The sequence below is a fragment of the Fundulus heteroclitus genome, chromosome 5, assembly GCF_011125445.2.
Source record: "Fundulus heteroclitus isolate FHET01 chromosome 5, MU-UCD_Fhet_4.1, whole genome shotgun sequence".
Classification (NCBI taxonomy): Eukaryota; Metazoa; Chordata; class Actinopteri; order Cyprinodontiformes; family Fundulidae; genus Fundulus; species Fundulus heteroclitus.
Genome location: NC_046365.1, coordinates 17314397 through 17458575, shown reverse-complemented (window position 1 = coordinate 17458575; position 144179 = coordinate 17314397). Strand labels below are relative to the sequence as shown.

The following is a 144179-nucleotide window of genomic DNA, read 5'->3' as shown; positions in this document are numbered from 1 at the left end:
AAAGTGATCGGCAGTGCGCCTTTCGTTTTTTTCGACACGTGTACTTTAGAGCTAACGATGGGGGACGGTGGCCCCTGTAGGCGGAGTGGCTGACGGAAAGTCATGGGTTTGAATCCAGCCTCTCCAGGTCACATGTCGACGTGTCGCTAGCCAAAACACTTAACCCCATGTTGCCCAGCGATCTGCGTACGGGTGCGTGGATGTGTGCGCGTTTGTGCCATACCTTTAAAAGGTATACCATTTAAAGAGGATGCTTGGCCTCATGGGCCAGGGCCGTTATGGTTCGCAAACAAGATATCTCGAGACGGCATCCGAATTAACTTTATCAAATCAAAACTGGATCCAGCATCATTGTAGCCAGGCCACACTAATGTCATAGTAACCTGTGTCTGTATGACTATCAACCATTTGGATTAGCCGTGTGCCGGTGCATGGGTGTATGTCTGTGCGTGCATATTGAATTTGAATTGCTTTATGAGTGCCTGTATGTGTGCAGATGAGAAACACAAACATTTAGGTATTTTATGCAATTCTGTAGGACATGGAAGGATATAAGGCTGTCAGTGTGTGTTGCACACAGAGGTGTCAAGTAACGAAGTACAAATACTTCGTTGCTGTACTTAAGTACACTTTTTAGGTGTCTATACTTTACTCCATTACTTATTTTTCTTCCTACTTCTGACATCTACTCATTACATTTTCACACAAGTATCTGTACTTTCTATTCCTTACATTTTTAAAACAAACGTTACTCGCTACTCTTGGCTTCAGTTTAAAATTTATAAATATTTATTTCACGTAATATGCACCATCCAATGCAGATCATTGGCGCCATCCACACCTAGTGAGAACTAGTGTAATTGGATGATACATATAACGCAAACACTCATTGGTTAGCTATTCTATAGCTATTATCTTTTTCTCTCTCTTTCTCTTTCTTTCTTTTTTCTCTCTCTCTCTCTCTCTCTCTCCCTCTCTCCCTCCCTCCACACACAAACTACATAGAATGTTTTTGCACCAAAGGGTATAGTTTACCTTAGGTTTTTGATGGAACTCACACGTTCTGCAGGCTTGAATACTACCTCTGTTTGGAATTGAATTCCAATAAAGTTTGAGAGAGAACATGCTCCTTGAGTGACTTTGTCTTTGACTAATGGGTTAATGATTATGTTGTGTCTTGGGCCACATGTAGAACTAATCAGTGTTTAAATTAAGCTTTCAATTCATACAGTGGCATTTTTTAAAGGTTACTTTATACTTTTATACTTTAAGTAGTTTTTAGAGCACATACTTTTTCACTTTTACTTGAGTAAAGAGGTCAAGTTGATACTTCAACTTTTACCAGAGTGTTTTTAAACTGCAGTATCTATACTTCTACTTAAGTAACAAATGTGTGTACTTTTGACTCCACTGGTTGCACATCTGAAGTTTGTCATATCTATGTATTATTGCACATGCTTTGCACTCCTAGAGATAAAAGAATAATAGATTTGTCACTGCAAAACAACTCCAGCTCAGTCAAAGTGGACTTTGACTGAGCCATTCTAACGCTGAAAGACCAACCTCCACCCCCTCTCATGTCCGCTGCAGCTTCCAACAGGTTCTCTTCCAGCATTGTCCTGTATTTAGCTCCACCCCTCTGTCCCCTCCACTCTGAGAAGCTTCCCTGCCCGCCTGAAGCAAAAGATTGTCACAGCATGATGCTTGTACCTTCTCGTATACGTTCATGTTGCTGCGTTCAGGGTGATGTAGAGTGTTAGTTTTTCCACATGCGTAGCTCTATCATCTGACCAAAGCCCCTTATTTCACTCGTCTACTGTGTTCCATACTGGTTGCAAATGTTGATTTGACTCTCTGCATCTCCTCCAGAGTTACCGGGGCTTCTTGGCTGCTTCTCAGATTAGTGCGCTCCATCCTGGTCCTGTTGTTTAAGATGGATAGCCATGTCTAGGTGGAGGTGGAGTTACGGCACACATATGCTGAGGTTTTAACCTGTTTTATACTTCTCTGTTATGTTCCCTGAAGCTTTTCTAGAAACCTCGAAGCCTTTTCACTCGACAGCTGTATTTTACTTGAAGGAAAATGGGTGCTCTGGATTTTATTTATGCATTTCAGAGTGAATGTACTGAATAGAAATGCACGGCACACTTTTCAGTTATTTGTTTGAAAAAAAAAAACATGGATCGTTTGCCTTCTCCTTCATGCTTAGACTGCAGGAAAACACGCTGACGCTTGTGGTAGTTAAGTAAAATCAGGAGACATGAAAGGGGTTCTGCAATTAAAGTAATTTTGCAATGTAATATAATTTTGTGTTCAGCTAAATAATTCCAGTGGGTCTTTTTGTTTTAAAGACAATAAATAATATATTTTTGAAACTATAGATGGTTAACAAGATATTCTATTCACCTCTAAATAATAGCTGCTGTTCTCCTCGCTTTCATGTTTTCAGTTTTACCCTCTATTGTCCTCTGAGGAACCCAGATACTACAACACTACTGGGAAAAATAATCATATTAAAATAATAATTAAAACACAGCATCAGTATAGGCCTAATTCCATTTTTTTAAATGTTTTATTTTGAACTTTTCAATATGCACAATAGAGCTGGTTTCCTTCTCTAAACCAAAATGCTTGGTTTATGCTCTTGGGACAGAAGCTGGGTAGATTTAACCAAACACTCTAACCCAGTCTGTCAGGTTAAAGACGAGAAGGCGCCTGATCACTTTCCACAGAATGTCATTGCAACCTGATCCAAATTAACAGAACCTCCTTCACGAGATGACAAGATAATAAAATAACGTTGGATCATAACAGTAAAGTCAGTTGGCTGTGTAAACAGACTTTAGGTCACACCGTGATTGTATTAAAACATTAGCCTACAGGCTAAGTTAGCACAAACTCACGCTAGCCATGTTCAAACCTTTACCAAAGAATTTATCTAAATTGATAAAGACTGGCAAACAAGCTACGCCTGCGATCATATTTCAACATTATGGGTTTTTTAGATTATTAATTTTACCATTAATTTAATTCAGACTGTTTATTTTTAGGCTGTGCAATACACTAAGGATGAATTTTGTTATTCAAATGCAACCATTTCCTAATAAGAGTCTGAGGTTGTATTATTTTTCCTGCACACATTACAGAGTAAGTTAATTTAGTTAATATAGCATTGTCCTCCCATCTACTAATGACTGATTTATTGTGTATTCTGTGGTTTTTGGGGTTTTTCTGTCTAGCTAGAAATGATCCCTTTGGACAGGGTTGGCCCAACACATAAGCAAACTAAGCCGGCGCTCAGGGCCTCCAGATCTACCGTCTTTAAATGGGTTTATTGAGAATGGAAATACTATCAAATTTTATTTTTTATCAGCATGGACATCTTTAAAGATTTTTAACTGTTTAAATTTTAAATCTGAATGAGTTTGCAAATTTACTTTTAAAACTGCAACATAAAATCTTCCTTGTTTAATTGCTGTGTTAACATAGTTACAATATGTTGCTACAAGTTTAATATTTTTTTATGCGTTTGAGCTCGGTTGGCTCACAAATGTATCTCAGCAAAAAACGTCCGATGTTCATATTATTATATTTGCTCTTAAGATCAGCCACTTAAACTTGGCCTGCTCTGCTTCCACCAAAGCTGTATGAAGACACTGAGTAGTGGGGATGATTCTAAGAGAAAGAGGGCCCCAAATAAAATTAGATTTAAGGCCCCATAAAAACCTGGGCCAGCCTGTTTTGAGATGAGATTTGTCGTGAATTGGAGATTTAATTTCTAGGTTGTTAGAGCAAGCTAGTGCTAGTTATGTATAACATTTAAACTCTGATAGAATAAAAATGGTCATAAAGTCACCAAAGAAAGGCAATATGTTACACAGTATGTACTGACTATGAATTCTGTTACACATATTCAATTAGTTGTCAGTAAAAGCCGCATTAAATAGTGTAAATTAGGCATGAAAATGTTTTTGTGCATAATTGAGCTGAAAATAAAAATCATTAATTTTAATTCAAATATCACTTGTTTTCAAATCCAGGTCATGGGTTTTTTCTTTTAAAACCTTCCTTTAGTACACCAAAAAAAAAAGAAAAAAGAAAAAGGTCAAACCCATGACCCAACCCAATGTGTTAAATCAATCCAGGGCTATACGTCTGTATCTGACCCAGGACAGGCTCAACAAAAATAATCCAGATTGAGTTGTTTTTAACCTAACAGTTTTTAAATAGTAATTATGACTACTTCTTTTTTTTTTTCCAAGAAGCTTCGCTTGTGCACACTAAAAAGTTTCCTGCAATGAAAATGCATAATTTTGGCCAAACACAGGCACCAATAGGGGATGAAAGAGAGAAATGAGCCTCTGCTGCTCCTCTGCTTACCTTCCTCAATATATTCACCTTGTAACTTACAAACGTGTGTGTGTGTGTGTGTGTGTGTGTGTGTGTGTGTGTGTGTGTGTGTGTGTGTGTGTGTGTGTGTGTGTGTGTGTGTGTGTGTGTGTGTGTGTGTGTGTGTGTCCGTCCCACTTCTCTATCGTTCTATTACATGGGCCAGTGACTGCGCCATCTCCCCAGTTTCACCCCTCTGCTCCCCCAGACGTCTCACGCAGCCCTGAGGGATGGTGCTGATGCGGGAGGCGGAGGGCGGGTGACTGCACACATTATCTCTGTGAGAGGCTCAAGCCACATGCACGGCTGCAGCCTCTCCATCCCCACGCATCTGACTCCCAACGCTGAACATTTAGCTCGCAACACGTCGCGTCGCTCCTCTCACATTCACTCAGAGAGACCTATGCTTGTGTGATTTGTTCGAGTAGGAAAGACAAAAAAAAAAAAGGAAGTTAAGAGGTAGTGCATCTCCTGCAGCATGCACACACACAGTGGATAATCACTAATAGGTACTTTGTTGTAATATAGTTAATTTTTTTTATGTTTATTCGGGAACGCATAATGTTGCACTCCCAAATTATTGTCATTTTTCTCCCCAGTTTGCATTATTTCATGAAGAGAATGTCCTCATCTTTTTTCTGGTAATTCTCTTATTTTATGAATACATTTAGTAAATTGTTACCCTATTAGTGGAGAGAGAGAAAAAGACTTCGGAAAAAAAAAAGAATACTTGCATTAAAATTCATCAACCATGTCCCCAGACCCCAAAATCGTCTTTCTTATGCCCCCTAGTGGCCACATGATGAACAAATCAAAGCTTTCTGTCGTGGTGCATTTTACAATAAGTCGATTAAGGTTTCCTGATGGTAAAATAATGATCATAAACTGTGGATTTTATGGCAGCTTGCAAAGATAAACTTTAAGTTCTTATCAAGCTCTAAGGAACGTTGGTCAGAACACAAGCTGTCCATTAAACGAAACGAAACCTATGGGCTGAACCTTCACCTTTTATTATGTGATTGTATTCTGCTTAGAGAGGTCAGTTCCTCTTTCTGTTTATCTTGCACGTCAGACAGCGCTGAGAGCAAGAGCTTTACTCATTGTAAAACTGATGATATTGTAAAAAAAAAAAAAAGAATAAAAAGTACAATATCTCCAAAAACTTTTGACTAATTCCAACTGATTCATGGATCCAGTTCACATACAGTATGTAGTGATATGTTTCAAGTGTTTATTTCAGTTATTTTTTTTATATTTATGGTTTACAGCAAATGGAAATGACATGGAATTGACAAAACTTAGTGGTCCAACACCAGCTGATGACATGACCGCCCAAATCATCCCCCTGAACCTTAAGCCACTTGGATTCTGTGCTTCTCCACTTTTCCTCCAGATGCTGTGGTCTTGATTTACAAATGAAATGAAAAAAGTACTTTCATCTGAAGGATGGACTTTGGACCAGTCAGTCCAGTCCTTTCTCTCCTTACCCCAGATAAGACACTTCTGATATTGTTTCTGACTCCCAATAAGCCTAAACACCTTGACGGTTGAAACTCATTCCTCGGATAAAATCTGTATGCCGTGGCTCTTGATGATCTAATTCTAGCTGCAGTCCACGCCTTCAGACTTTGCCTCAGCTCTTCAGACGGCTTTGCTTTGCAATCTGCTGTTGTCTCGGTTGCTTGAGCACATTTTGCTTTCCATAGTTTTTCATTCCAATCAACTTTCCATTAGAATATAGCACAAACACTTGTTTGAATATATATATATAATCAATTTGTGTGCTATAAAATGTATGAGTTTTACATTCTGAAAAGATTATGGAAGTTACATTTCTGAGATTGACCCATATCTCTCCTCTGACAAATACACAATAAAAGGAAACTCCTTTTAGCATTTTTTTTAAATATACACAGAACAAAAACTGAAAGTGTTGTTTGCAATGTAGGATCCATCACAGTAAAAGGACTTTATTTAGACCAAAGTCACACGGAGATAAAAGGAAACTGTTATTGTGACTTTACTTTCGCTGCTGCCCTGAAATCAAAGTCACCAGAGAACGGCGGGTAGGTATGTGGAAACTCTCCTTAAGCGTATTAAAGCTGTTAAACCTTCCATAGGTAGAAATTCACTGGGAGCTCACAAAAGCTGATTATGTGATGATATATATTTATTGATATTGATTGATAAGTCAGATCAATTATCTCCTCACCATTACTTTTGCACATGTGTTTTTTGAGGTGATTTTTAAAATGATTTAAGGCCAAATTTTGTGCTCAGGGAAATATTACCCAACAGTGCTTTTTCAAAGCTAAGTCTGAAGGCCATTTAGCCACCCACACAGCTGGGAAGTGGCTTTACCAGCTTTTTGAGGAACTCATTGAGATGGAGAACTGATCTTGGGTTGTTGCTTTCAAAATTAACCTCAAGGAAATCTTTTAATAATAATAATAATAATAATCTTTGTCATTGCAACTTAATATTTTCCAAGGAAAGTAGTTTTCTGCATCTAACCTATCCCTTAGCATTGGGCCACTGTGTGCCGTCTGGGGAGCATTCTGGGGCTAAGGGTTTTGCTCAGAGACACAGAGTGGCAGTCTGCGGGATTTGAACCAGGGAACTTGCAACCCTTCCTAGGATGCAAGGGCCCTGCTCTAAACAGTGGGCCACCCCTCCCCCAAATATGTAAAACTATTGGAGGAAAAATATGGAAAGTAAATAATAGCAGCGTCTTTAAAATGTATTCACAGATTACATTTTTCCACAAACATCAATGTATTTTATTGGGATTTTATCTGTTATAGAGCAGGGGTCACCAACCTTTTTGAAACTGAAAGCTACTCCGCTGGTTCTGTCATATGAAGGGCTACCAGTACTGACATTTGAATTACAAGAGCCAGAGCTTACCTTCCTTTACGTAAAAATAATTTTTCATGCTTTTGTCATTTTTAAATCTATATAAAAGTGTAATTAAGTAAAGCAACAGGATATAACACAATTTTAGATGTAGCTCACTGATGGTTGGTGCTATTTTTTATTTTTTTTAAATGCCCAAGTGCACCACATGTGGTCCTTGGGGGCTACCTGGTGCCCACGCGCACCGTGTTGGTGACCCCTGTGCTAGACCAACACAAAGTAGAATATAAAAGTGAAGCGAAACTTAAATGACGCCATGTCTACATATAGTTCTCAAATAAAAACCTGAAAGGTGTCACATGCGTGTATTCTGCCCTTTTACTGTTTTACTGTGTAATAAAATCACCTGCTTTCATAAGTCCCATAGCCTGGCTCAGGGTACGTGTGGAGGAGCTGCTGGGTGCTCACAGCCCAATGTGAGTCCACAAATATTGACTCAGTGGGTTTACTACAATTACGATCCACTCTGGGTAGATTTATCACATAAAACCAGTTGAAGTTTGAGGTAGCACTCTCCTAAAATGGAGAAAAAGTTCGGTTAAAATTGGTTAATTAATTTTTTTTGTGCGTTTTTATGCATGTCCTAACGATTTTCACCTCCCTAAAGCACTTTGTGTCAGACTCTGCTCTATTAATGAAGCTTGATTGATTGTGCTCTGAAGCAAATTATAACAGTTATAGGAGATTACTTGTTTTGCACAGCACTCTGTGTCACGTACACATTTCTGGTGATGACAGCAAAGTGTCGAATCATTGTTTTCTCTTTCACACTCCAGCCTTCTCTTGTAGACTTCCTGCACAACGCCATGAGAATCTCCCAGCCCTGCAGTTGCCCCCAAAGCACAGCTGCAACCTAGCACACAATGTAAAGCAAAGAATCAGACTAACTAGGGTTAACGAATTTTGTTTGTTTTTTAAAGTAGAGACTGCTGCATTGTTAGTGTTGCATTATGTATTGAGGCTACCACCATAGGTATTCCCCAAAGCCACCGGTTTTATTTGTGTAAGGATATCTTATCGGGCTGATGGTAATCACAGTCATTATAAGGAGCAATGATGTCACCCTCCCTGTTAATTATTAGCCAGCGCTGGAAGTACTGAAACGCTTCCTTTATTGCTCTGAGCGTACTGGAAAAACACAGAACTGTAAGCAGCACACATCTAAATCCGTTTAAGAAATACTTTTCATGCTAAGTATGTCTAACAGTAGCTAAGAGAACTTTGTGACACCAAGGTGCCTCTCCTTGCAACCATTCTCAAACAGTGAGTTTGTGTGTGTGTATATATATATATATATATATATATATATATATATATATATATATATATATATATATATACACACACACAATAAAGGAAGTTTTGTGTATATATATATATATATATATATATATATATATATATATATATATATATATATATATATATATATATATATACACACACACAATAAAGGAAGTTTTGTGTATATATATATATATATATATATATATATATATATATATATATATACACAAAACTCACTGTTTGAGAATGGTTGCAAGGAGAGGCACCTTGGGGTCACAAAGTTCTCTTAGCTACTGTTAGACATACTTAGCATGGAAAGTATTTCTTAAACGGATTTAGATGTGTGCTGCTTACAGTTCTGTGTTTTTCCAGTACGTATACGTATACGTATATATATATATATATATATATATATATATATATATATATATATATATATATATATATATGTGTGTGTGTGTGTGTGTAGATAGATAGATAGATAGATAGATAGATAGATAGATAGATAGATAGATAGATAGATAGATAGATAGATAGATAGATAGATAGATAGATAGATAGATAGATAGATAGATAGATAGATAGCCTAGGGACCTGTGGCTCAGAGAAATGAACCCTTGTCCCATATTTGTACCGCTGGAGAATTATGATGAAAAAATAATTAAGTAAAGCGATTAAGCGGATCAGAAAATGGATAGATGGATGGATGGATGGAATCAACTTACAAAATTATAATATAAAAATTCAAATGTTATACTTATTTAAAATGGATATTTACAAACCCGGTACCAATAATTGTGTCAAAACACTTATTTCTTTTCATTAATCTATTCCCCTCCACTAATTAAATGTGCATAAAGTGATAGCTAGATATTTCTTAAAACTTTCAATATGGTTATTCATCTACAACAAAAGACAAATTCACTTTAAGGCTTTTTAGGCATCTTTGCCGAGTGGGCAATATTTGTGCATGCACATCTTTCTTTTTTTTTTGTTTATCCCACAGCAGCTTATGATACCCATTTGTGCGTGGGTGTTTAGCAGAGCATGTGTCAACGCCTCATAGTTACTTCACCTCCTTCCTCACCCAGTGGTCTGTTATTGATCCACAGCCAAGTACTTAAAATCTGTGGCCGGACATGAGTCTGACAAGACTAACTTAATGAGTTCCTGCATCTGCGATGAAATGGATTTGAGGGTGGAAGATAAAGCGCTCACCAAATATTACCTGCTGGAACAGGACCTAGGATATATATATATATATATATATATATATATATATATATATATATATATACAGAGAGAGAGAGAGAGAGAGAAAGAGAGAGACGTTTTAATGCTGAAAGTAGCCTGTTACAAATGCATTGCAGTCACAACTGTCTTACTCCTAGTAAAGATGAGTGTGCGTTATAGTGGATGCGCTAACGGAGATGCAAAACCTGTTCCTCTGCTGTTAGAGAATATTTAAGCATTTCTATGCACCACCTTAAATGTGCCTATCTGCACTCAGATGAGCAAAGAGAAAAACTGCCGAGAACAATACTATTCGTCTGTATTTAACGTATTTAATCTCAGCATGTCTCTCGCTGAAAATAGTCTGGGTGAAAACAATCAAAAACTCTGTTTTTTATCTCTCTCTCATTTTCTCTAACTATGTAGACAGTAAAAGTGAAAAAAATATCCTCACCAATTTCAACACAAGGGAAAAAATATATTTTTATTATTCCCTTGTGTTGAATTTAGAATTAAGAATAGAAATCAAATGCATGTGTTTAGCATGAGAAATTTAACTTTGTAAATGGGATTTAATGTTTAACTCAACAATTATCAGTTTCCTCCTCAGCTTTACTTTTGCTATTGTTACTTTTGATGTGAAACTTATGGGAGGAAGGTCTCAGAAGAGATAAATAAGACCGAGTTGTATTTGGAAGATTTTATTTCCGCAATCCCCCAGAGGAGCGGAAGAGCAGGTTAAACGGTCTTGCGCAGTGATTTAAAAAGGGACTTTGCTGTTTCTTATATACATTTCCGGAAAAACCGTCCTGTCTGTATTTAAAACTAAATGTCATAACTGTGCTCAGTAAAAGATTACCCAACAGTGCTTTTTCAAAGCTAAGCCTGAAGGCCATTTAGCCACCCACACAGCTGGGAAGTGGCTTTACCAGCTTTTTGAGGAACTCGCCGAGGAGAAGAGCTCATTTTGTGTAATTGCTTTCAAAATTAACCAGAAAGAAATCTTTTAAGAATAATAATCTTTGTCATTGCAACTTTATATATTCCACAGATTTTGGTTTTTGCATGTAACCCATCCCTTAAGAGAGCATTGGGCTGCCACTGTCTGGCGTCTGGGGAGCGTTCCACTGCTAAAAGATTTTGCTCAGACATCCAGAGTGGGATGTCTGCAGGATTTGAAGCGGGGAACTTGCAAACTCTTCACAGGATGCAAGGGCCCTGCTCTAACTTGCTGGTCACTCCTCCCTGAAATCTGAAAAAAAAAAAAAACTGTTAGAGAAAATACTGATTCTAAAAGCTGGAAACTAAGTAAAAGCACTGTTTTTTTGCGGCGGGTTTGGGGTCATCGTCATGCTGGAAGACCCAGCCACATTCCATCTTTAATGCTCTCACTGATGGGAGGTTTTGGCTTAAAATCTCATGATACATGGCCCCGTTCATTCTTCCCAGTAGGTATGGTGTTCTTGGGATGCAACTCAGCATTCTTCTTCCTCCGAACACAATGAGTTCAGTTTGTGCCAAAAAGGTCTATTTTGGTTTCATCTGACCACATGATATTCTCCCGATCCTGTTCTGAATCATCCTTTAGCTCTCTGGCCGACCTTCAGACAAGCCTGGACATGTTCTGGCTTAAGCAGGGGGACACGCCTGGCACTGCAGTATGTGAGTCTCTTTCAGCGTAGTGAGTTACCGATGCTAGAGTCTGACTGTTTGAGGCCGTGGACAGGTGTCTTTTCTACAGATAACGAGTTCAAACAGGTGCCATTAAAGCAGGTAATGAGTGGAGGTAAAGGAGGTAAAGAAGGAGTTACAGGCCTGTGAGGGACAGACATCATGCTTGTTTGTGGGTGACCAAATACTTATTTTCCCCCATAATTTACAGATAAATTATTTAATAATTGAACTGGATTTTTTTTCTAATTTTGTCTCTCATAGTTGAAGTGTACAGACCTCTCTCATCTTTCTAAGTAGGCCAACTTGCACAATCAGTGGCTGGCTAAATACTATTTTTGCCCCCCTCTGTAACAGTTTGACAGATGGAAAACAGATTTTTTTGCACCAACAAAGGGATTCCCACTTGGATTTACAGTGAAGCTCCACATTATGCATATCTCTGATGGAATTAGATCTAAAGTAACCTTTTAATGTTACTTACATGTTTCCTCTGACTGCAAGTGTAAGAAGAGTTTTATTGCTGTTCATTTAATTATAAAAACACAAATAATTTCAATAACCTATTTTTGTATCAAATGCAAATGAAAAGAAATACCTTTTTAAAACCGATTGGCCATTTTACTTTGTGTTATTGTCTTGCGAGAGATGCTGGTCTCGATTTCTTGTCACAAGCCAACTTCGCAGTTGCCAGGTAATGTGACTGAACGTAAATCTGCCAGGGGTATGAATAATTTTGTCCTTAACTGTGTCCAGCCATATCATAAAACAGATGATTAAATGCACCTTTAAAGCCATCTGTCAGGTTTTTGTGGTTCGTTTTGTTTTCTCACAGACCTGACACTGCACTTCACAGTTCTTTGTTAAATGCGCAACCAGAAGAGCATTAGACAGAGGAGTAGCCATGAGGCCCCTAGTTACTCTACATGAGCTGCAAAAACCCATTGCACAAGGGGCACAATCTATTGAGGGGACAACTATTCGTTGCCCAGTTCACCAATTCCTCCCTTTTCTGGAAAAGTGTTGAGAGAATGTCACAAAGGCATGTAGAAGAGACAGGAAACATGTGAAAGAAGGAAGGTGCTTTGGTCAAATGAGACCAAAGTTTAAATTTGTGGCCCACATATAAAATGGTTAACCTGACCCTAGCCACATGGATTTCGCTCCGCCTAGCTCCACTCACATCCATCTGGGACCTCTCCATAGGAATTGCCTTTTTTGAAGGCTGGGCCTTATCAAAAATCCTTGCATATGATTGGATAAGCCGCTTGTCTTTCATCTTTATCGACGTGCTATTTCAATCACTCACACCGAAGCTAACCCGTGACGCTGTGAGAGCGACGCAGGAAAAAACAAAACTTTATTTTTTTTTTTAAATGTGTTTGCGGCTCTAGTGGCACACATTTTATTGACCGTGAGCTGACAGGAAGAGGGTGGAAGACAGGCGGCAAAGCGCCGCGGGTCGGAGTCGATCCCGGGCCGACCGCGTCGAGGACTAAAGGCCTCCTAACATGGTTCGCGCTAACCACTAACCGCTCCACCACAGACGCGCCCCAGAAAACAAAACTTGCCAAATCTGGTCGGGAGAAGGACGAAAACATGGTTTCCACCAACAAAAGCCTTCAGAGCCGTTCTCTGATGTTCTTTTAATGAAACAATATTAGGTAAATTGGACAACACGGAAGAAATAGCAGCATCAATGCTAACGCTTGCTTCCTCGATGCGAGCCGCCATTGTCTGAATCAGTCTCACGGTAGCTTCACCACTACGTCACATCTATGAAACTCCAGCCCTGCGTCCTGATTGGCTGGACAATAAAATTGGTTGGAGAAATCACTCTCTATGGGAGAGGTCCCAAATGGATGTGAGTGAAGCTAGGCGGAGCGACATCAATCTGGCTGGAGTCAGGTTACAAAATGGAATGAGTGGAGGAAAACTAACGCTGTACGTCACCCTGAGCGTGCTAACCTAAAGGTAGACCGTGGAGTTGGTAGAACCATGCTGTGAAGATCTTTTTTTTTGGCAGAGACAGGAAACCTATTTAGACTATCTGGAAGGATGTTTAACCTTGTCTGCAAGATAAATTCTCACAGTATTTTTGTGCATTCACAAACACACGAGAACCCGTCTGGTACACTCCAACTTCAACCGTCGGTGTCTGAACCAAAAATGGTCCAGGCCAATCACGAGGCAGTATTATGGTATAAGGCGGGACATAACGGTGCATTGGAAGCAAGAGATGACAGCTGAACCAACATAAACATGGCAGCACAGGAGGACACACAAGTAGCTGCTGCTATCACATCTGTTTTGTAAGAATCCATGATTTCATCTTTGAGAGAAGAAGTGCCATGACTACCTTACCTTGTTGTTTCTCAAGGCACCTGCTGCATACGTTTTAAATTGATACCGTGATTGGCTAAAATCAACCTTTGGTAGGCGGGCTCTAAGTGTCGCTTTGCCCAATCAGCTCAGAGAGCTCTGCTGAATCTCCCTCCTTTCCCCAGAGGGATTCCATGGGAGCGGTCGCAGATTGATAATGTGCAGAACGTAGAGTGCTACATATTAGCAATATGGCTGGCCAGGTTAAAGATGATCACATATCCTTAATTTTTCCCATCACAATGATGTGCTTGTTTGTTTGTTTGTTTGTGTGTGTGTATGTGTGTCACATGAAATGTCAATGAAATACATTGAGGTCTGTAGTTGCTGCGTGATAAAACCGTGAAAGTTCAAAGAGTTTGAATACTTTGTCCGTAGCACATTGTATTACCAGAGCTTTATTTTGGTTTATTTATATCTCTGAGAAAAACCACACAGCGATACTAATTACCATGAGAGGACAAATGGACGAAAAGTGAAAAACGCAAAAGATCCCCTTCGGACTTCAAGGCAAACTCTGTATGTCGGGAAACAAAGGCCTTATCAGCTAAACAGTCCACTACATTGAGTGTGCCCAAGCCCAGTCAGGCCCAGTCTCTGTGATAACGAACAGTCTGCAAACAGAGGGAGACCTGGATAAGACTGCCAATCCTCAGACGATAACTATAACAAAGACGTCCGTTGAAATGTTGCGCAGTTTAAACCAGATACGCTCAATATTTCAGTGCTCTGAAAACCGTTTCTCTATTTCATCGGCTGTCTGCGAAGCGTTCAGAAGATGTGACTGCTTTAAAAATGGTGTGAGGGGCATGTGGGGCTGAGTGTCCACTTAACACGGCAGAGTGAAACATCGCACGCCGTGTAGAAGTGCCTGTTAGCTATGAGAGTAGATGCAATAAAAATGCTGACCTCGGGTAAACATGTAAAAACCAAGACCTCTTAATCGGACAGGGAAGGCAATGACCACACAATGCATAAATGTTAAGAAATTACAATTAAAAGGTAGAAGAAACATAAGGGTCCAGCAGTTGAAAGGCTTTTAGTAAGCCTGGAAGTCCAAGCTTAAAATCCACTGTGGGCAACAAACACAAGGTGAAGGAACCTCTAAACTAGATTCTGCCCTTTCCCTCGTTTATGCACACCCCCAGTCAGGATTGGCAGCCCTCATTGTTCCTCACTGTGTCTCATCCCCCTGTACCTCCAAAGTTGGTTTCCCAACGCCTGCAGCCAGGGCAGAGAAAAGGCATCTGTCTTAGGTCATCGTTTTCTCTGTAAAATCCCTTTCTTTCCCACCATTCATTGTTTTTTTCCCAGCTCCCCAAGTATTCCAAGTATTCCTCATCAGTGAGTAATCAACAGGATGAAGTTAAAACAGGCACAGACCCTTTCAAATTAAAAGCATACAAATAAAACCAAACAAAAAGCCACACAAATTCAACTGTGGTACAAGTTGGCATCATACATTGGCGTTTGAAATACAGTTAAGAACTGAGTTTTACTTTTTCCTGCATCCACATGTTGTCCCTCCTTTGTGGAAATGGTTGAAAAAGAGAAGAGCAGCAAATTTGGCATTATGAGTTCTTTTTCATTTTTTAAACCTGTGTATGTGTGGATTGGTCATTTTTTTATATATATACAGATAGATTTAGAGGAGTGGATTTAAAAAAAAAAAAAAAAAAAGCAATAAAACTGAGAATGTATAGGGGTCAGTGTTGTAGTAATCTTTGCCCTGCAGTCAAAGTGACCGGTTGCCTCTCGGACACAGGGCCAGGAGACAAGATGTCTGTGTATGTAATCCACTGTTACTGAGTGCAAGGCCGAATGCTGCATAAATACTGTACGGCTGATGATTGTCTAATAATAATAATTGAACTTTATTGATCTCACAATGGAGAAATTCACTTCTGCATCTTAACCCATCCCCTTGGGGAAGTGCTGGAACTTCATCACACCACCGTCTCCTTCTCCAGTAACTCAGGGAAGTTACTGAAGATGGGATCAGATTTACTGGGAGTCAGAAGGCAGATGGATAGAGGCAGTGTTGCCAAGTCTGATTATTATATGCAACATAGGGCGTGATTTTCTCTAAAGTCGCATGCACATTTCGTGAGATTGTGTTTTTTTGGGGGCTTGTTTTTGAACGGGAAGTTGCTTATTTGGACTTGGCTTTCTTTCCAAGTGAAACCTCTTTATTATCTCCCAGCTCCCCACCATAAAGCTAAACACATAGGTAGGTATTTGTCATTTCCACGCCCCTGTTTCCGGGTTATCACACCCGCCCGGGTTGAGGCACACCCCAAACACACTCATGCTAAGAGTAACAGGGAAACGAGTGACGAGATAGCATGAGAATGATTTGCAGTAGGGGGGAACATGGGAAAAACACGATAAAACGTGGGAGAGAGAGCAGCAAAAGACTGGATCCAACCTCAGATGGGAAATGTCTCGAAGGCATTCTGCCTATACTGCAAATGTGAAATATGTGTCACCATACCGATTTAATTCAGCATTTAATACTGAGAAGCACAAAAAAAATAGACTGAACCGACGGGTTTACTATGGAGTTCACTGTCCCAGTCAACTAAAATGACCTCTGTTAATCTGAGTTTTAAAGAGCAAATTTAGCTGAATTAATTAACTATTATTCAAATAGCTCATTTGAGTTATTCAACATTTTTATGGTAAAAGTGTTTTGCAGAGTTTTGCTGTTGCTTATGTATAACACCAGAATAAATATATGTGCATTTGTACTGTTTATAAGCAGCATCAGCTTTTACAGCGTTGTGGGTTGCCTGTAGGGCTTGTTTTCATGGAGCAGGCTGCTTGTTTCTCTCGCAAGATCTGGCAACGCTGGACAGAGGCTTGCAGTGTGCAGCTGTGTTGGTGTGCAGTAGAGGACTGTTTAGCGGTTATAATGTATGAATCATCTTTCAAAACCTACTTTTTAGATAAATAAAACAATTGAATTATGTAAAACTTCTCAGGAGGCACATTCTTTAAAGCGGAAACATGAAGACGAGGCGCTGAGGAAAACATCATAAAACCCACAGCTGACACTAACGCTGACCACATTTAACCAAACCAAACTGCTCGCTTTTCAAAGGAAGGGACTTTCTCCATCAAGCATTTTTTATGACTAAAAGAAGCTCAGCGATGTCGTGATGTCAGACCCTTCAAAGAAACCGTCTGACGACTGATTATCTTAGACGTTTTTAAAAGCAGGCCTTGCTTTTCCCATTCTCTGATTGTTCAAAAAAAACGAAACGAATCGCAAAAAAGGTCCCAGGAATCCCATCTGCGCCAATCATAGTGGGTCTTCTTTTCTCATGAACACAAGCAGACACATACAAAGGGGACTTCCAGGCCAGCCCAACTCCACCTACTCTCTCTGAGGTTGGACTTCGAGACGAAATCACATTCCATGCAGATCAGCTCACATTCACGCAGACAGTCTGAGGCTTCGACCTATAGACACCCACTATCACACATGATTTTTTTTTTTTTTTGACTCGTCAGAAATCTGGATTGTGGCTGGATTATGTGTTATTTCCACTTTGCGGCTATGATCCCCCGGCTTTAACACTCAGACATTTAGAGACATCGAAGTCTTAAAAAAGCTCTTTATTTTTATCCAATATAGACCTGCGTCTTGAGAAATACAGCTGCCTTGCAGAAGTATTCAGCCCACTTCACTGCAAAAACGGATCTAAATATAAGTAAAATGTTCTTAAAGTTAGTTTATTTATCCTTGATTTGGGCAGGTAAATAAGATCATCTGCCAATGGAATGAGTATTTTGACACCTAAAATAAGATAATTAGACATCCTGCACTTGAAATAAGATGATTGAGATGAATTGTTCCTATTTTAGGTGCAAAAATCTTATTCCATTGGCAAATCATCTTATTTACCTGCTCAAATCAAAGACAAATACACTAATTTTAAGAACATTTTACTTATTTCTAGTTCCGTTTTTGCAGTGTTGACATATTTCATGTTTTGATGCCTTACAACATGAAATGTAGGGTAGGTTGTTTGAGAGTTTGCACCATTTTATTTACATTCCTACAGCTTTGAAGAGGGTTTTTCTTATTTATTTATTGTGAAGCAAACAACAAATAAGCATTACAGCTGAAATTCTCTTCAGATAAGTGTCTGTCAGATTGCCACAGCCTGCCACTGGGATTTCGTTTTGGTCCGTTCCTCAAGGCTAAACTGCTCCAGCTCCTTTGTGTTGGATGGTTTTCACTTGTGAACAGCCATCTTCAAGTCTAACCACAGATTCTCAATTGGATTGAGGTGTGGACTTTGATGTTGCCCTTGCACCAGTTGTGTGTTGTTTCAGCAGTATGCTGGAAGGTGAAGCTCCATCCTGGTCTCAAATCACAGGCAGACGGACTCAGGTTTTGCTCAAACACTTCCCTGTATTTAGCATCATCCGTCTTTTCCTCCCCTCGGACCAGTTTCCCGGTCCCTGCTGCTTGGAAAAACATCCCCACATGTTTCACTGAGGGAACGGTGTTCTTGGGATGACGGGATGTGCTGGGTTTGCACCTGACATGGTGTTTTCCATGGTGGGCAAAAAGTTAAAATTCATAAATTAAATTTTGACCAGAGTACCTTCTTCCATACATTTAAGCAGTGACTCAGATTGCTCTCTGATTATTGCCCTCCTGGAACGGCTTATTGGTGGGTTGCCTTCTCATGACAGCTTTGTTGTGGTACCACTCGCTTTTCATTTGAAGATGATGGATGTGATGGTGCTCCAGGGAAACATTCAAGATTTGGATATTTCTTTTTATATCCCCACCCTGACTTGTAGTCCTCAACAACTTTGTCCCTGACTTGTTTGGAAAGCTCTTTGGTCTTCATGGTGGGATGCCTCTTTCTTAGTGGTGCTGCTGCCTCTGGAACCTTTCAGAAAAGACGTAATTTCACTAATTATACGAACTTCGGAGAAAACTGCTTTCACCAGAACTTTTTAGGGCCTTCATAGCAAACGGTGGTGGATACATCCGCCCATGCCAATTTTCAGCTTAAATTTTTCCTGTTTTCATATATATCTTTCATATATATCTTTAAAGTATTTTGTGCGGGCACCATCACATAAAATAAAATTACAAAAAATTTGAATTACTGGTAGAAATGCAACAAAATATGTAAAAAGCCTAGGGGAGGGAATACTTCTGCAAGGCGCTAGACCTGAGTAAGGAAAAACCTTGTATAGGTCATCAGGTATGAGGATCAGCAGACTTTGCACTATTAGTGGCAGGCTTGCTCCCTAAATACTGACAGATTTGAACAGATTTCAACTGGTTTCTTGGCTTTCCATGCATTTTTGCAGCTTTGTTCCCTCATTAGTTTAATACTTATTCCCTGCACCATTTTACTTTAACTTTTTACTTTCACACACAATTTCCACATTCATTTGTTTTGATTTTATTTTTATTTTTTTGTATGTTTTATGTTAGTTGGTTGGTACTGACACATACTGTGAATTTCATTTCAATGGACCGATTAGAAATACACTACTGAGAAAAAGATTCCCACGTTTTATACAGTATTTAGTTTCCCACTAAACTATTACTGCTTGTAGCACTTCTACAGATGGAACAAAGTAATAGAAAACAGATTAATTAAGGACTAAAAAAATTAAATGATCCCCTTTGGTAAATTTGTGATACTGTATTTCACATTTTGAACAAAATGTCTTAAAGTAAAAAATAAAAATACACATACATATACATTTAACCATAAATTTGTTCCATGAAATTATCTTTGAGATGTGCTTGCATATCAGCAGAGGATGAATCATAAGTACTGCCTCCGTTTTTTTTTTTTGTCTGAAAGAAAGAATGAGGAACTACTCAGCTACCCGCATACGAGCTGAACAATCACAAATCATATGCTCTACGTCTTTAAACATCTGAAGCGAAATTATGAGAGAGAATGAGAACAAAAAGGAGAACTGTAAGATAAAACAGATAAACGATACTCTGAGGCACAAACGCATCACACTTCCCACGCTGTGTGGGAAGTTGTTTGGAGTATAGGTCTGAATAAACAGAGCGCCAGGTCCCAAAAGCATGTTTTGTCCTTAGAATCTGGAGTCGTCCCCATAGCCTCCCCAGTCAAAGAACTACAGATTTTTACATATATGACATGCAAAAACATATATAATCCTTTTTTCTTATTATCTGACATTAAATCAGACTAAACTTTTTTTGTTCTGTTTCAGAATTCAAAAGTTGAGTTAATAATGACCCTACTCCTAATGTTGTCTGGTTGGATGCTGCCTTTAGTGGCAGGAAAAAAAATCATGCACTATAAAGGCTGCTGCTGCTCCTCTGGGTCCGTCCTCTGTTATCATAGCATCTGCCTCCTTTTGTTACGGCCAGGCGGTAACAGCATAACCTAATTTTACTATGCCTTCAAACGCTTGAGTAAAGCCCAAAGGGGAGATAGCTTTGTAAACTAATGGAGACGCACCGATGGATGTATTAAGGCAACACTTCAACCCCCCTCCTTTCTCGTGTGGCATCATGAAAGTGTTTTGAGGAAATTTGAGAAATCTGGCAAAAAAAAAAATCCAGAGGAGAACCGTTACCTCTCACGAGTCTGTTTCGTCTTTGGGTACATTTTCCAGATAGCTGAAGTTGTCACGTTTATCGGTTCAAAGAGAACTGTAAGCAAGTAAAACCGGCGCAGGAATGTTCAGCCCTCATACCCTTCAGGAAGGAAACAGGTTCTGTGTCCCAGAGGCGTCTTGCTGTGAGATTGGCACATCAAACCCAGAAGAAAAAGAAAAAAAAACATTGTGAAAGTTGCTGGCTAAAGCGTTATCCATAATAGAACAAGTCCTCTACTGATATGAGCTAAAAGGAAGATGCCACTACCCTAAAAGCCCATCATAAAAATACAAATTACACTGGGACACAGACCATGATTTGTCTGAGACGTGTTCTGGAGTTGGATCAAACCAAGATATCAAAGCATTTGACCACACCGACCCTACATTTGGATTAAAAACAAAGGAGCTTGTATGGCTGAGGACGCCAAATGGTGAAGTACGGGGGTGGCAGCATCACGCTGCGTGGGTGTTTTCTGGGCAGAAAGGAGTGGTGCGCCTTAAAGAATGGATTGCCTCTTGAGGAGAGAACATAATGTGAAAATACTGAAGCAACCTCTCGAAACAAATCAACCATTTTTAAATCATCTACTTAAAAATTATTTTTTTAACAATCTACATTTCTTTTTTTTACCAAATATGGAAAACCGTAAGAACCAAAAACAATTTTTATTTCAGACCCGTCTTATTGAGTTTGTCCCACTTGTTTCCTATGCCTGCGTTGAGCCAATGCTAATCTGCACCAGCCTTTTACGGGCAAACATGCCATTTATCTGCAACATCATTAATAACAATCTCTTGGCGTACGCTGAATGAGCCGAACTGGCCCACTCACAACATGATGTAGCTCATCCAGTGTGTTCGCATGTAGCGATAAACCTTCATCACGCAACAGTGCTCGTAAAGTCGGCACGCCGCGTTGCTTCGCTTTAGCTGGGGGAAAAAAAAAAAAAAAAGAGAAAATATCCACAAGTTGGTTATCAACATTTGCGTGGCAAGTCTCTGCATGCTGCTCAGTAATTCAGCCCAAAACAGAGAGCAGCCATGTGTGCATGCAGCTGTGTGTCTGAGTCACTATTGATGCAGGGATGGTCTGTCTGCGCCCATCTCTCCCAGAATTAGATTGTTGGGTTCGTAGGCTATAATTTGCTAAAAAACATTAGAACAAGGCATTTAATCATTACACGTTGGGATTTCACGAAACCCCTGTCTCGCATAAAAAAAAAAGGAACTTCTTTAAATTAATACAGTTAAAGTGTCCTTTTCTTTCCACCCGCAATCATGAAAATGTTGTCACTCTGCAGGAGGATCCACTGTGTTCCAGCACGCTGTTTAATCTCTTCGCCGCATCAAATATTTCGGTTCATGTCGGCAGTGAGCATCCCTGTTCAGATGATATCTGTCTCTCAGAAGGGATGTACAACATCTCGCTCAAAGAAACTCATCTGACCCTACGCGGTTTCTGTCACCACATTCGGCAGGCAGAGCTGCAGGAAAGGTTGACGAACCCATGATTACAACAGGGCCCCAAGCTAAATGTGTTTTTTTTTTTTTTTTTTTGGAGGTCCGCTTCCACCATCATAAATGCTGAATCCTTTTGGTATTGCGCATCGAAACAACGCCGTGGGCAACTAGGGAGCCAACAATGAAACAAACTATGTGAATTTTTTAGACTTGACAATAACACCAAGCACTTATTTTTTTTGTATGTTACAATGTTAATTTATAAAATAATATCTTTATTCCCTACGTAATTCTGCAACTTTCCTAACACACAACGCTTCTCACGAGGTGAAAATAATCACACAGATTATTTGTTCCCAAGTTCTTTAACTAAACAGTGAATTCATGGGCTAAGTTACAGTTACATGGCTGTGACCAAACATCTTCCCCTCCACTTATCTGGAACAAACTTCCAGAAAACTGTAAAAGTGCTGAAAGCCTGAGTTCCTTTAAATCGAGATTAAAAACACATTTGTTTAAAATTGCCTTTGAATGTTCAAGTTAAAATGTTTTACTGTTTTCAAATGTTCTTTTTTGTTTCTACACTATCCCTACTTGCTTTTATTCTGTTTTATTTTCCTATATTTTAATCATGTAAAGCACTTTGCATTGTCTCTGTACTGAATTGTGCTATATAAATAAATTTGCCTTGCCTTGCATTGCCTTAAAATGTGTTTTTCTTTTCCCATACATGAATGTTTCAAATTAAATCAACTTTGTATCAGCCCAGTATAACCTTAGAAGAAAAATTCAAAGGAGGATTGCATTTATTTTGTTATATTTAAGTTATTCAAACCAAATCTATCCCTATGTGTAAAAGAAATTGCCCATATGGTAAATGTTGAATTAGCCGTGATTCACCACATTTTTTTGTAAGCTAATTTCAGTTTCACAATCCACACTATGGTCTAATTACGGCCTTTAGTGACGGTTCTTAAGACCTCAGAGTTCGAGTTGAACAAACAGGCAGCGCACAACAGGTTGTTCACGTTTTACCTGCCTTACGAACCAACCTTAATCACACAAGCCAATAATTTGCAGAGTAATTGCCTGTAAGTTAAAGTTTTCCAGGAAGTTGGGACGTATGATTTGTTTATAAGGGTTGTCAGATTCCTTCAGTTATGTCCAAGGTAATGTCCTGGAGTAATCGTAACAGTCAAAAGACAGAAGACATGAAACGTGGCGATACAAAGGCACACATAATAGAAAAAAAATGTTCGTATTGATAATTTTCTGGCCAGCAGAAATCATTAAGAAACCTGCATGACAACATGAAGTGGGCTGAAATACTCAAAATTCAACACATGGTGGCCCAATCTGATGAAATTCATGAACAGATGAGTAACAAAATCCTTGAGATCTATCAAGCAGGAAAGCAAAATGTATCCTTTGGTACTTTGGTCAACCATAGTAAGAGACATTCCCCACAAATGGAGAAAACATGGACCTAAAATATACAGTATGCCCACAGTGCATCAATGACTCATGCAGGAGGTAATAAATCAATGATCAACACTACTCGTGGTCAACACCGTCAGTGTCACTGACCTCAGTTAAGGTCAAGGTTCATGATGAATAAGAAAGGTACTTGGCAAAAACTACATCCATTATAGAGTTCCAAGGCAAAAGCTGTACAAAAAACCCCACAGAGGCCTGCCTCAATTTTGAAAAAGTCTTAATGATGCTTAAACCTTTTGGGAAATATTTTTGTTAACTGATAAGACAAAAATTCAACCTTTTTGACAGCACAAAACAAACCAAAATGAAGGTTTTACGCAAACTCAAGACCTAAATCTGATGGAGTTGCTGTGGCACATCCTTAAACATGCTGTTTATGCTCAAAAAGCCTCAAATGTGGCACAAATAAAACAGCTTTGGAGGGGGCCAAAGTTCCTCCACAGTGATGTGTTGTATTGGTCGTGCTATTTTTGTCTAATAAAGGCAAATGACGATACTATGTTGCACTAAACTATGCTAAAACAGACTGTAGTGTTATATTGCAATTCATTATTCACCTCATTTAATACATCTTTTGGAATATTTTTTTTTTCTTCTCAGCTGGGTTATAAGAGTGATATAATTTTATCATCATGGCAATTTTATGTATGTATCCTTTTAATTACCTATACATTTGATATGTCATGACAAATACTTCTATTTATAGTGTTTGTCTTTTATCTTCTGTTTTTACACGGAGCCTTGCAATAAAATTCAGATGTGCATTGTGAATGTGCGGCTGAATGACAATAAAGTCTGCCTGAGTCTAAGTTTACTTGTTTCAATCAGATCATTTATTTATTTAATCTACATTTGTATTCGAGGGGCTCTGTTCTTTATCATTCATATTACTTTTAATTTTATTCAATTGTAAGTTTATTTAACTTTACTTCTTCTTCATCAGGTGGCAACTATTGCCGGACTGCAGGGCTGCGTATCAAGGACCGCCAGTCCTCGCCGCATCAGAGTGTTGTGTCATTCATGAGTGAGTCGTTCAAAAGAATGAAACATTCAAGTGAACGGACTGAACCGAATCACATCGTTAATCAATTTGTTCATTTCTCAGTTGAACTGAGGTAAGCTCTTTATCTTTTATGTTAAATTATTTTATTATAACTGTAAAATTTCAAACTCTTCCTTTGATGTAAGTGACCCCTAGCGGCTGTTTGCGACTGCGCTGACAATGAGCCAAGCTAGCTCTACGCTAACGTTAAAGTGGTCCATCAAGTCATGCAGAAAACAGACTTTCTTCAATGTGTTTGTAAAATAGTGTCCATCTTAGAGACTATTCCACACTCATATGATGACAATTATAATGCAATTTCATTAAATTTTCTCCCGGTTGGCTAAGAATGCAATGCATTACATGAAGAAGAAGTGTCTGGCATTCCGGTGCGGACTTCCGGCATTAATTTGAAGTATTGTGGCGCCCTCGCCCTGTGACCTCAGTACTGTCCTGCTTTGTTAACAGTGCAAATGAATCACGGGCAGCTTGGTTTCTCAGTGCAAACGAGTGAAGCAGGCGTCCATCGTTGAGGCCTGCGTTTCAGGGTTAATGAGCGTGCAATACGCGAATCATACTGAGGGTGGCGCTGTGTCATTTACTCGCATACTACATCGATATACTGAGAGAGGATGGATGGATGCAATTTGGGATAAATACTACAGTGATTTATGTAAGGGATTATTTTCTATGGAAACTTGACAGCTTATCTCATAATTACGAGACCATGATCTCATAATTGTGAGATAGATGTCTATTTCTCTTAGGTGAATGCTAGGCGCTTCCGTTCCTTTCTGACACAAATGGATTATATCTTCTGATCAAATAGTCTTGAATGGAGACTTTTTTTTTTCATTTTTCCATTTGAGCTGACTAATTTCTAGTTGCTAGGACTTCAAAATAAGGCTGTGAGAGAGCCTTAAAGGTCTGCCTGATCTTTATTACATGTTTTTAACTGTAAAGGAACGAAACAGGCAGTTAAGTCTCTGAATACACTTAGTGTGCATACTTAATGTCTATTTTAAATGTAATGAAACAGAGAATGCATTTAAAGACCTAAAAAAACATAGCACACTAAATGTGACCTAAGCCTTGCTTGTGGCACATCTTAACTGTAACAAACCAAAAATGTAGTTACAGGGAAACATCTTTATGTCTATGGCAGGGGCCTGCAACCTTTACAGTCTAAAGAGCCATTTTGCCTACAGTCCACTTAAATTAAACTCGTTCAGAGCCGCAAATGTACCTGGCCTTCTGAAAAAAGACAAGTTTTTTATAAAGATCTACTGTAGGAAATATGTAGAAAATATATAAAATAAAATATTACTGGCACTTTTAGAATCATTCTGTTGTGAAAATTAAAAGCAATTATTCCAAGAAAAAACTGCTAAAACTTGCATTTATTATTATTACATTTGAATAGCATAATAAAAATATAATTTGTAGCCAAAGTTATTAAGAGCCACTGTGGAAGGTCCAAAGAGCCACTTGCGGCTCCAGAGCCACTGGTTGCAGACCCCTGGTCTATGGTTACAAGAAGAGAACGATTCGGTGAACGAATCGGTTTAATGTGCCGGATCTAGTGAGTCAGTACGCTCGAAAAGAACCGCCGTCTACGTCACTCCGGCGCACGCGCAGCCCCGCACCATTGCCGCAGCAGCAGATAATGACGCCACCCATTCATTACAAACAACAAGACAAGTCCGGACACAGACACCGTGACAGCCGGCGCGGACCAGCGCGCACTCTTCTGCCGCTGACCCAACTCAGAGGCGAAAGCCTCCGTTTAGACGCGGCGCAAAACACACCCGGGCCCGACAAAAGGCAGCCGGACGAGTTTGTGAGCTGTCGCCAAGAAGCATCGCCGTCAACCGGCTACCTGTCAGAGAGGAGGACAGGGACGGACGCCGGAGCCGACTATGACCCCGCAGGATGAGCTGACGGGAGCCGCGGCGCGGGGAGACGCTGCCTCGGTGAAGGCTCTGCTGCAGAGCGGAGCTCCGGTTAACGGGGAGAATTGTTTTGGACGGACCCCCCTACAGGTCGGTGCGTCCAGATGCGCTGCAGCATCTGCGGAGTGGGGGGTATAGGGGGGAGCAGCAAAACAAACCAAACAGCGACGGCTCTTAAATGAAACGCCACCGGGAGCAGGCGGCAGGCATCGCTGCATCCCGCAGGGGACGCTTCTTCAGGCGGATACCGATCAGGCTATTGACGGGCGAATAGTTGGCGAACATTGAAACGAAACTACAAGAAGCCTTTTTTTTAAAAAAGCCGGCGCGGCTTCGTTTACATTTATTAGCAGCTGTGACGGGAATCGGTTTCACTCTAACGTTGAGGTGGAAAAGGAGAATTGGAAAAACGATCGTCTAAATCGGGATTTAGACGACAAAGCAGTCAATAAATGAAATTTAGCTTTTGATAATATGCCTATGGACTGCATGATCATTGCCTATATATCCAAGTCGGATATTTGTATTACGATATAGGCTGTTTTTAACTTTCAGGTTATAAGGCTCATCCTGTAGGAACAGTCTGAATTATGCACTTTAATTTTTTTTCTTTTCTTAATATGCAAGAAAGTCCGCTTATTTATTATTTATATATATATATATATATATATATATATATATATATATATATATATATATATATATATATATATAAATAAAACTGTCAAATCAGTGTTAAATTAAAGCACGGTGGGCATGTGCCGAGTCATATAACGTTATAAAATAGTTTTGTGGAAAATATTCAACAGACTTGTCGGTTCTAAAACTTTAAAGCTAACCATGCTCTCGGTGCAATTTCTTTATTGAAAATGCGTTTGTAAAGAAATTAAAAGAGTGGCAATACAATTTCAAAATAAAACTAAATTAAGAACATTAACCTAAGTTCATGTCAGGCGGGCTGTAATTCTAAATCTCGGTAGAGTTGTAACATAATTCACATGGCAGCTGAAATCTATGTCGCAAAAAAATCCAATACAATTAAAGTATATATATATATATATATATATATATATATATATATATATATATATATATATATATATATATATATATATATATGACATGCGCACTCATATTTTTTTAGTGAGGATATCTTTTTTTATTATTATTATTTTATCATTTCATTCAGTGCTCTAGGCCTTATCAGATGATCCAATAATTTAAAAACGTCCCGGTTCTGTTCTCCTGAAGGTGATGATGATGGGCAGCAGCCGCGTCGCTCGGCTCCTGCTGGAGCTGGGAGCGGATCCTAACGTGGCGGACAGAAGCACCAAGGCGACCCCGCTGCACGACGCGGCCCGGGCGGGCTTCCTGGACACGGTGCGGCTGCTGGTGGAAGCCGGGGCCGACCCGCGGGCCCGGGACAACGCGGACTGTCTCCCGGTTGACTTGGCCCGGCAGAACGGCCACTCGGATGTGCTCGCTTTCCTGGAGACTCTTTAACCACGTTTCCTATTATTTAACTCGGTTGGTTCTGATTGAGGACCGCAAATAAGGCCCCCAAAAATGGCCTGGATTATATTTATTTCTTTATTATTTAACAAGGGGCGCTTGTTGACTACAACAGGATTTACGAGGCTCCACCTTTTCTGAATCTGCTTGGAATTGTACCTTTTTATTGTAAGAAAATATTGTCAAAAACAAAAACAAAAAAACGATTATGTGCTGTAGAATTTAATAGTGATATTTTTTATTCTTCTGAGATATGATTATTCGTTAAAAACAATTTTCCATGAAGAATATATATATATTTTTTACTTAGCACTTTGCTTAGCATTCATAGTAAATACCAAGCCATAACTTTTTGCACATGTATTTGTTTTAAACTATGCACAATCAATACACTGACGCGCCATCTCTTTGTACAAGTGTATGCACTTTAATAATAATAATTTAAAAAAAAGTCCTGTCACATATTTGTGTTTTAAACACTCTAAAGGTGAAGGTCAACAGTGCTTCCCATTGTCTGAAAGTCGGATAATTGTCTTTACAATTCAATAAAAGAAAGAAGAAACGATTAATGATACATTTATGTTCAGTCACGACAATTAAAGCCTGAAACAGGTGGACTATGCCTCCTAATTGTTTTTCAAACTAATTGTACGTGTGCGAGCAGACGTAGAACAGCTCAAAGGTTTGCCTTTAGCAATCAGGCCTCGGATGGGAAGCAAAAGCAGTCGGCTAGCGATGTGAATCAGCAAATTTTGCCTCAATAAGCAGGTCATATACCGGAAATTTAGTTTCCTCGCCCTATTCATTAAAAAAAATTACATCAGCTGTTATCTGTCTCAGTCTTGTCAACTGACCGTATTTGGTCTGGTGCATTTTTTTAAAGCCAGGGACATGCTTGATGCATAAATGGGGAAAATCCTTGTCCTTTTTCTACTAGATTCAAAACTGTTGCCTCCATGAAAGAACCTGCAGCACATTTTATTTTCAAGTGTTATAAGGATGACAGGCCAGACCTCAAAGAAAACCACAAATCGGTACGGGCCTGGAGAAGCCCGATCGGTGCAGCTATACACGTGCTAATGGCTTCTTTTATTGCGGTGTGATAGCCTTAGCCTTAAAAACAAGGTGAATATATGAATGTGTGTGTATTTGGATGAAATAACCAAAGCTGTGTATCGGAATTGCAAAGTTTTTTGGCTTAGAAATGTATTTAGATCTAAAATGAGGTTCACATCTCTTTGCAATTAGAAATACACGGCTAATTTGATCATATTCAGTCAGAGATTATTGGTTTAGTTAGTAGGGTTCCATGGAGGTAAGTGTTGCATTTAATCGATCAGTTTAGCTCATTAATCAAAACTAGTGCCTTCATTAGAAAGGGAAAACACTGAAAAAAATATATATATTTCCAACATCAAACTGGACCAGTTCATTCAATCACATTTAAAGTTTCTGCTGGCACAAAACTAAGACATATTCAGTAGATCCTTTCTCTTTACTGAACTGAACAATGATTTCAAGGTTTCGTTTTATATTTTATTCAGATAGTTGCTCATGCAGGAAGCATTTACAATTCACTCCGAAAAAGAGAGGAAATGCAAGAAACTCAAAGGGCATTAAGCAACACAAAGTCCCAAGAAAATACAAGGCCAGAGATTCCAAAAATAGAAAACAAATTAGCCGGTTTACATGTATTCGTGCATGAGTGCAAGATAAACATACAGTTTTAATACACGATGATAAACAATCATCTTACACAAACTAAGGAGGTCCCGAATACCTCTTCTGTTTTAGCGCATAAAGAGCACAGGTTCTATTGTCAATTGCATGGAAAATAACTGATAAAAGTAAAGATGATTATAATTTCCAAAAGCAGAAAAATATCCCAAGTATTAAGACTTGTATGCTGGCATTAGGAGTTCTACAAATCAAACTTTCACCTGCGCATTGTGATAAAGACTTTGCTGTAATATACTGTATGCATATGCTGAACTTGCAGCTCGTCTTTCGACCTATATGACCTAAAGCTAACACTGAATATTGAAAGGCAGGACATATAGAAAGTTTAACGGTTTATAAAATACAAAAAAAAAGAGAGTCTGTAATATATCAAGTATAATTTCTAGACTTTTTGGAAAATGCAGTTAGCAAAAAGGTGAAAAGGAGAGACCTGTGACTCAGCGGTGCTTCCAGGTGCATTTTGAATCGAGGAGCCCTCAGACTCCAGCTAAACAAACTGCGGTGCAATTTTCCCCCCCCCGCGAGGCACTTTTTCTCGTGATTCACCGACGATGAATCCACAGGCAGAGATAGGGTCCGTCGTCTGTGGTGGGGTGTACGCGTGCACGTGGTGTTTTTCCTTCGCCTCTCAGTGCTTTGGTAGCATTATGGAAGACTGCGCCATGGACTGCAACAAAACAAAGAAAAAAAAAAACCTTCATCCTTTCATTTCACACCATTTCTTGGTGACCTCGGTTCTCCTTAGCGAGTATCAGAGAAATGTGAACATCCCCGACCAGATTACTCGCTGCATTTGGCAGAGACGCTAATTTTATGCGTTAAATACTTTACTAGTAGGTGTAGAAAATAGAACAACACTCACTAACTGAACCATTAATTAAAAAGTCCACATTTATCCACATTTAATCGGTGAGGTCATTCACTTGGTGACTAAACAGGATCTAAACAGGTAGCCCACCCCTTTCCAAGGACGACGGCAGGAGGTGATGTAAATCTCTCCGCTAATACGAGCTGCTCCGGACATTTCTCAGACGGACAGAACGCTGGGACTGAAAGGCTGATTGAGGGGGGGGGGGGGGGTGGTTTGGATAAAACAGGCAAAGAAAATGATAGGCTGCCCAAGCAGAATGATGTCAAATGCTTAAAGATGGAAACCAAAACCGGAAAGGCAGGGAAGGGAAGAAAAACGGACAACCATCTCCGAATAGATCAAAGAGTAACCAGACTGGCAAAGGCTCATCCAATAATCATCTCTGTGGTGATCAAGGTCTAGTCACGTGTGTGTGTGCTGTAACGATGAGGAGACATCTACCGGATTTTAAGGCGCAGTAAATATTCTTCCCAAGTGTGTAACATCACTCCGCCCCTTCAGGTACACAGCTCTCTCCTGAGAGGGAGAGCTATCCGTCTCTGTGGGGAGGACAGAGTAGTTGGATTACACTGCCCTGTTTCTAACATAAGGCCAAAATAAACTACATTTCTCGTGGCAAATTCCTACAATTCCCACACTTCCTGCCAGTGGGACGAAGCCTACGAACGGATGGTGAGATGTGTTTAGCTAGCTTAGCACCTAGAGGCGTTTCTTTTCCATCATCCTCCCACCTAGAGGCACTGTGATGCTGTGCGTCTTTGTGACCGCCTGCTTGAAGCAGCTAAGTGTATCGATATCGGTGTCACATATAAAACAGTTCGATGTGAAGATTTCTTGCCTCCGAGAAGTTTATAGTGTGACACGTACCTGTACGCGTGGAGTCCGCGCAGAGTCCGCCTCGAGTACGGAGTGAACTACGCCAGAGTATGTGGGGGGCCTTTACATGAATGCACTTCTAGTTTAGACATTACAGTCAGGCAGTCTTGTAGACAGCTCAGGGGTCCAATCAGGTAGTGACACAGCGTACCGTAATGCTCTGAATATTCATTGAGCGGAGCGGCTTCGTTGCTAACCAAAGTTGTACTTACACATTTTAACATATTTTCGAGCGCATTGTACCACATAAAATCGGTCAATAAACACAACGTGAAGCAGTTCTCAGGACCTAGCACATTTAGATTATAAATGATATTCATTCAACCAATATAGAACCTAAAGTAGAACAATGTAACAGGAGTATCAATCATAAACAAATGTTTTATTCACATTTTGTTTTAAATGGCAGCTCAAAAATAATTTGAATCTGGTTCAATGATGAATGGAAAATTCTTCATTTACGTTACAGTAATGAAACCCTTTGTATACTCTCCGACCATCCATGCCGTTTCCATTGCACGCTTCCGCTGGTGTTTTGATGACATATCTTTGGCGACGAGCTCCAGGTCTTTGTGGCTGGAAGGCCCTCCTTGCCATCACCCTAATCGTTCAGCTCCCTGCACAGACTCACGTTGGGAATCTGCCTGGGCCGCTGAAAACGTTACACTTGCTTCCAGCCGGGGGGGAAAAATGCTTGTGAAATCAAAAGATGACTTCTAAACCTGAATCTGCTAGGTGCGTGAATGACTTTGGGCTCAGCTGGACAGCGGAATATTAATCTGATGAATCAATGTAAAACTAAAAGCATTTTTCAGTTCCTACAGTAAATGTTTCCTTTAATTTTTTTTTCATCCATGTTCTGAGTACAGTGTACGCTTTTCTCATTGTATTTGCATATATGGAAATAAATACTTAAGGCATTTTGAGCTTCACCCACTTGCCATAAACAGTTATTTTGAACACAGCTGTATTTGTTAGAGACACACACACATAAAAATTATCCGTAGTTGTTTTAACACTCATTCTACCCCCGTTTCAAATTAGGAATATTTAAAACTTGCACCAAAGGCATGCAAAGGGTGTTCCAGGAGTAAAAATAAACACGGGGAGCTTCTGTTTTTTTTCTTTAAGAAATGCATTTTCGTTGCCGTTCTTGTAATTACTTCCACATAATGTAAATAATCTGTGACGTTATACAGCGTCTGTCTTTGCTTTAGGGGGAAACGTCAGCCAGCGTTATGAGCAGAGCTTCTAAAGAGGATTGGGGTTTTTTCCGAGCAACTTTAGAGTCGGTGCAACATAACAGAGAGAAAACAAACAAATGGGAGGAAATTTGAAGAACGTCGCTCTAAAAACACGAGCGAGGCTTGCCAGCCGATCTTACTGAAGTGTTACTTTGTGGCCAGCTTACTTTCAGGTTCTTGGTGGTCTGAGTCCAGTCCATCTGACTGATCTGCGGTATGGCAGTCAGCAGGATGCTGCTGGCTTTGTTCGCGTTCTCCTTCATCGTCTTCAGGACGTTATCCACGCAGACCTGAAAAACAGGAAAGACAGCAGCGCGCATTATACGACGACGAACATTTCTCTTCCGTGGCTGCGACAGACCTTCGGCATTCCTTACAAGATCATCAACGCTCTTCTTTTCCCACTTTTGGTTAGTGGGTTAGGTGTTCGGATGCCTGTGCCATAACCCTAAACTAGCTCTTTAGTTCCTTAGGAAGTTCTGCTAGCCCTTTATCTCTGCTTTTATTCCTCCGGTTTTAATTTAAAAGAAAAGTCTAACACAGAAAAGTTTCATCATTTGAATATCAGAGGTGCTAATCGTTTTCTTATTTAACACGCAGAAGTGGTCTTAACCAAGCTGGAGGATGTGAAGAGTTTTATTCATATGAATTCATATGAATGCCACTACAACATGTTACCATGGGGACGGTGTGTTACTCGCCGACTTGCTCCAGCTCAACCTGATTTAGGTCTGGACTTTGACTAGGCCACTCTAACACACACTTTAATCTGAACCACTCCATTGTAGGCTGCTTGTTAAGGCAAGGCAAATTTATTTGTATAGGACATTTCAGTACAGAGACAATGCAAAGTGCTTTACATGATTAAAATACAGGAAAATAAAACAGAATAAAAGCAAGTAGGAATAAAATGTAGAAACAAAATAGAACATGGAAAAATAGAAACTAAAAGCAAACATTAAAAACAGTTGGACTACAAAGTTGAACAAATGATGTTTCAGTAAAACTGTTTAACCAGAACAGTCGAAGGCAACTCTAAACAAATGTGTTTTTTATCTTGATTTAAAGGAACTCAGGCTTTCAGCACTTTTACAGTTTTCTGGAAGTTTGTTCCAGATAAGTGGAACTAAATGCTGCTTCTCCGTTTTTTGGTTCTGGTTCTAGGTATGCGGAACCAGAACAAACCAAAAACACTTTACGTTAAGGGTCCGCGTCCCAACAGCTTTCATTCCAGGACTGCCCTGTTTTTGGCCCCTTCCAACTTCCCTTCAGCTCTGACCAGCTTCGCTGTTCCTGCTGAAGCAAAGCATCCCCGCAGCATGATACTGCCGCCACCATGCTTCATTATCGGGGCGGTGCGGGGCGATCGGGTTGATGTGCAGTGTTTAGCCAGCTGTCACACATGAAGTTTTTGCCAATCAGGCAAAAAGTTCAATTTTGGTTTCATCTGTCCAGAGCGCATTCTTTCACATCTCTGTTTTACTTCCTACATTGCTTGTGGCAATCGTGACTTTCCACGGTTTTCTTTCGGCGATGTCTTCTTCTTTGCCCGTCTTTTAATGAATATAGAGACATATTAGAGGTGTGTTGAAAACATTGTATTCTTTCCCTTCTATTTCACAGACTGTTTTATGTTGGCTGTAACGGGATAACAATCAGAGCAGACATTTTTTTGCAGGGAGCTGTATACAAATTTCCTGTAAAACCTCTCTCTTTTAGCCACCTTGGTTTCCAGTAGTGCATTTGACCTGGATCCATTGAATTTTGACAGTGTTACAATGTGAAAATTCTGGCTCGTGGACTTGAAATAACGCCAGCTGTTGCTCAGCGTTTCGAGCTATAAAAATGTCGTTTACGACTTCTGTTATCGTAATTCAGCCCTCTAAAAATGTTTGGAATGAATCACACAACTGAGACTGAAAGGAGAGAAGTAGATGCAAAATAAATTTAAACACTATGAGACTTTGCGTAAACATCTTCTAGGCATCCGGATAAATCAAAAATAAATCTGTGCCTCTTTGCAAATACAGACCCTTTTTGCCCTTCACATAACACAAGCGTTTTTGGGTGTATTTGGCAAATAAAGACGATTCAAAACAAACAATACACGCATATAAACTGATGTAAATCGTCGTCGTTCCTGAACCGGGGCAGATGCTAATTTTCAATATTCTACACCTTTTTTAGACAACAATAATCATCTCTCTATTACTTGCCCTCCCACTCTTAAATTAGTTTTTAAGTAAATTGTAAAATGTGCACATTTTAAAAGCTGGGCTAACTGGAAAGTTACTGCATATGCAGCATGTGGTGGACAGTTTGCATTCGCTCAGCGCATTTTTTGTTTTTAATTTGATGAGGTAAACAAAATGTTCCACAGTGATTTCTCTTATTTACAAAGTTTCTGTGCACAAGGTTAGCCTCGTGTCAGCACAAAAGAGTGCCTCTGATAAAATAGAGAACTATCTAAGTAGCTGGCAGCCTGTGCCATTTCCTCACGGGTTTCAGGGAGTAACTCAAACTATGATTTCTTACTCAAACTAAAAATATGTAATTCAAGGGACAATGTGGCAGATTTACCACAAGCTGATATCCCTCATAAATATGTATGTTTTTCTAGACGGTTGATCTAGAAGTTACTCAGCTTTCTTGAGCAATTTCTAGTCTAATATTCTGATTATTTTGGAAAACAATCAAATATTTGTGATTTAATGAAAGAAGCAACGAGGAAATCGGCTGGTGACTGTAGCTGCACATTTCTGCCCTCGGAAGGAGGAAAGAGGACAGTTACGGGGAAAATTATTAGGTTTGGAGTAATACTTTAATTTAACAAATATTGTATTTCCTGGCCGGAAGCAATATTAACAACAACCAGAGAGCCAACTTGGTCAGCCAATCTGTGCAGGGATGCCAAGATTAGGGTGATGGCAAGGAGGCCTTCAAACCTCACAGACTTGAAACTCATCATCATCAAAGTTTATTTCCAAAATCCCAGTGGAAAATATGCTCGGTAAGAAATCATAAGAAGGGTTTGATAACTGTGATGACAAATATTTTCAATTAATAACTGAAAACGGGATGCCCAGAATTTTAACACGCCATTTTAATCATATGACAATGAAAGCACAACTTTCTTCAATAGTGATACTTCATTATTTGTCGTTTCATCCTTCGAGAGACGCCCGTCTCATTTCCTATCGGATGCAAACCTTTGAGTTGAATGAAAGGAGAAGTTTGAATAATGTTGCACCTCACCGTACTTTCCATAGAGAAGTTCTAGCGCTTCATTCAGGCTGCACAGCAGATACGAGGAAGCTTGACGCATTATATCAAAGTCGCCTTGTTTCTTCGAAATAAAGAGTCCACAGAGGAAAACACGGAGCTCGCTGTTCAGCTGGTGATACAACAATCTAACGCATAAAAGCAAATCAGCGTTTTTTTATTCTCAAATATTCCCTTGGACACCACTGTTTTGTTTAAAGTATAATCATGTAAAAAACATATATGTATCTTAAAACTTCTAAACCTATAAATTCTGAGTTGTAGAAATAAAAATCTGATTGACGCTTAACTACAATATGACTTGTAATTAGGGTATGCTGTAAATCTTTTGCCTGTACGGATGCCGCTGTACCATCCCCCGCAGGAGTTTTCTGTGTTTGAGGATCATGAGAGATCCAGAGAGAGACCAATATGTTTATTGGCTGTTTTAATAAAGAAAATATTTGCTGTGAATATTTTACTGTTAAGAAAGTAGAAGAAATGTTGTTTTGTTGTCATTTCCTATTGGAAATGTGTAATATGGAAATTAAACATCTAACAGGTGCATCTCTGTTCCAACATATTTTTTGTTGTTCTGTCTTATTCCACTCGCTGCATCTTTAAATTTTATATATCTCTTTTGCTTTTTTTTTTTTTTTTTTTTAACATTTTAAATGTGTGAAATTAACTTCAAACATTCGCCGTCCAAGGCTGCACAGGAACCCCCCGTGTTTTTCTCTTCACGCACGCTTTCAGGAAAACAGCTTTTTCAGAAATCCACAAATCATATCGGACAGAGGAGTCTAAACACGACGTAATGAGCGTGAAATACAGCCAAGGCGGGCTGTTCCTTCCTCTGTTTTTATGTCACGCTTTAATGAATGGGTTTGTGTTGGTGTTGTGCCGTTTGATAGCGCGAAGACAGCGAAGCTCATGACTCATTGTGACTCAACCTCCTCTTGCAGGGCTTCCACCGGAGGCTGGCAGGCTGAGCCGAGTGGGGGCGTGCGGCGTTGGGGAAGGGGTTAAACCGGGATAGGACAGGATAGGAGGCTGGGCCGGAGTGAATGAGGGGGTGGAGGAGGGGAGGAGGGGGGGAGGGGGGGAGGAGGAGGCGGAAGGATGTGGCGAAGTGTTTAGCAACAGGAGGGGGAAGAGGTCAGCTGCAGGAACTCGGAAGTGGAGTTGTGAGTCGGGCTGGATGGGTGACAAATAAGCCAAAATTCATTCGTCCGCCCACACACACACACACACACACACACACACACACACACACACACACACACACACACACACACACACACACACACACACACACACACACACACACTGTATCAACTGCTTTAGAGGCTGCAACAGCAAAGGCCACTCAGAAGCTATAGGAAGCCACAGACAGTAACAGTGGACCGCCGCGGCGGGGGGGGGGGGGGGGGGGGGGGGAGGGGGGGGGGTGAGTCGTCAGAGCTCAGTCTCATATAAAAAAAAAAAATATGACCCGAGCTGTTAAGGCTGCGCTGCGTCGCCAACAGGTTGCACAAGACGATACTTAAAGCCATATAAAGGGTCGGTAAATTACACAGACGACTGCGAGCGGACCTGCAGGCGCCAGCGTCCGGCCGCTGGTTATCACCTTGGCTTGCTGTAAAATTATCTCCAACCTTTTAAAACGCGACGGCTACCACGGGACACGGGGGACATAATTGTAAAATAATCATTTTACAACACAGCTCGGCACAGGAGGTTCAGAGTCTGACACGGAGCGACGAGACGGGAACCTGCTGATCAGTGAACAGCCGTGTGTGATAATTCAGGTCCGCTTCCTTATTACCGCTGGTGTGAGGTGACAAAAGGCCAACCAAATCGTATTTGGTAAAGAACGGTTTTACGTGCAGGACATAAGAGGATCACGCTATCAGAAGGTTTACACAAACAAGAGATTTTAGCTTACTACTTATGAAGTTCACAGGAATTATTTCAGTGCTCTGTAAGGCGACTGCTGTTGTCTCTCGCGCTGTTACCCATACGTGCGGCGTAGCGAGGCGGGTTATCGGCGTCGAGGCATAACAAAGGTTTCAGGTTTAATGCCGCAACCATTTAGGGTTGTGACGTTCCTGCGGGTTAATGCGATCTCAAGAGAACGTGCCAGTGTTCTCAATTCAGTTCAATTCAATTTTATTTATATAGCGCCAATTCATGAAACATGTCATCTCAAGGCACTTTACAAAGTCAAAATCAATCAGATTATACAGATTGGGTCAGATTATAGTGATTGGGTCAGATTATACAGATTGGCCAAAATAATTTCCTATATAAGGAAACCAGTTGATTGCATCAAAGTCTTAACAAGCAGCATTCACTCCTGGAGAACCGTAGAGCTACAGGAAGAGTCGTCTGCATTGTACATGGCTTTGCTGCAATCCCTCATACTGAGCAAGCATGAAGCGACAGTGGAAAGAAAAACTCCCCATTAACGGGAAGGAAAACCTCCGGCAGAACCTGATGTCCCATATAAACACAGCACTGCCCCTCCCCCGCGTGTTGCTGCACTCTGCCATTCAGCTGGCTAAAAGAAGCCGACTAAAACCGGGCATACACTGTACAATATTTTCACTAGCTGTACTCATATACAGCTCAAACTGTAGGACGAAACCGCAGGGTTTAAAAGTTCACAGCTCACGATATCTGCTCTTACACTGTGCAGCCCGACGCTCTGATACGGCCTGACTGCTCACACTGTCCGTTCAAAAACCACACGTCTCCCGTAGAGAGATGGCGCTACTCGGACTCGTCTACCCAGAAGCCAAATGTCAATAGTAGAAGAAGAAAAAGGAGAAAGTGTCGATGCTCACTGTTAAATATGAGGCTCACTAGAACGAAACGCGCTGCCTTGGCAATTCTACGAGTTGCTCTTCCGTAGTTTGACTCCATGTCACACGCACCGCCGTCATGCTTCTCTCCACTCCTATGTTTACATCTGAGAAAACGAAGAAGAATTTCCTTGTTTGCAAGGAAAGTGTGCAGTGCGCGAGGTTGGGGGAAATCGGCTCAAAGACGCTCGTAGCTCTGCTTCAACAGCAGGATGCGCTCACAATCACCTCATGATCACCCCACGATCGCCTCACGAGGGCCGACTGAATTTCAAACGTTTGATTTTCATCCGACCGTCCGATTCCTGATCAGGAGGTGGGCATGATAGGCTGATCGCCCCTCGTTACCCCCTGTATACTACACAATTGGATCGGCCCGATCCAAAAACTTATCGGCCCGAAAAGGGCAAAAAGTCGTACAGCGTATGTCCGGCTTAAAAAAGAGACACAAACATTAATGCTTAGTATCCTAATGAGCCAATCAGACCCCATATAGGTCAGCCTAAACATTAACGGATCCCTCTGCAGTCACACTGTGTGGCTACGGAAACGTGAAGTGAAAATGTCTCTGTTACGTCACTGAGGAATTTCAAGATGTCACAAGTAGAAAGTCAAACTGATAGTAAAATGGGCACATAGGCTGTTTACCTCCATTCACAACTCTGGCTGCTTACATGTTTACAGCACTGGGGATGATCACTGCGTGTGACAAAAATGAGAAAAAAAAAAAACCTTCCTGGTTAGACGTTCGGCACCCGTGAGATGGGTGTCCCCCCAAAACAATGTAGAAACACAGAACGACTCACGCCCTCCTCTTACTTAATTCATCAACGAGACAACATTCAGCCAAAAGTCAGACTTTTTTTTGGTGTGAAAGCGTGAAACCGCCGTTGTCCCCGTGAGTCCCAGCTCTCTCATAAGGAAACCGAGTCAGCGAAAAACCCCCCATCTGGACCCGTGTCCTTGCATCCTTGCACTCACCACCTCCTCGTGCTCCTTCCAGCAGTCGTAGTCGGTCGCCATGGCGATGCTGGCGTAGCACAGGCCCGCCTCCTTGGCGAGGACCACCTCCGGCACGGTGGTCATGTTGATGACGTCGGCGCCCCACTGCCTGAACATCAGGCTCTCGGCCCGCGAGGAGAAGCGGGGTCCTTCGATGGTCAGCATGGTGCCGCGCACGTGGCACTTGACGCCCAGGCTCCGCGCCACCTCCACCAGGAGCTGTTACAGAGAAATGCAGTGCCTGAGAAAAAGCTGCGCGGGGACGGCTCATCTGGGCGGCGTTTGATTCCACTTTTATCAGAACAGAACTTATTCTTATTGTTTCACACAATGGGATATATATGAATAAGATATGCATGTGTTTGTATACCATTAAATAAAGAAAGTCCCCAAAGCCACAGCAACACATGCACACAAAGGAGTCATCAAGTGTTTTTTTTTTTTTGTCATTAGGAAATTGCTGCTGTTACTGATAATATCTGTTTGCGTAATATAAAAAAAGAGTCACTAAAGAGGGAAAAAAAAATAGGAAATCAAGCTTTAAACATAAAACTTTATATAACTGGTGAGTCAGACTGGGCATAGGGATATTACGTCATTCCAGCAAATGTGAGTCTGCTGCCATTTTGGTTCCTCAGTTGACCTTGATTACCAGCCGTCTAAATGGAGTGACTTCCGCCTCAATTAGTCTTTTAGCCTGGTTCCAGCATACCCCCCCCCCACCCCACCCCCCGCATTAGCAGAAGATCCCCAGCATGTTTCCACACGTGAGCCGTTGATTTGATTCAGACTTTTTTATTTTTATTGTTGTCTTACAAACTGACCTCTCTGGTTTTGTTGCAAAACGGCTCGGCCATGGGGATGTGGGAGACGCCCGGCGGACTGGTGGGCTGCCCGTCGTACAGCGTCTGATGCCTCTTGGTGGTCCTGCAGAAGGAGAGGCGGACGGTGTTCACTTGAGCTCACTCGCAAATGCTGCTGACGCGAACAGGTCGAGCTTGTGTCAAAAAAAATGCAGGGTAAACCAAGTCAAAGTGGAACATGTTACATAATAAAGAGAATAAGTTAAGGAGGAGAGCAGCATGAGAGCGTGTGTTAGTGTTGGGGAGCATTACAGCAACAATATGAGTCGCAATGAAGCGCCAAATGCCTTAATTCTGCGGCATTACCGTCGTTCTGTTTTTGGGTTTTACTGCAGATAGCGAGCAGCGTGGTGGTTATTGGATAAGCCGATATTTACTGTAATTAAATACGTTTTTGCAGAATTCCTTTTCTCACACATTAATGGTGCATTGATGATAAATCTGGGGTATAACGAGCATGGCCGCTGACACTGCACACGCGTACGATCTGCCATGACGCCAATAAAACAGCTTTTTCCTCATCTATCCGGGAGCGACGGACTCCTCCAGCTTGTTTCTTTGTCATGAATCGCGTGAGTGTTGGGGTCAGTGGAGAAAAACAGCATTTTGTTCTTATTGCTTACACTGTCAGGATGAAAATATGCGTAAGATTTCAAATGATATTTTATTTCATAGGCTTGATACCTTTAGTATTACTGTACTATTTAAAGACAATAGGAAATACATGGAGTAAAAATAAAAAAAACTACTAAAAGATTAAACTTTGGCAGCGGCGAATCCAGTAGAGCTGACTGCAGGCGAAGCTTCTTGTTTCCATGCGTTTCCTCAGAATTCAACACTTAGGACGCCCTGCCCTCGTCTCTTACTCAGAACCACGGGCGCTGGGCGACTAAAGTCAGCCACTATATACTTTAGCTTAACGTCAACGGCGCCGATCCGTGTGGGATGAGAACAATGCCCCGTTGTGAATCCTTGGCCTTGCGTTTCGGCTGCAAAGAAAGTATGGAGAATGTTTCCTAAGTCACGTGCGCACAGAATATTACGTATAATCCTGAAGCAAACGGCGAGATATGTCTGAGAAAGACAAACACTGCTGAAAGGTAGTCACAAGTTTACACGCACTTACTTACGCCTAGGGGTTGTAATGGATTTATTTGAACCTCCACGAGTAATGATTAAAAAAAATAAGAAGTGGTCGCACCGGGTCAAATTTATTGGGGATTCTTTATAATCTACACAGGCATAATGTTTATACACACAGTCTAAAGTCCATACATGAATCCCACTGATATTTGCCATCTGTGGCTAGAAGGATTTGTAGAGTCGTCAAGGTGTGGCTTGCAGGCACGGTGGAAGAAGTATCATGCCCAGGGGGGGTGGGAGGGGTGTATCAGGCCAGGATAATGTATTGAGATGTTAAAAATAAATAAAAAATTTAAAAAAGGGATATAAATTGAGACTACATCATTTACGCAACGCTCTATGCTGTGTTAAAATTACACCTTTATGTATTTCTCACATTTATCTACAAATGTTTGTTAAAACTGTATCTGTGAGACATTTAGGATAAAGCTTTGATTCAGAGATGCCTTTTTATAATTACTTCATGAAAACAGAAACCTATTGGAGGTGGATATTGTTTATCTGCATTCAGCCTAGAAATACAGACATTATTTTTAGTCCATATCGCCCAGCCCTTGTGTGTATGCGTGTGTATTTGAGCCTGTATGCTGTGGATAAGAGGCAGTCCAAATCTGTACCTCGAGTTCTTCTTCTTCTTTCTTTCTTTTTTTTTTGTCAACCTCGTATGCTCAATGTTAAAAATAAACATTTCAGATTATTTCATAATCTGCAGTTTTCTGCCGTGCCTGGTGTTCCTACAATGTAAAAAGCTGACGTATCCAGGGCGACCAGACACAGACTAGCCTGGAAACATAATTGTAAACAAATAAATAATAATAAGGGCCATAATTTGTTGCGTTTTCTGGACTTCCAAATCACTTCCATGAAACGGCAGCCGTTGAACATGTACAATGAGCACATTTAAATTTTCAAAAAAAATGCTGTCTAGCCAGTAAGGGGTGGAACCTTTAGCTATTTAATCAACCGGTAAGATCGGTTACAGACTCGTTGGGTCTGGATTTAGGTCGAGAGCAACGCGGGGCGTCAGTACAAACGGACAAAGGCATCCATTTAGCAAACGCTCGGTGTGTGCAGCAGGACCAGCAAAAGGCGCTGTCCTCAGCTAAATCGATGCCATCACATGAAGTGGGACAAGTCTGAGCACGTCCCGGCACACAGCTTCCTCATTTCGGATGAATAAGTCGCGGTGCCGATAGTTCATCTGGTTCCTCAACTCGCGCAACACGACCACAGGCTGCGAAATGTTGGAGAGCAGGTTATTTAAATCAGCTCGCGTCGCTGTGTGCCAACCCGCACGGCTTCCGATTCAAATAGGAGCTCAGAAAATGTCCCGCCGTGCCGTGGAGGTCCGTGCGCCCTGGTTTTTTAGCTTTCTATGCGAGGAAACCAAGACTTGTGGCGCATTTGCGTGCAGGGGAGACGATTTCTCCATGTTTACAATCAAGCGTAATCACCGGGGGAATCACCTACATCAATCTGACCTAATGAGACAAAACGCCACACTGCAAAAACGGATGTAAGAATAAGTAGAAATGTTCTTAAAATTTGTGTTTTTGTCCTAGATTTGAGCAGGTAAATATGATTATCTGCCAATGGAATGAGTATTTTGACCCCTAAAATAAGATAATTAGACATCCTGCACTTGAAATAAGATGATGGAGGTAAATTGTCCCTATTTTAAGTGCAGAAATCTTCTTCTATTGGCAGATCATCTTATTTACCTGCTCAAATCAAGGAAAAATACACAATTTAAGAACATTTTACTTATTTTTAGTTCTGTTTTTGCAGTGCAATAAATAGATGCTGATTCTGAACAACGGCCGCATTATGCTTTATTTTCTCTTGTTCACATTTCGTCACATTACAAGCACAAAGAGCTTTATTGGGATTTAATAAAAAAAAAAGTGTCAGTCCTGAGCCCGCTACATTTACCGTGGTGACTCGGATTAATGCTCTCGCCGCTCAGTCTTTCACTTTGCATCATGACTCGGCGGCTGAGTCACTGTCCGTTGTTGCATCGCCATTATGCGTGACATCATCAAGGCAAGGCGAGTTGATTCATAAAACACTTCTCAGTAACAAGACGATTCATAGTGCTGAGTTTAAAAAAAAAAAAGGACCGCGAGGACCAACATTCCTTTTTGCCACCTGGATGGACTCCAGCTGTCCCTCATGCTCACATCTGGCGTACGTGTTTAGAGGCCGAGATGCCAACGACCGCCGAGTGCTTTTGGGTACATTGTGTAGTGGTACTCACAGGACAATCTATCAGTAAAATTCTATTTATAATAGTATCCATCTCTATATTTATTCAGTAATAATCCATGTCCTGTACTTATGGAACCATTGTTTATCCTGCACTTGCTGCTATTGCACTTCTGGTTAGACCTAAACTGCATTTCCTTGCCTTGTACCTGTACCTGTGTAATGACAATAAAGTTTAATCTAATCTAATCTAGTGGTAAAGAGAGAGATCTGTCAGGAAGATGGGATTTTCTGAAATATTATGGCAACTAAATATTTTTCTGATGTTGCACCGCCTTATATTATGATAATTGACTAAAATGGATTCTGTGACCTGCCCTGCTGCGCTCCTTGGTCTCCCCGATGCGGCTTCTTTCCTAATGTTCTATAAAAAAAACCTCTTAGGGCCCTCACACTGCAGACATGTTTACACTGGGGCTGCAGGAAATCAGTGAAACACAGGACACTATTGCTGAATATTTCAAGACAGCATTGATTTCCATTAACCCACATTTTGACTTTTTTTCCCCTACATCACAGGGTCCAGCCAGTCGTTGTGAGCTCCACCGTCTCCCCCCAGAGGCCGGTCACCTCCGTTTGTGAGCGTTAACATCTCGGCCAAAAAGATCCAGCATGCACTCTGCATGCACAGCACTTGAAATACAGTGGTGTGAAAAAGTGTTAGTCCCTTTTTTTGGATTTATGATTTATTTATTTTTTTGCATGGTGTTTCACACTTCGGTGTTTCAGAACATCAAATTTAAATATTAGTCAAAGACAACAAAAGAAAACACAAAATGCAGCTTTTAAGTGGACTTTTTATTATTAGGAAGTAAAATCCAAACCTACATGGCTTTGTGTAACAAACTGATTGCACTGCAAAAAGGGAACTAGAATTAAGTGAAATTTTCTTGAAATCAGTGTATTTTTCCTTGATTAGAGCAGGTAAATAAGACTTTTTGCCAATGGAATAAGATTTTTGCACTTAAAATGGGAACAACTGATCTCCGTCATCTCATTTCAAGTGAAGGATATCTAATTATCTTATATTAGGGGTAACAATACTCATTCCATTGGCAGATAGTCTTATTTAGCTCCTCAAATCAAAGAAAAATATACTAATTTCAAGATATTTTTGCTTACTTTTAGTTCCCTTTTTTGCAGTGTGCCCCCTAAACTAATAACTGGCCGTGCCGCCCTTAGCAGCAACGACTGCAGTCACGCGTTTGCCATAAGTCACAATGAGTCTTTTCCAGCTGGGGAGGAATGTTGGTCCACTCATCTTTGCAGAATTGTTGTAATTCAGCCACTTTGGAGGGTTCTGGAGCATGAATGGCCTTTTTAAAGGTCATGCCACAGCATCCTAATAGAACTTAGGCCACTCCAGATTCATTTTGTTTTCCCACAGCCGCTCAGAGTTGGGCTTGCTGGTGTGTTCTGGATCGTTGTCCTGCTGCAGAACCCATGTTGGTTTCAGCTCGAGGTCACCAACAGATGGCCAGACGTTCTCCATCAGGATTCAGAGGTCAGACATCAGGATTCACGAGGTTCATTTATCACAGTGAGTCTACCATGCAGGCCGTTTTTGCCCAGTCTCCTTCTGATGATGGAGGCGTGAACTCTTTGGATGCTGTCCTGGGGTCTTTTTGTGACGTCTTGGATGAGTCGTCGCCATTTTTGGGGGGTAATTCTGCTCGGCTGCTCACTCCTGGGAAGGTTCGCCACTGTTCCATGTTTTCTACGTCTGTGGATAACGGCGCTCACTGTGGTTTGCTGGAGTCCCGCAGCTTTAGAAATGGATTTGTAACCTTCTTCAGAGTGATAGATCTCAATCACTTTCTCTCTCATTTGTTCCTGAATTTCTTTGAATCTGGACATGATGTCTAGCTTTTGAGGATGTTTTGGTGTTCTTCACTTAGTCAGGCTGGACCTAATGAAGCCATTTCCTGATTAAGAATGGGCGTGGCAGTAATCAGGCCTGGGTGTGGCCAGAGAAGGAGAACTCAGGTGTGATAAACCACAGTTATGCTTTAACTGGGCGGGCAAATCACTTTGTCACACAGGGCCATGTGAGTTTCAATCTTTTTCCCCCCTTATTAATAATGAAAACCTTAATTTTAAAACTGCATTTTGTGTTTACTTGTGTTGTCTTTGACTAATGTTTAAATTTGTTTCGTGTTCGGAAACACTTAAGTGTGACAAACATGCAAAAAAAAAAAAAAAAATCAGAAATCAGGAAGGGGGCAAACTCTTTTTCACACCTCTGTACCACATCCTACCAAATATAGTCCTTTGCTTTGCTGCTGTAATTTATTGGTATACTGAGATTAAGTCAAACACAGATGGCCTAATTGAGGGATTTCTGAAGGGAACTGGTTGCATTGGAGTTTATTTCGGGTAATCAGCGTAACTCTATACAAAAATCAACACTTTTCAGGTTTGTGTTTTGATGATAAAAAAACAGTACTTCAAATAAATGCATAAGAATAAAAATAAGTTTTGACAAGTGATTTAAAATGATTCAGGCTGTGAGCAGATCCAATTTGGAAAGGTAAATTGGACCATAGAATAGGAGCAACGACAGAAAAAGCCCGATCTCCTTTCCTCTTAAGTCGGGTCCGAGGAACTGTCAGTAGCAGCTGATTATTTGATCATAAGGTTCTGGACACAGACTGAAATTTTAAAAAGGTCCCGAAGAGATAAGGCGGAGCTAACTCATTTAAAACTTTATAAGTTAATAAAAGAATCTTAAAATCTATTCGATAAAAGAGGGGCAGCCATTTTAAAGAGGCCAGTATAGGCCTCTTTATATATATATATTATATATATATATATATATATATATATTATATATATATATATATATATATATATATATATATATATATATATATATATATATACACATATACACACACTTTTTTACAAACACTCAACTTTCACTGTCATTAAAAGGGACTGCCCGGCTGGAAACACAGACTAAGTACACGTTAAACAGGTTTGGCGGTTAACTAGTCAACGTACTGTGTACACACACAGAGCGGTTTGACTGGCAGCAAGCAGCAGTGGGTTTTAGCTCAGCACCGCGAGTAAACATGAACTGACAGCAGAAATTCTCATGCAAGAATAAAACCTGACCGAATCAAAGTTGAGTGTTTAAAAAAATGCCTAACAAGGATATGACGAGCACAGGCACGGCACATATTAAATATTACGTTTAATATTACATTTATTGTACAGCGCAAACAACCTGAAGTTCTTTTCGCACGCATCTTATACAGTACTGCTGTTCTGCTCATTATAAAGTGGAAGAAGCTGAAATAAGCTGGTCGGCTGCTCAGGCTACCTGCTCAGGTTGTCAGCCTCTGCTCTGAATGGTGACCCCTCATGTACTATTTAGCGTTTTATTTCTTCAAATGCATCAAAGCCATCGTTTGCTCTTTGTTTCCCGTACAAAAACCATTTATGTCTGCAACTTTTGATGTTAAAGATGACTCAGCTCTTTTTAGCAACTTTATTTAGAATTTTATTTAGTTGGTAATATGTGATGAGCTAATGTGTTTTTTCTCTTTGAGTTACCTTGGTTGCTGGACGCTTGTGCTCTTCACAATGGCCCGGTTTGTCCGTTTACCTGGTTACCAGCTGGTCGGACTGACTGGACTTGCGAGCGTTCTGTCCGAGGATCCGGTTACGCTCGGCAGAGCAGCCAAAAAACAACAGCGGCTCGTTTTTTTTTTTATGGTGTCAACACAACCAAACGGGAGAAAAAAAAACAGTGATCACGGCTGCAGCGTATGGACGTTGCTTTATGGAAATTCAGATCTTGGAGGCGTAGTGATTGGTAATTGCTTTCGTGTGCATACATGATTCTCACTGGTAACGAGGACACGAACGGCGGTGGCAGCTGGCCAGCTGGAGCTCAGACGTGGGCTTTTAGACCCAGAAACACACACACACACACACACATACACACACACACACCGCTGTTCCCTCCCGCTCACAGTGAGACACAGGCAGGCTGTCAAAGGGCCGACACAGCTAAATTTGACAGTCAAAACTACATCAGACGTTGAAAATGTACCCTTTTGTTGCTGGCACTCAAAACTCTCTGCCAGGGAGGGAGCGGCAATGTATGCGCTTCGCGTGATCTTAAGGCACGGCTGCTGAATGCACTAATGGATCGGCGAACACGTGCGCGTATCGGCCGATACCGACACTCGGGGGGGTGAGGAAAAAAACCCGATATCGGTCGCCCTCTACCTACAGAGGGAACTTTACCCGAGCGAAGGCTGGTTTTGAAATCAAAACTAGTTGTTTTTACTTTGAGAAACAGTTTGAAACGCAGTGCACTTTATGGTTTATTCAAAGAAATGTTGATAAAAATCACAATTCACGAAAAATCACGTTCAAGGTGTCATCGCTGTAGAAATGGTTCCTAAAGCGACCAATCAGCTTCCACGTCATGACTGCAGAATGCAAGGGAAAAGTCTCATAAGGTTCTTTCAGCCAGCTGAGCAGCAGCGAGAAGCAGCAGCCGGGAGAGGGGGAACGGCGAGTCAGGCCCTTAAAACCGACTTTAACCTCCAGGAAGGTTTTACTCATTTAAAACTTTTTTAAACCTCAGTATCGCTTGGTACCGGTAACCGGGCCTGGATGAGCGAGGTATAACACGATCAGAGCACTTACCCTCACGGCACACGTCACTCACCTGTCAATGAACTGATCGATGATGACGATGTCTCCGGGCTGGATCTCTTCCCTCAGGGAGCCGCAGGCCGTGGTCGCCACCAGGTGAGTGCAGCCTTCTTCTCTCAGAGCCCAGATGTTGGCCCGGAAGTTCACATTCGACGGCATTATGGTGTGCTGTCTCCCATGTCTATGTTTGTTCAAATAAAATAAATAAATCAAGATATCATTTCACACAAAGCTCCGACCCTGACCCCCTTCCCCGCAGGGCGGGGTGTCGGCACAGAAGGGCTTACCTTGCAAGGAGCACGCACTCCACGTTTTTGATCTTCCCCAGTATCAAAGCATCGGATGGCTGCTCGAGCAGGACAGAGAAATCTCTCATTATAATTCATAACACGCCACGAAGCCAAGACAGAACGCACGAAAAGGAGGGAATCTTTACAGCGAGGACGCTTCAGAAGAAAACCACTTGCCTTTCCATACGGCGTGTCAACGTAACGCTCTGTTCTTCCCTCCAGGATATCTGGATCATCCAGACCTGAGCCGCCGATGATCCCTATCTGAAGAAAAGGGGGAAAAAAAGGAGGGAAAGTTTTGTACAAATGCACAAAGCTATAAATCAGACTTTATATATATTGAATTCTTGTCCTGATTTCACTGAAAGGGTCTCAAAGGTATTGAGCTGAAACTTGAGGACTTGTTGAATCCTGCTGTAATGGTATATTATTTGCTGAGAATGTAAAAACTACAAACCAAACAGTTAGAAGTCTTCTAGTTAGAGGCGGCAGCGCCACCTATTGCACCACCTGCAGGATTTTCTTACACAAAACGCCTAATAGTCTAAAGCGACTGCTGATCTTTGACACTGACTACACTGTCAGGCAGAGATGGGTTCGCTCCGTCTGGCTTCATTCAAACTGTGAAACTAAAAGGAAATCGGCGTCATGCTGACAGCAGGTGACCACTAGGTGGCACCGCCAATAACATTTTAACATATGACCAAAGAGCTTTCAAAATGCCTTTTCTTTGTTTCCCCTTTAGCTGTTCTTAAAATAAGGCCCTGATATGATCTACTGTACACCGAGTCTTAGGGTTCCCCCTGGCTGAAGCTAAGTCAGTTGACCCTCCTGTTTGTCCTTCAAACCAGATTATCTTCTCTTCTATCAGTAAAAGCAAACAAAGTGAGCTGTGTGCAGAGCACCTCGCCGACATGTCTACATGGGCCTCGTGCGGGTTACCATCAGGATGGACAGTCCTAAAGGGGTCTGGGCTTCTGGTACGGGACACATCTGGCCTGACCAAAAACAGGCAAAGACCAATAGGCCTAAGTTGGGCCCAAATGGGTACTAAGTCTACTTATACAAGCCTTCTACAGGGTGCTTGCTCTTTTTCCAAATTAAAATTCCAGACTTTTCCAGACTTTTTTAAAACTGATATTTTTTTTCCAAGACCTTAACTTTATGTACTTGTATACTTGTGTGCCTACTGCCTACTTCATTGGTTGAGATTGTACAAACTGTTTATTAGAAATGTTATTTTTTTTATAGGCTAGTATTCAATGAACAAATGCATTATTCACAGTAAATTATGCTTTTACTGATGAAAACGTTTCAAAACATGAAAATCACAAGTACATGAATTTCACATCAAACAAGTGTTTGATTCCATTAGGCTAATACAGTACGTGACCAGTTAGTAAAATTATAGTTTTATAGCCTACCTTCCTATTTCTCATTTCACAATGCCTTTGAGCATACTGTAAAATTCTACAATACATTTTTTTCCCCATACTTTATTAAGACTTTCACACAAAATTCAAGACTTTTCAAGGTCTGGAAAACAGTGTTTCAAAATTCCATACTTATTAAGACTTTCAAGACTTGCGCAAGCACCCTGCTTCTAGGACCCGTATGGGCCCCACTTTAGATTCAGAGTTAACCTGGTTCCAGTTTGTTTTATTTCGATGTTCTGGGCCCCATATGTTGGCCTTGGTAGTAGTAACAAAAAGTTAAACAAGCATTAACTATATATGCTGTTTGTTAAAGCAGGCAGTAAACTCAAAAAGATCGGGATTGCCCACTGTGCATGGGCCCCATACGGATTGTGCTCTGGATGGGCACCAAGCAGGCCTTAAATGAATGTTCTGTACGAGACCCATATGGGCTGACCAAATCGATCCCACATCAGCAAACCCAGTTGGGTAATCGGTGTAAGTCCTAGCTGGGGTACTAAATTGGTATCAGAAAAATCTCTGTAATTTGTGTAACCCTACTCGGACCCTTATGTGTCCCACTTTTTACCTAGAGCTAGGTTTTTACCATAAGGCTATAATGCAGCATGCAGACAATCCTATATGTTGCCTATTTTCAGCCCGTTTCTTATCCATAAAGGTCCCGTACGCAAATGTATCCCAACGACAAAAACGATGGAAGTACTGATTTCCGCCACACAACGTCAAAACACTTCCTTTTAAAAAGCACACCGGTGGAAAAAAGCCTCGCTAGTTCCCTGTTAGGAGTGAACTGGGTCAGTGGCATCACCAGAGACACGAGGGTTGAAGCGATCAGGTTGCATTAGTTAGTAACACATTGGAAGCATCCGGGTTTCCTCTGAGGGACTGAACCCTGTGCGTTAAAGCCGGAGTTCAGCTCCAATGATCGCAGGGATATGGAGGATGCCACCACTGACGGCAAAGGAGAAGCAAACAGTGACGGTAAACATATTTAGAACTTTTACTGGTACAAATCAGTTTTTACCCCCATTTGGGTTTACTTTTCTGGTTTCTAAATGCATTAATTAATCAATTATAAAATTAGTAAAAGCTCTATTTTGTCTCCATCAAAGCTAACAGGCGATCTGCCAGGGCAGCAACACAGCATGCAGTCTCAGCTCATATCACTTTAGCTTAACTAAACATCTCTTCACTGCTGAGTGAAGAGATGTTATCTGGGAAGAAATGAAATGCACCGTAGGTTAGTGGGGCTATAGCTCATGGGCTAACTGTCCGCACAGAGCAGACATCACACCCTTCCTTGAAATGATGCTCGGTTATGTAAATCTGGCCGTTCCACAAACCTCTTCTACGGGTTTTACTGTTGCCAAATATTCCTGAAACCATCCATGGAGGGTTTTTTCTGCATGCGGCTAAAATGGTTTCGGTGCAAAAGCTTCAGGAAAGTATGAAGAAAACAGACGTACTGATCAGTGTGTGAACACGTTGGGCTGGGAAAACACAGCTTTTAGGCGAGTTGTTCAAATTTGGGCTGCTTTTTCACAACATTTGCCTGTTTTTCTTTGTTTTTTTTGTTTTTTTTAAAAGAACCAATAAAAACATTCTATCAAAATATTTAACGTGTGGAGGAAAAGTAAAAAAAAAAAAAAAAAAAAGGTGTGCATTTTAAAACTTTTTGTCTTTGCACTCATTTTAATAGTTTATTTTGAAATGTCTAGAATCTGCCCAATGTGACTCAATGATTAACAGTCATTGGTTGATCAAGTGTCACCATTATGAAACGGTATTGGTTAATGTCCATTATAAAACACCCCAAACGGAGAATGAGTTCCAACTGATCAACCAACTAATTCGTGACCGTGTGTGTGACAGAGAAATTATTAGCTTGACCTGAAAAGAAAATGTACCTTAAGTTACATTCACAGCTCACGTTAGCAGACTTAACGCTAACTTTTTATGTTTGCAGTCGCTATGACCACACGATTGGGAAAGTGACCTTGAACGTTATTTGGTCGCCCGATTGCACATTTTGTGGGGAGCCTGTATGTGCAAGCTTTTTTTTTTTTTTGCATTAGTGCAGGCGTGTGCTAACGGCGGGTTCTTTACGATGTGTGTAATATCTCGACTTCAAGAGAGGTTGAGATTTAGGGTGGAGTTTTTTTTTTCTTTGTTTTGATTTGTAAGTTGGGCTGGAAACCGGCAGTCAGAACTGGCAACCCTGACTCTGATGAGCCTTGTGTGACGTCATCAGAGGTGGCTGGGTTTTTTAGGGTGCATCTTGAATAAATAATTTACAACGAAAACACAAGAGCAGAACATTACTGGAAAATAACAAAGCCTTAAAGTTTTCAGATTTGATAACAGTATACTTTAGCTAAACCCCATGTGTTATTTGTTTTATTTTCTTTTTACTTTTGATTTAACTTTAATGTGACTGTTTAAGTTTATTTTATTTTTCGTCTTTAAAAAAAATCTGTTATGGTTGCCATATGTTTAATTGTACTTATCTGCCATTTTGAAAATTGTATTTTGGATTTGCTTAAAAAAAAAAAACAAGAGCAGAACAAGTTTTTTGGAGAAAAAAAAAGTTTTGCAGCGAGTGCAGATATCTGCCACTAAAAAAAAAAAAAAAGTCTGGATATTAAGTTTAAAAACGCTAATTGTGACTTGCTACCGCAGAGCTACGGTTCGGTATGCAGAAGGCCGGAAGACGCTCCTGAAAAACGGGCTGGTCCGTTTTTGGGACATTTTCCTGAACGCCGCTCAGCTGTCAGGCTGCAGAGCTGAAGACGGCAGGGCGCGCCTCCGCCTGCCACGTGTTCCAGGACGCCCCAACTTCTAGTCACTACTTCATCATCTAAATAAATAAAAACCACATTTTACATCCAAAACAGAAACCTCCCAGTTCACACAGACACGTCTAGCCGCGACGCGTTAAACTCTCGCTGTTCAGCAAAGCAGCCAGGACGACATGCTAACGCCGAGGAGCTCTGGTTCTTCCCTTCGCTGCCAGGGCTCGTCATGCGGTTAAAGGTGGTGGGATCGAATCCCGCCACGTCGGTGAGCTCAGCCACGCCACGCCACGTGTAGCTAACAGCGAACGCGACAAAACGGATAGTACCTTCACGGGCACGGACGACGCCATTACAGCTTGTCTTCTGGCAAATAAAACACGGTTGGGGCTTTGCTCAAACTACAGGAAGGCGCTGTAGCACGAGAAGAACATCCGTCCGCAGGATGAAGCGCAAATCTCTCTCTTCCTGCTCGAGGGTCGGGGAAAAAAAATAAAAGCACTGTGCGAAATAAATAAATAAATAAGAATAAACCTCCGAGAGCAAGGGTGTCAGATTGTTTCCTTTACGAACCAGCCTGTGGTTCTTTCTTATTGTGCACCTATTATTGCGCATTGTAAAACAAGATATATTGTTTTTACCTAAAGAGGTGAAAAGTCAGTGAAATGCAGACACTCGGCTAAACGTTCCCTATTCAAATTTGAATGCGCGTTAAAATAGAATCTGCGGCCCCGTCCATGTATGTTAAATAAATAAGAGGCCAGGCCCGTCAGACTAATGGGAAAGGCGCACTGCGCATCCTGTGCAAACAGGCGCTCCGCGGCTGAAGGGCGTCGAGCTTACAAAAGCAGAAAGGGATGGAGCTCACGGCTCGGTTTATTCTGACTTCGTGGAGACTAAAGCTTCAACATCTGCGTTTTCATCAGAGTCGATGGAAAAGTCAGTCTCAACTTTCTCTCTTTGCCCCCAGAGGAAAGCTAAAAGGCCATGCCGATCATATATTTAAAAAAAATAAGCTATTGTCTTAGGAAACCATATTTCTGTCATGGCAATAATATTAATATTATTAATCATATTAATTTGTACAGTCTAAAAACAGTTTAACCAAAGGTAAAAGTTTCCCAACTTTGGACACTTTTCTTTCCGTCCACTAGATGTCGCTGTGATCAGCATTGAGGTCTCATCCCGTTCCAGATTCCTTTATTAGATCGCCTCCCTCTGGATGGAAGACCAACATGCACGTCCCATGGTTTCTTCCATAGACATTTTAATATATCTCTATGGTTTCTTCCCTCTAAAAACTGTTCTGCTTGATGGATGACGGTCCACAGGAATGTGCAACATAAAAAAATCACACGATGTTCCACTATTTCAAAATTGCTTTTTTCGAAATGCCCAAGTTGACCTACAGTTGGGCCTAGACGTATTCTTCTTCCCCCAGGCGGATATCATATTTAGGTTTAATATTACGACTTGTGGTGTAATTTGAGGAGAGGGCTGAAGGTGAGGCTGATAAATTCATATCACCAAAGATGGATGGTTAAACTAGCTAAACTACCAGTGAAAACCTGCAGAGAACTGGTCAGTGATTAAAAGGAAAGTTTGATTATATAATGCCAATGCATATTTTATCGGGGATTATTGAGAAGGGTAAATAACACCTATTTGACAGGCTATTTTTTTTTTTAAATTGATATGAAAAACCTTTTTATTTGACCCTTAAAATAATTTCATGATGTTTTCAGAGCTGCCTGTGTGTCATTTCCTGGCAGCGGTACACATAGTTTTGGGTTTAATGGTAGCCATCTCAAACATTGATTAGTATGTACCCTCTAAACTGATAACCTAAAATTAGATAAGTACAATTACTGACGAGCACCTTGAAGACAAAAATAACCCAGCCTTTTTGACATAGCTGAAAAAGAAATGCTGAAATTAAACAACCACTCGTCTACTCTCTGTCCATTTTATGTCCGGTTATCTTGCAGCACCCCTGGTAAAAAAAATAAAATAAAATAAAAAAAAGACCTCTCTTAAAATAAATGACAATAATGGAAAGTTGGTGAAGACACGATTCCACTCTGCTGCAGTTCTCCAACAGTGAGCGTTGGATATCAAATTTTTTAAAATCCTCCTTACAGTTTGTGGTGTCGAGACAAACCTGGGTCCTCATCCAGTCTCCTGTCACAGCTCCAGTTCTTTCAAATGTTTTAATCGCCATGACAACAAGCTCTTTTCTTGGTGCCATTTTCTGCCTTACCTGAACGACACTCTTTTATAAGACGAGATAACAATGATTTTCTTTTTTTGGTGAAGTGTCCTGAGGTTTCTTTTTGTTACAACATAGCCGCAACCAAATGAACCCACACATTAACCGTTACGGCCACCATCTCCAAAACACCATACAAGTAAAATATGACAACAACCCATTTGAATTTATTTTTAAATTAGACAAAAAAAAAAAGTTCATTATGAATTCCAAACGCCATCCGATGGTAATGTGCACGACTGAGCTACTGGCAGTTTAAATTATTACAGGTTTATGACACCAGAAAGGTAATAAAAATCCCTGAAGATACAGACACTTCTGCAGATTGCATTGTAAAAATAAGATTTTTTTTTTTTTTTTTTTTTTTACAAAATAATAACATTTTTGCAAAAAAAAACAACAAAAAACAACAACCTGGTTTTATATACCTTGTTTGCATTGTCATGTTAAACATCAACTAGGCCGCAGTTTACATGAGGCAGATCCCAGACGGTTTTGATACAAAATGTAATGGAAGATGAGCCGTCCTGAACAGCAGAGACTACGCGGAAGTTCACTGTAAAAAAAAAAATAAAAAATAAAAAACATGAACTGGACGCCTGCATTCAGTTTCCTTCCAGGTCCTGATGTGAAATACTTGTGGTCTTTTAGTCTAGAAGCTGAGATCCAACCCATCGCTGTGATTGGGAGCTGTGCTCCAGGGGGGCGGGGCTTACTCGGTGGGCGGCGGCCCAGTGGATGAAGGGAATCTCTGTAGGTCTGCTGACGGGGGGGTCACGCTGCGATTGGCCGACGACTCCTCGCCTCCGATGGCGACGACGGGAGACGACCTCGCTGTTCGCTCGGCGCTCTTTTTGCTCTTCTTCTTGTGTTTCTTCTTCTTCTTCTTCTTCTTGTGGTGGTGGTGCTTGTGTCGCTCTGTGCTCCCACTCCTGTCTCTCCTCCTCGACCCCTCTCTAGACCTCCTGCGCCGCCTCTCTTTGCTTTTCTTCTCGCGCCTCGTTAACGGCGGGGCGTCGTTGGACGGCTCCTCCAGGTGTTTGGTTTTCACCTGCCTTTTGCCGGCGGGCTTGTCGTGGTGAGACCTCCCTCCGGGCGAGGGGGAGCAGCTGCTGGAGGGAGTCCTGGATCGGGACGGCGGCCGCTCCCGTCTCGGCGGCGCGTCCCTGCTGCGGCTCCTGGACTTGGCGTGCGAGTAGTCGCGGCTGCTGTAGTAGTAGGACTGCCTCTGCGTGTAGTGCGTCACCACGCCGTCCCTCTGTCGCCGGTAACGGGTGTACGACTGGTAGCTGTCCCTCCTCGCATGGATTCGGTCGCCCGGAGGGAAGTGGCCGCTGCTGGAGTGAGAGCCGAAGCTGGTGTGAGAAACCGCGGGGCTCCTGCTGGAGCGCGGGCGCCCTCGGCTCTTCGACTGGCTCCTCCTCCTCCTCCTCTGGTCTCTCTCCTTTGACTTACGCCTCTCCATCAGGCCAAACCTGTCGTCGGGTCTCCCGCCGGTGGCGTTCCTGTACGCGCTTGAGCTGGGTCTTTCTCGGGAAGCCGACCGACGACGGCCGCCTGCTCGGACACGTCCGGCGTGCTCGGCCCCGCCGCTGGAACTGCTGCTGCGCGACGCGGCGGGGCTACAGCTGGTGAAACGGATGTGATGCGACTGGAGGGGAGCGTCCTTGTTCTCCACGACGGAGGAGTCGTCGGAGTCAGAGGAGAGCTGCACCAGCTCCGGAGTCCTCTCTGAGGTCGGCTTAACGTAGCCCACGAACACGCAGTCGTCGCTGTCAGAAGACGCGCGCTCGCCGTCTGCCGGGCTGTGCGACGGAATCCGTTGCGGCGAGGCGCCGAACTCCGGCTGCTCCTCGTCCGAGCTGCTCTCCGTGTCCAAGTCCAGGACCGGCTGAGGTTCTGGCCTGCCGGGCTCCGTCGCCGTCGAATACGAGGGCCCGGGCGTCTCGTCGTCCCACAGCGACTGACCCAGCGTGGCCGCGGAGTTCCCGGCGGGGTCCGTCTCCGCGGAGCTCTCCTCGTCCTCCGAGATGGCGATGACGGATGAGTTGGAGCTGCTCCGCTCGTTAGAGGAGGCCGCCGGGCAGTCGTAGACGGCGTGTTGGTCGTACGCCTCCATGTTGAAGGGGGACTTTGCGAAGTTGAGGAACTCGTGCAGGAAGTGCTCCGTCCGGCCCTGCAGGAAGGGCCTGAGCTCCTCCTGGATGGCCCCGTCCTCCATGTCGTAGCGCGTGATGCGCGACATGATGATGTGCTGGACGATGTTGACCAGGGAGCCGTGGGCCCCGTACAGCACCATCAGTTCCCTCTTCAGCCACGGCACCAGCCTGTGCAGGCAGGCCGGGTTTCTCCTGTAGAACTCGGCGGAGGTTTCCCGGGAGCGCCCGCCGTCCCTCACCACCCGGACCCTCACCCCCCGCCGGTACAGCTCCCTTCTGAAGTTGATCATCTCCTGCTCCCTGACGTCGCTCACCGCCCGGCCTTCGCTCGCGGCCCTCCTCCTGGCCGCCAGCCTCGTCATCATGCGCCGGATGTACCGGTCCCGTCTCTGCTGGGTCAGACCCGCCGAGGCCTCGAACATCACTCCGTTGTCGGGGGGCGGAGAGGTTCGCCTCATCTGTCGATGGACTCCGGCGAGAGTCGTGCGGTATCTGAAGCGCACTCCCTCGAAATAGCCGAAGGAGGCACTCTCCACCTGCTGCTTCACCTCGTACTTCTGGAAGTCCTGATCCGACTTTATGCTGTGATAGATGGAGCCGAAGGGCTGCTTGCACAGCGGACACTCTGGCTTGTTCTTGGACCACTCCAGGATGCAGCGGAAGCAGAACTTGTGCAGGCAGCGGTCCAAGTAAGACATGTCGTGAAACGCGTCCAGACAGATGGGACACTTGGAGTCTGGAGACGCCTCCGCAGACATGGCCTTGGGGGTTTTGCTTCTGCCGCCCTTTGGGCTGTCATGCAGGGCAACCTTGACTGCAGACATGATCTGACGAGAAAAAAAAAAAGAAAAAAAAAGCTGATCATTTTTGAAAAATTTATATTTAAAACGACATCAATGCAGCCCTAGTTTACTTTTGTGAAAGACTTGCTTGACAAAACGTTTAATGTGTCAGCAGGTGTTGAAGAGGAAACGCCCAAATAGAAAGAGAGGGAAACTCAGTATTCTGGCATCTTTGCTGGCAATTTATTAAGCGCACAGCTAGAGCTGGATGACATAAGGGGAAAAAAAGCATATCGATAAAACAGCAATCATATTGATGGATATCGAAACTTATCAACAAATTATGCTGTTGCTTAATGACTATTTTAGAAACAGAACACTGAATTCAAACCCAAGCCTTTATTCAATCAAGTTTTTAAAAAAGAAAAAAAAAAAAAAACGTGCTCTCTGAAGTCTTTGAAGGTGATGGAGCGTTCCTGGGTCTGCGTTGTGATTGGTTGGGAGGATGTAATGACTGTAATATTAACCTACATGATGGGCTAGAATGCAAAAAGAAGGAAAACTGTTCTTCTACTGAACTTTGTATTGACCCTCATTTTCTATCATCGACATACATCAATCGATCGATATATATCGTTACTGAATTTTATTCTAGCCCTACGTGCAGCTCAGTTGCAGCGGTCATCTATCTCGCCAACTGCCATCACTTCCCACCAGAGCAAAGTGTCGACAAACGGCGATGGAAAGTGATGTGAGAGTCTCGTCAAATCGGCCATGATTGTTCCCACTGGAGTTGCAATCAGAAAGATTCGGATTCAGGAATATTTTTGGAAGCGGCTCAAATCTGACTTGAATAATCAAAATAAAAAATAAAAACCCATAAGATTTGGGCAACATTTGCCTGCAGGGATCGCTGAATCAGAATAATGGTGCAAGGAACACACTTTTCAACATCTTCCCTGAACATGTGACGTTCCACTGGAGAAAACTTATTCTCTCTTTGGGGAAAGTTAAAAGTCTTCCTCCATCCTACGAGTGGCAAAGTAGCAATAACATATTTACTACAGTTGGTATTTTAAAAAAAGTAGAGAGCATTTAAAAAAAGGGGGTAATGAAGCTTTTAGGATTCTAGGACTTGGAGCAAAAACGCCCCTTTACAACATCCACAATATTCAGCAGCACTAACAACCTAGAATACTGACATTAAAGCTTGTTAATGCTGTGGCCCTTTGGATGTGGAGGAAATCCTCTCCTTACATTTCCATCAGCATCACAGTCTCCACAGATGCTTATGATCATACATAAAAACCTTAAAAACGATGCTAACCCCGTCAGAGTAAAGGTTTGTGTCACAGAAAACTGATTTCTGGCAGAAACGACGTGACAGCCGCTCATAGCGAACTACAGCCTACATCGCTGTTCACGCAGCTTGTGACTTATCCTGATCAAACCTTAACAGGCTTGTTACACCATAAAGAGCCAAGAAGAAAACTACATCAAAGCAGAATTCATCCACTGCGTTTTGTACCCTAACAATTTTATAATCCCTTTACATTAACGGGGTAAGGTGGAAGGGGAGCTAAAGACTACAACTATGGTTCCTTCCGATTTTAAGTCATTTTTTAGATCATAAAAAACCGCCTAAAATGCTAACGTCGAGGGGTTGTGTAGAGTTTTCTCTTGAAAACGCGTTCATGTTATAAGCTGTTGTTTACATATCAACTTGGTCAAAGTTAGCAGGCTAGCTAAGTTTAGCTAGGAAGGCTAGGAGCGTCACAGCTGGTCAGCAGCTTTGGGGAAAAGTTGTCAAACATTTACCTGCTAGTCTGTGAAACACGTATCCGGTCGGTGGCTGCTTAAGTCTTTAGTTCTTCGGGGAACCCGCTCATTTTAAGTCCATTTTACCGTTAAACATTCGCCTCCTTACATTTCATAACGCAGAGGCGTTACAGCGGATACGTCCGCACGCAACTTCCGCCTTTCAAAATAAGAGTTTTTTTTGTTTGTTTGTTTTTTAATACAGGCGAATTCCCCCAACTTTATTCAATTAGAAATATACTAACATTGCAATTAACAACACACAAATCCACAATGGACAAAACAGTAAACGTACTCCCTGTCTTTGTGTCTTGAGCATCAAATAACCTCAACATATTTTTTATTTTATTTGCTTATGACTATATGGGGGATGCTTTGTCTGATACATTCACGCGATAGCAAAGCAGTTTCCATCTGTAAAGTGACTGCTTTCTGTCTTTTCCATTTAAATTTCAACAGAGGGGTGTGTGCACGCTTTTAGCTTCTCAGGAAGTGTTGTTGGTGCATTCTACTTTTTTTTTATTCCTTAAAAAAAAAAAAAAGGTCTATAAACATGACTTGCTTGTTTCTGGGAATTCTGAACCAGTGTCTCACCAAAATCTCATTGTGGCGACACAAAGACAATAAAGAGTCTTGATTTGCAAGACCTCCAAAGAAAACTATTAAGATGTGTCCACAGAACTGTGAAGGCAACAATGACTGACCTAGCAGTCAGTGACTGTAGTTTGGAGGAACTACAACTTTGTACAGGGATGGACTCAAAGATTGAAGACAAAGAAGAGACACTTTCAAGCCAGACTGAAGGCCGAGGACATCATGGAGGAAAATCATGAATCCTGGGAGCGTGTTCTTTGGCCAGAAAAGATGAAGAAATGCTTTTTAGCCTCACATTGCTTGTGTCTGGAAAGAGAAGGGAGCGACTTATAAATCAAAGAACATTACAGCCACAGTGAAACGTGGTGGTGGGGAATTATGCAGCAGGGGATGCTTCGGTGTTTTGGGAATCACATTAATGGGGAAGGAATTATGATCAAAGGATATTTCAACATCTTCAAAGTTTTGTTTTCCGACACAGCGGGTCAAAAATATACATTGCACCTGGTAGGACACCGGACCAAAGAGGATATTAATGAAAGAGTTGCACAACGCCCTGCCTTGAATCTGTGGCTGACCTGAAGATGACGTTGCATAGCAGTCCATCAAATCTAAAGAAGCTTGACACCGCAGAGTGTTATCCAACAAAAATGACACAAATTAGTAATAGTATTAAGGTGCTTTATGGAATAAATTCATTTCTGAGAGCAACAAATGGGAAATACTTTCAAAAAGTATTTCCCTCAACAGTTATAAACATGACTTCAGACATGTCCTGATTTACTTATAGTCAACAGAAGAAAAGCAGCTTAAAATTTCACTATGCACCACATTTTTGTATACTCACTTTAATAACTGTAAACTGGAAATTAACACTCCTGTCTGCAACTATAACAAAGTTCACAAACCAGTTACCCTAAATTCATATTTTTTTTGGTTTGGCTTTATCATTTAGGGTAAGATCTAATCCCAAAAGCTATACTTTCAAAATGTACATCTCACATTATATCCGTACTTCATCCTCCAGTCAAGTTTTATAAATTAACACAACTGCTTTTGACAGAGGAGCCAAGTCTAACCAGTAATCCACAAATATCCATCCATCCTCTACATCCCACCATCCATACAGGGTCACAGGGGGCTGGTGCCTTTATCTGGTCGTCATTAAGCGAAAGGCGGGGAGCACCATGCCTGCGCAGGTCCCCGCTCCATCACAGGGCAATAAGCACAAGTTCCTGGTTAAAAGAATTGCACAACCAATAAAGCCATAATCTTGTGCATGAACGACAAGGTCTTTTATTGGAATATACAGTTTTTACAACAGAAACTCAAAAAAAATTAATGAAATCTTTAAGGTTCAGTGATGGCCATGGGTCTCAGGGAGATCAGGAACGACTTCCCCCGTCTCCAAAATGGTGTCACCCTGGGAACAACAACAACAAAAACAACTTTTCACAAAGCATGGATAGACGTCACCAGGCAAGTGTACTGAAGAAAGAGAGGAAACTGTAGTCATTGCATAAAAACAAGCATGACAGTCAGGATTAATAAGGAACCCATACTCACAGGGAAAAGCTTGGGTTTTAGCTCCACGATGCCGTAAGGTCGTTGCTGTGAAGAAAAGCAAACACCATTGTTCAACATCCCTCCAGATCAGATTGGCTTTTATCCACCAAATAAAAACAGTTATTTTCTAATCGTTGAAGGCAAGAGAAATCCGAAAACAGAATATGAAGCTCTCTTTGTTATGTGGTCTACTCTGATTCAGCGATCGCTGCAGGCAATGACAAAACACTTCTTTTTTTTTTAAAGTCATGTTCCTATCTAGTGAAAAGCATTTTTCTATACCTTAGAGAAAAAAATAGATAGAAACAACACTATGAGTGAAGAAGATGCATGGTTTGCTGTTTCTAGTACCAGTGAGACGTTTAAAATCATTTGTGACTAGCTCAATTAGGACGAACCAAGAAGCCCCCCTCAGGTCACCAGAGACCTGCTTGCCTTGCTTAATCCTTACAAAAATTAGGCCGGGTGCGGCTGATTTATTTTTTAATATAAATAAGACAAATAAATAACTTGGATATATTGCGTGATGGTGCACTTCTACGTTTTCAGCTGCGTAAGAAAAGAGGAACGTGAGAAGAAGGGTGAGTTACAACCTGTCACATGGGGGAGCGAATAAGAAAGTGATGGGGAGTCTGGATCGTTGGCTCGGCTCCCTTAGAAGAGCTAACTCTTCATTTCTCTAATTTGGTCTAATGTGGGTACTATGAGTGGTCTGTGAGCCCGGGGTTGTGTGCAACAAAGCAAAACACGCTGCCGCCAGGAAGAGTGAGGAACAGCAAGGAGGTGAGGGTAAAGAAGTATTGATTTTATACTCTCATTTTCTCACAAAAAGTGTTTTTTAAGAGGGAAAATACACCTCAAAGCTTCGTCTGTGCGGTCTGTTCATCGAGATTATGAGCGGATTCTGAATGTGCTTTCGGAGTTCTCTCCGATGTACAGGTGTGCGGCTTTTATTCTCTACCTGCGTGTCTGAGTAAAATAAATAAAAATAACACACAATTTCTGAACTTACAGCAATATGATATTTCACGCAGTAGTGAACAACCCAGGCAGGTATCAGCAGCCGCGTTAACGTGAAAACTCCCCCCTTGTACGCTTTGTAGGTCTGCAAAGACAGAAAAATAAATCACAGCATTAATAGGAAATGGTTTAAAAAAAATAATAAAAATCAACACACATAGATTATTCAGCTGATTTTAGTTTAGAAATTTGGATTTATTTTCACGGCTCGAGGCCTAAGATCTCCAAGAAGGGCTGCAAGAGTATGAGTGGTGCCATGAAATGCTGACGTAGAAAACATTAAGCGACATTTTAGTAACAAAAGCTTTAGAATATTGAAAGACTCAATAATTCACCCACCCACACCTTAGGTTTAAAAAAAAAAAAAAAAACAATATGAATTGTTTGGCACCATTAATAGTACAAGTAGCTTCTCCAGGTTAAACGTAAAAAACTTATTAGAATTATTTTTGTTCTTTGACAATGTATTTTGTCTAATGTATTTTAAACTAAGAGCAACATATATGCTCACATAAAACTAAGAACATGTATTATCGTGCTATAACTTGTTTTAACTTGTGGTGGGAACCTATGACAATGTGTTGTGGGAAAGACTGATTCTGTATTCCTTATTTTGCATATTTGCGCTATTATCTGAGTTTGCAATATTATTTTGCTTCACACACTGCTGAGATGCTGGGAACGGTTTTGTTTTGGAAACGGGACGAACAGCTCAGATGGGAGGGAGAAGTGGCCACTCTCGCTCCCATCTGATACTTTGTTTATTGGTATAAAAAGAAGGGGACCGCCCTCAGTCGTTGAAGTCAGCCGTGGGTTGTATGGACGCCCGGCCGCGTGGATTGCTCTCTAACCGGACTGACCGACTTCCCAGTCCTAACCATGGTAAGAGATGGAACAACACGTCTGTTTGAAAGCTTGCCAGGCTTTAAGTGCTTGCTACTTTGCATGTCTGCGAAGTGCTTGCTGTTTTGTGTTGCTGTTTTCTGTGGGGAATAATAAATGTTTGCCTTATATTCTAACAGAAACAGTGTTTGAGTTCTTATTTGTGTTTGCCGATCTCTTCCGATCCTGAAATAAACATTTCATAAAACATCTACCGATACGTGAGTGACTCCATCTTTCCCTCCATGTGCTGCAGGTTTCCAGAATGACAGGAAGCGGGGCAGCCACAGGCCCCGCGGCTCTCCAAACTTTATTTTATTTTATTTTATACGTCGAGCAAACTGGTGCCGTTGGTACGTTTTGGAGTTCAGTCATGGAGCCCTTCAGTGTTTAATATGTGCATCACTGTGGAAAATGAAACCTCAGTGGCTGCTTCAGGTCTTTTCCAGTCATTAGAAGGTTTCTGATTTTTTTTTTTAAACAAAATAGCCTGTCAAAAAGGTGTTATTGCCTCCTCGGGACGCAGGTGGCAGCCACTGACGGCTTCCTCTTTCTGCCAGGTCCAGGTGGTGCAGCCACACTGTTGCTTCCAACCTCAGACCTGTCAGCTTCCTTTCCAACGGCATCTCCGTAGACATTCAGACCAGTTTGTGTTTCCTCATGCTCTCACCGGTGTGTGCCAGGCAGTGAGATCTTCTCTGAACTCTTTGGACGATTCTCTAAACGTAGCCATGTTTCTGACGTACGACAAAAAGGTTGTTGACAACCGTCTGGGTATTTGATGACTTCTACATCTGGTTTTCTACCGTTCAATAGGTTGAATACCTCAGACTGCAGTGCAGACACAGAAAAATATGGTTTAGTGTTTATTTTGTATAAAGTCTGTCTAGTATTACTTTTATTTAACCATTCGAAACAGTTGGTTAAACAATTCCAACAAAAACACCTGAACATTTTTTTTTTTATTTTGTCAATTCATTTAACTGTCACAATTAACATCACCTGCACTAGTGGTATATCCTATTTATTTATTTATTTTTAATGCTGCTTCCAAGACAGGATTAGTATTATGGGTGCGACACAGACTGATTAAAAATGCTCATAATGCCGCTGATAGAAGTAGCAGCTGATAAACAAGGCCTAAACAAGCCAGAATGTATTAAATTAAATATTTCAGTATTTTATTTCTGCACCACAATATTATTGTGTGTAATGTAGCACGTGTGCATCTTAGTCCAGAAGAAAAACGTGTTGCTGTGTTTTCGGGACTCACATAAAGCCTCCACAGGCTCTTCGGCTCCAGGAACCCGGCCCAGAACTTAGCGACTGCCCCGGGAGGTTTGGCCTGCACGACGGGCTCCCTGGGACTGAGCTCCTGGTCCTTCAGCCACTGCCTCCGGAGCTTCACCAGCTGCTGGAAGCGCAGCTTCTCGTCCGGTGTGTAGCCAGACATCGTTTTTCCCGGACGTTCAACCTCAACAGACCTACAATGACACCATGGAGGACACTTCCCTCAGCAGGCGAGCGAAAACCGGAAGTACGGCAAGAAGGGGAGAGGGGTTCAGAGAATGTGAGAGCGACACCTACTGGAGGACAATCGGTACTGGCGACACCAGCCGGGAGTCTTTGGAGCTGCTGATCTGGTTTTACGTTTTACCCGCTAGATGGGGACAAAAAAAAAGCCTCCCGGATAAAATAACAGTATTCCTTCTTAAGATTTAAATGAAAATAATGGGTTGTTCCTCCGATTAACCATATGATTTAGAAGGGCCCTATGCAATTAACCCCGCAGCGTACATTATTTTTTGTGCGTGTTAACAAAGGACAAAAACTATTGCGCCCAAAATAATCCATGAAACTGAAAGTTATTTAGATTTTTTTAAATGTATGGCCAATATACATTTCAGTTATAATGTTTCAGTGTTCGTTTGTTCTTTACACATAGCATATACGTCTATATTCTGTTAAATAGCCTTTATGTGTGTGTATAATCACAATTGAATTAATCACCCATTCTAGGGTTGATACGCACACTAATGCCATACGAAAACACGTTAATGTCTGGTACACAGAACCCCTGTCCTTCCTGAACTGTATGATTGTTGAACATTCATTCATATAAATAAATATATATATATATATATATATATATATATATATATATATATATATATATATATATATATATATATACCTTCAGGGAAATTGTGCCCGAAAGATGTACCAGACTTCTCTACTCGACATCCGTGTATTTATTTAGTTATTTTTCCATCTGAGCAGTAAATTGGGGCTGCTGTCTGAAAGTATACCAACAGTGTTGCCTCCATTTATCCTAAATACTGTGACACAATCTATCAGAAGCTTACAAAGCCATGATGTAGTCATTGCTGAACTTTCACATTACTGCATTAAAACATGGTAATCTTATCATAATTTGAAACAAACAAAAAAATATATTTAAAAAAATTTAATTTCCCATTATTCTGGGATTAGCAAAACAATTTATCCGGTAATCGTTACTGACCTAGAAAGTAAAAAATAAATATCTGTAAATATCTGTTTTCAAATATCTTTCCTAAAGTTGACTGATAGAGTCAGATTAAAAAGGGAGTTTTTCTTTTTTCTATAATCCCACAAGCCGTTATGAATAACTACCAAAATAAAATTTGATTAATTTACATAAAACACAGCGTTGCTTTTACTTTGGAAAACATCCTTCATACGTCCACCGGAAGTAGTATTATTTCGACGCACCTCTGACGTCTCTCTCCTCTCTGTCACGTCCAGCGTCATGTCTTCAATTAGCTAACGTTTCGTTGCACTGGTGGGGGGGACTCGAGGCTCGAAGAATGAGCAGTTCACGGACGCTTGTCGACGTAGCTGTTATTGAACGTTTATAAAGGTATGTGTGTTTTTCCGGCTTTAAATATCGTTTAAAACGCCCGTTTGCGTTCAGACGGCGTCTAGGCTAGCAGTGCTGCGTAATTAACCTTGGCGGCGCTTTGACGCGGTGCTCCGTAGATGCTGATATTAAAACAGCCGCGGCTAAATGTTTAGATGACGGTAGCACCTGGCGATTACTGGCGCTGTGATTTTTGAGGTCGAAGCTCTTTGTTTCCCGGTTGATTTGAAGAAGTTTTTTTTTTGTTTTTTTTAGTAGCGGCTAGCCCTGTCACCGCAACAACGATGACGTCGTGACCAGAACAAAGCTTTTGGGTTTTGTTGTGATGCGGACGAAGAGTCGCGTCGTGACCCAGCCGAACCAGTTTCACCGCAGATAAACCCAGCACAGTAGATTTTGGTCCACGATTTCAACAACAGGAGTGTTGACTGCGTTGTTATGATGACACATGCGCAGATCAATAAACTAGAATACTGCTGAGAAGCAACTAAATCTTTTCAGCAGCCTAAGGGAAACACATTAGGTAGATGAATGAGACACTGGCTGATGTATTCAAGCCTTATGGACAATTAAAAGCATTTGCTATATAATAGCAATAAATAACAAATATAAAAAAGTAACAATTAATGGATAATACGTACTTTAGGTGTTGGGCTGGACGACATGGCCTAAAACCTTGATCACGATATATTTCTTAACTTCAGTCCATATGATATAATTACGGTATCGATATAAACGATATTTTATATATACAGTTTTTTTAACGTTTATAAAACTCCGATATAACATTTTAGAAATATTTGCTGTAAGAATTTAAAACCTAGAACGTCAGTCAGTGACAGATGCTGTAATCATATACACTGTTACGTATATTGAAGTATCGGCATTGTCACGTTACCTTTATTTAATTAAGTTATATCGCAATATTTATTGATATTGAATTATTGTCCACCTGTAAGTGTCAGTAGTATGTTTAAAGTGGGTTTGCCTCCACTTGGAAGGGAAGAGAGTTGCAGCAGTGAGACAGAAAATCAAATGTTATTTATTTTAGGGTTTATACAATCTTACTTTTTTTTTTTTAAACCATAAACTTTCAGGAATCTCACCATAGCATTAAGCACAGGTCAAATTGTTTTAATACAGACTGCACTTTGTGTTCAACAAGGATGGACGTCCAACTCAAGCTATTCCTTTGAATAATAATATTCCAATTAATAAAAAACAGTTACAGTTCTTGTTTTAAATACTCCTTGTTTACAAACATCTTTATCTACGGCACATTGTTGTTGCTTGGGGTTAATGCAGAGAAAAGTCCAAATGAAATCGCAGTTATAGTGGAAATATTTTGAATGTTTTTGGCAAAAGTCGTACAGCCCCGCTTTAGTTGCTGTTCACTCTGATGCTTTCCTGCTTCCAGCTGATGAAAGCGCAACATTTAATACCAGGACATAATGACAGAGGACCGACAAACAAACATGCCGGAAAGAAGGTTTTGGCGGCTCTGACTCTAGTGGGTAGAGTTGCAAGGTTGCTGGTTCTATTCCAGCTTTCTTCTGTCGCATCCTGATGCGCTGCTGGGGCAAGGCACTTAACCCCAAGTTGCCTAACGACCTGCGCATGAAGGTGTGACTGTTTATGCATTCGTGTGGCTGTAATGTGAAGCGCTTTGAGTGGCCAGTATGGCTAGAAAACACTTTATAAATTCAGTTCTTTGTTACTATTTACCTGCTTATGATAAGAAATTCCTTTATCGTCCCACAGTGGGGGGCTTTGGGTGTGACGGAGGCACAAACTCAAGACAAGAGTTCCACACAATAGTTAGTAATAAAATAAAAAAAAACAAGCTAGTTTAATGTCAAGTTTGTCCTAAAGAAACGGCAAGAATAAAAAGTAAATACCCGAGTAAATGTAGCACAATTATTGATGATATGTCATATTCAGGTAAAAAAAAACATAAAGTATTGAAGGTTGACAATGGGGGGGGGGGGGGGGGGGGGGAACCTCCAGCATATTTACAGAATTTGGGATGATATAATATGTAATAATCTAATCTAATATGTAACATGCATGATGGCATAGCAGCATGTCGGAGTAGCTAAGGGGTGTGGTGGAAGTTTACCTTTGTACCTGAGAGACTGTAAAGGATTCATGATTGGATCAGAACCCGCGCTCCGTTATGATGTAAACACTTATTTAGTCTGTTGTGAGCAGCAGAGATTATAAAGTCTAGCAGCAGCTGGCAGGAAGGACCTGTGGAAACGCTCCTTAGAGAATCTGGGATGCAGCGGTCTGTCACTGAAAGAGCTCTCCAGCTTCATGCATGTGGTGGGAGACATTTTCCATCCGGGATGTGATTTTTCTCACAGTCTCACATTATCTTCTGTCTCCCATCACCTGCTCTGGGTCCAGGGGGGCATCTCAGGACAGAGCTGACCCTCCTGATGAGTTTATCCAGCTTCTTCCTCCCAGCTACAGATAAGCTGCTGCTCCAACAGACCATGATGTCTATGTGTGTTTTGGGTTTATTCAATGATATGGACCAGTTTGTCTGAAAACAAGGGGCACGTAATGCGTTTTTTTGCTTCTCTGGTGGATCATTTCATTCGCTTGTTTTTTTTTTTTTTTTTTTTTTTTCTCTTCTTTTCTCGTTTTCAGGACAGTCCCAGTGTTTGGATGGAGTCAGCTTCCAGTTTCTCACCGTTTTGTCTAAACACACAAAGGGACCTCAGGTTTCAGGATTCAGGCCATCGTGCTGCAGAGTGGCAGAAGAATGGTCAAATATTTTTGTAACACCGCAGACATCAAAAGCACATGGGACCATGTTGTGTCCGCCTTCTGGCAGAGGTACCCCAACCCCTTCAGGTAAGCCAGGCTGCTTGCTTTGTCTCGTGTTGGTTCAAAATATTTGGAGGATAAAGAACGTTGAATAGGAGATATAATGCACATCAATTATTTCCATATACATTAAAAAAACAATTGCTAACTTGTTAAGATGCAGACGAGCCTGGTTAAAATGGAAGGAAACTGGGTTATTATGCCAATCAGCCTTTAGCAAATGTGCAACAATTAGTAAAAACCTCTTTTTCGTTACCTTTAAATGCAACATGTTTTCTGAACATCGTTGTAATGTGCTTTTAGCAACATGATGCAAAAAAATAAATAAAAGTCTAGCGTTTTCTGTTGTTTATTATAAATAACGAGGGGATGTTTTGAGCCTAGGTGCTGTTGGAGTATGTGAGCGATGTCGCTGCGGGTCGATGAGACAAAAGCGAACGGCTCCGTCGCGATGAGAACAGGGAAGTGAGAGAAGCAGAACCAGGCGCAGCCTTTTCAGGCGGTCTGGTGGTTTATTTGCTTCTGAGTGCCGTCTGTCTCGCTCTGGGCTTTAAAGGCGAGAACGTAAAGAGCTCCGCACCACTTCGCAAACATCGAGCTGCCAACAAAATAAATAAAGTGGATATAAGACAAGTGGGGTGAGCTCAGTAATAATTATGCTCTCCTGATCAAAACGATGTAAGACCAGTTTAAAAGTGGCAAGAGTTCGCTTTTGGCACTGTTGGATCTAATGCAGCATTTTAGTAGATCTTCCACAGGCAAACAGGTTTCAGTTTATTGGTTGTTTGCAATAAAGTGTTCAGTTTATTCTTGTCTCACTCCCATTTCTTCTTTTTGCATTTGGAAACTCTACCTAGAACCTCCTTGAGGTCAAACTGTGCAAAATGGGAATTCTCGCCATTTTGCAATTTTTGATCAGGAGTGCTGTCAAAAAACGTAAAAAAACAAAAACTAAAGAAATGTAGAAAAAAAATCCTGGCGTCCAGAGAAAATAAAAGATGCACACAGTCTGAAAAGGGTAAAGCCATCGGCGTAAATCATCCGCCCATAAATGCCTAACCTTCTTACAGGCCATCGTTTTTATTTCTGCTGACAAAAAGAAAGTATTCAGCAGCGGCTTTTCAAACACCAAAACTAAAAGCACAATCAAAACAACATCTGCATATTCCTCCAAACCGACTGAATTTTTTTTTCAGTTCAGTATTGAAACTGTTCCAGAGTCACTCCTCCACCTGAAACACAGTGCAGTGTAACTAACATTAGTTATTAGTCATTAATAAATGAGGCTTTGATTTGAACATAACTTAAGATGCATGAGACGGCATCCAGTCCTGAAACCGTAACGTGTTTTAATTTGTGTGCATTTGTGGGAATAGTTGTCTTTACTGTTTTTGCTCATTTGTTAAAGAAGGAAAAGCCAGTTGCTGCTGCTTTTTGTGTTTCCCCATATTTCCAAACAAGTTATATCAGGAACTATAAAAGAATTGTATATGAAGCCGGAGTTGATCCATTCTTCAGTTTATACATTAATTCATTTGACTCTGAAAACTCTGGTTCCAGGATTAATTTGTACGTATCTTGTAACAGATATGTTGTTTATGATCTATTATGTTTCTAAATCTGTACTGTCGTTCATGAAGTCTTTTTGTAACAAATGTATTCGGCACCACCTAAAGATGGATTATTTAGAATATTCTAGAAAAACGCGATAACAAAGCATCAGAACTGTAGTAATGATCTGTTTTCTGACTTAATCATATCAGGATGTGAGCCTGTTTAAAGCGGTAAAGCCTTCAGTCCACCTCCACTGTTCAGACACAATTTAAAGCAGTAAAAAAAAACATGAAACGCGCACCGCTAACGCAGCCCTGTGCCCCCCCCCCCCCCCCCCAGCACGCACGTTCTCACCGAGGACGTCGTGTACCGGGAGGTGACCGCCGACCGCCGGCTCCTCTCCAGACGCCTGCTGATGAAGACCAACCGGCTGCCTCGCTGGGCCGAGCGCTTCTTCCCCTCCGGCATGTCCCGCTGCGTGTACATCGTGGAGGACTCCATCGTGGACCCGGTCAACAGGAGCCTGACCATCTACACCTGGAACCTGAATCACACCACGCTCATGGTGGGGGTCTCAGTTTTTATGAACATCCGTCGCGTTTCCATGTTTCGGTGTGTGGGATTTGATGAGTTTGCAACATGTGCTCTCTCCTGATTCAGTCCGTGGAGGAGCGATGCGTTTTCCGGGATTCAGCGGAGCAGCCAGCGACCACGCATCTAAAACGGGAGGCGTGGATATCTTCAAGCATTTTTGGCTTCTCCAAACCCATCCAGGTTTGTTTATCCTCAGTTTGCTGCACCTGTAGATTCTTCTATAAACATCACTTATATATTGTTTACCCTTTGTTTTGCTCCTATATGTGTATACACGGGCTATATAACACTATTTATATCCCCACCTTTACATTCTGGGTTACAGCCACAAACAGCAATATGTTTTATTAGTATTTTATGGAACGGATCAACATAAAGTGACAGTTAAATTAGGGCTGAACAATTAATCGCATTTTCAATATAATCGCGATTTTTAAAAACGCAATTTCCAAATTGCAGATGTCTACAATTTTTGGCTATGTAACAATTAGCGTCCTTTAGGTGTCGGTAAAATGTTTAAAGTGGGTTTGCCTCCGCATGGAAGGGAAGAGGGTTGCAGCTGTGAGATAATCTAACTTGACTTGTTTTAGAGTTTATATAATCACACATAGCATTAAGTTCTGGTCAATAAGTTTAATACATAGTCTTGCTGGTTGGTTTCCCTTTATGTTCAACAAGGATCAATGTCCAAATCAATTATAAGCTGTTCTCTTGAATCATATTCTGATTAATAAAAACATTAAAAGTTCTTTTTTTAAATAGTCCTTGTTTACAAACATCCTTATTTAGAGGCCGATCTTGTTGCTTCTGGTTAATGCAGAGAAAAGTCAAAATTGCAATTTTGGTTGAAATATTTCGTAGACAGAACGCAATCATTTCTGCTCTGAGTTTAGATGCTGTGGGTCTTTTAGCAACTAATCCGCACGGCATGGAAACAAATTGATTTGTTGTTCTGTATATGTTTAAAAAGACATGATAAATTAAATTTAAATCGCAATATTAAGATAAAAAAATTGCAATTAGATTATTTTCCAAAATCGTTCAGAAGCCACCGTGTTGGTGAGCGGAGTCCGGCTGTACGCAATTTAACCTCCGCGTGAGCGCCGCTCTAATTTAGTGAACACGCAGCATCTTGGAATCCATAAAAAACACAGCAGACGGGTCAGGGAGAACACTAAGGGGAGGTTCACTGAAGGGTTGGCTTATAAAACAGTTTTCCCCAGCTTTAAAGGTCTCAGAGAGAACCGTTCAATCCAGCACCCGAGGAAAGAAAAAATAAAATAAACGCGTGGCACAGCTGCAAGCCTACCAAGCCTTGGCCGTCCGTCTAAGCTGACATGCCAGGAGAAGGGAGATCATTTATCAGGGAAGCAGCCAAGAGGCTCGCTGTAACTCGGGAGGAGCGTATTACTGTTGGCAGCAGCGCGGCCCGGGCCTTATGTGCTGTAAGCAGTCCTAAAACCATTAGCTGCAATCCGTCTTTATTAGAGGCACAATGTTCCAGGCTTTACTGGACGTCTCCGGCAGGCCGGAGACACAAGCCAGGGTGTTTCCGTCAGACCCAGCCGTCTCTTAACGACCGTTTCCTGTCGCGTGCTTCCCCAGGAGTTCGGATTGGCCCGCTTCAAGAGCAACCAGGCGAAGGCCATGAAGGGGCTGGAGTACGCGCTGTCCAACCTACAGGGTACGTAGCACGGGTTTGGCCTCCTGACGAGCGCCGGGGGGGCGGGGTGATGTCTCATTAACGGGCAGGAAGTGGAAGCGACTAAGGAAAGAGCGGAGAAACTTCTCTCGCTGACGTCAAAGAAAGCAATAAAAGGGTCCAGTGAGAAAGCGCCGCTTGCTTTTCTCTGTGCCGGTGCAGCCGTGGCTCAGCGTTGTCGTCCGGCGCCGCCAACTGTGTTGTGCTGATGCAGCAGCGTTCTGGTGTCTAAAAGGGAGCTCTGCCTTTTGTTGTGATTCTGTTTTATTGCCTCATTGTTGACGGCTGCGCAGGACTGGGCATCAGGCTGAGCGTCGGGGTGAGTATGCCGGGCGGGTGGCGGGGTGGCATCCATCCGACACCCCTGGCCTTTTGGGTAGATGAAAACGATAGATGGCGTAGTTCAGACACTCGCACCCCCTATTCTCCTCTGAGAATAAATTTAAGCTACAGTAGCTGTAGTAATAACGATGCCTTTATGCGGTCCTCAAAACAAGAGTAAAAGTCTCTGCTCTGATGCAGCATGGCTGAACTAGCATCGCTGCTGCCGGCAGCTGCAATGCGGGAATCGCCTGCATGTATTATTATTCAGAGTAAAACGATGTTTTTTTTTTAGTTGCATGCAGCAGCTGCAGCGACGCCTGATTTACTAAAATGAGCTGAAAATCAGAGCGATCGGAGCGCGTGCTGCGCATTCACGCGGCACATTAAAAGACCAAAATAAAGTCGTCGTTATCTAGTACATTTTTTATTTGAGCTGTAAGGCTTGTTTTTTTGTAGTTTGTCTGTAAGCGTAGCTCGTCAGTAGGCAGCGTAGCCTAGAAGCGCGTCCCTCCTACACGCTGCGGTCATGTGTTTTTTTCGCAGCGGCTCGGATTTTGGGCAAAGTGTTGGGAGTGTTATGTGTTGGATGGATTCCCGAAAAGTTTGCATGCTGTTTTCCTAGTTTTGCACCATGTGTAAAAAAAAAATAAAAAAAAAAATAAAGATACTGCTTTTTATCGTCTGCCTTTGAACATGTAGCTGCACGTCTGTCTTATTGTTGTTGATCGCTGCCTGCATCAGTGGTTCGAGAATCCTACAGGAATTTACGTTTAACAAAAACAAAAACAAAACAAAAAGATGCTTTGTTGTCATTCAGGCAACACGCGGAACCTTTGAACTTTCCCACATTTTGTCAAGGCGTCCGGGTTTTAAAGGAGTCTGACACAAAATTGGGTTATAGAAATAACGTAAAGCTCTGAGCGACTCACAGAGCGTTGTTCAGTCCATCATCCAGTCGTCCAAAGAGTGTGACACAACCCACACGCTCAGATTTGACATTGAGAGCGTCTGCTGCAGCAGAGACACAACGTAGCTTTAATTGGAGTGAAACGAGATCCTCCCAACCGCCCATTTCTGTTTTAATTGCAGAAGAAATTTAAAAACCTTTCATTATTTTTTGTTAACTACAAAAACATACATGTACAACAGTAGGACAGTGGGGGCGATTATACAAAATTAGGCCTTTTTACTGTCCCATAGATCAACCACTTTGAAAAGTATCTCCAGCTTCAGTTTAAACGTAATCCTTTCCATTTTTAAAATATTCTGAATCTGATCTATCCACTCATTTAATGTGTTTTCCAACTCAACCAATGTTTGAGTTATAGCCTTTTTAGCAGCCACTAATAATAATACTCTCATTAGGAAAACATCTGCTTTTGAAAAGTGCTTGACTGGCAGATCTCCAGAATACATTGTACAACAGTTCTTACGTTCCTTTTAAAGTCCTTCTCCATGAACCTTTCTCCAAAATGGAGCCACAGAGGGACAACTCCAGAAAACATGGTAGTGGTTAGCCTGCGTTTGATCACGTAAACTCCAGCAGTTGTCCTGACCAGAGTATTTACATGTTTGAGCTGCAGTACAGAAATATCTAATCTAAGTTTTTCCAGCTGACGAAATCTGAAAACCTCACGTTATTTTCCTTCCACTTCCTAATCCTGTAACGCATCCAAACGCATCCCCACAAAACACACTGACGTTTTTGGTTTTATTGGGAGAAAATGTGAAAAAGGTCAAGTAATGTACTTTCTTAGGGGCTCCAGACATCCAGCCGGACGTTACGTTCTGTCCTGCTCCCACTTTCATCTGTGAATAAACCATCAGACCGCATGTTCTGAGGCGCGCTGTGTTCGGAGCGTCCTAAACGTCGGATGAAGGCAGGGCACACGCCATGATGCATGGACGGAGACAAGCTTGTGATCTCGCCGCTTTATGTCGGATTCAGACAGCCTGAGTCTATCAAAGGGCCTTCAGCGGCGCGCTTCCTGTTACGGTCAGTGTTTGTCACATTTGAATGCTCGATTTGAATAAATTCAGACGGCTCAGGAAAGAAAAAGAGCTGAATTGGCAGCAGATTTGAATCGTCAAGCCTCAGAGCCGACCAAAAGTCGGTGTCGGCCAGTAGAAACCTGATCGGTTCAGCTCTAGTAAAATAAAACACAACTTAACAAAAGAAAAGGATTTGACCTTGACCGCTTTTAAAATAATACTGCAGTCAACCGTTCACAGTGAATAAACTACACTCAGGCGACCTCAGAACTTTTCTGCTCGCCGCTACCGGCTGCTGGCTTTGAAGCGACCCGGTTGGTCTCTGCTGCCGTCATTGTGCTCGTTGATCTCCCTCGAGGTTGACGGTTCGCCGCCAGGGCAGGCGTAAATACACGCCACAGCCCACGGAGGTGAATCCAGGGTGAGGCGATTCATACCAGCACACAAATGGGGGGTGTGTGCTGTTTACTCGCAGGCCCCTCAAGGTCCTCTGTGCTTGATATTCTGCCACCTATTCTCCTGACATCCGTGAGTTGGTAATATGGAAAACAGATGAGCGCTGTCTGGACGTCGGACGGCTCTCAGATCAACTTGGATTAAATCGAAGCCTTAAAGATATTACGTTTAGAGAAAGGATTCAGAGTCTTAATGTTTTTTTTTTTGGGGAGATGATCTCAGCTCAGGGCGGCCAGTTAGAGGATGGGTAAAACTGTGGGGATAATTGCATTTATCTCGCATTTTCATCGTCACTTAATGCCTGCAGCATCAATAAATCTGTCAAGATGTGGCTCTCTCTTTGAAGCATCTTCAGATTTTATTAAAAACTCAAAATTAGGAGAAGTTCCCCAGAAGCCCCGCCTTGCCGAAGTATTTATATCCCTTCAACATTGTCACGGTTTTCTTTATGAGGCAACCATCTATTGAGTGTATTTTTTTTTGGGGGGGGGGGTCATGTGATTATACCTTTCTCTGCATGCATAAAGCGGCTCAGACGTTAGTTAGTGAACAGACGTTAGTCATAAGGATGGAGGGGCGCAGCGGACCGCTTAGGGACAGAGTTGAAGCGCAGCAGAAAACCTGCCAAGACGTGGCCGTCCGCCTAAACCCATGAGGCTGGGCACAGAGCGGCGCCGGAGGAGCTGCAGGGATCAGCTGCTCAGGTGGCAGAATCTGTCGCTGGGAAAAGAACCTCAGAGTTGACTAATGTTGCACATCTCCCTGAACACACCACCCCCACAGTGAAGCGTGCTGCCTAACCATGCACTGCAAAAACAAATCTAAAAATAAGTAAAATGTTCTTAAAGTTAGTGTATTTGTCCTTGATTTGAGCAGGTAAATAAGATTATTTGCCAATGGAATGAGTATTTTGACCCCTAATATAAGATAATTAGACATCCTGCACTTGAAATAAGATGATGGAGATGAGTTGTTCCTATTTTAAGTGCAAACATCTTATTCCATTGGCAAATTTCCTTTTTTACCTGCTCAAATCAAGGACAAATGCATTAATTTTAAGAACATTTTGCTTATTTTAAGTTCCGTTTGTGCAGTGTGCAGCAGGATGGTGACCCTAAACACAGCCAGAGCTACGGTCTAATTGTCCAGATCAAGGCATATTCATGTCTTTGAGTGGCCTAGTCAAAGTCCAGGCCTAAACTGAACCGGGAATCTTTTCCAAGATTTGCAAATTGAGGTTGACCGACACGCTTTACAGTGACCCTCTGCTGGGGGCTTCCCCCTAACTTACAATCTGAAGTTTGCCGTTGCATCATGGGAAAATGGGGGGAGGAAAAAGTTGGGAGGTATGAATATTTTCTCAAGGCACTGTGCATGGCTGCAGACTGTTTCTGTCTGTGTTGCTGATTTGAAGAGCGTTTCTCCTCGTCCTCCTCACTCTCTCCTTCTCCCTCCCTGGTTCCTCTAGGAGAGGCGCCCCAGCGGCTGCTCCGGGACCCAGTGAAGCCCGCGTCAGAGAAGGCCAAGGAGGCGGCCAGGACCCTGGCCTCAGCCGCCGCCCCGCAGGCGCCGCCCCGGCAGTTCCTCTGACGAGTCGAGGAGCGGGACGCCCAGCGCTGGGCGACGATGCCTTGGATCAGAACGCACCGTGTCCCAGTCGGATCATTTCATCTCGAGGCCGTAGAGGCGTCTTTCTTTTCGTGTCGCAGCTCTTCGTTAAATCTCAGGTCTTTGTACAAAGCCTTCTTTCTGCCTTTTACTGCTCCAGCTGTGTCCGCCCGGCGGAGAGAGAGAGACTGCTAATTTATTTTTTCCCTTAATAGAGCTGACTACGTTTGTTTAATTTTATTGAATTCAGGCAAAGAAAAGAAGTAGGATTAATGTTACTGTAATTTAAACGGCAACCTGAGGTTAGAAGGCATAAAATGGCCGTGTTGACACTGACAATCACAACCAGAACGAGCTGCGTTTTCACTGATTTACTGTGAAAGATGACCGGCCTGTCGCTGTATGACTCTCTGTGGTGCAATAATGAAACTGGATCATCTGATTCTGCTTTTTTAAAGCTCGCTCTGAGGATTGTATTGTTCTGATTTCAACGACCGCATTCCTTTCAGGTCTGAATTGACTGGATTTTTTTTTTTTTTTGTTACTTTCTTGGATTTAAGCTACAGTTTATGACAAATGTATTCTTGGTGTTTGTTCTTTTTTTCTTTTTCTTCAGGTAATTTTAAACAGATAAGCTCTTAGAAAAGAGGAGAATCCTCAGATGTTTGTTTGCATGTCCAGTTGCAATTTTAGAAAGCTCCAGTTTTGTCAATAAAACATAAAAAAAATGATGAGACTGAAACATTGTCGTCAATCGGATCATCTAACGTCTCTCTGCTGCTACAGTAACACAATCTGCACCCTGACCTTTAAAAGTTAATATTCCAGACTTCAGCTGCACAAACCAAAACAGGAAGCCTCACCCCCAACATTTCTCCACCTTTATCTGCATTTTCCTGCTGCTTTGCTCAGCGGCGCGCGTGAATAAGTCAGAACAACACGTTTATGTATAAAACATTTTAATTATATTACAATGAGACAATACACAATACCTTCAAGCGTGCTAAAACGTAGCCAGCACCGGGTACTCGTGTACACGCACTCATACGCACAAAACAAAACAAAAAGGAACTTAACATCTTCTGTATGCAAAAAAAAATTACACATCCTCCATAAAAAGGAACATTTTTCACAGGTCTCTGGCACAGAACGCTCCCTCCTCTGCTCAGCACGTTTCGCCATCCTCTCTGCTATAAACCCCCGAGCCGGCCGGTCCTCCTGGTGGCCGTTTGCTCCGGAGGGCTCCAGCTCCGCGCGTGAAGATGCGAGTTAAGAAAGGAACGAGATAAGGGCGGGGGAAAAAAGTGCAGAAACTGGAAAGGTGACCTAAAGCCTGGAAAGGTAGTTAAAGCTATTCGTTACACGACACAAGTTCTGATTAATGGTGGAAGGAATAAAAGTGACTTTGTTTGGCAGGAATAATATTTCTAATGGAAGTCGTGGTGAGGATCGTAGCGGTAGCGGCAGACTTGATTTGGGCCGCTCGACGTTTTCTAACGATGTTAACGTCGTGGGGAGGGGGAGTACTGCGGTGCTAACACAGAAAGATAAAACATGATCTAAGTGCTTTTATTTTAAAACAACCAGAGTTGTCCATCACATGAGACAAAAGGGGTGGTAGAGTTTTCCCCCCAACTGTCTGACTAGCATTGTGCAGCAACGGGTGGGGAGGGGGCGGCGTTGCACCACTCTCGGCTCCGTCTAGCTGCAGAACGCTCTGGTCACTCCTGCGTTATTTCATTTCATTTAAAGGGAAGTTTTGATTCCAGGTGCGCCGATAAATCATCCGGCTGATGGAATCGGCCGATTTCCTGTTGACTGCCGTCTCTTTAAGAGGACTTGTAACTAAAATTGGCCAATTGATTCCTTCATTTTCTTTTGGCTTCCAAGCTACTACTTCTGTCCGCAGCAGATTTTTCTTTCTTTTTTTTTTTTTTGTGCTATTCTGCTATCGTTAAGCCTTTAATTAACCAGGAAGATCCCATAGAGGTCGGAAAACCTCTTTTTCAAGGGAGTCGGGGCCAAGACAGACAGCAGCAGGACAATTAAGTCAAATAGTTACCTGAAAGATACGGTCCCTTTTAGAAAGAAAAATGGATTCAGATTCAATCAGCAGGTCACACCCGAAAGTAAAGTGGATGTAGGTGTTGGTCAGGAAAAAAGGCTAATCGGTGCAATTCTACTGTGTGACGGTCTTTTACTGGCCCATGCCTAACTTATTTATAAGCTCTTTAGCTGCAGTAACTGTATCTGTAGCAGATTCTCAGTCATCCAGGTCATGGTCAATCCAAAAAAAAGGTTGAAAAATAAAACAATTGGACTATTCTGAAGCTTCAGAATAGAGGTTTTCAACTTTTTTTCTGTCGTAGGTATCTCTAACAGTCTTTAACTGGTACAATCTCTGCTTTTGTAAAGAAAAAAAAAAATAGTTTTGTTTTTCCCAAGGCACATCGTTACAGGAACTCCACATAAACACCTTCCCCCTTTTGAAACCCAACCAGAATGTCGACGTGTCCCGTCAGCTGCTCTGTAACCACTCGTCATGAGTGTCTGTGTGTGTGTGTGTGTGCGCGCTATTTTTCACCGAAACATAATCTCAATCTGGCTCTCCACTCGCTCGCTGTCGCTTTTCCTATACGGGAGGTTCTGTGCGAGAGAATCATCCGATGCCTTTAATAATATTATACTCAGTTAATCTTGACCGACAAGGACGCCTTTTTTTTTTTTTTTTTTTTTTTTTTCCTTTCACGTTTGTGTTTTTGCTACAAACAGTCATGTACAAATGCTCTGACATGAATGTAAACTCTTTATGACCAAAAGAAAATAAATTTTACCTGGGGTTATTTTTTTTCTTAATATATATATATATATATATTTTTTTTCCCTCCTGCAGTGTGTGGAGAGAGTGCAGATAGGAGGTAAAAAAACAAACAAACAAACAAAAACAAAAAAAAACAAAGTGTTGGTCACCATAAATGCACCACAGAGTAAAAGCAAAATAAACCACCTGCTTGTCTTTAAAAATCCCTGCCCTGCCCACCCTCCCTCGTCTGAAAGCACAAGATGGTCATATTGCTGTGAGTTGAGAAGTCCTCCTGATCGATGGGTAACACTATCTTTTTTTTTTTTTTTTGTCTTTTTCAGTTTGGGACGGACCACCCGGGAGCTCGGAGGATAACACCTTAAGCTGCCATTGATTGGATTATTCTTTTATCGCTCCTCTCCCCGGTGGCTCCCGCAGAACAAACATTTAGTCAACATACAATAATTGTAAAAAAAAAAAAAAAAAAAAAAGCTGAAAATGCTTCAAGCCCAGACGTTTAGAGCTGGTGTCCATTCGGTGGTGGAACTGGGTGGGGGGGGGGGGGGGCGACTGGAAGCTGCCATGGGAGTTCACCAGTGTGTGTGTTGTTGTTTATTTCCATGACAGAGGTGGCCGAGGGGGGGAGGGGGGGGGGGTCATGGACAGGGTGCGGCGGCTCCGAGCAGACACCAAGAGGTCACGGGAGGGGGGGTGGGGGGGATTCTGAGGTTGTCCCGATGCCCCTCTGCTTCTGGAAGTGATGAGAAGACAAGGGGACGGAGGGGGAGTGTGACCTGAGTTGGGGAGGTAAGGAGGAGGAAGAGGAGGAGGAGGAGGAGGAAGGTTGACCAAGGCACAGAATGACAGGAGAGTCACCCAAGAGAGAGGGGGCCGGTGTACGAGCTCCCCTGCCCCCCACTCTCCCTTCAACAAGCCTGGCCTCCTGTCTGTCTGTCTCTTTTATATAGATATATATATATATTTATAGATATAGATAGATATACTAACTCTTTTTTTGTCTTTTTAGGCTTTTAGAGAACATTTAGGAAAATATAATACAAAACTCAGTACAAGAAATATAGACTACACTAGCTGGTTTCACTTTTAAGTGACGAGTAGCTTCTTTTCATTCCAGGTTTTTTTTTGTAATAGTTTTGTATTTTTTTGGTCAGACCCACCCGCCGTAGTGGACGGGCTGCTTTTTTCTCTTTTTATAAAGTGCCAAGCTCTACAGACTGCAAGAAACTGGGGGGGGGGGGGGGGGGGGGGGGTGGTACTGATTACTAACACCATCAGAGAGCGGCGACAGGAGCGCCTCGTCCGTCCGAAGTCACCATTGTGCATGAGTTACAGTCAAAGACTGAAGGGGGGGGGGCAGAGAGCAGAGAAGATAGGATTATTACTTCTGTTAGAGAAACTGAAGGAGGGTTAGTTTGCTAAGTTGGCTGCCTCTACACGGACCAAATCCCCACTGCTTTGATTCGCCAGCTTTGACCTGCTAATCGAAGGCTGAAGATGGGGGGGGGGGGGCGAAGCGACAGAGCTGCAGGGTTCTCCGCTTTCTTTGTCATTATTGCTAGATGGCGCTGTGCAGACGGCTCAGCATCAGTTAGTGAGTCCGGTGCAAAGCTCAGCTTATCGTCTATAGGCTAACAAGGAACTAAATATGACAAGAACAAAAAAAAATTAAAAATAAAAATCTCCCAATACCGACGCCTCGTGGTCCACCAGGATCACAAACTTAAGAGGAATCCTCTTATTGCTACATCAATTAGCTACTGAGAAGGAAAACAACACAAGATTTGAGTTTTTTTTTTTTTATAGTTGTAGGACAACTCCTTCCTTTTCTTTTTTTTTTTTTTGCCTCTCTGACTTAGTAGTCCATCCACACCATCTGGTGGTATAGTGTAGTGGTCAGTAGTGTGGGGTTAGTGGTTAGGCGACCCAACCAGAGGGAGACGGGGAGGAGACGTGGACAGTAACTGGATTATCTATTTACACTGTTCCTGCTCTGCTGCAGCTCTGACGCTTCTCCCGTCGTCTTAACAGAGAGACGAACTGACCGGTAGAAAAAAAAAAAACAACTAAAAACTAAATGTGTTTAGCCTGGCTGTGCATTCAGGACGAGACGAAGATGTAAAAAGGAAAAGGGTCAATGTTCTTGGGCCGCTCGGTCAGGGTGTGATGAAGGATCTGGTCATTTGGTATTTGGTATCTCGTTAACAAGCACAAACTTCACTGCATCTTGCTGGGCTTTTTTTTCGTGCGACAGACCAACACGGGAGCTCCGGTACGCCAAGAGCACACCTTTTATGTGCCAAAGAAAAGCTGACGGTGCAAATCCTGCCCTAACTCAGCCGAGTGACGCGTGGCGGATGCTTTTCTTTAGGAGAGACAGGGAAGCTGGTCAGAGTACATGGAAGGATGGATGGAGCTAAATACAGGGGATCCCTGGAGGAAAACCCGCTAGTAGCCAAAAAAAAAAAATCCTTAAAAGGATAGAGACCCGAAACATTCGGGCAGAGCCTTAAAGGAGAGGCTCAGATCAGAGCATTATCAATTTACTAGGATGGCCTAGTCAAAGTTCACACCTAAGTGTTTTGCTTTTCACCGATGCTCTCCTCCAAATCATGTACCATTCTCTTTGCCATTCACAATCGTACACTACTTTGTGTTGGTCTCGCTCACACAAAAACCCAATAAAATCCACTGAAGTGGTGTAAATAGTTTTGGGGGGGCTCTGCAGGCCCGTCTGAGCCTGGCTTGGCGCCTGGGTCAACCCGAGGAGACGGTAAACCCAGGGTGCTGCCCACAACACATAATCTACTGTTAAAAACCGTCAATCCTTCAAGACACCCGCAGCCTTTCCGCGATGTCTCTACGCTCGATTGTGGCGATGGATGATGCTGCGAGATAAGGGGGGGGGAGGACCTTTGAGGTCCTAATGTCGCCGAGTGTCGGCCACGCAAACAGAAGTGCTTCTCTCTTTAGTGCAAAGCCTCGTCTGACTACTGCTGAAGTTACGACTGAAGCTCGGTTTAGCATCGAGCGGTTAACAGGTCAAAGCGGTTCACCTTTACCCCTGTAGAGTGATCAGATAGGAAGAGAAAAAACCCCAAAAACAACCAAAAAGTCTCCTCTGCGCTGTCTGAGCCAGCAGTAACTTAAGGTCAGGAGGGGCTGTGGGGGCGGGGCGCCTCGGAGGGAAGGGAGGGGCTCGGCTAGCCTGCCCTGGAACAGGTGGAAGCTGTACCGCGGTGGACCGGTCTGATGCAGGTAGCGGGCGGTGTCGTGGGGGGGGGGGGGGGGGGGGGGGGGGGGGGGGTGGTGGGGGGGCTGGAGATGAAAGCCAAAGGCTGAGGGGTGGGACTGGGTGTTCGAGCAATGGAAGGTGCCTAACAGTGGTGCGGCTGCAGTCTGTGGGAATGTGCGGCTGTGTAGCTGGTGTCGCTGGAGCTGCTCTGGACGCTGTAGTGGTCCTCCTCCTCCTCCTCTTCCTCCTCCTCCTCCTCCTCCTCCTCCTCGTCGCCGTCACTGATGCTGTCTATGCTGTCCACCTCCACCGGGGTGAACTCCATGCCCTCGATGTCCACCTCTGCTCACACAGACACAGGGAGACAAGAAGAAAGAGGGTTGATTTTTTTTTCCTCTGGCACACATGGCGCACCTGTAAGTCGGGGGGGGGGGGGGGGGGTTGGCTGCGCCCCCGGGTTCCACCCTGGACCTGGGCTGCCTTTAATGCGGCGCAAACAAGGAGATCTTTGTGCTGCCGCAGCTAATCCCCGCGCGTGGATGAAGCACCGCGTATGCGCCTTACCTTGCTCTGGATTAGTAGGCTAGTAGTAGTGCTACCCCTGGCTTTCGCAATCTGGGCTAAACCTATTTTGGCTAAACGCTGGACCTTCGCTCTAGCTTCTCCCGTTTCCTCGGGGTGGACGGGGGAACCGTCAGCGTACCTTGCTCCGAGTCGGTGGAAATGGTGGAGCCCATGCTGTCGGTGCGGATGCGCTCCACGGACCCCGACACAGACAGCTGCTCCAGGCGGCGTTTGAGGTAGCGGTGCTCTCTTTGAAGCTGCTCCTTCACGTTCAGAGCCTTCTTGTCCTGCTCCTCCAGCTTCTGCAGGCAAAACATCGAAAAAAAAAAAGAAACGCGACAGTCAGCAAAGAACGTCACTCGGCCCCGAACACCCCCCCTTACGACTGGATACAGGCTCACAAATATAATACTGCGGACGTAAATCGACAAAACGGAGAACGATGCAAGGCCCTCCTGCAGGAATACACGCTTAATTATTTTTTTATGACAACTTTTGCTGTAGATCTCTGATTAGTTTTTTAAACCTCCTTAACCCTCCCCTTCCCAGTGCATGTTGGGAATATAAACCAGTCCCAGGTGTTTCTGCCAAGACTTTAGATGCGGGTGGCTCTAGTCGAGGAGCCGCGTTCTTGTGGCGCTAAACACACGTCCGCCTTACTCGAAGAAGACGTTTCTCCCGTCTTTCCCGTTTTGAAGAGCATCTCAGAGGAACGGACGTTTTTTGCGTCGCGTGATATTTTCTGCACAGGAAAACAGGAAGTCGTGAACCTCATTAAAACGGCCGGTGATTGTCGCTGAAAACGATTTAGCCTCTGCGTTGGCGAATCTCCTGCATGGAATAAATGCACTTAGATTAAACTTTGCAAAGACGACGGCTGTGGCGGGCTTTTAAAAGCGGCTTTTGTTTCCCATCCGCTTCCAGCCCCGGCTCGGTCCCAGGTCACCGAAGCTCCCCCGCCGACACATTTTAACGAGGGACGCCACTAAATTCAGGGAGCGTTCCCCCAGGAACCCGACGGCCAAAAAAAACAAACACGAGCGCCACGGTGGAACTCTGACTCCACGTGGGGTTATGTTCTGCAGCTCGTCTGCATCTGAAAGTTTCTGGTGGTGAATCAAAGCCACCTCGAGGCCCCCGGGGCCCATCCTGCCATGCGAGAAGAGAAACGACACGGTGACGAGAATCTGCACGCAGCGTCTGAGCAGACGCGGTAAACAGGAAGTGAAGGGTTAAAAACTCTTGACGTTTGAATTTTCCACCCAACCACAGCGTTTGCTGCCTGTAAGCAGCGCGAGCAGTGCAGCATGACCCGTGCATGAGAGCAGCGCTTCTTGAGCCCCTCTGTGTCTGTGTGGCTCCTGGGCGCGGGGCAGATCCTCGTTATGAGCGCGCCGCAGCCGTCATGAAGCGCAGCCGGCGATGCCTCCGTACGATCTGAGCATCATATTATCTTATCTGCAGATCAGCCGCCCACTCCTCTGCACAGTCCACTTTGTTGACTCATTTGTTAAGCTTGTTTTTCTTCCTCTCGGTTTTTTTTTTTACTATCCTGACGGAAAGATTAGAAAACAAAAGCAACACACACGGAAACAAACAGAGCAAGTTTTTTTTTTTTTTTTTGATTTTGTAAAGGATGTTTTTGTCCTGAATCACAATTTAGACGTGCTTGTCTGTAACCTACATTCATTTATTCTTTGCACTGTTCTTCCACAAGTCACTACCACTTTACTTGGATTTATAGTTATACATATATATATATACATATATACATATATACATATACATATATATATACATATATATATATATATATATATATATATATATATATATATATATATATATATATATATATATATACACACACACACACACACACACACACACACACGTATATATATTGACTTGCGACGAAGGCAAACTTTTGGTACGTATTACCAGGATTTAATGTGAAAGACCGAAAATGAAAAGGACACATGTTTTTTTTTAAGATTGTTTAACGAGTACAGATGCGTTCAGCGTGTTTTTGCGGTGGAAAACGAACCCCGTAGACCATCTCTGAACACACCATCTGCACTAGGAGGGGAGTTAATCCAAGGTGGATAATAATAGACTCAAGGCAATCCTGGAGAAAAGTCTGCCGTTTTGCTGGAATCAGAGTATAAATGGAGTTAAAATACCCATCGTAGTTTTTAGATTTCCCTCCATTCCACAATTGCACACTACTTCTTTGTTGGTCGATCAAAAATAAAGGGAACACTAAAAACAACACAATATAACTTCAAGTCAATCACACTTCTGTGAAATGAAACTTTCCACTTAAGAAGCAACACTGACTGATCAGTTTCACCTGCTGCTGTGCAGATTGAAAAGAAAACAGATGAAACTAGAGGCAATCAGCAAGACCCACCCAATAAAGGAGAGGTTCTGTAGGTGGTGACCACAGACCTGAGACGCTACCAGGAGACAGGCGTGTGAGGAGGCTGTAGGAGGGCAACAACCCTGCAGCAGGACCGCTACCTCTGCCTTTGTGCAAGGAGAAACAGGAGGAGCAATGCCAGTGCCCTGCAAAATTACCTCCTGCAGGCCCCAAAATGTGCATGTGTGTGCTCAAACGATCAGAAACAGACTCCATGAGGGAAGTAAGAGGGCCTGACCTCCACAGGTGGGGCTTATCCTTACAGCCCGACACCATGCAGGACGTTTGGCATTCGCTGGAGAACACCAAGATTGGCAAATTCACCACTGGAGCCCTGTGCTCTCCACAGATGAAAGCAGGTTCACACTGAGCACATGTGGACAGATGTGACAGAGTATGGAGACGCCGTGGAGAACGTTCCTCCAGCAGGACCGCTTTGGCAGTGGTTAAATGCGTGACAATGGCTCCAAATCCAGACCTCCATGGGTTAATTAATCTGAGTTTCATTCATAATGTTTGTGTGATTTTGTTGTCGGCACATTCAACTATGTAAAGATCAAAGTATTTAATAAGAACGTTTCATTCTTTTAGATCTAGGATGTCTTATTTTAGCGTTCCCTTTATATTTTGAGCGGTGTATAAATCTAACACCTTGTATTTAACTGATAAACTCCAACCGAGTACTGATTTTTTATTTTTCTGGCTATATCCGACTGTCTGAAATGACAAATTCAGCCGTTTTGCTGGATAAAACAAACCCCAAACTCACAACCTGTCAACAACCCGCAGACATTTCACTTTTGCAACGCGGCGGTGCCCTCCTTTGGTACCTTAATGTGCATTTTGGCCCTTTTCAGCAGGCTCAGGGTGGTGTGTCTCGTGCTGTCTGGACCCAAAGGCACCAGCTTCTTCAACTGCTCCAAGTAGAGCCGTAGCTTGGCACGTCTGCAAGCAAGCACACAAGAACAAAATGAGTCAGCCCCTGTCGAAAACCGTGAGTGCACCCACACACCAACACAAACCCACACACACACACACACACACAGGTCGAGTGGATCGCCATTAAACAGCGGAAGCAGACAGTCTTCTCCTGTGAGGGGTTAATTATTTTACCAGAAAGCCCCTACCTTTTTGAACAGACTTTTATTCTGAACTTTTTGGTGCAAACGGCTCCTTGACCCTCTGAATTTAGGCATGGGCTGGTTTCTGCTATTAACTTATCCCCAAGTAAAGGGAAAGAAAAAGTTTAAAACCACAAAAAAAAATCTATGTCACGCTTTTTCTAATGCTTAAAAGTAAATTTAGCTCTGCCCCTCCCCCACCTGTTTCTAGCCAAGACAAATCCCGCCTCTCAGAAACAGTTCAGGGCACGGAAAGCACGGAACGACACGTTGTGGAAACTAAAGACGCTAAACTTAACGTCGGTACGCTACAAGAGGCAAGTCTGTTATGCAGACGAGAGCAGGCCGCCTAGCGAACGCCATAACCCCCCCTAATTAAGCAGCTAACAACCGCTTATTAGACTTGCATAACTCTATAGAACAAAAGCTGTATGATGGACCTCGAATCGCAGTTGTCATGGCAATGTCAAAATCCCAGAAACGCCTACAGACGAAAACCACGAGAACCGCCCACCTGCTCTGGAGAAGACGGGTCGATCTATAAAACATTTGAGAGGTGAAACGTATTTATTGGCGCTGCTGGCTGATAGCATCGCCCCGGCGGTTCAGGACGCTACACTGCAAAAAGTATTTTGACCCCTAAAATAAGATATTTAGATATTCTGCCCTCTAAATAAGACTATGGAGACGAGTTGTTCCTATTTTAAGTGCAAAAATCTCATTCCATTGGCAAATCGTCTTATTTACCTGCTTAAATCAAGGACAGATACACTTATTTCAAGAAAATTTGACTTATTTTTACTTCCGTTTTCCTCAGCGCCGGCACGGAGTCTCTTTGCGTTCCCTTTCAGTCCGCTTATGACGGGGTCTTTCATCCCTAGCACGGGGAACCTCAAAATGTCAAACCTTCCGGGAGAACGGCTATCAAAGTTGATCTCTGCTTTTTGGCAGCAGATATCTGATTTTTGATCCGTCCCAGTGACTTTAGCGCTGACGGCAACAACCCTAGAAAACCCGGCGTCCCGGCCGAAGCCCTGCAGGCCAGCAACCCTGGACCCTCGGGTAAACAGCTCTCTGGATGTGCACCATTAGGATGTTTATTTAGGTGATAGCGAGGACAAGGGCGGAGTCAGACAGTGTGTGCGAGAGAAGCTTATTTCTCCTGATACTGCGCATGATTCACAACCTCATCTGAACTGCCGTACCCCCCCACTCCTCTGTTCTGGGTCCATTCAGGTTCCCCCGTAAAAGCTCTTCAACCCTCCTTAGTCAAGCAGGTCCCTGAACAGTTTCTGTGTTCTGAGCTGTCCACCCCTCACCACTCCACCCCCCCCCCCTCCCCTCCTCTCTCCGGCTGAGCGGTAAACAAACTCCCAACAATGTGAGATCTCCCCTGACCAACACAATAAACCTAATCAGAGCTCGCCGGGGCGAGTTGAAGCACGAAGCTTGAGCGAGAACGCTGCACAGCGTCTTCCCCGCGTTGTTCAGGAAGGGGCGCGACCCGCATTTTCTGCAGGACCCGTCTGTTTTTTGGAGCGAAGGTGGATCAGAAACGACCCGGGACATATTTAACTCCCCCGGATGAAAAGGGACACGTTTTACGTCTGACGCGTAGGAAATGTGAACGAAGGCCCACTCTCTCTGCAGGTGTATGGAGGTGTTCCACCAAAGAGGCCGTGTGAAAGTGCTCCCACTCTTTTAATCCCCCCCCCCCCCACCACCCAAGCTCCTGGGGGAAATAAAACCTCAAACCGAACCCCTTCAACTCCCTGCTCCACCCTGCCAACACCAACACGCCCTCATCCCACTGGAAAACAAGTGTCCTCTGAGGTCAGGGGCGGGGGGCCATCCCCAGCCCGCTCCAGTCCAGCCACATGAAGCGCTTTGGTCTGCAGCCAGGGGAAGCAGGCAGGAAGGAGCAGGGGGTCTGCAGCAGAGGGCTGTTTTTTTGGGAACAGGAGCGGGGTCTGAGTTGGTGGATGACTTTTTTCTGGGGGTGAAAAGAAGGGCTCTTTCAGCGCAGTGTGCTCAGCTGCACCAGGCATCATCCAAAGGGTAATTTGAGCCAACCGTCCTGGACCCCAACCCACCCCCCCACCTCCTCCCCTTCCCCTCACCCCTCCTTCTCTTGTGATAAAATAACAAAAACAAGGCGTTTCCCCCAAATACGCTGCGCCTGGCTGTCCGCCTCCCCCAGCAGAAAACTCGGTTTCTATGCAGATACGCAACTCGAAGGAGCGTTGAAGCCCCTTGAACGTTTTCACAACAAGCTTTCATTCTTACCTTATCGGGATTTAATGGGACCGACATACGTAGTGAATAACTGTGAAGTGGAAGTGGGGGCAAAAAAAAAAAATCCCACTTTGGTCTTGAACCATTTTCACAAGTCTGAATCTGAAAAGTGCGGTGTGCACGTGTATCCATCTCCTCTGAGTAAACACTTCTGCTGCGACTACAGCCACAGGGCTTTGGGGGGGGGGGGGGGACGTCCCTACCAGCCCCTACCAACACAACTGCAGCGTGAAATTTATGCCCAACAGTATCTGACGGCTTGAGCCGCATTCGAGAGCGATTAGCAGTTATCAACCGAGCTCGATATATCTGACATTGTAAAAACTTCAGAAGACCATGTAGCATGTTTCTTTCACTCACATAAGAATCCCCCTAAAACACAGTTTGTGCTTGTAATGTGACAAAATCTGAAAAGGATATTTGTCAAGGTTTTACCAGATTTAAAATGAACCTTAAGGCCGCTTTGTGACAGCTCCTTCACAAACAGAGCCGTACTTAAGAAAGAAACATTGGTTTTACGGCGGCAGACTTTTTCGGTAATCTCTCATCGCCGAGTCAAAATCCTGGAATGACGAACTGAAAGATGACAGATCTCAGCTCTTTACAGGAGTTCGTTTTCTATCTCCTCAAGACATAATTTTCAAGTGTCACACGTCTTTACAGCGGTAGCTTTTGTAGGCCTGAAACGTGTCTCCTTCCTTTATGGAGATTCGCTGCACACCAAGCTGAGACATGCTAATTATTCTGCTAATACCTCTCTGGCAGGCGATCGCCTTGTTAAAGCAATTATGCTATTTTCTGCCTGTCAAACTGCATTTTCTTGCATTATTTATTTATTTATTTTTTGTGATATTGTGTTTGCACCAAAGCTGCTTCACATAAAACTCAAAATTATGTGGAAGAGGAAAGCCCAGACTCTCAGTGTACGACACGCAGTAGAGACAAACGAGACGCTTAAAGGACCAAAATACAGACGCCGGTCATATTTATGCTTCCTGAAGGTCCCGTTACTTTTCACAGCCTTACTCTCAAGCGCTGTGAAATAAAAACAGTTTTAAACACAGAAGTTGAGAAAAATCCACCTGTCCACAGCATGACCAGGAACGTATCCCCAAGGCATGCCGCCGCCGCCATGGGTTAACTTGGTAATTATTTGTTCAAGGTTCTCCATCACAGACGGTGTTTTTTTTTAACATTAGAACAAAAAAATATTCTTTCTTCTGAAAGCAATGGTGGCACCAAATTTCATCCAGAGATGTAAGAGGGCGTATACGAACGGATGCCCAAGGTTTTCAGACTTCATTCGTGAAGAATGTAGAGAAACGACTCTCTTGTTCCGTTGTAGTTGATCACATGAAATGATCAAACGCCTTGAATGCATTTTGAACTTTAGCGTAACGTGACAAAAACTTGAAGAGGTTCTGAGTATTTCCGCGAAGGCTCTGTGTCACAGCTGGAGCGTGTGTAATCCTCTCTTTGAAGCCCTCTAAACTACCTGCTTCTGGTCTACCTCCTAAACAGATAACCCGTCTTGTTGGTTGGTAAAAAGGCAGCGTTTGGGGAGGATTGCAAAAGGACCTGCCAATCGCTAATCCATCCCAGACGTCTTCATACGCATTAACGAGACAAAACTAAAGAAAAGGGACTTCTCTAATCTCTGCACGAAGAAGAATTTATCTAATTATGTTAGATCTGCAAATTAAGTATGACTTATCTTCCATGAGCCGCAGAGACTGCAGTTTATTTTTAACCTCACAGATAGGTTTGAAATGTTAGGAAACGGCCAGATTGTTCCAACTTTTCCAGCTTTACACACTGATAAATGCACTCCTGTTAGTCATTGTGTCTTACACCCCCCCCCCTCTTCCCAGTCCAGTACGAAGGCAACATTTTTGTCTAAGGAGAGCTTTGTGTTCCTGATGCGTATCAGCAGGACGGGATCTCGTTTAACCCAGCATTGTGTCTCTGACAGCTCCCTGCCGCAGCATGTGCTCCCCTGTCACGAGACGCGCTCGCTGTTTTTCCTCAAGAGCGCACAGCTGATTTGCGGCGGGGGGGGGTGGCGAGGACCCTCACTCGCTGGCGTTTGTTTACTCCCCAACTGAGGCCTGGTCACGCGATGTTTACCAGGTGGCGGGGGGGCTGGGGGGGGACACGGGTGGCGCCCGGTGGACGTGAACGGCGTGTCCCTGACAAGTTTACACCGCCTGACCTGTGTGCTCCTGAGTCACAACAAGTTTTCCCAATTTGGGGTCAGATCAGCATGCTCTTTGATGCAGACAGCATGGGGCGTTTGTGGCAGGTAGTCGGGGGGGCGGGGGGGGGGGGGGCAGCTCTCAGTTCAAAGAAGTCAAAACTCAAGAGTTTTATTGTGTGACAAAGACAATACACAATACCCCGCCTGTTTTCAATCCGACCCTCCTGGGACACGCTGCGTTTATCTTATTTTATGTTTGCATAGCTAAGGCTGGGCTGACCAGAACGGCGTTTGACAAGTTCTTCAAATGTCCCTCGAACTAAATGCAGTGATTTACATCCTTTTGACATTGTTTTCATGTGCCATATCTCTGCAATTTGAGCTCCATGTTTGCTTGTCTGCTGAGAATCAGCACAATCTGACAATCAATTAACCAAACAATCATATTGGCACGACTGCAGCCTTGCCTTCCTTCTTTGTAATAATCCTTTATGAACACCAACTTCTTAAAAATAATCATTTTTGACTACTTTATATAGTTATCTAACTCTATGTACATTGAGAGCAAAGGGGAACACAATTCCTCGTCTCTGAGCACAAACTTGGCCTGTTTCTGTTTCATTCCCTGTCGCTGAAATCACGTTAAAATGTCAGATTTTAGCATCTTTCACAGGGCGAAGATATTTCCTAATGTACTGTAGCTCTACTAATTTACATTTATTGAAAAAAATAACTTTTTACAGACTTTGCTCTGAAAAAAAAAAAAATTAACATTGAGCAGAATCCATGATGCAGACATTTCCTGGCCTGGATAATACCCGACCAAAAAATGCTCTAATTGGTAAATATGGGATGAGAGAGGGGAGAAAAATACTTTTTTTTAGAAAAAGGAAAAAGAGAGAGAGAGACTTTAATCACTACATTTTGTATTTAATTCTAAAAATGTATGAATATGTGTTATGTATGCATGTATGGCAAGGACTGAAGTTGGTAATGGCAATTATAAAGGGAAAAAAAGAATAAAGTATGTTGATAAATAATATTTTAATGGAAATCTTTGCAAGTGCATCTCAACACGAGGAAACTTTTGGGTTTAAGAAAATAAAGAAAAGTTTCACCTGCTAAAGCTTGGAGTTATTTATGTCATGTCACGTATGTTACAGGATGTAAGATGAGGACAAAAGTCAATAATGACATTATTTATAAAAAAAAATAAAATAAAAAGATTTTTCTAATAATGAATGCATAATGAATCTGTAACAATCTGTCAAGGAGTATTTTTTTTGTGTCCATGGGACCCAAATGAAGGAACCCCAAAGGGTTAATAGAAGAAAACCGGCAACAGCAGCATGTTAACAGTGAGAAGTTGTGGCCCTCGCAGAGAAATCACCACCTGACTGTTTTCACGAGCCGAGTACCACGGGAGGATTTGTGTTTAACCTCTGGCCTCCCTCCCTCCCTCTCCATCAGGAACTGGGTGCCAAAACAAAGCCAAGACTTTAGGAAGGAAAAAAGGAACTCAAGAAGCGAAACGCCAAGTGAAAAAAAAAAAGAAAAGTTATTTAAAATGCTGATGCGCTCCTAATTTTGCTTAGTTCAGATCGTGCTTTCCCCCCCCCCCCTTCTATCTAAAACCAGCTCACACCAACAACTTGTTTTGTTGCTTCAGAGAAAACCTGCAGCAACTTGCGAATTTATACAGATGCACATTCAGAAATGTTCAGCAGAGAGCTAGCCGTCGAATCCTTGTACGCGCACATAAACACGCTGGTCCTGCCGGACGCAGAGAGTCCCGGGGCGGCTTTGTGTGTCCACAAAGAGCCGCAGGGCCTGAGAAGGCAGCCTAGTGCAAACAGCGAGTCTTCACCCGTCACTCACTGAGCTGTTTAATGAACTTAAAGCCATGCATTCCTTTTCCCATGCATGCACGACGGAGTGGCACGTCTGGCGCAGAGCCGAGCCTGCAGGACCGTGGTCAGAGGTCGTCAGAATCTCCGCTGCAGTTTTTCTTCAAGCTGCCAGATTTGGCTCGGTATGCTCCCTGCTAAGGTCAAAGAGGACGGGGTAAGTGAGAACGCACAGCTCTGTTTTCAACAGAGGCTGCAAGACTTCGGCATGCACGACGATGCTCTGACGGGGTTTTAAAAGGACAACAAACATTTTGTTTTTATGCAGTCACCTGACTAGGCATGGACTGGTGTGAGATTCTCTAGTGAAACCTGAAGTAAAAATACCAATAGTTTAACAAAAGTCTAGGAACGAAATATAATGTAGCTGTTTTTATTTAAAGAAAGGAAAGCACCAATTATTCCTTGTGCATATTGATTATTATAATTACGATTAGGTTATCTATAACATTTATTCGCTACCCGAGTGGCTCCTTAAGCCCCCCAGGCCAGCAGGGGGCCCCGAAGAGCGAACGATTTCTCAAACCAAATATAGATCATGATTTGTAATTTGGAACAACAGTTATTAAGAATATATCCATTTTCAAGTTTGATTATCAAATTTAAAAGGATTCTACATTCGTTCAAAGTTCAAATCTACATTTTTTTTAAACTCAAAAGAAATCAGAAAATATTCATAATTTGAGAGTTGCGTTAACAGTCATAATTTAATGCAACTAATTTAAACATTCATGTGTTTCTGCATAAATGAATCATATGTACGCAGTGCCATTTTTCTGTGAGTGCACAAAAAAAAGCTTTACACTGGACACAACTCCCAGATTAAAGGAGAATGTTGGAGAAATAAATGCCTCCGAAATGTATTCACTGATATTTATTAGCTAAATAAATTGAAGCAATTATTTGAGCAAATAATGCCACATTCTGGGAAACTATAAATTTAACCGATGGCTTACTAGTAATTCATAAAACGAGAGGAAAGTTGAAAGCTGCATACAGCTTTATAATTTATGAAAAAAAAGATGCGATGTCGTTGTTTATAACTTGTTTACTACGCCGCATCCCACATCGCGACGCAAACCTGGCTACGGGAAGCCGTTTGGGTCAAGTGTGCGGCATAAACCTGCTAGCTGCGTCGGATCGCACATTCATCGGCCCTGGAGTTCACTTGGAACCGTACCGAGACCGCCTACTCCCAACGGTCTTGGTACGGTTGATTCGTTCTCTTCACCCACATCCTGCGTTCCCAACTACACAAACGGGGTGGAAAGGAACCAGAGCTTGTTTTAAACGGACTAAACGCCTCAGGTGTGCAAACAACCTAAAAGACGCGTTAGAGACGATGACTGCTGGGTGTGGTCTTAACTGGAAACAGACCCTCAAATCATATTTCAGCTTAGCGTCACAAACAACCTAGGGGCCGTCTTTAAACCTAAGCATAAATATAAAAATCAACCTCGGTAAGGTGAAAACTCTTAGCAACTCTTACTAGCCCATGCCTACGTCTGACAAGACGAAAGCCATGATGTGATTCAAACCATATCCGTGTGGGCCCAGTGAAACTTTGTTTATTTTTGCGATTCTGGTTGAAGAAAAATACAAACTGATCTCTTTGCACTCCAAGTGGGATTACTTAGCGGACGCTGGAAGATATGTTATAACGTTAGGAGACTCGGCTGCTTTCTGAAACAACAGTTTGACGGAAAATGAGTGAAAAACGCGAAACGCTTTCTGCCTGTTCCCTTTACGGTGCGTCTCCCCAGCGAGAGGCCCTGGAATTTAAAGCTGCCAGCAGAGCGGCCGCTACATCTGGTTGGCAGGGTTCCCGAGGAGATCGAGGCAGATAGGAGGGGAGGTTTGGAGGGTCGGCGGGGGCGGGGGGGGACCCTGCACCGGGGGGGGGGCCCTGCCCGGGAAACGGCTCACACGCAAGCCTTCAGCAGCCCTTCATTAGGCTCCCTGTCACCCTGCGGGCCCGCCGCCGACGTGTTTACATCCAACACAAAGCCGGAGCGCCATCCTGGTGGGGGGGGGTGATGAGAGCAATAAGACGTTGCTGAGGCAGTTCATGTGAAACCGGAGGGTTGGTTCACCACGCTGCCCACGTCGCTGACACAAAAGACACACACACACCCCGAGACTAGAGAGGCTTTTATCACCACGATATGAAATGTCAGTCGTCTGGGACGAGCCGTGTTTGTTTTCTGTCATCGAAGAGGCCACGCCCACTGAGAGAAGTGACAGCTACAGAGGTGAGGCAGACGGGTTCAACCCCACACACACACACACACACATACCACCACCACCCAGCCCCCTTGACTGCAGGAACCCGGAGCTCCCCCCTCCCTCACTCACATGACTACGGTAAACAGAAACCTGAACACAGTCTCCCTCATTATAGAGGAAAACTGTTAAGGAAGGCTTCAGCGTGCTTGGAGCGTGATTAAAGTGCAGGAAGTCGTAGTATTTCTGCGCCGCCGACACGTTGTAGTAACTCTGCCACGCAACAAACAGGAATTTCCACTGGGCGTGCTCGGGAATGCCGAGTAATTGGATTCATTTGATTCTTTCCGTGGACTGAAACGATCCCCCCCCCTTGTATGAGTACGGATCGTTGCGAAATCCCTTCCGCAGAGCAGCCGGCTTACGGTGGCGTTAACAGAGAAACACATGTAAACTGGATTTTAAAGAGGTGAGCGTGTGAGTGAGCAAACATGGAGGCGATACCCCCGCCTCCCCCCCCCCCCCCCGGTGCCGTTTCAGCACGATGCCAAATGACAGACCGTTTTCTGCCGCGTGTGCCGAAGAGCACATCTGCAAAGTTTGAACGGACCAGCAGAGACAAGTTCCCAGAGCTCAATAAACACATCGAAGCGTCTTTAAAAGAGAGCTCTTATAATGATCTCAGCCAATGATTAACAAACATGAGTGTGGTGGCACGGAAGGAGATTCCTGGCTCCTTGCTGACTGGGAAAGTTAAGACTGTTTACCAGAGATGTGCAAATTTAGGACTTCGGGAGTCCAATTAGAGAAAAACACTCGAGTGTTTTCTGAATCTTTCAGATCACTGTGGTTATTTTTGCAGAACTGAAACACAAACGGGATTTCTGAAGGATCCCAAAGAAGTCTTACATTCAATTATTTCAGTTTCAGGACTCTCAAAGACTTTTCTCAACAGCGATTAGTTTGTCTTAGCTTTGTATGTTTCTTTTATTTACCGTCTGAATGGATTTGTAATTTGTTTTTAATATTTTTTATTGAAAAATGAACGAGCTGCATCCATTGGTTAGTTCTGGCTGAGGGGACTGGGCGTTATTTTACGCTCTAACAGATCTACCAAGCACAGGCCTTCGCCCTGAACAGAACTCTGCTCCAGAAACTGGGCTGTTTTGTGGTTTCACTTATCAAATTTTAATGACAAAGTTCTTGTCACGTTATCCGGTGTTACATTTTTAGTTAAGTCAACTAGCCAAGGATATTTGTTTATGAAGCTCTTAAATTTAAGTCACGAGTGACTTTAAAATGTTGTAAAAAAAAAAAAAAAAACGTAATTTCGTCACTGAAGCTTTGCAGGAACCCTGTTGGGCAGAAAAAGCTCCATGTAGGCGGTGCAGTGTGCGGTCACATGGGGCTGCTTGCTCGCCAGAAAATTAGAAACAAGCTGAAGCGAGCGCGGCTGGCTGTGGAGCGCCGTGGAGTTTGGAGCCCCCCAAGCTATCCACGAAGCAACCCCCCCACCCCAACCCACCCAAAAAAAAAACAGCCCCTGTTACTTAACTCCACATTCCAGCACATGTGTTGCACGCTCCGCTGACCTGAATTTCAGGCGGCCGGGTTGACACACATACTGTAGCAGCCACGTCTCGCTCTGCCTCTCGTTCCACTCCTCCTGCCGTTCTCAAGAATCTCTCGGTGTACCGCCTTCCTTTTCAGGTGCGCGCGGTTTGGCTTCCCTCTACTTACTGTCTTTCTCATCCTACCCTTTATTGTGCCAACCACCAAAATCTTGCTTTTCTTCACGGAGCATCGAAACGTAAGCGCTTTATGGAGGGGGAAAGTGACTTGAAGCTGCTTTATTTAAATCTGAAAGCAGCACCATCAGGGCACCTTTAGGTGCCGACAGGCCCGTATTAAGACAATGTGGTGCCCCTGGGCACTATACCTCAAAGCCGCCCCCCCCCCCCCTTACCCGTGCTGTCCTCCGGTCAAAAACATCAGACATAATCAAGGGGATTTCTGTAATGTAATTTACTATTTACTAACTTACACAACTACATGTTGGCATATGAGCAGTGAGCAATATTCAAATATCTCATTTTAAAATGTTGAAATCAAAAAAATCTTGATTTATTTATCATTTATTATTATTGTGACATCAGTGTTCACAAAACGAATAATGCATGGTCTTTCAACAATTTCAAGTAAATAATATAACAATTTATGAAAAATATATTTTTAAAGCATGTGTCATGTGGTGCCCCCCATGGTTGGTGCCCCTGGGCACTGGCCCACTGACCCTTATGGATAATCCGGCCCTGGGTGCCAACATGAACCAGGTGACCCTCGTTGGACAGACTTTAAGACTATGTCCAGCATACTTTCTCTTCTAAGAATCAGATGTTTTCAGCTATGATTGGGAGGTTTTGCTCGAGGGCATCCTGCAGCACCGCTTGAAAAAAAAAAAAAAAAAAAAAAAAGGGAACATTCTTTGCTAAATGTAGGTCTGAAGTGCTCACATACACATATTCTAGGTGTGTCTACACAAACACAAAACGTACCAGAAGTTCAAAAGACATCTCAAAAGGTCTGGAGCGCTCCGGATCAACTTCCAGGCTACAAATCGCCATATTTTGAACTAATTTATCCCCAATCTACTTCTATTTCATACCCATTTAAATAAAACACTATAAAAGTCTATAGATAACTTATGGAGAAAAACAAACAAACACCAATTATCACATTTGCTTACAGTACACTTTGAACAGATTAGATCGCTAACTTAAAATATCAGATGGTCATAGTGGGTATGTACTAAATCCGCTGTGGCAGACGAGTCCGTTTTGTAAGCAAAAAAAATAAATAAAAAATTGGGAATAAAAAGACCAAAACAGTAAAAGTATGACATGAGAAAGGTGCGACATGCCAATAATCCAAACCATAAGCGTTTTTTTCATCCGTCCCAAATTGGCGGGATGGCAATCTCCTGGTGGAGTTGACCTGTCCAGCCGAACTACTGCAAAGGGAGCTGCACATGTCTTTCAGTGGTGCAGTTATAGCCTAACTACCTTAAACCAGCTAGTTATTTTGAAGTAAAGCACTTTCTTTTTAATTTGGAGCTTCTTTTTTTTAACGCATACAGCAGTGTATTTCTTTCACAAATTGATGCAAATAAAATGCCCATTAAGCCTATGTGTGTTTGACCAACACATTTGTCTTTACGTAATTAATCTGGCCCGTTCCTTTTTATTTTTTGTTTTTTTTTCCTCACGTGTTCTGGCCCTGGTCCAGTAAAGCATAAGGGCAGCATTCAGTCCTGTTATTCCTTCTGGAGCTTTGAGCGCCGTGACTGTAATGGATGCGACCGTGTCCGTGATCATCCTTCGTTACGTCAGCCGTTCACGGGGGAGACTTTACCTGACACGGTGGAGGAAGGAAATTACGCACGCAATCATGTGAGAGTGCACCCGTCACAAGTAAACAAACCTGGACACTGCAAAAACTGATCTAAAAATAAATAAAATGTTCTCTAAGTTAGTGTATTTATCCTTGATTTAAGCAGGTAAATAAGATCATCTGCCAATGGAATGAGTATTTTGACCCCTAAAATAAGATAAATAGATATAATGCACTTGAAATAAGATGATTGAGATGAATTGTTCCTATTTTAAGTGCAAAATTCTTATTCCATTGGCAAATCATCTTATTTACCTGCTGAAATCAAGGACAAATACACAAATTTTAAGAACATTTTACTTATTTCTAGTTCCGTTTTTGCAGTGGAGGGGTTAAAGAAACTTTCCTAGCTGTTCTTTTCTTCTTTCTTTCTTTTTTTTTTTTTTTTTTGCAAAGTTGAATCCGCGAGTCAACAAAGCAGAATACGGTATTTCAAGCTGTTATGCAACTCCGGGTCTAAGACAAAACGCACCAACGACACGTGTGACGCGTGAGCACCTGAGCAGGTGACGGGACGTCTTATAGTTTCATGGAGAGCGAGCGAGGCCTGCCGTGAGAGGCGAGCTGTCCTACGCGCGTTTTCTGCCTCCGGGCTCTTCGGGCTCAGAGACGTTTAGCGAGCAGAAATGGAGAGGCAGAACAAGGAGGTGGAGAGAGAGAGAGAGAGAAAGGAAAATCAAGATAACAGAAAAACCAGATGTGGTTTCTGGGGGGGTGGGAGGGATAAAGCAAGGGGGGGCTCCCGTATGCCGAAACATGGGCATAACTCAAACAGCCCGACGGGGAGCTGAACGCCCTGTAGACACACAGATGAGTTTTTTGTGGCGAGGATGGGGGGGGGGGGGGGCAGAACAAAAAAAAAAAAAAAAAAGGGGGCCCTCAAAAGGCAAAGAAGTCATTCATCTAAACTAGGAGCAGAAGACGGAGGAGTAAATTTAATTAGCGAGGAGATTAGGCTGACAAATAGCCTGGCTTGCTCCTGAAGTGAGTGTGGATTTAAAGCTGGATGCAATACGACTTCTCGCACGTTATCCGCCCCCGAAGCGCACAGAAGTACGATGAACGCCGCGTTAGGGCCGACACAGACCTGTGATCTCAGCGGCGGCAGAAGCCGGAGCACCTGGCTGAACGGGAGCAGCGGGGGATAAAAAATAGAGAAGCGCGGCCCGAAAATGCTCGGCAGCGCTCGCTGCTGCTGCTGAGTTCAGAGTTCCTGTAAACAGGTGACATGTGGGAAAGGGAAGGTTGCGCAACTCGTCTGCGTTGCTCGAAAGGGAAACTTGCGGCCCGATAAAGGCCGTCGCAGACGTCGTCGAGAGCGGTCGGAGTGAGAATGGGGAAGGAAGCAATGCCAGAGGATACCAACCGCACACAGGACCAATTGGTTTCACGATAAACTGCAGCTCTGGTAGGGGAGGAAAAAAAAAACACATAAAAATATGCAGAAGCGTGACACGGGCCGGCTGATCGGGGCTGTCATGGCTGAGGTCGGGCGGCTGCAGATAAGCAGGCTGTGACGAGATGACCCCGTGGGACCCCGGCACCCACCCAGCAGACCACTCCTCCTTTAAGGGGGACACAGACGCAGGCAGGGTGCCTCCTGAGCGCCTGCCAAGGCAGCAGCAGCGACAGGCGCCCATGAGCACGAGATCAAAGCGCAGTGAGCACGACGCCTGAACGGAACGCAGAACTGATCACATTCATTTGGTCTGGCAACCGCTGCCATAAATCTGCAAACGCAACTCATGCTCACATCTGCTGGGAGTGGGATTATAAGCTTGTCTTTTTTCTGTCAGAATTAATTCATCATATAAATGATAAACTGCATTAAGACTGTATGTCATCACCACTACTACTACTACTACTGCTATACAGGAATGTCAGCAGCAGTTAGGATTAATTGGGATTGGATACACTTTTGATAAATGTCTTTGTATAACTTATTTTAGTTAATCTTAATAAAACTGCTAAATCCATAATTTTTCATAACCCTGACAGATTTGAAATTAAAGGGGATTTTTTTGATTTTACCAACATTTTTCCTTTTGATGGGACTCTCTGGCCCAGCCAAATCTGATTCGATGGAGAATCCACAAAAGGGACCTAAAGATTAGGGTGATGGCAAGGAAGCCCTCCAAACGGAGGAACTCTGCTTTTCAACATCCTTTTACATTTTTACAATGGGAGAGTTGAATTAAAATACACTTAGATCTGCCGTGAGTAGTATGAATAATTCTGGGCTTCGATGGGTTTCTTTAGAACACAATTAAAGAACAGGGAGGGGATACATTATGGATTGTGCATAAAGCCTTTCACAGAAACAAAACTGTAAAACGTTTTTTTTTTGTTGTAAATCAGGTTTATTTAAATTCCAGTCCCGTGCCTAACCGGACCGCGCCTAAAAAAAACTAAAACGCCTTCCAGCATTTAAACTGGACATTTACCCGTCGCCCCGTAGGCCTCGCGGACATAAAGCGTGCTGAAGAGTGGCTCCGCGCTCCTGGAGGGTAAGAACAACACCTCCCGACCTGTGACCAGACAAAGAGTCTGAGTCAGGCCTCCAACAGCAGCCCCTCCCTGACGGGGCGTCTGATGGCGTGACGGGTGAGCAAGGTGGTGACTACGAAACTGGGATTGCTGGGGATTTAACAGGTCTGCGTCTTTAAGAAAGATGCTCTGAACTGGTTGAACAGGACAACCAGAACAGTTTTGCTTTCAAGATTATTCAGCAGCAGCAGCAGCGCGGCAATTCCTTCAAAACGCTTCAGCGCAGTCGATAATGAATACGCCGGTGGAAAATACTTTTAAGGAAATGAAAATTTTTTTGTTGTTGAAAGGACCTAGGCAACCACTGACTAGAACACAAGCTCTTGTTTTAGAACAGCAAGCCTGGGTACTGGAGCAAACCCTTGTGAACCTGTTTATGTTTCAGCCTCATGCAAATAAATTTGTTTATATATTGCTGAGGTTTGTGTGAGGATGCATCTAGATTGTCCTGAATTATTCCACCGCTGAGGCGGACGCTTTTTTCTACTCCTGTATCCCAAGTTTTCCCATGAACCTTAAAGCCACAACCGATGAGGCTTAGTTTTCTAGACATACAGTCTAGCCTTATATTAGTTCTCATAACAATTAGATATTCTTTAACCAAAGGGAACACAGTATTAGTGGTAATTAGTTTGACGCTTTACTTAGCCCTACCCTCAGGGGCTAATCACCCATATAACTTTGACCTAGGTCACAGAGAAAACAGAGAAAAATAGTTATTATTTACCCAAGCTTTAGCTGGGAACTTGCATTTGTACCTGCCGACAAGCAGAACTGAGACTGAAACATCTAACTTCAGCTACTACAGCTAATATGATCTGCTCTCAGGAGGAAAACCGGCACACATTAAGTAGTTCGGTAAATACCGGGTCACGGTCGGCCACAAAAACGACAGAAAACGGTGAAACTGTTGTTCTTTTACCAAACTGGTGGACCACAATTAAACTAGCCGAGACGCTCTAACATAGCGGACAACAAACAGAAATTATTAACTCCATTAAGTGGAATTTCTCAGGCGCTGCAAAGAGGGAGATTATATGATACAGTGGCTTGCCATACAGCCACCGCTAGTCCCCTACTGATACAGCGGTATCACTGGACGCCTGACATTTTGGCTCACTGCTGATAAAAAAAATAAAAAAAAAACACAAGAAGGGCAGTCCTCCAGCTCCTGCATGCCGTCGGTACCAACTATTCTGGCTTAGCTTTCAATGTGGGGAGTTTTAAATAGTTTCCATATCTAATCATTTCTTGTTGTGGCTTTTCACATAATACACGCGGAAGGCGTCGTCTGGATGACAGAGGCGATCACCTCTGATAAGGCATGGGCTGGTATGAGGGTTGCCAGGTATCGCAAGCACTTAAAACATAAAGCTGTAACATGATTTGTACGGCTTTTGTCTGAAACAGTGGAAAAAAAACGACAATTATTCCGGCAGCTGCCAAAACAACAGGCTGATTGTTATAGTCCCAATAATAATAATAATAATAATAATAATAATTCAACCATCAATTGTTGTTTTGATTTTCAGGTAAAACCATAGACGGAAAAACCGTCACAAACTTATTTGTGGCCTTCGGGACACTTTACCTTTTTCCGATTTTGCGCCGCCTGTTGCTTTTTTTTTTGCCATCGAGGGAAAAGTGTACGCAGCCTTCGTCCTGCCAGCTGACCAGCAGTGCACAGCAACAGGCGCATCTCTGTGCTTGCATTTCCAGGCACTCGGACACTTCCTGTGTTACCTCTTTAACTAAAGGCACACTAAACCGCAGTAGCCCGCTGACGTGACGCTTTAATGGTTACTTTTTAAAACCCCGGCAGAGCTTAATACCGGCAACCAGCCAGTGCCTGACTGGGACTCCCGTAGTATTTCTCTCTCTGCATTTACGAGGGATCGGCCTGCATGCCGTGACGGTTTCGCGATGACACGCGTGCACAGTTGCCACGGTTTCCCACCCGCCCCCAGCTGCGGGTGAAGTACGTAGGACGAGACCTGCGCCGTCGCCAGGTCCTGACGTCTACGTCGGACCTTGTAATCTGAGGGCACATGCTCAGACAAGGACCTGATTCATAGTGTTGCAAATAACAAAAAATGACACACATCAGCGCATGGACCCTGTCATTAGAAACGAACGGACGGAAAATTTCCGCGCAAACAGTCACGAGTTCAAACGAAAAACAACAAAAAACAACAACACACGGTGACATGTAGGACACTGGAGGACATTGTCCCCTATAAAGGTCATATGTAACAGTGTTGATAAACTGCAGGAGAACTGCAGGTGTTTACCGGCTACAGTCACGACTATCCACCTTCTGTAGAAAGGGCAAAAAAAAAAAAAAGCCCTTCTGATAAGGGAAGTGTGTAAACTGCTTATGGAAACACTTTACCGGCACGCGCATTTGGCAATTTGACTGGTCATCGCTTCGTTAGTTAACATCCAGCCACACCCGTCATTGGACATGTGGAAACCTCTGTGTCTCAACCCCTGCAGTGTAATCATCCAGGGTCTATGTCTCAGGTCAGCGAGGGATATGTCCCTACTTGTTTCGCTTCGTGCCCCACACACACGCACACACTTACACACACACACACACACACAGACACACAGACACACTCTATTGCTCACTCCCAGACATGTGACTGGCAAACCCCGAGCTCTGTCAGTGTGTGTCAGCATTAAACACGCCCATTTCAGCCACTGCTCACATGCTGCCAGTCACATCAGCTGTTTCGCTCAAGCCGCCAGAAAAGGCCAGCTGCACTTAAGGGGGAAGAGAAGAGCCAAGAGGAACGCACGTCTTCTTGTCTCGCAAAAAGTATTCATATTCGTTAAGACGCATGTTGATTGGACAACTATGAGTCTGGCCTTTATGTAAGAGTGGAAGGAAAAAGAACAACAACAAAAAGCCAATGCTGGAAGAAAAAAGAAAAATGTAACTTTCTGGCCTACATGCAAGGCTCTTTTTTTTTTTTTTTTGGGTTCTGGAAATAAACACAGTACATCACCCTATAAACACACACTTGTCATGGCCAAACTTGGGAGTGGCAGCATCGTGATGTGTGGGATGCTGTTGTCCAGCGGGGTTAGAGTCGATCTGAGTTGACTGGAAGGCGGGAGGGAACTGAATACAGGGCGATATTAGAAGAAAAGCCGTTAGACGCTTCAGAAGCCCTGCAGACTGTAAGGCAGAGGCTCCCCTTGCAGCAGGAAAACAACCCCAAACATAGAGTCAGAGGAGTTTAGATCAAAGCATGGCACAATGGCCCTGTTAAAGTCTAAGAGACCTAAATCCAACAGAGAATAGCTGGCGAGACTTGGAGAAATTGCAGCTTGAGCCGTTTTGCAAAGAAGAATTGGCATAAAGCTTCAGAGTTCAGATGTGCAAAGCTTGTGTGGAGGTGTTAAGAGTTTATTCAGGGGGGGGATTAGAAATGCCTGCCACACAAACCAATTTGTTTTGCTTGAAGAATGTTGAAAACATTTTTTTTTCCTTTTCCTTCCACTTCGTTATTATAAAATACTTAGTGTCGGTCTATCCTACTAAAATACTTTCAGATTCTCTGTTGTAAAGTGGGGAATACATTTCTCAAAAGGCGCATGAATATACTTTGCGAGGCGGGGCATAACCCCGGGGTGAAGCGTTATTTTATTTTTGCAAACTAGGAGGAGGTTGTTTCCTGGCCAAGATGGGAGTCTAAACCCAGCGAACGCAAGACGTCTGTGCTTCTCGTGCCCACACCGTGAGTCGTGAGAGTCGTTCCCAAAAATAAGCAGAAGAAAAACAATTTTGTGCTTGAGCGTGGTACATGCTGGCGAAGGATGGGGGGGGGGGGGGGAGCAGGATCAGAGAGTGTGCGTGCCATCTGTGGACTTCAGAGTCTGGAGAAATTACAAAAAAAAAAAAAAAAGAAAAGTGCCCAGATTCTCCCCCGCCTCCATTCACACCGTTATTCTGGGCAGGATTATCGCATTTCTGACAGGATTTCCCCCCCGTCTGCCCATTTCAGCCGGGAAATGGAGACGGATCCAACGCACGTCGAGCCGCTCTTTGAAATCACCTCATTATCTGATTTCAGACACAGGGAAAGAATCATCTAAAGCTTTGGCCCTTTCTAAATGACCCTACATCTGATGTGCACAGCAGGTTGTTGTGTTTTTTTTTTTCTTTTTCCCCCACTGAGAAGAAATAACTGAGGTCTACCTGCAGCTGGGGGAGCAAGCCCAGAAACACAGTCGGCAATCAAACGGACATAAGGGAAAAAAAAACAAAAAAAAACGGGAAAGGATGCGCCAGAGTCATCGACTTACCTGTGTTTCTCGAGCTCGTTGTGCGACGATCTGAAAGAAGAAAAGACGAGCCGTCAGAGCTGAAAACCATAACCCCCCGAAACTTAAGACATAACCAGAAACATTCAGTGTAATAACATGATAACAAAGTGGGTTTTTTATATCTAAATGTGCAGCAGATTAGGGCAAGTCGGGGTGGGACACGCCCGGAAAAAGGGAACAAGCAGTCAGATTAAAAACAAAGCAGAAAGCAACGAGATCAGAGAGAGGTTCTGATTTACCCTCCTGTGGCTGCACCGCGCCGTGAGGTGTTGGGTGAAAAAAATGGAGAAACTCGGCTAAAAGGGCTTTAAAAGGCCGCAGAAAGGGCTTTAAAAGGCAACGCCGCGCAGTGTGTTGGCTGAGATTTGGCCGATTTGGCCGACGAAGGGCAGAAACGAGCAACGCCTTCCCCGTAAACGCATCGTCACAGCTTCATGCGGCATCAATATTTGATGAAGGTGAGGAGAGTAGAACACGTGAGAACGTTTCAAAGAGCCCAGGTCGACCCGAGTCTGAGCTTCCTGCGCGCCGCCGACGTTCAGAACGGGCGGAAAGGTTAGAGGTTAATGAGGAGTTTGTGTTACACTGATCCTCGGCGAGGAACATTTTGTACAGGTGCTGGAAATTCAAGACCATTGTTAAGCTGCCGGGGGGGAGGGGTCAGCCAACAAAGATAACCCCTGGAGAAAGGTGTGTAACAAGCCGTTATGCTCAGGTTCCTCACAAAGGAGCTGCGGGCTCGCCTCTAAGCGTCTTAAGACCTCTTTCACTTTGGCCAGTGTTAATAACACCAGATCCGCTATTAGGGAGACGCCACGCAAAGCTCTTTGGAAAACAGTCACGTCCGTCTTTAGTTTGCAAACTGAGTAAATAAATGGAACACAAAAACTTCCTGGTTTTATTTAGGGAAAAAAAAAAAAAATGTTGAATAAAAGACGCAACCCCTCCCCCGGCGTTGTGAAAGCTTGCAGTTTTTGGTGCGTGCGTCAAGTCCGTGCTTCCCTTGAAGATGTTTCATTCTTGCTTTGACAAAAGGCTATTTATAGACATTTTCTGAACTCTGATGCGCAGAAATGACGTGGCTCCAGTGAATAGCAGCAGGAAATCCCTCGTAGTTACTTTGCTGTCATCGCTCTGATGGATGTTAGATGGATGTTAGAACCACATTTGGTGGGATGAGGGTGTCATGTAAAAATGCAAGGGGGGGGGGGAGGGAGTTAGACTCTAAAGACAAACTGGAGCGTTTAAGAAAACCTTTTCTCTCCGTGACTCTTTAAAACTTTGCCGTTTCCTGCTTTCGCCGTTTCGGTCGGTGCTTACTGCTAAACGTCTCGCCTCCAGGATGTTTGAATTTAAAGTCCTTTTCTATGTTCTGCTAATTGTCCACGGAGATTAAACGTGGAGTCCCATGAACTACCATCTACAGGCCCACACTGAGAACGAAGCTGAAATGTTTGGAAACAGGCTTTGATGTGAACGTGCGGAGCAACATGCTGTGTTGAAATTCAAATGATATGAGACTGGGGCTCTGTGTGATCATTTTTGCTCATATATTTGATCAAAATATTTAAGAGAAATGAACTGATGTGTAATGGAAGTAAGTCAAGGCAATTATCATAGAGTTTATTGTTAAAAAAACACACATCTCGCTGTCTCTCTACATTGATTGATTGATTGGAATAAGAATTAATCGATGAATGACAAAAGCAATGCACTTTGTCTGAATATGTGTTATGTGTGTTATATATGTGTTATGTGTGTTATATATGAGACACCAGAACTTTAAAAAAAAATGCAGTTTTGCTGTTGAATCATTTGTTTCGCTTTTTCTTTCATGAAAGCATCAAGACATGATTAAAAAACAAAACAAAATATCAGGAACAAAGATTTAGTCCATATTGCTCGCCCGCTGGTTGTGACCACATGGAAATGGGTTTGAAACGGCGGCAGGAACCGGCGGACTGGCAGTAAGCGGCGATAAATAACGAGTCGCGGCTCTGAAACGTTCGCCGGTAGTAAAATCAATTATTATTCTTAACAAAATGTTACTTTTTCCAGCAAAGAACGGATCCGCTCCCCGTGGGACATTTCCTCACCGTTCAGGGGCCAATTTGTACCCGACCTGTGGACATCTCGTACCTGCTTTGAAAACCGGTAATTTAAAGGGATTTCCAAGAGAAATCCCAGTGTGTGATCCCAGTTTGATTACAAACTGGGATCAAAACCCATCATCAATGGAGTTGTAACAAAAAAAAAAAACTATCACCGTATAAATATACAGCTAAATGAAATCATTTTTACAGATTTGTACATTTTTACGGCCATTTACCTCCACAATGTGTCAGAAATACTGACCGACCTGAATGAACGGACACGGCATGGTTAGGAAAATGGTTTGTGCCCAGGTGCCGGACGGGTGAAAGGTGAGGTTATGAGATATGGGCGTAAATTGGCGAAGCTGCAAGTGCGATGGTTTGAGCCCCGATTGGCCACATCTAAGCATAACAACAAACCAGGTGGGAAAAACGGCAGCACACGTGTGGCGCACGGAGAGAATAGCAACAGAAAGTTTTGTTTTTTTGACAAATCAGACGAGGGAACGCATCTTCGTGAATGAAGAAAGTGTTTAGGGACGATCAGCAATCAGCTCGGAGTCCAACTGCATGGACGGATGGGCCGAGACGCCCGTGAGCCGGAGTGGAAAACCGCTCCGACACTTTACGGCGGAGGGAGACGTCCAGCTGCTGAGGAGGGTCGCACACCCCTGCTGGCTGCTAAACGTTCACCGATTTCTTCCTGCTTAAGGGAGGTGAAGCCCTCTTAACAACTCAGTGTAGCTGGAGCACTTCTGCAGCTGCATGACGAGAAATATGCAACGTTTAAAACTTTGACAAAAAAAAAAAACAAAGTCTGTGACGCGGCACACAACGCGGCTGATCGGACACGGGATGAAAAGCCTGCCAGACGTCTGGAGGCTTCAGACGCTGCAGAATTCCTCAGCGTGTGGCTATTCCCAGAGAAGACCCCCCCCCCCCCTCCTTTCCTCCACACACACTCTCTCTGTGACACGCAGGCAGCCGGGAGGGCCACAAAGACAGGCCCTCCGTTCATGAGGCCGTCATGGATACCGCAGAAACAAAAACAAAAACAGCAACAAAGGAGGCCAGACTGACAGCGAGGCCCTTTTCAGACTTTCCGTCCGCTCCAGAGCCGGCGGGCCCTGCGAAAGCAGCGGTTCCCACAGCTGTCCGATGCGCCGGGACGGGTCAGGGCCGACCCGTCTGCATCCCAGAAGGAGCGCAGGATGTCACGCCGCCGAAGATCTGAGGAGGCGGACAAAGAGCGCGGCTCCCAGCAGCACGGAGGAAGTCGTGCTATTCAGAGACGCACACATTTAGGGGAGGGGGGGAGGGGGGGGGCGTCCCAGTCAAAGCACAGGGCACGACCAGGAAACCGTGGGGAGTTTACACGTTATGTAAAAGCTCAGTGTCTGGCATGCAAAACTAATGATGCTCTATATCAGCATTTAGAAGGAAGTAACGCAGCGATCTCCCCCCCCCCCTCGCTGACCATTTCCCCACTCACAGGAAGGGTTTCAAGGCTGCAAATAAAGCCCCCTCTTCATGTGGCTTTCTAACGTCGTGTTAGGGGTCCGACTCGGTGACACGGGCGGCGAGGTGAGCCGAAACGCGGCGACCATCAGGATTGCCCCTTTCTACGCGCGCCCGTCCTGTATCACTTCTTCTTCTGCCTCTTCGTCTCTAATTTAGCTGCTTCTGATCGGCCCCTTTTTTAGGCGGACCTCGTACCTGGATACGTTCCACAGGTATGTGAGTGAGTGCGGGTGTGTGTGTGTGTGTGTGTGTGTGTGTGTGTGTGTGTGTGTGTGTGTGTGTGTGTGTGTGTGTGTGTGTGTGTGTGTGTGTGGGCCACCACACCCAGCGGGCGCATCTCTCCCTGTAGGACCGGCAGAATGCAGCGAGACCTGGACGCGCCTGAAGTATCGCTTTTGATTTCACGAAGCGGGCCAAAGAGCAGCTCTCCGCCGCGGCCCTCGACCGACGGCACGCTTTCAGGTTGACCCCCCCCCCGGCTATATCAGCGTTTCAAGCGGGACGCCTCGTGCGAACAGACACGTCAAGTCGTACGAGTTCCTTCAGACCGTCAAGCAACCCCGTAACAGATGACACGGTTCCACACCTGGATCGGATAACCCTTAAGCCCGGCGTCCCACTGAGGGCGTGTCGCCGCTTGATTTACTAGATTCAACAGACAAAAACGACGGGAAGGTCGATCTGGTGTGACAACTCTGTTTTTAGCAACAGCAGCTTAAAGGATTTATTACCCAATTAATTACTCAAGTGACATTTCACGCAGGCCGCAGTCGTACGTGAGGAGGAGCCGCAGTTTGCCAACGTGTTAAAGGAACATTTCAAGATTTCTCCACCTTTACCCCCCCCCCACCCCCACCCCCACCCCCGCAACGAACAACTGTCTTGACATCACTGAACACCAACCCAGACCAGGGGCTCCTACACTGTAGGACACGGTTGTCCATTTTTTTGTTATTTAGATTTTTATCTTCCTAATTAACATTACATAATTGTCTGTTTTTAACCCAACAAAACACAGTTATATAGAGTTATATAGTTATATAGAGTTATATAGTTATATAGAGTGGACGACGGCCCTGGTTCACTTTTTGGAGAGGCCAAAACTAAAGAGGCCTTCTACCGTCTTATTGGATGGGGGATGAGGGGGGGAGGAATCATACCAGTTGATGCAAACACTACGTTATGAATCTTTGAACTGTTCTTTTGCATCGGGTCATTATTTACCGGGAATCAATTCATGGCTGACAACGCCCATTTCAAACCCTTTGCAGATGCAGATATTTTTTTGCAACCCACTTCTTCCACAGATAGAACAAGTTGTCTTCCACAGGACGGCTTGTGCCAGCCGCGCCCCGATTCCTTCCTTGTTTGATGATTGGACGTAGTTTTCGAAATTCTGCAACTCTGGGGAAATATTACAGACGATGCCTCGTTGTGGGAGTCATGCGCTCGGGGTCATTTTGCCCTTTCCTTCAGACCTGACTTCTTCGCCGGCTGCAGCGGGACATTTTGTGCCGACCCTGCATCCCTACACGGAGATTTGTGCACACTGACAAACAACAATTTGAAAATAATCCTCTATAATCTAGTCATGCTCTGCTGCGAGAAAATACAGCTACATGACTCCAATAAGTTATATTTACCCGCTTTTAGCTGTTTTCGGGCGACACGGGGGGTCAGAAATGCTCCGTATTGTAAAGTCTCCAGAAAAATAGTAAATTAAATTCAATTACGCATGACATCCGAGCACTTCTAGGACCGTTTCTCTCCATGGCCCGACAGAAATGGAAAGCGCAGAGACAAACAAACTTCGCAGGCGACAGAACTATAAATAAGAAGAGAGGAAACGACGACGCGTTTGGGGGCGACGAACCCAGAGTCATTCTGAGAGCCATATTAGATATTGACCTTTAGCCATTCATTCTAAGAAGTCAGAAATCATGAAGCAAAACCGAAACCTGCGTTTATGTAACGCGGCTCAGCAGAATTAACGTCCCGGGGAGGTGTTCTCTAAGTGGGAGGAGCCGCTCAGGGGAGGTCTGAAGAAAATCAAGAAATCAGAATACTAATGGGTCAATGGAAAAAACATCAGGGCGACAACATTTAGGCGCGAGTGTGTTGGAAGAAAGTTCAGGACTGCAGTTCCTGAAATGACCCCCCCCTCCCTCTCCCTCTCCCTCTCTCATACTTTTTTTTTTTTTTTTTTTTTTGCAGGACTTTCATTTTTGCAAGCAGACACACAAAACAAAACAGTCCCACCACATGAAACACACGACACTTTAACTCGGGTGAAAGCATGACAAGCTGGGCGAGACGTGCTGCAGAAACGAAAGGTTAACTGCATGTCGTGCGTGCATGTGTGTGTTTCTCTCTCTCTCTCTCTCTCTCTCTCTCTCTCTCTCTCTCTCTCTCTCTCTGGGCTGTGAGCATGGGGAGGGCAGCAGAGAATCAGACAGAGGCAGCAGCAGAGTTGACAGTGTACGCGTGGCACTGTTGATAGGAGAGACCAAAACACACCGATCCCAGCTCAGGCATCCATCCATGCATCCATCCATCCGTCCGTCCATCCGTCCCAGCAGGGCTGCCTGCTGCACTTACGCACCGCTACACTTTAAAATGACAATGGTCACATGAAAGGCAAGACAGTTACAGATGCACATATATTTACCTATTGTTCTGCGCTTTTCTGGAAATCGGGGTGGCTTTCGTTTTCTTTCGGGAAAAGTCGCTGCTGAAAGGTAAAACAGACGCATAGCCGTGCTCTGCCTCTGTGGACACACACACACACACACACAAACACACATAAATGGATCAAAATGTTAGACTTTACTAATAGCTGAGAGGTCAAATTGCAACGACGGCTCAAGTCGTTTCAAGAGATAACCGTGTGCAAAATAACGCATTTTTTTTATGTTGTTGTTTTTTGTTGTTTTTTTTAACGCAGCTGATCTTAAAACACTAACAAGTTGCACCGTCGAAGCGATCAGATGACATCATTCTTTCTGAAGCGCATATCTGGGTCCACTTTGTACCCATCGCCTCGTCTGTGTCCCATTGAGAAACAAGTGACATCATACCTGCACTGTAGGCAGGATATGTGTTAAAAACAACCCCAGCAGCACAGGATCGAATCCCCCCCCTCCCCACATCCCACCCTCCTCACAGCTCGACCCCTCACAAAACAACTCCTCTAAATGCACGTCTGTCACTCCAGCTTTAAATACCTCTGTCTCTTCTCTCCAAATATTCTGCAGCCTCCAGCAAAATTAAAAGAGAATTCAGTTCCATCTTCTCCGATCCGCGCTATTCTTAAAAAATATAGAAAATATATATATATATATATCTACACAAATGTACAATTTAAAAAAAAAAATGGAATGAGGATGAAAAATAAAGACAGTTCTTCTGCGGTGCCCAAATGCTGCCTACGTTCACTTCTGAGTCCTGTCGACTCCAAACTACTGAAACAGCAGCACCTAAACTCAGGAAACCGACTGATTACAACGCCGTCCAATCAGAAAAGCTCCACGGGGCGCGTTTCCGCCAATGAGATCCCCCCGTGCGAAGTCATTGGTGACATGCCCTAGCAACAGCCGCTAGTGCCCGCCTTCCTTCATGTCGATTGGCTTTCCACTCTGCTGCAAGCGTCTGATTGGTTAGCGAGATGGAAGCTGGGTGCGTTCAGCAGTTGAACTTCGATGTTGTTTTGGTGTTCCAAAGTGAGATAACTTCTCAAAGTAGGGTTTCTTTTTGCGTTTTGGCCGTGGAAAAAAAAACAACTAAAAACGGCATTTGTCAGTCAACAAGACTCCTTTATGTACATTAATCATTTTTCATATGAGTATGTGGGAAGACAGCGAGTACTCGGTCACACGGATGGTGTTTTGTCTTGATTTCCTGTCCAAGTCATCGTGAAAGTCTTCAGCCTGGACCACAACCCCGAGTCAGCTGTAGAGATAAAACACAGTTGCAACACAAATTTCCCTTTAAATGTTCTTATTCTTTGCTCCCCTTTTGATAGACGGGAAAGCATGAATGCAATGTAAGAACTGTTTTATACACACATGCATAAAGACATCTTAAAAGCCTTAGAATAAATTAGCTTTTTATTGCTGGATCATATCCCACAGTTAAAAAAATAATGAGATTAAACGTTATAGCACTTTTTTTTTTTTTACATGGGGAAAATTGTCCACACAATTATTGGTAACCTTGCCATAGTTTTTACAACCACCCTTTACAAAAAAGAGGAGGCCATTTGATGGGGTGTTGATTTTGCCATATGTTTTGGGTCATTACCCTATTGAAAGAGCCATTGAAGACCCATCTTTACTTTTCTGGCTGAAGCCACCTACGTTGTATTTAGAAATATAAATACAACGTATTTATATTTTTAAATTCAATGTAGAAATACAATAAATACTATATAAATACAATGCCTTTTTTTTGGCATAACAACCAAACCATTCGACTGGCATGTAGATACCACCCAATTATTGCTTTTAGGACTTGCTGTCCTCATGGTGCAGCGATATGCTGCAGTGCTTTAACAATGCACCTTTGAATATATATATATATATATTTTTTTTACCTCTCCTACCTTTCTTTGTGCTTGGCCAATGGGTAAAAGAAATGGGCCAAGAGAACAGAGAGTCACGGATTGCTAATTATAAGTTTGTACAAACCCTGATCAACTGAAGAAAATAAAGTATAGAAAAAAAAACATTATTTAAAAAAAATGCATCGTTAGTGGTATCAATAAATATGTCACTTGTGATTTTGTCACGTTCAAAAATATGAGTCACGGTGGTGCCACAGGTGTAGAGCATGCAACACATGGAGGCCTTGGTCCTTGACACAGTCGTCCCTGTTTCCAGTCCCAGCTCGTGGATCTTTTCTGCATGTTTTCTGCCTCTCTTTTAACTCTATTTACCGTCAGCCTACTGTAAAATAAAGGCCACTAGTACCATGAAATACAAAAAAAATAAATATGGGATTTTTTTATACCACTGAATAAACATAATCTAATCAAAAGTTGATTTTTTCCAAATTATACAGTGCAAGATTAGGCACCTTCAGAAAAGCTTTCTATAGATCTCTGCCAGGGATGCCAATAACTGTGCAACCAAAAGTGTCTCAGCACTTGCATTTAATATGTTAGGCCAATAATATGATAATAATATCATAATATTGCGATATGTTTTGAGCTCTTATAAAAGACTGATCTAGCTGTAAAGTTTATCTCAGTAAGAGTTGACTTGTACTATTACGTAGATAAAACTTAATTTGTCCTCGTATTCTTCTTTTCTTTTGCTCATAATACCTTTTTTTTTAAGTGTATTTCAATTTCAGCTATTTTACATGCCAAAACTGTCATGTTTTTATGTTCTCCATCTGTCTATCAGTCTTTGTTGGGCTAAGGTGAGGATCCCATTTTAATAAATATCTTAAATCTCTTGAGTTAATTTAGACAAATGTGCACCATAAATGTCCTGTTGTAGACATTTAGAAATGTGTTATATATTATGTATCCCACATGAAAAACATGAAAAGACATGGATTTCAATTAGAATCAAACTGTAAGTCTAAAGGCCTTAACTCAAGTTTCATCATGATTTGTTGTTTTAGACACACGTTCCTTTTTATTGTTCTCAAAAGCATGAAAAAAAAGCACTCTCCAAAAAAAAAAGCAGACTTTCTACAAGTATGCTAGCTATTTTTTGACTTTGCTGCATCAGGTCTGTAGTTATGATTCATAACCCATGTGTAAAGTCCAGATCATGTGACAGAGCTCAGTTCTTGACCTTTGCTTGATGTTGGAAAATCCTATCCCATACACAACCAAGCACGCGCGAGAACAAGGTGTCAGAGTTTTTTTTTTTTTTTTTTTTGCAGAAATGGAAGAGTTATGTCTGCAAGTGTGGGTTTTATGTGCGTGGCAGGCAATTTCCAATTCTTGCAACCAACCAGATGTTTGCTGGACTGCATTCTGAAGAAATCACAAGCACATCACAATGAGGAAGTTATTTTCAGCGTGAATGATAAGGGCCCCAAGGACCACAAACATTGTTTGTGTTGTACTGTCTTGGTGATATGCGACACATGAGATCCTCATGGGGCCCATGCAGCGCGATAGTATATCATGATATGTTGTAAGTTTGTGTGTGGCTCTGGAGTTCTGTTAATGTCAGCAAGAGTAATGTGCAAGCCAAAGAACCCCCCCCCCCCCCCCCCAAAAAAAATATGTGAAGCTGTTCCCAGTCGTTAGCTGCCACACTAAAACAGATGAAAATATACGACAAGATGCTGAATATGCAGTACATCATTTGATCTTGTGGATAGTTTTATTTCTCTACTCTGATCGCATGTAGGGTTGTTTGGCCACACAGTAACCATGTGTTTATGTATTTAAAAGGCCAACAGAAGGTAGTGACAAAAAGTAGTACATGATTACGAAGTGGAAAGAAAAATTATCTATGGTTTTATCTTTTTTTTTTCACCGATAAAATCTGCAAAGAGGGACTTGACTCGTTTACCTCTAAATAAGGTCTATTACAACCGGTTGCCTTCCGAAGTCGCCTAATTAGTAAGTCGATTCCTACAGCGTTAAACTGGCTCGCCGGTAACTTGTGAAGGCCTCAGAGGTTTGTTGACGAAACATTAGTGAACAACCTTTTCTTCAGAAGGGACAAGGAAGCTGGTCAGAGTTGACACAAAGGTTGATGGGACCTCTAAAAAAAAAAACAGGACAGGACAATGGCAGGAGAAAACCTGTCAGAGGCTACAAAAAGGGCAAAGCTTTTGACAGAGGTTTTCCCTCCTGCAAGACACTAAACAAACCGCCCAGAACTACAATGGAAAGTTTTGGGTCAAAGCAAAGTCATGTTTTAAAATGATCTAAATTTAGCTGAGAATCCATGGCGGAACTTAGAAACCACAACAACAACAAGGATCAATCTATTTTGCATAGAAGAATTTCCTAGATGTGCAAAGGTTGTAGAGACCCGCTCCAAAACACTTGTAGCTGTAGTTATAGTGAACGGTGGTTATGTAAAGTACTGTATGGAGGATCTGCTGTATACAAATACACGTCACGCTTCCTTCCATTTCACAATAATGCATGGCTTGCTTTTAGTCTGTTGTAAATTAATAAATAAATCACGTGCAAATACAATATAAAGCTTGTGGCGACAAAATGTAAAAAGGTTCCAGAGGTATTAATACTGTTGCAAATTGATGTATTAAACCGTTTATTTCTAAATTTCCACACAAAAAAAATAAATAATTCTTTTTAGTTTGTGGAAACGTGTTTTTAAAAGAGAATTTCTAAAATGTAGCCTCTCTTTAGTGATATCCAGGAGGCAAGTGTATTTGGTTTACCAAGCTCAGGCCGTGCGGAAACCACATTCGACTGCAAATCATATTGGATTTAAGTTTCTCCCTCTCTGAATCTGCGTGATGTCAAAGACTTTGTGGTTATAATGCAAAGAACTATAGAGACTAACCCCTTTCGCAAATCTGAGTGTCAGCATCTGTTCATGTACAACCCCAAAATGGGATGTACGGATCAGAAAAGGGGATATATTTGCTTTTGTCTGCTGAAGTACTAGAATAAATGATTATTATTTCTTTTAGAAGTCCTGAACTTTTTTTTGGCTTGTTGCCTGTACGCTGGTGTAGAAATAAAATAAATATAGCAGCAAAATTGGCCTTACGGGGTCATTGGGGAGTCATAGTGAGAGTGAAATCACACATAGTGTAAAGCACACACTTGTTTCACAAAAGCTAAACTGATGCATTTTCTTTAGTTGCATTTCATGCTGAGTTTTTGCTTGTTTGTCACCACTGTCCTCAGGGGTAATTATGGAGAAGTCACAGAAACTGAAACCCTCATATCACGAACCCACATGTGCAATGGCAGTCCTGCGCTGTGCCAGTGAACCCTTTACAACTGCAGCTACAGTCTGATTGCAGGAAGCCAGGTTCACTGAGGCACACGAACACATCTTCACAGTGCAAACCCTTGCAAGTAAGTCAATCTTAATCCGAATAGGATCTTCTCTGTAAGCGAGCATTTATCATGATGAGCGCATAGTCATTTCTGTTTTAGTGGTTCTGTTTCCTCTGAAAACTCACTGAAGTGAATTTTGGATGAAAGAAGTGAGGTGATGGACTGCTGCAAGTATAGCAATTATTCAGTGATGCAAAAACTGGAAAGACGACTTAATAAATTAAAGAACTCTCTCTCCAATCTTCCTAATTAAAATTCGTGAGAAAATAGTTTCTAATAAAGTATGTGAACATTTACACAGTGATGACCTGTTTGAAGAGTTTCAGTCAGGCTTCAGAGCTCATCATAGCACAGAAACAGCTCTGGTGAAAGTCACTAATGATATTCTCATGGTTCTGTTAGATCTCTGTACTGCATTTGATACAGTTGATCGCAATATTCTTCTGGAAAGACTTGAATGTGCCATAGTGAAAAGCATCAGCTTGTTTGAAATTTTATCCAGTTTGTCCATATTGACAATAAATCTTCTTCAAACTCTAGGGTCACTTGTGGAGTACCACAGGGTTCAGTCATTGGGCCAATTCTCTCTCTCTCTCTCTCTCTCTCTCTCTCTCTCTCTCTCTCTCTCTCTCTCTCTCTCTCTCTCTCTCTCTCTCTCTCTCTCTCTCTCTATATATATATATATATATATATATATATATATATATATATATATATATATATATATATGCTTCCGATTGGTAAAATTATCAGCATGGGATTCATTTCCCCAGTTATGCTGATGACACTATATTTATTCATTAGTCCTGACGAATCCGTTCAATTACTTCGACTACAGGCATGTCTTGATGACATCAAAACCTGGATGACTTTAAAAGACAGAAGTTGTCATCTTTGGACCAGAGTCTTTAAAAAAGAAACCTCTTAATCAACCACTTAATCTGGAAGGCCTCTGGTAGTAAAGTAAGAAACCTTGGTTAGATTCTTGACTTAGACATGCCATTTAAACAGGTTTCCAGAATTTTCCTTTTAATAATTAAAATAATTAAATAATTATAAGAATAAGAAATACATTTAAAAGCAAAGAGTTAAGAAAAACGTACAGATAATGGAATCCAGCGTAAAGCTCCTCAGTATCAATTAAAATGCTTTGAAACCTCTTGAGTCTATAAATAATCGGCCATTCTGCAACATTTACTATGCAAAGGGTTCAGAATAAACAAAATAACCTTCACCCATTTCAGTACGGGCAAATGATACTAAAATCAACATGAAGAGAAAGAGCAAGGAACAGTACTTCTCTGTCCTTAGATTAGATGTACAGCAGGCAGTAGTCCAAGTACTGTCTTGTATAACGTTAGAGAACATTAGAGAACAAATGGCACCACAGAGACCAAGGAACACTGCAGACAAGTCAGGGACAAAGCTGTGGAGAAGTTCTTGGGTAAAAAGAACGTGTGAGAGAACCAGCAATGTGCACTTTGCAGGAGTTGCAGAGATCCATGGCTCAGTTTGGAGAATCTGTTGGCAGGACAAATATTACGAAGTAGTTGCAAGATTCTTATACTGTTAAAAGGAAGTTATATGAAAATGTTTTGCCACAAGCCATGTTGGAGACACAGCAAACATGTAAGAGAGGGTGCTTTGGTCAGATAAATTCTAAGTTATATGCAGAAAACTACCATCATCCTGAACCCATCAGCCCCACTGTAAAACATGACAATGCCAATCTCATGCCATGTTTTGTGGGCTTTTCCAGCAGGATCAGAGAAGCTGGTCAGAGTTTCCTGGCGTGGATGGCGAAGCTACACACATGGCAGTCCTGAAGGGTGGGGGTTCATCATCCAGCAGGACAACACTAAACATGAAGCCAGAGCTACAATGGAATGGTGCAAATCAAAGCAAACTGGTGTGTTAGAATGACCCAGTCAGTCCAGACCTCCTTCCACTAGGGAAACTATGGTAGTCTATCACAAAAGAGCCAGATAAAGTGAAGGGGCGTCAATACTTTTGCAACGCACAGCGTTTTTTTGTCACTTAAGCCACAACCCGTTCAAGTGGTTCCTGGTTATGCATTCCAGTACCAACTATTCGTTTGCCACGTTTTAAAAAGGGAAATAGCTGTTGTCCCTCCTTCCATTTTTTTTTTCTATTTATAAACTTATCATCTGCACGCTCTGTGATCATAGTGGCTCAGGCTCCATACTGCACACATGCCCCGGGCCTGTGCAGCCAAATGACTACTCTCTCCTCTCTGCATCTGCCTCTTCCTCTTCCTTTGTCCAATGTCCATCTTGGCCAAAGCGCTCGACACGCTGACAGCAGATTGCTACCGACCAATGGCACTCATGTCGCAGATCAGCCATGGGCAAATCTGTCATAACGACAAGAGTATTATGACTATTTAGAAAAAAAATATAGGTCATAGAGACAGAGGAGCTATTTTTAAACCTAATGCTAGCATGTTTGGTTGTAACTATAAAACATGTAGTTCACTTTTTTTTATATATATTTTATGTGTGATTTGCATAAAACATTTACTATGATGATCATAAATTATAGTATAAATAGATCATAAAGTCAGCAGTGAGACTGTAAACTTTTTCATAGTTCACTTTTTTCATTTTCTTTTTCTCTTAATAAACTGATTGTTACCACCCAATTAAAAGGCATGATACTATAGTTTGCTCTCAGACTACTGAAAACCATCCAATGCAAATACTGTAGGAACACACAAGCAATAAATGGATGGTTTATTTTAAGGACTAAAAGGGCCCCCCAATAAAAGGTAGAGGTTCAGCTGCAATCTCATGTTGTTTTAAATGGATCAGAAAATGATGACATCCTCAAATAGGGATTCAAAATTTAAGTGATTATAAACTACGTGGTTGTCATAATGCAGAGGTAGGTGAAACGTGGCCTACATGAATGCATGACGTTCCCCTGTAGTGCATTATATTTAAATGTACAATGGAGTGAAAAATATGCAACACGACAGGTTACTTGTCAAGGCATCAAAAACAGCAAAGCTCGTGCAGCAGCAGACCCAAAGCTTCTCTGAAATCATACAGCCCTCTAAAAATCCTCATCAAGTCTGCGGTGTCACCTAGTTGTGGAGCTCATCGGGTTGTGATGTGGGCCAGTGATGAAGGGGCTGTGGCTAAAAACTGACTAAACAACAAGCGGGCATAATATCAGCAACACATGTTTTCTTCTCTTTCATCAGCCGCCCTCCCAAGCAGGCCGTTTCAAAGCGATAGCCCCCTTCGGTCTAAGTTCGGCTCTCAGGAAATGAGGCAAAGGCTTTCACTGAATCACTTAGCTGCAGCTGCTTTCTGCTCGGGACTTCTGTCGCTTTGCTGGTGGTTGAGCTGACGGTTCATAAACAGGTTTCGACAGTTCATATTTTGCAGTGGTGGAGCGGCCAGGAGAGGGAAGAAGCCAACAATGGTCAGTCATTTTTCTGTTTTAATTATCTAACATTTCTGTAACTGTCACCACTTGGCAGGATGGTTTAATTTGATTCAGTGTGTGCGATTTGTTCATAAAATGTGCTTCATCCTGGGTTTTCTCCCCTTTCTAAGCCCACAGTGCCTTTGCAAGAGTTTTCTTACTCCTTAAACTTTTTCACATTGTGTCATGTTACGATGACAAACGTCACTGTTATTAGGGAGGAGCATCCAAATAACCACATGGTAACTTGGGAGGAGCTGCAGAGATCCACAGCTCAGGTGGCAGAATCTGGCTGTGCACTCTACAAATAATAAGTATAAGAATTCCTTTATTGTCCTGTAATGGGGAGATTCAGGTGTGACCGTGGCAAACACGCAGACAGTTACACACAATTATTGGCAATGAGAAAAAGGATTGCAGTTAGACTTTACAGAGATCACAATTGAATGATTTCAATTTGAAATGGAATGCATTAAAAAGCATGATATGTCCACTTTAATGATGAACAATGACACAGGCCTGGATTAAAGCAGACACAATATGCTTCTCGTTTCTTCTATTTCACACTGAAATCATTCAGTTACTGGTCTGTATAAATAAGGACTGCAATGCTTTGTTCTGATTCCTCGTTAATTTACCACCACATTCCCACGTTTTGCCCCTGTTCTGAGGTGCATCTGAGATGCAACTCACTTTGTGCCATCTCTTTAAATGTAAATGAGGCCCTTCACAACCCGCCCCCATCTAGGTGGCAGAGCGTTCTACTTCACCCCGTTCGGACATTTTTATAGTATATAATTTTCACGTATTCACTCGTAGCTTTGGCATCTTTCAGCTTGGACTAGCGGGGGGGAAAATATAAATAAAAATGGCGGACTCATGAAATTGTTAAGCCGGAAGTCAACGACCTTGTTTAGCAGCTTCATAAAACAGTTACTGTGACGTAGTTAATTGTAAAAAAAAAAAAAAAGAAAAGAAAAGAAAAAAAAAACTTAATAGAGAATAGCAAAAATTTAACAGCTTCAAAAATATGACCCAAAAAGAATCTAAAGATACCCGGGCAGCTCCTGGACAGACTACACTTTTTTGCATTCGCAGAGACTCCACGTACACAACAAAATGCAGCTAAAAAAAGTGGATTTTGCACAATATGTCCCCTTTAAGCAAGCAGCTGGACGGCAGATTTGCGGAGGTGTTTATCGACGCTGATTGCTTGCTGACAAGCTCACCGTCGAGCACGTAGCGCCATCTTCCCGTCGCCTTTTGGGCCAAAGTTCCTCGCCACAGTCTGCCTTTCGCTGTTTTTGCTCCACGTGTAATCAAGATTTTTCCAGTTCTCCCACTGTGACTCCACACACAGGTCAAAGGTCCACAGACTGCTTTTATATTTTCTTTCTACATGCCCAGGATAAGGAAAACACTTTTCTTATTCACGGTTTGTATGTCACGCTGCAAGAGGATGACAAGTTTACAAACTGAGTGCAGAGATAAGATCAGAAATTGACATTTTTATGCTCTAAGTTTCTGTGACCCAAAGAAAAGAGGTGATGAAATAAGTTGATAATAAACAAATGCGAAAAAAAACGAATGGCAGGTCTTGGTGCGTTTCAGCGCAACAGCTCCGACAGTAACAAACAGGTCTGCCTGATTCGTCTCAGTGAACTCAGACATTTCACTCATCCGCCATGTCGGGCACACCTGTTCCTTTACATGCCAACACAAATAGCAAATCAGCCAATCACAGGGCCAGCAGCTCTATGTAAACAGACTCGTAGAGGAGGTAAAAATGACTTGTGAAGTTCTAGCCGAGCATCAGAACGGGGACAAAGGGGAATTTAGACGACTTTGAACATGGCACGGTCGTTGCTGCTACGCAGGCTGGTCTGAGTGAATCAGAAACAGACGATCTACTGGCGTTTTTACACATGATTAAAAAGATGAAAACGCCTTGTCGGTGTCAGAGGAGAAGATGCTGGAAAAAAAAAAAGCAACATTACCTCAAGGTATGAGGAATACCGCACCAGCACAAAACATGTCAAAACCATGAAACAGATGCGCTACGGCACCAGAAGATCACACTCCTGTCAGCTAAGAACAGGAAACTGAGGCTACAGTTCACACAGGCTCACCAAACACACTGGGAGAGCGCTGCTTGGTCTGACGAGTCTCAATTTCAGCCGTGGCATCCAGATGGTTTCGAACAGTTTTGTGTTAACATGAAAGTACAGATCCACCCTGCTTTGTGTTAATGGTTAAGGCTTGTGGCCTATCTAAGTAATGACTGATCATGGCCATCACTTTATGACCCAACTTTCCCCATTTTCTGATGGCTATCACTGCCAGGACTGTGCAGCCCGCCATAAAGCTCTAATCACCTCAAACTGGTTTCTGTACTCCATTGTTATCAGATCTCAGTCCAACAGAGCACCTGTGAGATGTGGTTGAACCGGAAATTCATGGATGTGCTGCCTATGAATTTGCACCAAGTGTGTGATGCTATTATGTCAATGTGGACCAAAATCCCTGACAAATGTGTTTGAGTCCTTAGTGAATACATGCCACAAAGACCTAAGGTGGTTCTGAGGGCAAAAAAGGAAGTCCAGTCCAGTGCTAACAGGTTGTACCTAAAAAGCTGATAGACGAGTGCAATCTAAGATTAGCTTAAAGCAACGTGGCACATGATTCAAGGAGTGAACGCTGACTCAAGGAGTCGCGGCCGTTTGAATCACGCCACATGTTCCATCATCCCTCTCATGGAAGAATCCTGTTTGTCAGCGTAGGTGATGTACCGAGGAAGTACCGAGGAACTGCCTTGAAACTGTAAGGCTGGGTGTGTCACAACACACGCGTACATGAACTTAAGACTACACTTGTTGAACTTTTTGTTGAGTCTTTTCTAAGCTGGCAAACATTGTCGAGGACAAATCCTTAAGTAGCCTTACTTTTCTTGTATGTTTGGTTAACTTCAGGCTTTTTTACCTTATGTTTTTAATATTCACCCTCACCCAAATTATTTGTGATGTCCCTCTTTCAACGCGTCATTTATCTTTTCATATAAAATGCCTTGAGAAGTATCCTTGGCTGTTGACCAATTCATCACTGTCATGACGAGTGTGGTTTGATCAGGTAGGAGATAGGAGTTTGGAGGCAGCTTGGTGAGTTTAAACAAAGAAAAATGAGTTACACTCACATCAGGGCATGAAGGGAGCAGGTCATGAAACCAGGCAGGGTGAAACAGAAGAGACCAGCAGTGAACGATGGAAACCAGGGCGCTTAGATACAGCGGAGATGTGATCAAGACATGGGAGTGGAATCAGGGGAATATTAAATTCCCCCGGGAGAGAGCCTAACGAGACACAAAAGATCTACAAACCCTGAAAAGAGAAAAGGCCAAAAGACTAACTGGAGAGAGCAAAAGAGACCAGAGGAAAGAACACAAGAAATTAGTACAGAAATAGATTTGTTTGGTCAGACCCTAACAGCAATAATGAACAAAAGAGACAAAAGGAACTGAATATGGCAAGACCCTACTGACAACATAAATACCAAGAAACAAACACACACAAGAAACAAACAACTAAAAATACCCATGTGAATAATGACAGTCTCATTATTAAAATTCAATTAACTTAACATTACATTTACTGAGGTTTTATGGGACAGAGCAACACAATGTGGTGCATACGTTTGATGTGGAAAGAATGCTTTTACATTAAAAAAATATGTGAATAGAGATGTTGTAATCCGTCCTCCCTGACTCAGTGCTTTGTGGAACAACTGTTCACCATAATTGCTGCTGCAAGTATTTTGAGTGCATGTCTGTACCAGCTTTGCACACCTAAAGAAGGACTTTCTCACAAAATAGCTGAAGCTCAGTCAGAATGGACAGAGAGCTTCTGTGACAATCAGTTTTTAGGTCTGGCCACAGATTCTCAGTCAGTTACAGTGTGTCTGGACTTTGACTGGGCCATGTTTGCAAACATAAATATGTTTTGATCTAAAGTGGTCTATTTTAGCACTGACAATGTTTATGGTCGTTATTGCGCTAAAATTTTCCCATAACGGAAAGGTTATTTTGCATTCAAAAGGCAAAAATAATGAACCAAAACTTGAATATATTCTCTAGTCATCCTCTGACACCTAAATACAAATTGCAAACCCGCTTAGGGTGCATGTTGGGGAAAAACTTAGATGCAATATGTTCATCTGCCCTTTATTGGATCTGTAATCTTGGTTGGCGACGGCGTTAGAAGCGATCTCTTCCTCACTCACATCTCCCATCTCCCCCACACTCAGCCCCATGTGTCCTCTAACATGTCCCTCCACGTCCATCAGTCTGGACGCCTCCATTCGGACCAATGGCTGCTGATAAGTTATTGAAGTGTCTTTCAGCTTTGTATTATGTGTGCATCAGCACCAGGACTATTTTCAGCACCTGAAACCCTCCTGGTTTCCTGGCCTTTCCCTTCACACTGCCGTCTCTGACAGAACAACTGTCACATGCCCCCCCCCCCCTCCCACACACACACACACACCTCTGAAGCTCACAGCCACATGACTGTGAGCATCATGTTGCTGCTGCATATGTCTCATGGAGGGCTGAAGCATGAGCGCTTTGGACCGATCTGCTTGTGTCTTTTGAAATGTGTTTGTGAAAACTGTGTTTATTTGTGTTGCTTGGTTTTGTTTTCATTATAGTTCAACAGAGAGAGAGAGAGAGAGAGAGAGAGAGAGAGAGAGAGAGAGAGAGAGAGAGAGAGGAAAAAGCACAATCCCCCCAGGATGAGATGGAGTGGGGGGGGCGGGGGGGGGCTGCTTGGTGTGAATGTGAGTCTGAGTGGGTTCAAATAAAACAACCATATCTGTGACCATGGTAACTGGTGAACTCGAGCTAATTCATACACTCAAACAGGGGGTCTTCAACAACAAACATCCTGCCCTATAAATATGCAAACCAGCCAGATCCTCTCCTGCGGGTGGGCAGCAGAGAAGGATGGTGACGGACCACCCACTAATGGATGTGATTCTGCTCTGGTGGAGGATAGATATCCACTATCACAGTAGCAAAAAAAAAAAAAGGTCAGGGCCCGGTCTCGTGGTTCTGGGTTTGTCTGACATCCTGCTGAGAATCCCTGTCAGGATGTCTGGGTTTTACCGTTGCGTCTCATCTTTGGACTTGCGGTGACCTGATTTCAAAAACGCATCATTTGAGGATCACCTTCTCTAAGTGGGAAAGGTGGCCTCAAACGTCTGAGGTCTTTCAGGTAACAAAAACGAAGCAAGAGGGGACCCTGAAAAGACTCCCTGTGTTTGAAGGGTGGTCGGAAAATTGGCTCAAAAGGCTTGTTTGACATTCGTCGTAATTTGCATATTTAAATGGAGGCGGTGATTTGGGAAGAGAATGGTTTATAGGGCCAACAGATTAGAAAAGAATAAATAAAAATAAAAAAAAACTGCTGCAAGAGAAAACTAAAAGCACATATTTAAAAACTCTTTAATCGCACAACAGAGTTACCGCCGTGCCCATAGGAAAGTTTACACGCCTTCATAGGATGAGAATACGCCTTAAGGCGTTTAAAAGAAGGAAAGGTTGTGCCTCCATCGTGGCGGTGGTGGTCTTTTCAGGGTTTTGACTGCCCGTGGATCAGAGGAAAAAACTAATTCAAACATGTCTATGCAACTTTTTTCTTCCTTTGGCACTGGTGGCCTTTATTTGACAATAAGCCGACAGGAAATGAGGTTGAGAAAGAAGAGGAAGACGTGCGGCGAAGGTCCGGGCGCTGGGACTTGAACCCGAGACGGCCACGTCGAGGCCTCCGGACGCGGGCTGCATGCGGCACCCCTGCGCCACCGCCGTGCCCCTCTACCCAACCTATGTTTGGTTGTATAATCAGTTCATGCTGAAAGGAATTATTCTAAACACTTTGATAGTCCAAGGTTTCAATTAAATGCTATTAAAAATAGCAAACTTTTAAACAAGCAATCAGTGACTGAACAGCAGGCGAGTTTTGAGTTTCCTTCCATCGCGGTTCTGTCCAACAGCTGTAAACATGCACACGTGCGCCTCCACTAATCAGCAGCGAGCATGTGCGTTTGTGTGTGTGTGTGTGTGTAAATACCTACGTTGCTGAAATGCCAGGCTTAAGCTTTTCATCAGCTGGCTCACAAGTGGTCAAAGGGCGTGGCGGGGACAAAACGCCGGTGTAATTATCGCCACTCCTCAAAGGTCCTGCACACACGGCCTGATTCTGTGCGGCTCGTTGCGTGTCAGCATTCGTCTTTTCTGTGGCCGCACGCAGACCTGGGTTGGGAGGGGAACGACAGGAAGGTGTGCGTAAGAGTCTGTTTGGATGTAACGCTGTGCCCTTCAGGCGCTCCTGCATCGCCGGCTGAAAGCTGCCGGTTTCAGTTCACATCCGGTGCTGAGGTGTCGGCCTAAAGGGAACGGTTCGGGAGTTTGGAGTGAAAAAAATCAATTAATACACAAAACCACCAGATACTCCAGCTTTGTGATTGTGGGATGAAGGCCTTACTCAACAATCTCGGTTAACACTGTTGAACTCAAACAGTTCAGTTTCACGGAGGCTAAACCCCAGCATGCGTACTGATCGACCTTTTTCAGGTTTCTATGAGCTCCTCATTGGGATTGTTTGTGATAGACTGGCCCGAAATGATGTACAACTGAGAAGTGGGAGGGAAGGGATTCTGCTTCTTTGAAAATCATGCCTTTCAATAACATTCTGTGCAACTAATTCTCTTCAGAAGCCACAGATAAAGAGTAAAACTGTATGTAATTTCCTCTACACAGCTGTTCTGTGAAGGTCTCTTATTAGTGGACAAACAGCATCGCGGAGCCCCCAGGCTTAAGGCCTAAGATTTAAAAATGTGTGCAACACAGTTACTTTCAATGCAATCTGACTGAGCCTGCAAAGAGGAATTGGGTATGGGGAATCCTCTCTAGCTGGTAGAAACATATCTCAAAACAGCAGCAGCAGCAGCATTTACATTTTAACGTAATCAGAATGTTAAAAAAAAGAAACAAATCCCTTCCTCTTCGAGAGTATGCATCTCTTTGTTTCGGGCCATCGCATGAAATCCCAGCCAAGTACGCCGAGGCCTGGGTTTTTTTTTTTTTTTTTTAACGTGACAAAATGGGAAACCGTTTACAGGGCAAAGCGAAGGAAAACAACAGAGAAATGTCTGCATCCAAAAACAATGGGCAAAACCGCAGATATTCCAGGCTGTGCTGGGAAAGAGGAGAGCAGCAAACCTCTGTGAAGGTTTTCATCAAAGCAAAAACCAAAAAAAAAAGACAGAGAGAGAAGAAAACAGAGAGCACGCTGACGTATATTTTTGTTGTTGTTTCGGCAGAGATGGGTAACGCCGCGTTGATGAGCGCGGCCCGTTTGCAAGAGTCGTTGCAAGAGAACGGGTTGCTCTCGTGATGCCCTTAGTTACCATTTGTTTTATGGGAAAAAAAAGTGGAACTAAATGCAAAGTTATTAGAGCTGTGGGGCAACAGTATAGTTCTCGGTCTGGTCGTGCAGTGGTTGCTAGCAGATAAAGAGACAGAGACAGAGAGAGAGAGTACGAGAGAGAGGCCCACAAACATACAGCTGTTTCTAATCGGTAACTCAGCACCAATGGCTGACCTACATTCTGGTTCGTGCACGTCTTTGAACCCGTGGACCTGCCAGAGTCAGCCATGGGGGAAGGCAGAGAGAGAGAGAGAGAGAGAGAGAGAAAAACAAGTGGGTGGAGAGAGGCTGGAGTTGAAACTGGTTAAAAAAAAAAGAGGGAGAGAGAGAGAGAAAAAAAAGGGGGAGCAAGAAACACACGAGGAAGGACAATTCTGTGTCGGCCTGTGTTTATAACGGATTGTGCAAGTCAGATTTAACAAAGGCTGGCCATGACTTGAAAGGCCTCATGTGAGTGTCTCTGTAGCCGCAAGCATGCAGATGTGCACGGCTAAAGAAAAAAAAAAAAAAAAAAAGGGGTGAAACAGAGAGTTTGGCTCCTCCTGAAAGACAAAACCCTCGCTTCTTCCTTTCTTCGTCCACACCCTGCCGGCGACCAAACAATTAAAAAAGTTCTGTTGCATGCGTCTGAATGAGCTTCTGGGCTGCATCCAGCTTGCATTCCTTGCGTGTGTCGTGCCAGGGGTCCCCCCCCCCCCCTGATAACGAGCCATGGCAAAGTTCCCTGCCCACTCCGAATCTCACGCAGGACGACGGCTCGCTCGTTGATGCAGACCGTGCAGGCGCTGATGGGGGTGTCTGCATGTGTGAAATAACATGGGGAATAAAAACAAACCAAAAGAAAAGAAAAAAAAAAACAATAACTTTAACATTGACACACACTCTGCTTCAGAGAGAGAGAGAGAGAGAGAGAGAGGGAGGAAGAGACTGGAAATGGGTCACTGTGTCTCAGGGCTCCATGAGAAGAAGAAGAAGAAAAAAAAACCTGAAAGAAAATAGAAACCAGGGGAGTGGTTAACTTGGGGCAGTCAAGAATTTAAAGGACTGCGGCAACAAAAACGTGCAGAAAAATAAAGTGGAAAAGGAGCAGAAAACCAGCTGACGGATTCACCAAGCAAAGCTAGGGGGATCGGTTGCAGAGCGGCAAGCCAGCAGTGTTTGCAAGAACCGTTATTTCTCAGGAGGGTGAAGCAGGTGTGGCACAGAAAATGGCAAGCCTCAAAAGCTGTTTGCATTTGCAATAGGTGCACGCTTGAGCATCAACCTGCATCAAATCAACAGCTTCTAAACTGAAAAAAAGTTCTTGTTTTCATCGCCATAGCAAATGGAAATGCAAGAGGGAAAAAAAAGGGGGGGAGGGGGTGGTGGAGAGAGCATTTTATCTGGTGAACTGGTTGCAAAGTGCAGCTGCAGCATCAGGAACTGAATTAGTCAACCTCTGTCAGCAAATTTAAAAAAGCCATGCATTCACATGAGGGAAGCAGGCAAACTGCAGATGTGCACTAAGAACTTCTTTTTTTCCCCTCCCTCCTATGCTGGACTTTTAACGGGGATATTAGTGTCAGTGGTGACACAGAGTTTGGGTTGCACGTTGTCCTGGATGTTCTTCTCTGTTCCTCCCTTTTTCCTCTGGGATCCTCTTATTTTTGTGCTGGTCTCAGAAAAAAACAACAACAACAAAAAAAAAAAAAAACGCTTTGTGTCAGCAGTTGCAAAAGCACAAAAAAAAAAAAACTTCATCCAAGCCTGAATCTTGTCCTGTTTGAAAAGGTCTTCCTCTGACAAAATATGAATAATTCATTTGTGTAAGGAAGATATGTGAGCGCCTAGTTTTTCCTTTCTTTTAAATCTGCTTTTTTTTTCTTTTTCTCAGCCTTAACTTATAAAACAAAGTCCCATATAATAAAAAAGGGGGTTTTGCAAAAACGTGTCATTGAAACTAATTTGGCTCTGCAAGAAGCATTGACACTCCTTGACCTTTACAATAGTCCATTACAATAGTCAGACATTATTGAGATTCTTAAGCGTGATGCTTCCACCACCATGTTAAACTGCTAGGAGGGTGTGTTCCTGGTGTGCGTTTTACATAAAGCATAGTCTCTCCCACAGTATGGCGCTGCCACCACCTCGTTAAATAACGTTTAACATTTGTGTAACACGACCACATGACTCTTTCGTGTGTTTGCTGTGTCTTTTTTAAGCGGGACTTTAAACGAGTTTCCCTCCTGAGCTGTGGATCCTGAATCCTAAATCTGTTCTGCCGTTCTCCAAAAACATTAAAGTTTTCCTGGAAACCCTCCCCAGGCCTTCAGAAAACAGCTGCAACTGTAGTGAGGTAAAAATATGACACATGCCTGGACTGTTTAATCAGGTGACATCTGAAGGGAGTCGGGTGGATTTTATTTCGGCGTATCAGAGCAAAAGGGGGCTGCACACACACACGCATGCCAAACTGTTTCTTTCCACTTGTTGTTTTGGCCTATTGCTCAAAATCCCAGTAAGATGCGCAAAACTAAAATGGAATATGGGTACTTTTGAACGCTCTGTAGAGAGGACAATCTAAAACGCGACCAAATACGCGTTAATCTAGTATTCCCCTTAATTTAGGGGGATCCTTTTCACGCCCGTCAAACCAACCCCAGGTGCCTGTGTCGACGGCGGCTGGTCACGCCGTCTTGAACCCGCGGGGGCAAACCACATGTAAAGCGTCTTGTTTGTGTTGACTTCTTTTTTTAGTCGCAGGCGAGGCCGTGCGGTGATGAAATCCAGCGAGGTCGTCTCATGTGATGTTTTGGCCGTCTCACTCAACAGCGTGACAATAACACTGGATGATGTGAACTTACAAGCATCGGGGTCCCAGTTAAATTAGTCCGGCCTGCCAGGGCTTGTCACAGGCCTCGGTTGTGCCTGCGGTGTGTGTGTGTGTGTGTGTGTGTGTGTGTGTGTGTGTGTGTGTGTGTGTGTGTGTGTGCGTGTGTGTGTGTGTGTGCGTGTGTGTGTGTGTGTGTGTGTGTGCACCAAAGAAGGGTGGGGCCTGTCACTTCAATCTACTGTCAAAGTGAGCAACTGCAGAAAAGAGTGCAAAACAACCTGAGTCCCTGACGTCCGCTGAACTTTAGTCTCCTTAGATCTTTCACTAATATATATTACATTATGGTGGACTTAAAAAAATGTTGAATTAAAAAAAAACATTTGAGACTGAAATGCCACTTCAGCGAGCGGTAACCAATGAGTTTTGATGTAATATTAACCGTATCTAGGAAACGCTGAAGTTTCGTGTTTGCCTTGGGATATGTTAGGCGTAGACCTGCGGCTTATAAAACATAAAGACTGAGTGTTTGCGGTCAGACTAGAAGTCTGATCCCTCCGCAAACAGGAGAGGAATAACTTTTTCAACACCTTTTGGTATCTGCGTGCAACACCGCTGGAAGGCTGGATCTTTGCTCGAGGGACAGCTGATGGGGAGATGCTTGTGTTGACACGCGGCCGACGTGCTTCAGAGAGGCAAACGGATCCAGTGGCTTTGGCAGCGTGCGTTAGACGGACAGTGCTGTGCATATCGGTGGCTGATGACACCCAGGTCGGTATCTGGTTCTGGCATCTCGTGATTCAGGGACAGTCGTAGTTTATGATACAGGCAATAGTTCTGGGCTCAGGGCGGCCCTGTGCCAGGGAGTTACACAGATCCTTGAAAAGACAAAGCCAAGAAAATAAATAAATGAACCTTTTCTCTCACTTGTGTCTCAGTTGTGTTTTCTAAATGATCACACCTTGATTATTTTAGTTTTTGATGCTTTTTCCGGCATTATTGGCCTCTTTCAAAGCATTAAAACACAATATGGAGACTGGTCAGAAAAGTTGTGATTAGTAATTTGAAATATTGCTAAAATATTGCTAAAATGCATGATAGATAGATAGATAGATAGATAGATAGATAGATAGATAGATAGATAGATAGATTTTCAGCGAGCAGAACTTATATGCATATACTAATTAAAAACATTATGCAAAGAAATGAGAACAGAATAATAAAGGCAAGTGTCTCATCAGCAAGGTGAACAAAAATTTCTTTGTTGCATTTTCGGTCAGATTTGACATTTTTTTCAGATATAGAAATATCCCTAAAGATCTGGGATTTTATCCAAGGGATATCATTGTCTTTAACGGGATCAAAGGCAGCTTCCAGCTGAATTATACACTCGCATATCTTACAGCAACACATTACAATCCTGCTGAAAACCTCCCAAAATGAATATCCAAAACATAATCGGATCTCAGGTGTCGAGGGCCTCGTGATGTATTTTATCCAATGAGCATTTTCACTTTCCAACCTGCTTTGCTCATAAATATTTCAGGAGTGCTGCTGACAAAAGGAAAAGGTGCAACAGTGTGGTAAAATGTCTCCAGGCAGCTCTTTAGACTCGTCTAGCTGTCAGCTTTAGACAAGAGTAGCAGCAGTTAACCATAAATTCAAACTAAAGTAAACAAGCTGATTTTCGTTTCATCTTTTTCATCCCCTCCCCCTTGGACATCGTAGAACACACAGAACCTGTGGCTTTGCAGGTTTTAAAATGCACAGTTAAATGTGGTGCAAAGCAGGACTCCTACACGAATATGAAGCAACTGAACCTATATAAGTTCAGCTGCATTATAAACCTTCTTGTCTTTTTTATTCCTGTAAGGTTTAGCCGATAATCCCTTAAATGGTGCCGGATTGTTTGCTCTTTGGGGGTGCAGCGGTGGCCCGAGGAGCATCCTGCTGTCATTTACAGTAGCATTTTTATTTTAAATGTCATTAGTCCACGAGGCACCGGATGTAGATTTCACAGTGTGGTGACTGCAGATGCATGCTGAACCAGTGGCGCTTTGCATTTCCTGGAGTTGGCATATTATTAATAAGCCTCGTTTGCTGCTGTGAGTGCTCTCTGTCGGAGGCTGAGAGGGTGAAAAGGGAAGTGAAAAGTTGCATAAAATTTGCTTTTCTTTTTCCCCCGTCATTGTGACATCATTGCCAGACTCATGACGGCGGTTTGCGTAGTGGTGGTGGTGGTGGGGGGGGGGTAAAATAACAGTGAAGCCATGCAACCACATAAACAGGCCTCCCTTTTGAATAAAAAAACATTCTCACTTTTTCAAAAAGTCTACGACGCAAACTCTTTAAGTATAGCACTTACCTGGTCTGGACCCTGTGTCATGCCTTGCAAAACGATGACCGTGTCGTAATTGTGGGATTCTCGTTTTCTTTCGACTCCACAATTAACTGGAAACTTTTGTTCGGTGAAATCCGAATCTGCTGTGAATTCTCGCTTCTTATTTTGGCTTCACTAAGAAAACAAAGTACCGTGAGCGCAGGCCCGTATTAAGACAATGTGGTGCCCCTGGGCACTATACCTCAAAGCCCCCCCCCCCCCCCCCCCCCCTTACCCGTGCTGTCCTCCGGTCAAAAACCTCAGACATAATCAAGGGGATTTCTGTAATGTAATTTACTATTTACTAACTTACACAACTACATGTAGGCATATGAGCAGTGAGCAATATTCAATATTCATTGAAATCCAAAAAATCTTGATTTATTTATCATTTATTATTATTGTGACATCAGTGTTCACAAGACGAATAATGCATGGTCTTTCAACAATTTCAAGTAAATAACATAACAATTTATGAAAGATATATTTTTAAAGCATGTGTCATGTGGTGCCCCCCCATGGTTGGTGCCCCTGGGCACTGGCCCACTGGCCCTTATGGATAATCCGACCCTGCGTGAGCGTGAGCAGTGCGATGAACCCAAGTGCTGAAACACGTCAGGAGAAGACGCGTAGCTCTGTCACGCACCGAAACGTTACAGTCGCTGTGTGTAAAGAAACCGTAGAGCAATTCTAGGCATGGGCTGTCTTTAAAACGTATTCCTTCAAAAGTCCTCCACGAGTTGACGTGGGTGTGCTTTAGGTCCGGATGAACGGAGCTGTTCAGGAGCGCACCAGGTGGGTGCAGCATCACGCTGTTGGGATGCTTTTCTTCAGCGGGAACAGGGAAAGGTTTCTGACGGGAAGATGGATGAAGCTGAATACTGGGCATTCCTGGAAGGAAGCCTGTTGGAGGCTGAGAAAGAGCCGAGGCTGGGGCAGAGGTTCACCTTCCAGCAGGACGGCGACCGTCTCGCTGCAGGAGACGGCGGTTCTTCAGGTGGCTCGACCCAGTGGGCCTGAATACAACTCCATCCCACACTTTTAAAATTTTATCTGTGAAACCCAGCTATCCGTTTAGTTCTACGCCACCATTAGGCACTTTTTGTTTGTCTGCCAGTTAAGATCCCAATGAAATAAACTGCGGTGGATAATTAGGCGCCATGTGTAATATTACCACAGAAATAAGAAGGGTTCATATAAGCAACGTTACAAATTGCGACGTGTAATATTAGGGTTTAATTCCGTTAGCGCCGACACAAATGTATAATCCACCTTTACGGTTCAGAGTTTATGCAATCATTCTGAACCAAAGATCCTAGTTTTCCCCAAGTGTGTGTGTGTGTGTGTGTTTTTTTTTTTTATGTAAGAGTTGTAATAAGGTCCCGAGGCCTAAACAGAAAGTGTATACCTACCATAAAAGTGTTGTTGTGTATGGGTGTTTGCATGCATGTGAATGTGCTAAAACATGTCAGGGGAAGTATGTTATGTCATACTGTCATTATGTGTCAGGAAACGACATGACCAGGCGGCTTCTCTCCAAAGCTAAAGAAGATTGCTACAACTCGAGTGGCAGTACGAAAGCAAGATGAACGTCTCTTCTTTAATCGTAGTGTCAGTCACAGTTTCTAATTTCCTTCTCCCATTTGAACACTCAATTTTTCTTACCTTTGTCCTTTATTTTATTATTCTTTTTTTTTTTTACACTACAGATTTCTTACCGTGAAGACCACAAGCTCTTTGAAAACACGCAAAACACCGATGGCTTAAGAAAAAGGTCCATTTGCATGTGCTGGTTAAACAAACACCTGTGAACGATTGCATGCAATCCGAGTTAAATGACACATTTCCCTAAGAGAAAATGCAAATCTATAAACCCAGCACACGCAACTCAAGCATGCTGTAGAACATGATACCTCTCATGGTGCCATTTGAGGAGAGATTTCTCATCATGTTGGCCAAACAGCGACCATATATGGTATGGGCTATAAAAAAAAACGCAGACACAGACTGTTCCCAAGGTGTAATATAAGTGCAATTCTCATGACTGAACACGAATTTCCTCAGCCAGCAGGGCAATGAACCTGGCGTCAAAGGCTCTGGGAAGAAGGCAGCCCCAGAAGGCAGAACTCTGTTGCCTGCTGCCCTCTTGTGGCAACCCGACGAAACTGCACGCAAAGCACCAAATGAAGATCAAAATGTCCTTCAATGGTGCACATTTGTTGTGTTTGTGGTTAAACACATGTTTGTTTAATATGATATGTTTGTTTCGGGTCTAAATACATATCTGTAATTTTTTTTTTTAGCAAATGTTTCTGGTGTTGTGATAGTCCTACTGCCTTTGCAAAGAAGATGTGTTCCATTTTCTTCATCAAACTTTAGAAGGAACTGGCTGACTCCTCGCACATTTACAAAGAATGCACTGTCATGTTTTTCACGGTTACTTGCAATGAGAGCAGGTGCGTCACAATACGAAGAGAAGAGGGTAAAAAAAAAAAAAAAAAAAAAAAAACAGGCCAAAGTGCAGGCAGGTAGCAGCAAACACAAAAACTCAAGGGCAGTTTAAAACACAGAGCAAGGATAACAAGAGAACCAATAGACACCGACCGCAGGCCGTGAAAACTGAGCCGAGAGTATAACCAGGGAGTTAAAAAAAAAAGCCAACTTGTTACAAACTGATTTCACAAAACCTAAATGAGAGATTGAACCGGAATCTTCCAGTCCCTGGCTTGAGCTTCGACCGCTTTGATTTCACAAAAGAAACGTGACACAAACTGCAACAACGATCTATTCTGTTTAGTTCTTCGGCTCCAGTTGCTCTTCGATGCCCGTTAAGCAGTCTGTCTGATCAAAAAAGGTCCATGTTGTACTCTTTCATTTTGATTGGCTGACAGATTAGAATTCAATCTCATAAAACCAGTCAGAGTTGGGGCCTTAGTTCATCTTAGCGTTCCTTCTCTCTGCAGGTTTTTACACAGGTAGAAAAATTAACAACAGCAACGCAAATTTGCATTGAAAGGTAAGATGGTCTGTTGACCCGACAACTATAAATCAAGCAATCTATAAATCTGCCCTTTATGAAAGAGCGGAAAGAAGAAAGCCCGTCTTGGATGAACGCTTTAAGAGGTCCTGTTTGCAGTTTGCCACAAACCACATGGGAGACTCAGTAAGCATGAGGAAGAAGATGACCTGGCCAGGCGAGAGCAAAACAAAACCTCCTGGCCCCGCCATAAGCTGTGTGTGACAGAAAGCGGAAGTTGCAGCAGGCTGGTGGCGGCAGCATCATGCTGTGGGGACGTGGTTCTACTCAAACAGGGACAGATTGGCGGTGTAAGCTGATTGGAGGATGAACGGAGCCAAATGGAGCTTAAGCGAAAATTAAAACTGAAGAAACTCTATTGCCTACCTCCATCAATCAGGGACTCATCCGCCTCTGACACAAGCCAATCAGCTTTGAACTGCTCCTCCTCGAAGCCAATCAGCATCCTGGGTTTATCTTAAAAAGAACTCCACATCCTCGTCTCGGCCTTCTCCTCAGCGAGCAAGCGGTGGCTGCGTGTGTCTGGTTTGGACTCTGTTGACCGGTTTCAACCCACCTCCATCCCCTTCTCCACCATCGTAGCAAGCTTCGCCTGGCTTTCCTATGGTGCTGCTTCAACCTCGTCCCTATCAGAGTGTAATTCCTCCTGGACTCTTATGGAATTCCCCGTCACTCCTTAAAACGGTCCGGCAGAAGACCGCCATGCTGAGCCTGGTTCTGCCAGAGGTTTCTTCCCAAAGGGGAGTTTATCCTCTCCACAGTCGCTTCATGCTTGCTCATCATGGACAGTTCATGCAAACCTGTGTTTATCCAAGTTGGACATCAAGCTCAAACATATCATCATATGGACTGAACAAACTTTATTTATCTCCACTCCACCACCAGTTTCAGACCTGGGGGGAAACATCCCTATTCTCATACGCCTGCTTATGCATATTGAAGTATAATTCAGCGTGAATTTTTCCTGCCGAGGTCTGAGCGCCAAACTTATAAAATATTGTATCAATAAAAATTCTTCTAATTGCCTTTTCTTTCTGTGTGAGTTTTTCCAGATTGAAACGTATACAGGCTGGAGGCTGCAAAGGACAGAGGGCTGCCTGGAGATCCACCTTCCAGCAAGGTAGAAATCACAGAATAACGCTGACTGGATTTAATGCGTGCTAAACTGCGTGGCTAACCGTTCTTGAAACAGGCATAACTAAGGGATTAGGATAAAACTAGCAGATTTTGGGACAGACTCTTGTTACACCGTATTGACAAAATGCTGAAAGCAAATATTGATTTTTTTTTTTTTTTTGTATTAGGACAACAGCGTGAAAGCGAATGTAAAATGAGCTTCATCCAAACCCGGTGTATATAGGCCAAACAGGTGGATGTTCAGAAAGTTGGTTTTTCCTACCATTTCAAGATGAATTATTTAACTATTATTAGGCTCCTATTAACTATGTTCACTAATAACCATATGAGTGAAGGAGTTTAGGAAATGATGATGTAGCAGCCCCTGTCTGGGGGGGATGTTTTCCTCCAGCGGTTGTCCTGGCCGCGCTCTTCCTCCAGGAAGTGTCTGAGCGGGGTGAGTGAGAGCCGTGAAGCCCCGCTGAGGCAGCCTCCGCGCGCGGCTGTTGCTGGGAGCTCCGGCCAATCAAAGCCGCCCGCGCAGCTCCCCGGTGCAGGTAGTTTGGTGGCTGAGGAGGACGCATGACATCACGCACGGCCCCGTCCCTCTCCGCTCCAAACTCCTGCCGAAACATGGACCCCGTCCCCGCAGCGGCGGTAGGAGACGCGCGTCCGCCGGCGCGCAGGCACAGTGAGATTTGACGCAGTTTGCAGCGGATTCTCCGTGGAGAGCTCCGGTGTGTGCGTCTGACGGAGACAGGGAGGAGGAGGGGGCAGGAATGGCGGACGGGGACTGTGCCGTGTCTTTGGAGTGGGACAACGTGGATCGAGCCTTCGCTGTGTGAGTTGCGCATTCGGACGTGGAGCCTGGAGCTCGGCTGTCCCCATGGATCCAGAGAAGACGCTGACGTTCTGCCTTGGGCTGCAGGCCGAGGAGGTAAGGCGCTGCGCAGCTTCGCTCTGCTCCACACACGCCGCTGTCAACAGCTGGGCTGGGGTGACTCTGCACTGCAACATGCTTCCTCCTGGCCTACCTGGCTGACAGACAGCCCAGGGAGCCCACACGTCTTCACATAATGCCTGCTGCATGCCGTCTGCTCTTTTAAATCTAAGGACTTTGATTTAAAAGAGCCGACTTTGAAGTTCATGCTTCAATTATTTTCATGGAAGTCTAGTCAACACCTGGCTGTATGCTTCTTTGCAGAAAGGTATACACTGGGGGAAAAAAAAAATGTAATTTGGAGAAAATGTGATGCTTCTGATTACATTTGCAAAAATATATCCTCATTTTATAATAACCCTGTGAGAAACGTGAATATGATCTAGTTGGTTTGTAAAAAATAATAATAATAGAAAACCAAAAATTTTTCCAAGGCTGCAAAAAAACGACATAAAGGATTAGAGGAAACTAATACTTTCGTTCTATGAAATACAGAATGTTATATAATTGTGTTATGCATAACATGCCTTTACTGATATTTTGATTCTAACATTTGGACTCAAACAAAGAGTAATTAGAAGTTTTTAGTTTACGCTGCAGAATTTTGCATGTTTTGGCCATTCTGCTTGTTGTCGTATAACAAAGGAAATATTAGCTGACATTAGCTGTTATTCAGCCAATCAAAGTCCCAAAACAGCATTATGTTAATAAGAGCTGTGGAGGATGATAGTTTGTTGTGACCAGAAGTATTAAAATTAAACAGTGAAATGTCTTTTATATATATATATATATATATATATATATATATATATATATATATATATATATATATATATATATATATATATATATAAAAAGGTGTAGTAGCTCTCTTTAAGACAGCTGACTTCCTCTTACAGGTGGGTGAGGGGCAACGCTGCTTTTCTCTATTCCTTACTGCTGGCCAGAGAAAACTTTGGTCACTCATGCACAGTCTCTGGAATCGTATTTGAAAGATTTCCAACAACTAGATCTGTTTGATGAAACATTTTTTAGCGGTCCTGAAACCTCGTTCTACCTTGAAATTAGTAACCGGCTGCCACCTGGTTCTGAAGCCGTGGATGTCTTAAAGATTGATGTGTTTACATTGTCTTTCCTAGCTTAAATCATTCTTCCTTTAACTTACTGTAAGTAAAATGCAGCAGCCCCCTTTCTACCAGCTGGCCAGCAGTGTGCAGCGACAGGTCGGTGGGAGGAAACGCTGCAGCGCTCTGCTCCATATACAGCCAGATAAAACTCCAGCCGCTCCTGCACTTTCTCTGGAACCGCTTTAAAAGCACTTTAACTTGTAGGAAAGGACTTTATTTTAACATATATATATATTTTTGCAGATTTTAAACCATGGCTGTTTAAACCTCTGGTAATCAGGACACGCCGACATTGAATACGCCTCACGAGGATGTGTTAGAGGTTTTATTTTGTCCCGGTTTTCCTGTTTGAGGTTGTGGTTGTCAGATTGTGTGGCAACAATTAGACGCTCCTGTACTTGTGCACCCTTTTCCTCTCCAGCCCTGTCGGCGTAATGTGTGCAGGATGTGGGTTTTTTTAACACTGTGCTGTTGAAAATTGATGAATGGGGGTCCCTGTGGGGGAAAAGTGTGAGTTTTCTTCATTAATGTGGACAGCCTGTTAGGCCTTTGCGATGCTTTGTTGCTTTAATTGCAAATTCCTTTGTGGCGTTTGGTTTTCGTTTGACTTTTGTCGTGCTTATGGAAGATATGTTTCAAGTAAGACGGCTGCAGCGTAGCTTAAAAGAACACGGCATGTTCCCAGTATACGGAGTGTGTGTTTATCAGGTCATTACAATTTCAGGCCTTGAAAAGTCTTAAACCCACCAACATTTTATTATGTATTAAACCACAACTTTATTTTTTGACTTTGTCTGTATTGGTTTATTTCAATAAGCCAGTTTCTCATGAAATTGGACTATGTCTTGGAAACTACGATAAATGAGTTCTTGTTGTTGTTTTGCTTTGTTGTGCTTGAGAACAGGGATTTAACATCATGGATGAAGGTGGCAGAAACATTACTAGTTGGCAACTTTAAGGTGTGTTTCTTTATCCTGGTTTTAATTTTTTTTTTTATAGTCATGGAGGGAAACTGTCAGGCAGATCGTTTGCGGATTCTCGGGGGTCTCAGAGTGACTCTGCTTCACACTCGTGCGTGTTTTAAATCCTTGTGGGGACCTAACCACAGGAACTCTGCATGACAGCACTTTACCCGTCCTGGTTCGGCTCAGTGTTACATTTTCACACTTCTATGATATTGTGGTATGGTTTATCGTTTATAACATTTACCTTTTCTCTATAGAAGGTAGTAAAAAAAAACACAAAATTTGACATAAACTATGATTTAGTATAGGATGTTTCACACAGTGGAACTATTGTAGCAGACTTCAGGCATGTGGGGACGATGGAGCGAAGTAGGGACCGGCTGTAAACGGTGCCGTTACTTGGGATGCTCAGTTCTGGAGGATCCTTCCGCTGCAGCCATCCGGACCAGCAGCGTTTCCTCGTGTTGGCTCTCTGCAGGGTGGATCTAACCTGGTGTTGGGTCAGCTGTAATGGCTCCACCTCTCCTTTCTCCACTGCCTGACAGTGTGTGTCGCTGTGCCGGCTCGGTTGAAGCGGGAGAAAGGGGTGTCTGGGAGGGTTCGCCCAAACTGCCCTTCTATCTAGCTAGAAATGAAATCCCCCGCCACATGCTCAGTTACTCTTTCTGTGCAGCCTACAGAATCAGTCGTGTTTTTATCTTGTCCTTCCACCTGTCTTTTGCTGCATTGTGCAATATTAAGAAACCACTGAATAACGCTGGGTTATCATGACACTACTTCACATTTTCAGCCTCCAATTGGTTGGTAGATTTCTGTCAAAATTATGTTTTTTTTTTGTTTTTGTTTTTTTTACCAGGATGCATTAGGTGTAGGATTTAAGTGTCAATTGAGTCTAGGTTATGTTTAGGGTTAGGTATGCACTGGTAATGGTTAGGGTAGGAGTCAGGGTTAGGCCACAGAAATCAATGGAAAAATGTATTGATCTATTTCAGACATTCCATCAAAATAAATAAATGCATAAAAATTAATGCTTACATATTTCTCTGTGTGGATACAAACATCACCATAATAACTACACACACATCCAGAAATCAGCCACCTTAATTAGTGAATATGTCTGAAAAGGCATATGAAAAAAACATAACTTTTTTAATCATACCCCTTCTTATTCCTTTTTCTGTCCTTAGCATAAATGCATACACCCCTATATCTATCTATCTATCTGTCTATCTGTCTATCTATCTATCTATCTATCTATCTATCTATCTATCTATCTATCTATCTATCTATCTATCTATCTATCTATCTATCTATCTATCTATCTATCTATCTATCTATCTATCTATCTATCTATCTATCTATCTATCTATCTATCTATCTATCTATCTATCTATCTATCTATCTATCTATCTATATTTATATATATATATATATATATATATATATATATATATATATATATATATATATATATATATTATATATATATATATATATATATATATATATATATATATAAAACCTAACCCTATACACACAAATGCACAACCCCATCAACAGTGCTTTGAATCCGATCCAAATTCAAAATGAATGGCAGTCAATGTAAAGTCCTTGTTACAATAGTGCGTGTGTGTGTGTGTTTAGACATATAGAGCGCAGTGCAGAGCCAACATTGTTTAGCTGTGCTGACCACAGGCAGCAGTCAGTTTTTAACCAAGCGTGCCTAATTTACATGGCAGCAGTCTTATTCTGCAACAAGCCCAGTTCCGTCTCATTGTT

General features: G+C 42.9%; 6 protein-coding genes and 1 long non-coding RNA gene across 8 annotated transcripts in view; 3 read left to right on the top strand and 4 right to left on the bottom strand.

The window, feature by feature from the left end:
* The first annotated feature begins 26152 nt into the window (after positions 1–26152).
* Positions 26153–28594, top strand: cdkn2a/b (cyclin-dependent kinase inhibitor 2A/B (p15, inhibits CDK4)). Its single transcript, XM_012882203.3, has 2 exons — positions 26153–26550; positions 27712–28594. The coding sequence occupies exons 1-2, from the start codon at positions 26428–26430 to the stop codon at positions 27961–27963; spliced, it is 375 nt and encodes a 124-aa protein (XP_012737657.2). The 5' UTR covers positions 26153–26427; the 3' UTR covers positions 27964–28594.
* An 892-nt stretch (positions 28595–29486) lies between these two features.
* Positions 29487–53766, bottom strand: LOC105939868 (methylthioadenosine phosphorylase). The gene is made up of 8 exons (XM_012882202.3): positions 53626–53766; positions 49246–49332; positions 49066–49124; positions 48792–48959; positions 40658–40760; positions 39813–40052; positions 32871–32993; positions 29487–30379 (listed from the first exon to the last, which is right to left on the bottom strand). The coding sequence occupies exons 1-8, from the start codon at positions 53647–53649 to the stop codon at positions 30341–30343; spliced, it is 843 nt and encodes a 280-aa protein (XP_012737656.1). The 5' UTR covers positions 53650–53766; the 3' UTR covers positions 29487–30340.
* A 2157-nt stretch (positions 53767–55923) lies between these two features.
* toporsa (topoisomerase I binding, arginine/serine-rich a) lies at positions 55924–60480 on the bottom strand. Its single transcript, XM_021308452.2, has 2 exons — positions 60325–60480; positions 55924–58551 (listed from the first exon to the last, which is right to left on the bottom strand). The coding sequence occupies exon 2, from the start codon at positions 58546–58548 to the stop codon at positions 56278–56280; it is 2271 nt and encodes a 756-aa protein (XP_021164127.2). The 5' UTR covers positions 58549–58551; positions 60325–60480; the 3' UTR covers positions 55924–56277.
* A 1706-nt stretch (positions 60481–62186) lies between these two features.
* ndufb6 (NADH:ubiquinone oxidoreductase subunit B) lies at positions 62187–65936 on the bottom strand. Its single transcript, XM_012882183.3, has 4 exons — positions 65660–65936; positions 63497–63589; positions 62485–62529; positions 62187–62341 (listed from the first exon to the last, which is right to left on the bottom strand). Exons 1-4 carry the CDS (start codon positions 65837–65839, stop codon positions 62276–62278), a joined length of 384 nt encoding a protein of 127 aa, XP_012737637.2. The 5' UTR covers positions 65840–65936; the 3' UTR covers positions 62187–62275.
* Positions 65937–67141: 1205 nt separating this feature from the next.
* LOC105939874 (PRELI domain-containing protein 1, mitochondrial) lies at positions 67142–79081 on the top strand. 2 transcript variants are annotated; one of them, XM_036137037.1, is made up of 7 exons: positions 67142–67288; positions 69944–70150; positions 72017–72242; positions 72338–72451; positions 73877–73955; positions 74267–74292; positions 78214–79081. In XM_036137037.1, the coding sequence occupies exons 2-7, from the start codon at positions 70059–70061 to the stop codon at positions 78247–78249; spliced, it is 573 nt and encodes a 190-aa protein (XP_035992930.1). In that variant the 5' UTR covers positions 67142–67288; positions 69944–70058; the 3' UTR covers positions 78250–79081. The 2 variants fall into 2 exon arrangements, with proteins under 2 accessions (XP_035992930.1, XP_012737671.2); XM_012882217.3 differs by lacking the exon at positions 74267–74292 and having other exon boundaries at positions 67143–67288.
* A 5402-nt stretch (positions 79082–84483) lies between these two features.
* mxd4 (MAX dimerization protein 4) lies at positions 84484–114563 on the bottom strand. The gene is made up of 6 exons (XM_012882220.3): positions 114309–114563; positions 113753–113852; positions 107450–107479; positions 88226–88340; positions 85113–85275; positions 84484–84751 (listed from the first exon to the last, which is right to left on the bottom strand). The coding sequence occupies exons 1-6, from the start codon at positions 114370–114372 to the stop codon at positions 84552–84554; spliced, it is 672 nt and encodes a 223-aa protein (XP_012737674.2). The 5' UTR covers positions 114373–114563; the 3' UTR covers positions 84484–84551.
* Positions 114564–140041: 25478 nt separating this feature from the next.
* The window catches only part of LOC118556414, a 7436-nt gene continuing 3298 nt past the window's right edge, over positions 140042–144179 (top strand). Inside the window, exon 1 of the long non-coding RNA XR_004931055.1 lies at positions 140042–140305. This is a non-coding gene — a long non-coding RNA (uncharacterized LOC118556414). The remainder of the gene's footprint in view (positions 140306–144179) is intronic.

Bases quoted from the DNA above. Each gene is read 5' to 3' on its own strand.
- cdkn2a/b (XM_012882203.3), top strand. From the start codon at position 26,428: ATGACCCCGCAGGATGAGCTGACGGGAGCCGCGGCGCGGGGAGACGCT. The intron at 26,551-27,711 runs GTCGGTGCGTCC...GTTCTCCTGAAG, and splicing joins TTGGACGGACCCCCCTACAG to GTGATGATGATGGGCAGCAG.
- mxd4 (XM_012882220.3), bottom strand. From the start codon at position 114,372: ATGGAACTGAATTCTCTTTTAATTTTGCTGGAGGCTGCAGAATATTTG. The intron at 113,853-114,308 runs GTATTTAAAGCT...GTGTGTCCACAG, and splicing joins TTTGGAGAGAAGAGACAGAG to AGGCAGAGCACGGCTATGCG. The intron at 88,341-107,449 runs GTAAGTCGATGA...GCTTGCTTGCAG, and splicing joins AACGAGCTCGAGAAACACAG to ACGTGCCAAGCTACGGCTCT.
- LOC105939868 (XM_012882202.3), bottom strand. From the start codon at position 53,649: ATGGCGTCGTCCGTGCCCGTGAAG. The intron at 40,761-48,791 runs GTGAGTGACGTG...CTCCTTCTGCAG, and splicing joins ATCGATCAGTTCATTGACAG to GACCACCAAGAGGCATCAGA. The intron at 40,053-40,657 runs GTCAGTTTGTAA...TCTCTGTAACAG, and splicing joins TTTGCAACAAAACCAGAGAG to CTCCTGGTGGAGGTGGCGCG.
- toporsa (XM_021308452.2), bottom strand. From the start codon at position 58,548: ATGTCTGCAGTCAAGGTTGCCCTGCATGACAGCCCAAAGGGCGGCAGA.
- ndufb6 (XM_012882183.3), bottom strand. From the start codon at position 65,839: ATGTCTGGCTACACACCGGACGAGAAGCTGCGCTTCCAGCAGCTGGTG. The intron at 62,530-63,496 runs GTAAGTTCAGAA...TTTTCTTCACAG, and splicing joins GCGTGAAATATCATATTGCT to CAACGACCTTACGGCATCGT. The intron at 62,342-62,484 runs GTGAGTATGGGT...TGTTGTTCCCAG, and splicing joins TAAAACCCAAGCTTTTCCCT to GGTGACACCATTTTGGAGAC.
- LOC105939874 (XM_012882217.3), top strand. From the start codon at position 70,059: ATGGTCAAATATTTTTGTAACACCGCAGACATCAAAAGCACATGGGAC. The intron at 72,243-72,337 runs GTGGGGGTCTCA...CTCCTGATTCAG, and splicing joins TGAATCACACCACGCTCATG to TCCGTGGAGGAGCGATGCGT. The intron at 73,956-78,213 runs GTACGTAGCACG...TGGTTCCTCTAG, and splicing joins CGCGCTGTCCAACCTACAGG to GAGAGGCGCCCCAGCGGCTG.